Source organism: Trematomus bernacchii, unplaced genomic scaffold, assembly GCF_902827165.1.
Source record: "Trematomus bernacchii unplaced genomic scaffold, fTreBer1.1, whole genome shotgun sequence".
Lineage (NCBI taxonomy): Eukaryota > Metazoa > Chordata > Actinopteri > Perciformes > Nototheniidae > Trematomus > Trematomus bernacchii.
This window is the reverse complement of record NW_022988098.1, coordinates 1,813,512-1,957,690: the sequence shown is the minus strand read 5'-3', so window position 1 is coordinate 1,957,690 and position 144,179 is coordinate 1,813,512. Positions and strand designations below refer to the sequence as shown.

Sequence of the window (144,179 nt, the reverse complement as noted above, 5' to 3'; positions counted from 1 at the left end):
TGCTCTCTATGGTGCACCTGTAGAAGGTCAGGATCCTCTCTATGGTGCACCTGTAGAAGGTCAGGATCCTCTCTATGGTGCACCTGTAGAAGGTCAGGATCCTCTCTATGGTGCACCTGTAGAAGGTCAGGATCCTCTCTATGGTGCACCTGTAGAAGTTCCAGAGTATCCTGGAGTCCATGTTGAACCTCCTCAGCCTGCGGAGGAAGAAGAGCCGCTGTCAAACTTTTTTGGTGATGGTGGTGGTGTGAAGAGTCCATGTCAGATCCTCAGTGATGTGGACCCCGAGGAACCGGAAGCTGCTGACTCTCTCGACCGTAAACGCATGATACGTTCATTTGTCCCATCGGCTCGTGTAACTGTCTCAGAAACATTGTTTTTTTATTAAAGCAATTCATATTCTGAAACATAAGAAATGGCTGCTCTACAGCTATTGTACTACAACAGCAGCTGACATGTTGAACTCTCTGGCCCTCTGTTTTCTCAAAGGTCAGCACTGTCAAGACAACTTGCTAATGGTCAACACAACAGCCAGGTTTGCATGTCAAAGTTCAGCAGCACTGATTGTTTTATTCCACTGGTATGAAGTAAAACCGCTCAGAGTACAGAATCCAGTAAGAGTGTGTGGTGTTGCTGATCAGTAAAGATTTTTTGTATTTAAAAGAATGAATGTGTTATTTAATTTTTGCAAAGTTGCATATCTTGCTTTAGAGTTCAGCCAAGCAGGCATGGACAACAACACAATGTCAGCTGTCTCAGGTGAAATATCATTTTCCTTATCGCCATGGCAGCGCTGTCAAGTCGCATGCCTGTCACCTGCTTCGGATCCCAATTGTCTGTGGTCCACAGGTTCAGACCAGTGAAAGAAATAGATGTCACGCTGCTCTTTGCATCGCATTGAAAATATCAAATCTGTGTTTTACTTGACGTGTGACAAAAATCAGAATCAGGGAGCTGTTCAGCTGCACTGTGAATGTGCCCTTGTCTTTCCATCTGTCTGCCCTGGATCCTCTATCTGTTCCCTCTGCTGGCTTCCTGTGCCTGTCACCTCTCTATCATTTTTCTCAATGTCTCTTTCTCTCCCGTCTGGTCCACTTAAATGTCCCGTTTGAACCAATTTTCTCTCCTTCTCTGCCCTCTCTTCCTCATCTCCTTCTCTCTCATCATTGTGTCCCCTCAGAACCTCTCTCCTCCTCCCAACCCCAGACGGATTAACATACATTTCACAGTGGCTCTGTGATAAAAGACTTGTTTCTCTGAGAGCAGAAACCAGTATGCACACCTCCCCAAGGTCAGGACAGACCTGAATAGCCCACCTTAATTCATTTTGGGGACGTGCCAGTACTTTGGCACGCCGTTTATTTTGAATCGCCTAGTGGCCCAGGTGTTGCTTTTAGATTACACTGTGTGGCAAAGAGAAGGACTGTAATCAGGTTAGCCGAATAAAGAGACACAGCCCCTCACACTCTTCATAAAATAACAGCCATTGTCAACACTCAGGACCGTTTATCCCTGAGGCTCTTCGACGAGCAGCGTGGAGCCGTGTCTGACTGCGTCTGGCTGGTTGCAGATGGAGGTGCACTGAGGCTGGGAGAGAGAGGACAGCAGGGCTCAGAACAGGTGAGAGTAGCCAGCTGAATCTCTATCACAACAGGAAGCAGACACAATGGCTCAGTTCCAATCCGGCCCCCACACCCTTGATTAAATGCCGTTCCAAGCCAACTAGTGTAGAAGTTATTAAACAACAGCAAGTCTGCATCTGTCCTGACTTAACCAGCTACCCTACCTGACCATGTGCAATGCTTTTAACCCTAACTCTAACCCTGAGTCTATGGCACCAATGAGTAGAGAGAGCTCTATGCAAAGACTTACGTGTATACTGCGCAAAATAAGAGAGAGATTTGATATTGTCATACAGATGTTAACAACTATTTTGTATATAATATACCGAAGTCTTGTCTAAAAACATTGCATGTATATTTGATTGTAATGTTTTGTATATTTACAGAGAATGTTGCAAAAACCAAGAAGCTCATAAACATCATTTAAATGTAAGAAGAAGTTAAATGTTATTACAGCTCCTCTTTCTGCCGGAGAGGGAATTTCGTCCCGAAGTTTGCCACTATATTTTCACACTACATCTTAAAGAGGACATATTCTGCTATTTTTCTCCCTCTGGCGTGAACTTTGGGGTTTTACCCTTTTACAAACCATTTACATGCACACAAACCTAAACAACACTACAGTAAAAGGGAAATCCCCAAAAAACATAATAGAGCCTCTTGATCAAACGAGTCCTGTTCAGCTGTAAGTGACTACATATGTAATTCCCTCACGAAGAAGGAGGGTGTAGGGGTCGGTTTGGAATAGGGCCCATATCTCAGCACTCACCCAGACAAGTCTCTGTAGAGAAGCTCCGCGGACAGCATCTCAGTGATTCATCTCTCTAGGTTACACCATGGCCACAGTAATACACATATATTACAAATCAAATTGCTGCCTGTCTGACTATTAGGGAAATCACTCATAAAAACTGGAGCAGTGCCATTTCACACCATGACCCCGTCCCCCACGCTCTAAAAATAATTAATAACGTTCTAGGGGGACCAGGCCGATCACCATCACAGCGGTTCTGTAAATTACCACTAAACAATCAATGAAATATGCCTCATGACAACAGACCTGAGGACAATAACATGTGAAACACACACATCTCTCTCCGCCTCTGCCTAGAGGAATTGTAACTATTGATATTGGCCCTGAGCTTGTACTTGCCATTCAAAAATATTATATAAATAAATAAGTTCATTTATAAAGCATATATTTGAAAATAGTTTTATAAAAAACATGCAAGAGGCTTGTTGGCTGCTAGCAAACACATGTCCTCTTGCATTTAAACTTAAAGGGTTATTCCAGATTTTTATAATTTTTATAGTTTTGTCAATTGTTCCTGATAGAGAGCTTAAATCTTGACATTATGTTCAGGATAGTCTCTGTACTATCTTCTGCAACTCAATGCAATTTATCATTAAGCTTCTCTTTAAGAAAACTGAAGTGTGTTCCAGGAGTTCACTTGTGCAGAATTCTTTGAAGAAATGTAAACCTTTTGTGACTTAAAAAACTAAGAAAACTTCATCCCAAGCAGAAGTTACATTATTGTAATTTCGTTTTGTCCATTTTAATATAATTCCACAACACGTTCTTTTAAAGTCATTTCACAAATGTATACGTGTAATCTCTGCTTTTTAAGAACCTTTTTGGGTTTACCAGGATCTAACGTCATTCCAGGCCAATCTCTACTCAATTCACAACAGACCACATAAACGTTTACCAATTTGTTCAAGTTTATGTTCTTTTACTATTCATGCCAGAGCTGTAACACATCTTGTTAAAAAAGGTACACACAACAAGAGTTTTTATTTATGTTAGTTGAGTTTATATAAACTCAAGTGTTGAAATTAGCTTGAATGACCTTGGGTAAAAATTGACTATCAATGTAATATAATCAATATTAAATTGATATATGCCTTATATTATCTTATGGACTGAGATGCACCCATTTAATGTAATGACTGTTGTTGCTGAGCGTTGTGAGATTTCTCTGAGTTTTGCAAAAAGAAAGACACATCGTGAACGCTTTCTGCTTCCCTTTTTTTCACACTGGTTAATCCCATCTCACGAAAAGTGCCAGGTTGTATGAAGTGGGGTTCACACTGCAGGAGACACGCATCTGCAACATTAAGCCTCATTAAACCTCAGGATGTTCCCTTAATGCTGCAGATGTCCCGCTGCTCATACCTTTTCCCAGCGCACCTTGTGATCACTTTAGGAGCTCACAGAGATGTGGAAAAAACACTTTTTGTACAGATGCAATCTTTTATTTTTTGGCCACTCTATCATCTTTATTATCACTAATGTAAAAGATAAAAAAAGTGCTTCAAACACATTTTGTTATTGTTGCAAAGATGTGCTGCATCTGGATTATGCATCATGAATTACATAAGCATAAGATCTGTATGCAAACACCACGCACCCAGCGTAGCTCAGTAATTGGTTTTATGTTATAAAACTTTTCCCCTAAAGTATTTTCTTCTCCTTGTGTCTATGCAGTGACCCACAGTTATCAACTGACAACCAGGCTGGATCAGGGATTTAAGATGAATAACACAAATCAGCTTACTCACAATAACACAAAAGGTCTTGCGAATACAGAGCGGTGCTGTCAGCACTTTGTGAGAGGAGGCGGAAACGAGCTCCACTGACAGTGTAAATCATAGATCAGTTCATTAGCAAAATGGCACTGATGGATTTACATCGGGGTCAGAACATTACCAAGCGCCTGGAGGATCCGGCTCTTTTTCCACAACCTTGTGCAAAGTTTCACCTCCGTTTTTGCTGAACATTTAAATTCTCTGTTCGGCCCCTGAGGCACAAGAAGAGGAGATTTAAACTTTAAAAAAGGCCAAGCTTTGGAGAAACTCTCTCCCACTCAAAGTATAACATACAATCTCACATCACTGCACAAAGAAACATGATAAATGTTTCATGTGAACACGGCAATCCTATTTGCATTCTGTCACAGTGACATTGCTTCTAATCTTGTCACATACTATTCCACGTTAATACTCCAGAAAAAGCCTGTTAGTGTCAACACTGTATACAATCCGAGACATATCTGCAGATGTAACCAAGCAACAATCTGCATCTTCGTGAGCTGCCAATATTAATGTATGTGTCTGACAACAGAAAGCAGATAAAGTTTTGCAGAGGCTGAGTGGGCAGCACAGCCATAATGCTGCGGGCTTCTGAAGTTCGCTTGTTCCTCCACAGGTGTGAACTTCATTATGAATCTGTGCACTGAGATGGACTGGCAACCTCTCAATCTGCCTTTGGCACACAGCCCGCTGATAAAGGGCTCTGATGATCCTGAATAGGTGAATGCGCTGAGACTGAATGAATGCGAAGCGTGTTATGATGCAATTACGGAATATAGAATTGTTCACGAGTGATTTGTGCCTCAGTAAAAGCCTCTGTGTGTGACAAGAGGGGAGAAGTAGGCTGTGAGTCACAGAATACTTTCTCCTGCCTGCTGCACAAAGGTTTCTTTCTTTTCTTGCCTGGCATGAATTACCTTTGCCTGGAGCCCTCTCTTTTGAAAGTCAAAAAGGGCATTCATGTGGCGTGCAGAAACTCTTCAACAGAATTACATTTCCGTTGTAAAATCAAGTATAAAAGCCTTTAAGCTTTGGGCAAATCATTGATGTGATATTGTGCTGGTTACAGTTTCATGTTGGGGATATCAGGTATCCTTGACTTCACATACTCTTACAACATGACATGTATGTTCCTTTACTTAGGTGAAGGTATACATACCATCATCTTAAACTATTATACTAGCTCTGAGGTCTTTACACTGGCTTGCTGTTTGTCAAAGAACTGATTTTAAAATACTACTGCATTAAAAACCATTTAATGGTTTAGGCCCAACATTAATTTCCGATCTCCTGCTATGAACCATCCAGAACTCTGAGGTCTTCTGGGAGGGTCTGCTTTCTGTCCACAGAGTCAGAATTAAACATGGAGTTCAGTTATTATGCTCCAAATATCTGGAACAAACTCAGAAACCTGCAGGTCCGCTGCAACTCTTGTTACTTTTGTAAAGTACTTTGAATTGCCTGTTGAAAGGTGCTACATACATAAACTTGCCTTTCCTTGCCTTGCCTTACTACTACACTACTTTTATATTACCCTGTTTTTATGAGCAACACATACATCATATTAAGAGCATTTTGATGTTGAAGTAAATACTTTTTTAAATACTGGGTTGATTAGTAGTGCAGTACTACATGAAAGCATACACGCATATCATGTGTTTTTACAGTACATGTAAAAAGTAACTCTTTATCATGATTGTTTGATAAATGTAGAGAAGTAAATGTAAGATATTTGCCTCTGAAATACATTGAGGTAGAAGAATGAAGTAGCATTAAATAGATATACTAGGTACACGTATGTGAAAAAAGGACTTCACTTACTATGATACTTCTCACAACAGCTCTATGTTTTAACAGCCCCTTTATTATAATTATTTAGTTATTTGTTCAAAGACCGTCACCTGTATCTGAACTCAACATGAAATATCATTCAGTCACCTTAAGGGGATGTTCTTCCGGCTCTTACTCAGTATTTCAGAGCAGCACCCGGCTGAGAAAAACTCAGTCCATACAAGGTCAAGTAAATGTGAGGCACTAGTCTCTTCGGCCCTGGTGTGTAGTCCGTTTTACTACAGTGTGAGAAGTGAATTGTGGGCTCCGCTCTCACTCCACCACACTAGAATGAGTGTCACTCCCCAGAGAGGAGCTGTCACAGGCAGGAAATGTGCTCTGAGCGGAAGAGGGCTCAGCTTTAGGACCCACGGCGGACACACATAACTGAGAAGAAGTGAATGTGAGCGAGAATTAGAGCAGCCAAAAGGCAATGCCTCATAATTAGAAAGGTTCAGCAGAGGGGCTTTTTATCAAACCTCGCGGCAGGTGTTTATTAGACATGAAATACATTCTGTTCAGAGTTGAACACTCCCTCCTTCAGGACGTGGAAGAGCCACAGAATTACAATTACACACCTGGAGAATTCTGCTCCGGCAATCAGTAAACATGATTAAAAAACATTAAATATGAGGTGGTCTCCCATGAATCCTAATTTCAGAAGGGGTACTGTGGTGGAATTTGTTGTATTTCTATCTTTTAGTTTTCCAAGTAACATTTCCAATTTTGGAAATAAATTGATGAGTTCATCATTTCAGATTCTGTTTAACCCTTGTGTTGTGTTCGAAAGCTATACCGTTCATGGTGTTCGCGGGTTAATTTTGACCCATGATTTATTTCAGTCCAAAACACTAAAAAAAAATGACTATCATCCAATATTGTTTTAACTACATCATAACTAACTTATAATGCATCCATAACCGTACAATCCTGTTGTAATTTAATGTTATGGCCGCAAAACACATTACACCACATATTGCACACGTGCATGTGTGTGTTCAGGTTCAAGTGTTAGTGTACATATTCTTTGAGAAAGGTCGAATTCCCGTGGGGGGAGGGGGGCCAGAGGGAGGGGAGACCAGGTGCATGTTGCGAAAAAGTATTGTTACAGTGGATGAAGGGGGTGGGGTGTCTAAAGTCAAAGATGAATCTTGATTGGGCCAAATTTGACCTCGAGTCACCCAAAACAATTCTGCTGGGTCTCCCCAGACCCGAACACCAAATTATACACTTTTTGTTTTAGAGACCTTCAGACTTGGCAAAAATGGTCAAAATCAGTTCTGTAGTGTTTATATAGCTGCTGTGGAGGATATCATGAAGCCTTGTTCCGATACAAAAAACTAGAGCGTAGTTATTATATAATTTTAACTTGAAACGGGTCACGGGAGACCCGAACACAACATAAGGGTTAAGATAATATTTGGCCTATATATTCTGCGTGTCACATTATTTATGTTGTCCAACGAATAGCTGACGACCACATGTTTGTTAGGTCAAAAGCATGACATTTTGCATAGAAATGATTTCTCAAGAGTACTTATTATTTAAAAGAAAAACATTTTTAACAACAGTCTACTGTAATCGATCACTGACAATGCATTAATACATTTATATGTGATACTGCTGCAGGATATGATAATGGGTCAAACTTTAAAGAATTTCCCAAACTAGGATCAATACATCATAAACGTATGTCTAATCAATGTATATTAAATGGGAGCTTACTTTTCTGCAAAAATATTCCCAAAAACTCTCAAGCCCCATGCAGGTCAATCCCAAAAGACATCAGGGTTGTTCTCCTGAACATTTGCAAGATCCCTCTTTAACTGAAATTGATTAAACATTTTCTTTTAAATGCTAGAAAGCACTATAAAGATACTGTATCGTCAATTACAACATCTGTTGACTGTCCCTTTAACTCAGATAATAGAACTAGCATTTAAGTGTTTGCAACAGAAGATGAACTATAAATGGTGGCATAGGATGAGAAACAGTAGACCTTACAAACAATAGCAAACTATGGACATGCTGCTGCTTGGAGACATCATAGCAGGTGTGGTCATGGACAGAAGTAGCTGTGATCTGTTGTCACTCACTCACACCCTCCAGATGGGGAAGGAGTGTTTTTTCAGCAGTTCCTGTGAAAAAGTAATGGCTTCAAAGCCTGTTGAGGGTTTACACTCAATAGTGTGTTTGAACAATATGAGGCCATGGTGGGGCCATGCTTCTCAGGTCGCCCCCTTTTCTTCTGGTAAAGATTTCTCCTCAGAAGGCTGGAGACATCAAGAGAAGGCATGTTGATGGCCAGAGGGCTTGGTGTCATCCTGGACAGCTCCCTCTCATTTTCACCTCACATAAATAACATCACCCGGACTGCCTTCTTCCACATACACAACATGTCCAGACTCCGCCCATCCCTTTCTCAATCAAACACTGAAATCCTGGGTCAATGCATTTTTCACGCCCCGCATCGACTACTGTAACGCCATCCTCTCAGACATACCCACCAAGCTCATCAATAAACTACAAATCATACAGAACTCTGCAGCCCGGATCATCACCGGCACCAACGCCTCAGAACACATCACCCCCATCCTCATCCAACTCCACTGGCTCCCTGTTCAATCCCGTATCGACTTCAAAAACCTACTGCTCACTTACATTACTGCTACCCCCCCCCTATCTGGCTGACCTTCTTCAGAAGTACACCCCCACTCGCTCCCTCCGCTCCTCCGCTCCTCCGCTCCTCCTCTGCTAACCGTCCCCACCCCACGCCTCGTCACCATGGGTGCTCTGGCTTTTAGCTGCACTGCTCCCAGACTCTGGAACTCTCCGCACATCCGACAGTCAGACACAATCACCATATTCAAATCCCAATGAAAAACCCACCTGTTCAAATGTGCCTGCTCACTGTAGTGCTCCCCATTATATGTTTCATTTGTGTCCACTTGATTGTCTCCTCCATGATTTCCTGTTTGTGTTTTTATCATGTTCTGTTGCCTATTAGCGTTTTCTTTTTTTAACAAATTGTACGGTGTCCTTGGGTGTCATGACAGGCGCCTACAAATAAAATGTATTATTATTATTATTATTATTATTATTATTAATCAATCAATCAATCAATCAATGTTTATTTATATAGCTCAATATCACAAATGTTACATTTGTCTCAGTGGACTTCACAGTTTGTACAGAATATCAGTATGACAATACGACACCCTCTGTCCTTAGACCCTCACATCGTACACGGAAAAACTTCCAGAGAAACCCCACAGTTTAAAGGGAAACATGGGAGAAACCTCAGGGAGAGCAACAGAGGAGGGATCCCTCTCCCAGGACGGACAGACGTGCAATCGATGCCGTGTGTAAATCGAAGAGATAATACATTTTACAGCGTAGGTAGACCAAATGTTTGGAAATGCATGTGTCTATAATAAGAAGATGAATCCACGAGGATGTTAACAATCCTGTGGGAGCCATCAGGGAAGTAGTAAATATGTGAATACAAATATATTCTCACGCAGCAGCATCAGTTGGCAGCAACATCACTCCACCGGTGTGCCTGTTAACAGGTATGTCCTACATCCTAGGAGAAAAACATTTTGTAGTTGAAAAGTGTTTGGTCCAACCTTTGGGAAGCTTCTTGTCTTAGACCGATACCTGTTTATGACATGGTTGAACCTTACTTTTCTGTAGACGGACAGAGAATTCTTGCTTACATCTCCCTCTGTTTAAGTGGCCAGTTTGGAGCTGTGCCACCCACAGAGTGTTTCTCGTGTATTTGTTTAGCAGAGCAACATTTTGTAATCACCAGACTGTTTAAAAGAAGTGGCTGTACTCACTGTGACATCTTCCTTTGGTTTGTGGAGAACCATTTTGAAGCCTTGAGAAGTGTTATGGATGTAGACATCTTATCATTTAAGAATTATAATTATTTATCTCATCTTATACACAGTTAAAATGTGCTTTCCAAAAAGAATAAGCCAGAAACTAAAAGATGAATTTGGACCGAATAGCATTTTCTCAAATCCCACACAGATGCTGTGTCCTCACTGGAAGTAGCCTGCTAGCTAGCTAGCTTACTAGATTGTGGACTGCGTTGTTGTTCTCAGTCCCAAATCATTCCGCTTTCACTCAATTAACCCAATAAAATGAACAGTGTTTTTTAGATTAAATAAAACAAATAATGTACATCTATAACTTTTTTTGAAGTGCTGTGTTCACCAAAGAAATGGCAATCGTGTCACGTCACTTCCGTTAAGACGGCGGTTGTTGAGTGTGATAAATGTCAAGCGTGTCATTAAACTTTTTGACTGTGATGAGTGCACCAACAGGGACTCATCGTGCACCGAATGTACTGTTCATTTTAACCTGCTTTATAGTCTATTTTTCTGTAAACGGACCATATTTTGAATGATATAATGATGTTAAATGAGAGACTATTGGAGCACCAAAGAGGAAGTTAGCATGACTCATCTTTTGACAGGCACGTCTGGCCGTCCTGGGAGAGGGATCCCTCCTCTGTTGCTCTCCCTGAGGTTTCTCCCATGTTCCCCTTTACACTGTGGGGTTTTTCATTTTTTGGAAGTGTTTCCTTGTACGATGTGAGGGTCTAAGGACAGAGGGTGTCGTATTGTCATACTGATATTCTGTACAAACTGTGAAGTCCACTGAGACAAATGTAACATTTGTGATATTGGGCTATATAAATAAACATTGATTGATTGATTGATTGATTGATTGATTGATTGATTGATTGATTGATCTATCTATTTACCACACTGCTGCAGGATACGATACAGCCAGACAATATCTGTGATCAAGGTGGTCAGAAACAGGAAGCACAGCATCGTGGCTGTCATCCATAACATCTTCAGGCTGAAGATCTTTCCCTCACATCAGTACATTTATGGAAACACCTTGCGGGTCCAGACAGTGAAAGAGGTCCTTAAAACAAGCAGCTAAAAATGATACTGTCTGAAGTCTTCTCCCTCATTTTGTGCTGCCAGAGCGAATCTCTTAAACTGTTCTCATCCATTTTAATATTTGCATTCACTGTCGACATATTTGTACTACCACAAAATGTAATAAGAGCTTCATAAATTTCACCCACATTTAACAAAAACAGCAGCAATGCTATACTTAAATCAATTGCCCTCACATAGAGGACATTTAAACCAAACCAGTATCAAAGTATTCAAACAACGATTTAAAGATACTTGGTTTAGACATCTTTAGATAGCTCTTCTTACTGTTACTGTTAGGTATGAGTGAATTCCTTACATATGTCTTGGATGTGTTTATCAATAACAGTTTGTTTGTGCTCCATGTGGATTCATTTTTAGGAATGTGTGCCTCAGTATGTGCGTGTGTGCGGTTTGTACTGGAAGAGGGAGAAACGTGCATTGAAAGCAGAGTGGTGGAGGCGAGGGCAACAAGACAACACGCTTGGCTTGTTCAGCTGGTGACCCTGCTCATCACCTACCTTCAGGCTCTCCCTCCTCGAAAAAAACCCAGCAGAATCTTTATCTCTGCCTCTCCAAGCAGTGGGCTGTGGACGGGCAGCTGCCCAAAAAATATCCAAGTTTAATAAAGTATCTGTACGTGGGAGACTTGGCGCACATGGGCAAAATCAAGACATTAAGACTGGATTTAGCATCATCAAAGGATTTGTAATATTACGAGCTTTGTATTGGTGAGGGGGTTTGAACATGGCAGGGGATCGTTACTTAGGTAGGTAATTGTATATTGAAGGGATTATGCCATTTTTCCAGTCCTCAACCATTTTTTGAAAGACACCGATGAGATAATACTCTCAACTACAAGGAACAGATATGTGTATGGCAGTTTGGACAATATTTATATGAATATTTGAGGTGGTGTTGGCAGTGTTTTATAGAATATTTTTAAATCGTGCCCTTAATAGAATCATCAAACAACTACACACTTATGAATCATGAATGCGAGGAACACATTAGTTGCACTCTGAGACAAGTGGCCTATGAAAGCAGATATAGAAATAAAAACAGAGAGCTACTTAGCTGCGCTGCTTTTAATTTGATATTACCCTACAGGCTCTGTGTACTCTAAAAGGTTTTAATACTATAGCCTTAGATTCATTTCATGTTGTATATTTATTAAATTAGATATACTAGGTGGTGCAATGCTGTTTAACATTAGATAGTTAAGTAACTTGGGGCAAACTTAGATGATTACATATTGTGGGGTAAGAATTGTGGACTGGGACCTCCCAGATAAACTGCAAATACAACAGTAAGAAAAGTATTTTCTCTACAATATCTAACACAGTGGGAGAAATTGTGTTCTGTTGTCTCACCTTCTGAACTGCACGGCATAATATTACAAAAACACATTCTACTGAAGTGTCAGCCCTTCGGTGTAACAAAAGCTGAGTTGGCACGAATACAGAAAGCTGGAAAATCGAGGAGGATGGAGTTAGATGGGGGGCATTAGGGGCAGGGGAGGGAACACACACACAAAACAACACGAAAATGATAGAACCCAACTGCAATCCAATTTAGAGGCTAATCAGAGCAAAGCTGAAGGAGAGAGGAGCCGAGCAGAGGTGGAACGGCGTGTCTGATGAGATTCTGTGAGCACACATCAGCATCTTATCCATGTCGCCCTGCGTCATGGATAAGATTGTACGCTTGGCTGTGAGAATCTCTGAATGGGAGCAAATCTGACATAGTTATTTAACACAAAAGGGTCCATTGATATGAATCAGGGATTGGATTATACAGTGTCAGAGAAGAAAAGTGCAGTCTAATGTTACCTTTTGAAGTACAAAAGCTGGATGCTGGAGACACCTTGAGTAGTCCTTCATGCAAGTCAAATTTGTAACTATTATTTGTATATTCAAAACTACAAATCATGTACTTCAGGGGAAATATGTTCCTTAAAACAGAACACACAATAGGCAAAACAAAAAATATGTAAGCCATTTTTGTCTATATCGCTTCAGTTCTGAAAACTTGAACAACAACCATTTTAAGTCAAAGTAAACCATGAGTGCTTATGAAGGGCTAAATACTTTTTGTATGTGTCTCATGGTGACTTGAGTTTGATTCCTTCATAACAAAACTATAATTAATATGCAATGGTTGCCCAATGGACCAGCGCATGCCATGTAATCATAACGTCCCAGGTTCCTTCCAAGCCTTGGGAGATTGTTGCATTTAATTCCCCTCTTTCTCTTCTTTCTTTCATGAAAACCTAAACACTGTCATCTGTCTAAAGGAGGTGAAAAATGTCCCCCCCTGCTTTTAACATTTCCAGTTTTAGAATCCATAACGATAGTTTATTGGCCATAACCATGATTTCCTTAACCCATACCCTATTTGCCATTTGCAGATACAGTAGAGACACAAACATTTTCGGCATTGGGTTTAATAAATGATATTTAACGCAATCCAAGTGTCACTGTGCTAATTTTACAAAAAGCTCCAAGTTGGAATTGGAAGTTAGTTTAGTTCAAGAACAGACCATCTGCTTTAATGATATCAGTCATTTTAATGGCTGTTGTGTTGTTATAGTGAGAGTTAATGTAAGGTGATATGGCCCTGCTCTACCTATGGCTCAGTATTGGAAGTTATCATCTTTTGGTGAATGCAATGAGGGATGCCATGAGAGGTAGTATACAAAGTTACAAAACTCAGCAACGTCAATTTAACTTTCATACTTACAGTAAGTCTGTGCATATGAAAACCATGTTCATTTTAACCTCAACCTCAATCTTTATCCCCATACCTAAACAAGAAGTGTTTTTCTAATTCACAACTTAATACACATGTATAAAACTGATGGTTTTTGCTGACTGATGGATGAGTGATGTTTGTTCTTTAGGAAAAAAAATACAACATTTAATGTTTTGCTTTTTTCATTTGTATGTGGTTCATTTTTCTCTATCATACCAAAAACATGTGACGTAAATTACAAATTATAATCATGCATACACCTGGTGAAGATGACTCAGCCTCCATGTGTTCACCCTCATTTGGCCCAGCCTTTTGCAGAATCATCCAATGACGATTAGCTCTTGGCCTGAGAAAAGGTGACGACATTGTGAACAGCAATCAGTAGGAGTTGCTTCTGCAGTGACTTCTAGGTCATGATCCCTCAATGACTTCCCTCCAACAGATTGGGTTTATTGTGCCAACCCATAAGCACTGCTGCCCAGGGCTGACCCTCAGGTTTCTCTGATGATAGATGAGTGCTTCCTTCCCCCGCGCCATCCAGGCTCTCTGATCAATGTGCTTTCTTACTGACTATAGCAACTGTACCCTTAGTTCATGCTGAAATGCTGGAAAGATGTACTTTGACATATCCAAGCTCCTTTGTACCTGTACAGTGGATAAAAGGGTCTAGCTCTGAAGAAGACCCATTATGTGTGTCCTAAGGTGCATCTTTCACAAATGTACTTTTCAGGACCGAATGTTCTCTTCTGCCCTTCTATTTTTGTGTGTGTATCATCTTGTCTTAACTTCAGGGGCTGCGTGTTCGTGTGGCTATACAGTAGGTTGAACATGTACAGTACAGTAAAACCTTATACATATTAGGGCTGTGCGATTATGGCAAAAATCATAATCACGATTATTTGGGTCAATAATTGATATCACGATTATTAAATACGATTATTCATTGACTTTGAAAAAATCCATTTATTGAACTTTAAAACAAAAACAAATAATAATTTGAACAGTATCTTTTTAACTGTTGATTACCCTGAACGTATAATTCAACTGAAAAACCAATACAAAAATAAATAAAATAAATGATACATTTAAATAAATAATATCAAAATAATAAATACCAATAAACAAGATCAACAAATATTTTGGAGCGCACTTCCACAAGCTACTAAACATATATAAATATGATAAATACAAATAAATGAGACCAAAATTAATTAGATCAAATATGTTGCACTGTCACAACCTAGCAAAGCAAAATAATTGTTTTTTTCGATTATGTTGTTTTCGTAATTGTGGCAGGCCAAAATCGTAATTGCGATTAAAATACGCCCTAATACATATTCTCATATAGGTTCATTCTTAGGCCAGAGTCCATCAATAAAAAAGCCAGCTCACACATAAGGTGCAATTAATCTAAGGTGCATTAGCTGAGAGCAGAAATGGTGCTTCTGTAATGCCTCAAATCAATTCAAAAATATTGTTTATTGCTTAGGTGCATTAGAGTCTGCTTTTTAAAAAGAAATATTCCTCATATCTTTTTATTGTTGCCACAGGTTCATAGAAATATGATGCTGCTGTATTCTTCACAGCACTTCCATGCTGCTCTTATTAATTTGAACTTGACACAGCACTGGGTTGAATCAGAGCAACCCTGCCCTCACCTCAGAGAACAGCTCTTGTTAATGTTCTTGTAAGTGTCTTTCAACTCTCCTGAAGCCCGATCATATTTCATGTTTTTATTGAAAAGAGTGCACATTTGAGTTCATAATCACCTTTGCATTACGCCAGGGGCTCATTCTTCTCTCGCCTCCCTGATTTATGTTTCACTTATCTCTGCTTGTGGGCTTGTATGGAGTTTGGATGTAGCTAGTGGCTGACCTGGATATCTGAGAGCATTATAAAGCACTACAGGGAGTCCATGCCTTTGAGAAATCGTGAGGCCGGGGTAGTGCTGTGAGTATACGTCTGTTGTTAATACATCCTCCGCCCCGAGGGCCACCTCCAGGGGCACGTTAGGGGCTGCCTTTATCTATTAGATCCCATGTATTGTAAGTGAAAAACCACAGGATGTTAAAATCAGACACCTTTAATTATCGATCTGCTGCATACAGGCTTGGGGAGTAACGGATAACATGTAAGAGGATTACGGAAACAGGTTACAAGAAAATGTATTCCCTTCGAGTTACATAAGAAAAGAAGATAATTTCAGTTGGTATCTATACGCCTTCTGCCTGAAATTGCGACTTTCTTTAGTTTGTTAGTTCTTTTTATTTTGTTTTGTTCAGTAGCTGAACCCATATGTTCATAAAATAGTGTGGGTGATCTGAACTGTAAGTATTTAACTCAAATGGAGCCTTTTTCTGTTAGCTCTGATTTATTTCAGCTTTTTTTTTAACCCATAGTATGGACTCATTTGTTTTTATTGTTGGTCTATTGACTACTGCTTGAATATGATTAATAAAAGGCAGGTTTTATTTTATTTTTAAATGCTGAGCAAAGTGTACATTCTTCTGTTAGATAGACAGATAGATAGATACACCTAAATATGGATATTTATTTTCTCTTATATATATTTGCATTGCATTTAATATTGATTAATTTCATTTTTTTAAGTTACGGGCCGTCTCCACGGCAGCATTAAAAAATCTTGAAACGCTTCTGCCCATTCACTTTGAATGGGGTGACGTCACTTTTTTTCGCTTTCGCCGAAATGCATTGTGGGCAGGCGAGCGGAGATTCTCAGGATTTTCAAGATCCAAAGTTGAACAATGTTCAACTTTTGAAGCTGAGGAGGAAGCGTCAGCCAATCAAATCCCGTGTATGCAAATCTGACAGTTCAAGCTCTAGCCAATCAAACGGCGTGTATGCTGGGAGAGACAGACCGCAGGTCATTTCCTCATATTCCAAAACATGGAGGAGAAATTAGCGGTAGCGAATCAATCACCCGGTGCTTCATGACCAGACCTACTGGGATATAAACCGGAGGAGCCAGGCATGGAGGGAGGTGGCAGAGACAGTGGTATGTTTTCGCCTGTTTTGGGGAGTTTATATCCAGTTTACTTCGGGCTTTTTGGCTTCATATGTCGCGGGCGGGAGATTCATGTGATTGGTTGATCGCAAAAAAATCCCCAAGCCTCAGATACGCCCACCTCCAAGATTTTTTTAACGCTGCCGTGGAGACGGCCCGTTAGGGTAACTTCAAAAAATGAAATGAATCAACCCTGGCTACATTCTTATAGTAGGGAGGGTTTAATCAATGTTTCCAATGGAGTGATTGTAATGCTGTTTTAGACAATGAACCATATCTAACCTCACATGGCATGCCTCATTGCATTTACCAACCATGTGATTTTTAAGTTTTATTTGTATCTAGGTGGTGACCCTGCCTGGGGTCCATACAGTCTGGCTTTGAGGTTGTGTTTTTGCAGACTAACTCCATTGTTGTTTTCCTGAGCGTAATTTGCACATCAGGGAGAGCATTCCAGCTGTGATGAAAGGAAACTAATTCATAATTCATGGTGTTGTAAATGTGGGTGCAACAGGCTAATGGGCGATGTGCTGATATGTAATAAACCACGGCGTAATGAAATTTACAGAATTTTTTATGACCCCATGTAATAGGAACCAGGTTTTCCTAATTAATTTCAGAGTTCTGGCTATACAGTATATCTCAAGGTAATTTTATTTAATGCAAGGTTACCCATTTTCCGTTTGAGCCTATGGAGAATGTATTTCCAGCTGGCCGCTAGAAAGGAAATAAGTGGCTTTACTGTATAAACAGCCACACTCAAATATCCTTATCCAATCTTTTCTTATCACTGTCAACGTCTAAAATGGAAATAATCCACATGAATAACTCTTTTGAAGTGACACTTTAAGACTATGTTTGAGCACGGGTCAGACATTCTTGCAAAGTAAATGATAAAACTGAGAGATAAAAGCAAGGTAGGAGAACAGCTTGGAGAGATAGAGGAGGATAAACAGAGAAGGAGCGGGAGATAGGGACGGCAGTGGCATGCTAAGGAACCACAATGCCTTTGTTCTTATGCCACACACAGGAAAAGGCCACATCAATGATAGCAAATAGCATAAAAGGGAGATGGAGAGAGCTAGGAGAGACGAGGGAGAGACTGAGCGTAATCCATTTGAGATTCTGGAAGGGACTCAGTCCTCGCTGTCACTCGTCCATCCTTTCCCAGGAAACACAAAGAGCATTATGCATGAAGCCCAGAAGGTCTCTGAGCGCACTCCATGCTGTCGCCCGGCTCCAGCGTACAAAGTCACTCCGACACCAAGGCTCTCAGAATTCACAATGCTGCATGACACAATAAAAAAACGTCCAAATCAATGAGGGGTTAGGAGGTGATAATTCTTACACTTTTTGCCTTGACCACCTCCTCTGTTCTGCTATTGAAGTCTAACTAACATCCCGTCATCTTTCAGGTAAGACATCATGTCCTCGTGGGTGGAAGTTGAATATAAAATGCCTGGGGAGAGTTTTAAAAGATATTAAAATGCCTTATGTCCTTTTCTTTTGAAGTCTCAAAGTGCTGTCTTGGATTTTTCTGACATCTGTGGATTTTCTCTTGGGTAGAACTGCAAAACTTTCTTCTTCTGCTGTAAAGTTTAGGAAAGGAAAGCAAGTTAGGGATGTGGCAACCACCCAAACAATTGGCAGGTGTGTTCTGCAGATAAAGTCTGAGTAAAACACACTGTAGGGAGGGGAAATAAAGGAAACAGATAGAGGCTGAATCAGATCATGCACAAAACAAGCTATATAATGGCAGGTGAGAAAGAGCCACATTCACTTTTGCATGCATTCTTTATAACACGACTGCTGGCACAAATCCCAGCATGTCAAGCAGACGGAGATAAAAAAGAGTCAAAGATCTTAACTTCTGCTGCTCGTAGGAATACGTGTTTATGCTGACAGTTTTAAAATCTTCGAGGAATATATTTTGTCTCTTTTTCCTGCATTCATCTAAGCGAGTATACATAACATAATATGTTTTAAATTGTATTCACTTCATGACAAATACTTTAATGTTTTTCCTTCATTAAATGATTCAGGAAAGATATACTCAGTAATTATAAGGAAAAAAGGATGATTAACTTAGAAAAGTTGGTAAAATGTCCATCTGACCATAAACCGAAGATATTCCGTTAAATATGAAATTAAACAGGGAAAAATTAGGAAATGTTCATTTTTGGGAGGCTAGAAACTGCATTTTCTTTCTTTTTGAATGAAAAATTACTTCGACAATTAGTTGGTGATCAAAGATTTTGGACACTGGTATTTGTTGTTGATCAAAATGCATAACTTTGTAACTAAGAAAGGGGGAGAACCTCATTTTATATAATATAAACTACAAAGTTACCACTCGAGTACATTTTCCAAAGTTCAAATTCTCACCCCAAATATTTCTACGTGGTCCATGTGGAGTTAAATATATACCATACCTCAAATGAACAGCAGATGGGCTTCAGATTGAACATAGACCAGGACTCAGGGCTTCAGAGGACACTGTTCACCAATCACAATAGTAGGATTGTCATGTTCCCAATAAACCCTACTTAAGAAATACATAACAGCAAACTGGAATATGTGCAAATAAAAGATGCAGTCATTAATTATGGATAAGAAACCCTGTGTCCTATCGTGCTTGGTACCATGTCCACTCATTGCAGTGTGATTTCCAGGTTGTGAGGATGTGTTGTGTCTGTGTTCACACTGGGTTCCTCCTACAGTGCAGACATGCAGGTCAGGAGAATTAATGAATCTAAATTGCCTGAAGGTGGGGATGTTTTTTCCCCCCTCGGTGTTGGTCTGTAATCGATGAAGGATGTTCTCTGCCTCTCTCTGTGAGTGCTAAAGTGAACTCTGCACCTGTGGTTTGGTACATAAAACGTGCACCACATTGCTGTCATACATTTGACACCAAAGGAGCCTCTTCACGTTAAAAGAACTATGTTACAGAATGAATATGCCATATAAATTCAGCTTTATAATACATGTTCTATTTCAGCCCGGTGTCCTATAAAATAGATATTGTTTTTGATGGGGAAGCACATTTCTTCCCATATTACATTAGATTTTTGATGTACTATATATAACACATGTGTTTCTAGTTCAAGTCAAAAGAAGTCTGCGTTTCCAGGAGGTTGGCATGTATCCAGTTTAAAACCTGAAACTCAACATTAACTTTTCTTAATTCATGTTTATTACTGGAATAACGTAGTAAACATACTTATTTTAAGACAAGATTTGATCTGTTATGAAACCAAATCAAACAATTATTAGATTTCACTCTAAACTAATTTAAAATGCAGTTAAGCTGTTTAGAATGCAATTATGGATGCTACAGGGTTGTCCAGTTACAGATGTTCATGTGAACACCATACCTTTTCATACCAGAGATGAAAAGGAAAAGACTGTGCGAGGGCGCGAGGCTGAAGCACACGTGGGACTTTGAATTCAGCTGTGTCACAGCCCGGACCAAGCCTGTGCAGACTAATATTGGTTTTGTGTCAAAAAGCTACTTGAAAGGTAGATGTGTTAATCTTCCTGCTAATGGCCTGGCAAAGGCATCCTTATTATTCTGGCCCCAGCCTCCCTCTACTGAGGGTGTCTCCACAAGGTTAATTAGTGGAGGGTCCCCTGAGGTCCCCCACGCGATGTGGGCTTAGTATAGTGGAGGTGCCTCTACACAAACAAGGTTAATGGAGCCTCAGATAACTCCCTCCTTCTCTGTGCCTCGTCCATATGCATCCACACAGAGTGTTACTGTGCCTTAGTTATTCATCAGACTTTAAGGTAGGGGGGCTGGCTGCCTTGGGAGTTTGAACTGTAGGTATTAGCCATTGAGATGACATTCACATCTGCTCGCGGTCATTGCATTATTTAAGTAATACTCCAGTTGGCAATGGGAAATGGCAGTATGGTAAACAACCAATTGCCATTTCCAGCTATATTATGTGTGGAAAACCAAGAACTTTGATCATCATGTGTCAGTGTGCAGAAACAGCAACAACAGAAAAACATTTTCGCTACTAAAAAATGCATTTGGATATCATTTCGCCCGGAAAACCATTTTAGGAACTATCATCCATCAATGATCTTGCTGTGCGGCAGCTTTTCTGATGTAGGCAATAATGTCCCATTGAGCTAATCTCGAGCTCATGGGTGAATCCGTCATCATTTCCCCAGAGAGAGAGGCAGTAACACAAGGTTTAAATCAAAGAAATAACTCACAGCGAGAGCGGGAGCCCTGCAAAGGTCACTGTGTCACAAATGACTTTGCATCAAGAGTCACACTCTGAATCGCACCTCTGAATAAAGTGTGTCTTTGAGCCGTTCCCTGGGGCATATGGTTGAGCACACTTCACTTTGCCAAGCGCAACCCTCTTCCCACCCTGCTGCCCCACCCTCCCCCTCTTTCCACCTCCGCGACCTCCGTCAGCAACAAGATGATTTATCACACCAACATCCCCTTCGGCACCACCATGATTGCTTTGATTTCTCTATTGACATTTCCAACCATTCTCACCTGCATGCATTTTTCATGCTCGAACTGGAACGCCTCCCATGCATCCACAGATGATAGTCTTGAAAACGATCAAATAAAGACACCTTATCTCTCCGAGCCTGCCTGGAGATTTATGTGGCACAATCATGTTTGCTTTATGTTCCATGAGTTCTGTCTCTCTCTATACATCTTCTTGTCCATGTGAAGATATCACCTTCAGAGGGAAGGGGATGAGAGGCAACCTGCTGCGTCTTCAGGGGTCACGGTGCTGATACATGCTGGAGGTTTGTGAGGGGAATGATAGGCAGGAGAGGAGCAGCTAAAAGTTTTAAAGCATGACCCAGTCCCTCTTTGGTGACGAAGGTGGCACAGCGTGTGCTGAGAGGCTTCTGAAGGAATCTGGCTCTTCTTATTCTCTCATATGCACATCTAAGCACTTTCTGCTGGCCTTGATACCCACTGTATGTGTGTGAGGGGGGTGCGCATGTCCGTGAGTGTCCGACCGTGCATGTTTGTGTGTTTATCAGATGCAGTGTTTTGGGGTTTGTTTATGATTTCCATTCTCCCCAGTGCAATGATCCATGCTGCGAGTGATTCTGGAGCCTAGGATAAAACAGGGCAATCTTTTGAAGTCAGTATTTTAGATGTCACCTGTTTATGCTGTTGAATTTGAGAGTTTGTCAGCATTCATTTTCCATTTCGGGAATAAAAGAAAGTCCCCAAAACCGCCTCCCTCTGGTGCGCAGCCAAACCCTTTTAATGAATATATCTACCTGGTAAGTATGAATAAATGTTCTGAGAAGCCCACCAATGTTCTTCAATGCATCGGCTCATTATGCACACATGATTAACAAATCAGGTATCTCTCTGTCATATTATGATATGGTGTCCCCCCTGCTTTGATCCAGGCTGGTTATTTCCATCCAGGGATCTGCTGAAAAAAACCCTGCTGGAACATCACACAGCCATAGACCCAACACTTCACAAGCTCTGTTTGATGCATCTGTCTCCAAGCATGGGGACCCACCGACTATGCTATTGCACAGCACATTAATGGAGGGCCTCCAGCTGAGTGTGGCTGACAGACATCCGAAGCGGAGGCTAGGTAAGATGTGGCAGCTCCTGTCACTGTATTGATTCACTGACATTCAGAGCAGATGCAAGTGAAGCGCAGACAATCTTATGTTCTTGGGCTGTTATGGATTTTATGGAGGAAAAGTGAAAGTTATCTTGGGAGATGCTGAGCTGAGGTATAGTCCACAAAATGGGAGAAATGCCCTGCTTTTCTTCTTCTGGAGAAAAAAGTGTTTACTAGGTCATAATCCGTCCAAACTCTTTGAAAAAAAAATAGAAGGATGAAAGAAAAGGCTCAGGCTCATACATATGCATAGTTGTGACATTGTGAACTCCAAGGGTTAGCGGAGAAAATGATGACTAATTATGTTTGCCGTCTGTCATATCAAAAGATGTGCTGAGCGCAGGGGGGCAATGACCGTCCCCTCCCCTGCTCATCTCTTTCCCTTTCTCTCTTCGTCCGATCTCAGGTCTCCGCAGCGTCTTTTCTTGCCTATTTTAATTTCCCTGTCCGCAGTCTGCTCACTGTCTTTGTGACTAAGCCGCTAGATTCCTTGCCTGTTGACTCAGCAGTTAAGTGCATTAATTCCCCATCTCTCTCTCACTCGTTTGTTATTCTGTCGGATGGAAAACAAAACTGTTCCCTGGCTAGCTAATGCCACACAAATCTATATGTAAACATGTCACAAAACAGAGTTTAAACCTCTAGCTTTAACAGAATAACAGCACTGTTGCAAAGCTGAATAGCTACTTTCAGAACTTGTATGCACTGATGTGAACTTATTTTTGTATGCACTGCTTGTACTTTTGGCCTCAGCGCATTATATACATATATTCTCAGAGGTCAGACCGAGTAAGTTGGTGCTTGGCCATGTCCGCTTTCCTTAACGGCTGAGAGACAGAGTGTGAGTGCACGTTGAATAAAATGAATTGGAGCTATCAGCATTCAGTCAGAGAAAGGGTCATTAAATTGTCCAGACTCTGCATGTGAAACCGACAGACAGATGGAGAAGAAAAACCTTTTCAGATGCTTGTGGATTCTTATTTCTCTCTCTCTGGTGATCTGCTGTCTGGCCAGTCTCGGTAATGAGATGGGCAGAGCCTTGCTGTCATTGTCTCATTGACTTTTGAAGAAGGCCCTGCAGTCAGGAGGAGGACGGTGCAGAATTTGCTTTTGAACCCTGCATCTGGGAACTCTGGTTAACAGGCAGGTCAGGGAGAGGAAGACACGCGGAGAGGAAGAGGCAGGGAGAGCAGAAACAGAGGGCAAGCAAAGAGTGAAAGGAACACAGCGAGGGGAAACAGAGAAAGAGAGAGAGGCTTGAGGCAGAAAGGAAAAAGAGAGGGAGGGTGTAGGCAGACAAACAGAGATCGACAGAGGCGTGTGGTCCAGACTCTGGGCTATCTTAGGGTGTCAGCTTAGCTGTGAGGCCTGTGGGTTGTTAGCCAAGCATTAAGGCTTTTTAAGTGTAAAGGAGGGGTCAGAGCTGACCACAAGGCTCTTCCTGTTGGGATCTGTGGCTCGCCGTTTCTGGTTTTCTGACCGCTCGCAGCTCACTGGATGCAAGCAGACAATAGATTATTGGGAAAAACCTCAAATGAGTTGCTCTTCCTGCACATTCGCTCAATTTCCTCAGGGCAGACAGGCAGACGGAAGAAGAAATGTGACATGCCACATTGTAATTTGCCACACGGTCACTAATAACCTTTTCCACCTGAATTAGCAGGTTTTCTTTTTACTCTGCTTAGGAAATAGACTCCTTCCACATTGCTGGTAGACGAGTATGCTTTTCAATTATTTTCTGCTGGTCATGGTCACGTCACAAACGTAATGGAAAGAAAGGGATGTTTTTTCTCGATGATCAGCAAGGTAAAATTAGTAGTTCTGTCAAAACATAACAATTTGATGGTTTGTACTTTTATTTTATAATAGTTCATAAAAAGATATTTCCTTCAATGCACGTCACCTAGCATTTTCTCGTCATTCTGTCCATCAGCTTCCATCGCTGCCGATTGTAGTTAGAGTACAAGACACTCCTTCAAAATGACCGTAATAAAGATTGTAACCTTTGCCACTGAAGACAAAATAAAGATAGGAGTAAGAGTTACTAGGTCATCAACTTAAAGTGGACCTATCATGCTATATTTGAATAATATAGTGTAGGACCATACCTACATAAGGCATATTTTTTTTTCAAAATACCAAACAGATCATGCATTTCAGCCATGCCTCATTTTGCTCAATTTGACAATTTCTAGCTGTTTTTGCAAGGGCAGATTCAGTGAGAACAGCACCATCTACTGGCCTGGCATATGTACTACAGCGTCTCCAGCGCTTTCGAACGGCAATGGCCGTGGCTGTCTCCTCCTGATTGGTGGCCCAATAGCCATAGCGCCACTTCTGTGACGTCATAGAAGTGTTCAAATCTGGATCAGTCTGTATCAGATCCGTTGCAGCCCCTTTTTTAGAGATTTGGGTATGGAGGAAAATAGAGAGGGTTGTGTTTTCTGACACTTGGTGAGTTCCCTGGAACACCGGGGACACATATTCATGTATAAAAGACGTACAAAAGTGCATTTTGCATGATAGGTCCCCTTTAACTCATTTATATGATATTATAATATAACAGCTATTGTTTGGCAATGGCTTGATATTTTAGCCAACATCCTTAAAATGTTGTTGTCTGTAAGCTTTTAATTTCATCTGATTTTTGTGTTAATTCAACCTTTAAAGGCAGCCCACAAGCTATATACCCTACCCAAATGAGAGAAAAATGTGCTGTTTTCAAGTGCCCATTGAAATTCAAATTGTGTCTTAAATTTAAGACGGTTTGTAAACAAGAAAAAAGCAGCACTATAGTTGCTTTGTATTCTAGGAGGACAATGAGACCATTTCCATCTCGGCGGACAAAAGCAGTTTTTGTTCTGCGAGACAGGACAACATCTAAAATGAGAAAAGTTGAATTGCATTAGTAAGGGTCATTGATATTCTGACGGCCCTGTCTGAATACCAATTCTCTTGAGAGGAGAAAGCGTCCCTGGTGAGACAAAGTATAAAGAAACATAAGCCTGGAAATGTTCACGTGAATCATCTTTTAGTCATTCTGCTTCTCTTTGATTCAAAGTCAAGCCTTAGACTTAAGTTGAGCGCCACTCTTCACTGACACAAAGGGACACATTTTTACACATTCAGAATAATTTGTTGACATACCAAAAACATTATGCCAGTGCAGCACTTTTCACTTCATTTGTGCTCTTAACCGTCAAAGAATATTTCCCTGTGAGCAATATGGATCACTGACTATCAAAAGCCCTCACCCAAAAGAAGGGTTAAGAGCCAAAATATCAAATAAACATGAGAGATTCCTTCCCAGTTGTCGTTAAAGTGGTTTACATTTACACATTTTAAAAGTTTGTCAAGGTTTTACAATGTAGATTTAGTTTTTTGGACTATAACCGCACTTAAAAAAAAAAAAAGAGAACTCTTGGATGTAGCACTTCATCATCGTCTCCTCTCTGTCTTGTCCTCCCTAGCCTGCTGACACTCATGGTTTCTAAGTGAGTATCTCATCCCTCTCTCTCCCCCCCTGTCATAATCACTGCTCTTTATGATCGGTTTGCCCTCTCTGCCCTTTCAAGATGCGGCATGTAATGAGGGCTCTGGAGGCTTGTGTGAGTGGGCTATTTAGCTATTCAGACAAGATCAGCTCACACATCCCACGCTCTCTAACTCCACTCCCGACCAATAGCTCTCAGCTGAGCACAGTGATTGTTTTTGTCCCGCTCACAAGGTCACACCATGGATGAAGCGGTGCAGACATTTAAAATCAATGCTGCGCCTTTTAGTGTAAACTCATCTGCATTATACTGTGTTATTAAAATGAGCAGTTTGATTATTCAACCAGTGGTGAAAAAAAACCCTTTTTATTTAAAGTGTTAGAACTAATACTATAAAAACACTGCTAGTAAAAGTCAAGAAAACAATCAGCAAATAGTACAAAAAACATACAAAAATCAAATTATATTAATTAGATATACATATAAGAGTTTTCTTTTGTTGTACATTTTCAGTGTGGAGCAAAGTAAGAATACTTTTTGTACTGGGAAGATTAGTAGTTAGTTACAGTAATAAGTATCAGTTTTCCTAAATTACAATAAATCACAATGAAAAACAAAGATATGTTTTCAATCAGAAACAATGTGCAGACTTCACTGTCAAATTAATGAATAAGTAATTAATTACCTTTCTGTTTCATGTCAGAAATCGGAATCGGAATCAGAAATCCTTTATTCGTTTATAAATGTACATTTACACATTTGTATGTATTGCTGTACTGTTTCAGCAAAGGGTACAGGGCAGATAAAAGACAAAACAAAAGAGTACACTAATATATTGAATAAAAAGGCAAGCACTCCTTAATAAAATTCTAATCAAATCAGTGCACATCCAAGATTGAAAATACAAGTAAAAGCATTATAAATGTAAGTGAATGTATTAAAGTGATGAAGTAGACAGTTATAACAGTTGTGTCTGGTATATACATTTATTTTAGGTTAGTCACAATAAACAGATAACACAACATCACATAATTCATGCCCTCTCAGTGCAGCCTTAATTTTAGATTTATAAATACATTTTTATTTCTTTTTCCACTACAGCATACTGCCCTAAATATGAACAAATAAATAGTATGTGTGCGTGTGCTTGATGCACACATAATGTTCTCCATCACTTATGGGATTTGTAACGACTTGCTCGAAAAGCCGCAATACAATGAGGGGCAAAAACGCATTTAGACACTTTAATCAGCAAAACACCAAAAATGATTCAATACCCGTTGACAATTTACAGCAAAATATCTTATAAATAAATACATATTGGCCTCATGAATGTTTAAACATATGCACATTTTCTATTTATATAATATCCCATTAGATTTCCAACATTGGTATTTGAATAAATACACACACATCCTGACATGAATCCACAACAAAGCTAACCGAAACATACAAAAAGGAAAGCTCACTGGGTAATCTCAGATATAAGCATCACTTATGTCACACAAAATAATGTTCTAACATATTTAAATATAAGTTGTTCATTTGTCCTAATTCAGTTTATCCTCCGGATTCCAAGCTTCAAAGCAGTTACTGTAGTCTAAAAATATATATTATAATCCTGTCTCTCCAGTAGATTGTTTCTCAAAGAATACACTTGTGTTTGGTTGTCAAATGTAAGTACACTGTCAACTTTTTTCATATATTGTCATTTTTTAATTTTAATTATCAGCTTTGGACCATGGAGTAGTTATTGTTGTGGGACACCTGGAACACATCCTTCTCGGGGTGTAGATGACCCCGAGCCATAAGCGACAACAAATGTGATTCAGTGTCCTCAGCTGTTTAGTCTATCTATTGAAGAATGTTGATTATTACACTCTGAACTAGTTAAAACCTGTAACTACAGGAGGGTTCTTCAGCAGGGGCGGTTCCAATTCCTGTGGCCCCCCTGAAAATGAAAAAAGAAGAAAGAAAAAGAAAAAAAAGTTTATGATTAAACAATTTCTTGGCTGACAGAATAGACAGAACTAACGATATTTGTCATTCTAGTCGGACTCATTAGAGCGTAAAAACTGTAACTATAAGTATCTGAAATAAATATGTGTACTGAAACAAATACCAATAACTGTATTGCATTGTTTTCTTATGCGCAAAATTACTTCATACTGTCTTTTTCTTTTTCGTCCTGCATTTATTGTGCCCCCCTCAGAAAATAACTGGCCCCAGCCTGGCCCCCCCAGTCAAATTGGTCTAGAACCGCCACTGTTCTTCAGAATTGATTGTGGCATCTCAACCGTGTGGTCAACCCGTGGCCCGTGACATGTCTTGTGAATTCTCCGGCTGAAGCTCCAAATAAACCGTCAGTGTTTGCCATCAAAGCTCCAGCTCTCCTCGTGTCTCTTTGAGTCCTGACTCCAATTGCTTCAGAAGTTTCCCCCACAACTATTACTACTACTACTAATACTACTACTACTACTACTACTACTACTACTACTACTACTACTACTACTACTACTACTACTACTGCTGCTACTACTACTACTACTACTACTACTACTACTACTACTACTACTACTACTACTACTACTACTACTACTACTATACTACTACTACTACTACTACTACTACTACTACTACTACTACTACTACTACTACTAATAATAATAATACTACTATTACTACTAATAATAATACTTATAATAGTAATACTTATAATACTAATAATCATCATAAGAGTAAGAACGATAATAACACATAATTCAAAGTCAAATAAACTATTTATTCTAAAAATAAAAACGTATGCAATAAAGAATACATATGAGTAATTATTCTTCCTAAGAAGTTTACTTTTTTGTGTTTATTAATTTGAGTCATATTATTATCTTAAATTCATATACAAATCTGCAGCCTGGATTTCAGATATATTAATTTACTATTGTATTACGTTTGTCCTCTCCTTAGTTTGAGTACATTGTGCAAATTAAACATTGGGACTTGTGTGTGCCTCCTCTTAAGCCCCGCCCCTGTCTGCCAGTTGACCTATGAACGGCTCTGATAAACTCGCACATGCTCACAACGTCATCACTTTTCCTCTGGTCTTCCGTGTCAACATGGCGGCTTCCATGGCATCCCAGGCTGCATCAAGAGGACTGAGGACAACTACCTCAAAGCACATTCTTCTGAACAAAGTCAAGGTACTCTCACAGCTTACATTACTGATAATGTGTTTTTCACCTCGCAGGGGTTTGTTTTGCAGTCGTTTTGTCGGTTGTCATCGTCTCAGGGAGGCTGTTAGTGGAGCTACGTGGCTAGCAGTTTAGCATGTGTGAGCACAGAGAGGTCTGACAGATCAAAGTTTACCTGACAGTCAGCTGGTGATGTAACCACGCTCTCCTCAATGCAACCTATAATAGCGCTAAAATAGTTGTAGAAATGCTGGACATGTAATGCATTTGCAATGGGTTAAATAGAATAAAGTTTTCACAAATCTGTAACTGTTTGGATAGTCTAGTCCAGATTTGGCAAGAGTAAATGTCCTTATATAGTGTTTTTTTATTCTCAAACTGGCCCAATATGGTGTAGATGTGAAGAAGAAAAACATGGTGCAATCTCTCCTTGCAGATTCACAAAGTTTTTACACATTTTAAAGTAGGGTTCAGACAGTGCTAAAGCTTTATAAAAATGTCTTGCATGCTTTTACAACACTAAGAGGTTCAGACAATAGTCAGGATGGGTTGCTAAGTAATATATTTACCCCCCTAACAGCATTTATCCGTTACCCTTGAAATGAGTCTCCGCATGTATATCCCTGTGTAATTGTGGGTGTTTATATGCAATTTAAATTGAATAAGCACATTTATTTTGAAGGTCAGATTTTCGTGACATCATATTTTTTTGTTTAGTATATTTTCAGTGAGCTTTGGTTCATTAACAAGCACACACTTGTTCACAGTTTAGTATTGAAACCAACTTAGAGACATAGCTAACCTGAGCCCTATCTCAGATAAGCCCACAGTGAAAAGGTCAACTTGTGTACTTTGATCCTCCGGTGTCTTTTTCCGTGCTTTGAACAACAGCTTGCAGGATTTAACCGATTATGTTTTCTACTTTCACAATGGCAAATTATTACAGTGACATCGTCATCTGTTTTGCAAACAAAGCATTAAACCTCATGATTACAAGCAGAATGTTTCAAAAGGCTGCCAAAGCCCCAATAAATGTTTATAAATGCAACCCCCTGTCTGACTTGTATTGGCTAACAAACAAATGCACGCTTTCTGAGAATGTAGATTTTTTTGTAAAGCATTACATTTTTTTAGGAGAACAGGATAGATATATCAGTTTGCTCTGCTTCATTTTTTTCTTCTCAGTCGGCATCAGGGATCTGTCTTATAGAATTGTGTCCGTGTGGTGCAAATGTCCTGCCTGAAAGTTGAGAGCAGTAACAGTAAGTGGGAGGCGTGGGGCGCAGTGGACAAGTGCGTTGGTGTTCGGATCAGGGGAGCACAGGTTCAAACCCCACTGCAGTCAGCATGTCGTTGTGTCCCTGGGTATGTAAGTCGCTTTGGATAAACGCGTCTAACAAGTGACATGTAATGTAACAAGTTGATAGTGTAAACACTGGTCCAGTCCTGTAGGCACACTGTGTTTGACAAAGGATGTGTAATGCTTTAATGACTTTCAGCTCCGCGATGCAACCATATGGCAGCCATCTTACCTGGGGTTAAACTTGCTGTTATTTAAAACATGGGGAAGGAGGCTTATGTTGTCTTTATAATCCATTGCTCTTGCGAAACACTAATACTGTTTTTATTTAAAGTAAAGAGCCTAAGATGACTGTGCCTGTGAAGACTGTGGGGGAAACTTCTGAAGCAATTGGAAACAGGACTCAGAGAGACACGATGCAGAGCTGGAGCTTTGATGGCAAACACTGGCGGTTTATTTGGAGTTACGGCCGGAGAATTCACAAGACATGTGGTGTATCACGAGTTGACACAGCGGTTGCCAAACCAATTCTGGAGAACTCTTCTGCAGCTCAAGGTTTTAACTAGTTCGGCATCAGCGAGACTAAACAAATATGGACCCTGAATCTAACTAGAGCTCTCGTCCATAGAAAAGAATGTGCGCCAGGGAACCTTCGTCCCTGAATAGTAAACTACCTCATGGCAGCTTGTGCTCTGTCATAGACTGGCAACAACAATGCGCCCAAGCTGCCCCTCCTTAAGAGAGATAGCAGCAATACCCAAGGCCGTAGAACTATGCCATGGGAAAAGAGACAGTGAGAGGAGAAAATGATGAACTGTGTCCAAGGTTGAATACCTAAGCAAATTATTCCCTAACAAAGACAATATCCTAAGGATGCATGCAAAGACCACTTTTACTTTTTTTTCATAATTATGTTTGTTTGAAATATGTAGAAGCTGTCTTTGCTTATCGAATGGGTAAACAACAAAAATGGCCGACTCCCTGTCGTTTTTTTTTGTGCATCTCACCTTGTTACATATACCTACCACATTTTTTGGTGAAACCTGAGCAAGGGGCTGCCTTTTGGCAACTTTGTAGGGGGCGCTATAGCACTTTTTGCTTTATTGGCAGTATTCCCTTAAGAATGACACAATACTACATCCCCAAATTAATTGATAAAAATATGGATAACAGCGAAAGCTTGTCTGAAGGCAACGGGTGACCCAATTTGATGGCTGAGGTATTTTTTGGTATTTAGGTATGTGATTAATACAATTATATTATATATTTGCTATAATTCAAATGAACAGTTTTCAGCAGATGTTACATAGTGTCAACAGGTTAGGGGTTATGTTGAAGTAAAGACTGTGGAATAAAGAAAATAATAAAGATAATTATATGAACATAGGAAATAGTGTAACAATGTCAGATTAAACATAAAATAAAATAGTTAAATAACCCAATGTTTAGTTTTATGTATAACATTGATATAAAGGTACAGTAACGTATTTAAAAATGTCCACATTGTACTACAATAAACAACATGTATATCACAAAATATACAATGTTATGTATATAATAAATATAACCGAAATAAATAAATGAAAATACTTCATATTGACTATAATATTGTTACTCTTGGTCTACAATGTTTTTTCTGGCTTTTCTCACCTACTCTGTACTGTGTTTGTAAATGCAATCTGCAACACTCTGTGAGGCTGCCAGTGTTCCCAACAAATATTGTTTTACTCAGCGGTGTATGAAGTGTCATGTCCTCAGAGAGTACATTTCTGTTGCAACAATTCTGATCTCACCTCTTTTGGCCGTTGAACCCGCTTCTCTTCCACTGCCTCCACATGTCTCTCTCTCTCCTCTTTATTCCCCTCTCTCTGTGTCTCTCTATCGGCCCAGGTGATAAGAGTAATGATCAGGGATTCTCTCTGGTCTGTAGCACAGTATCAGCCTGCACTGATTGACAGTCAGGTATCTCTACAATAGAATCAAATCAGCTTTGGCAGTACGTCAGCTAAGCCCAGGAAATCAATTTGCGATCATTCGTCAACATCAATCCAAAGGAAGCGTCACAATATTCAGATGGTTAGGCCCCAGGATGCTCTTAAAGGGGGGAGTGGGATGTTTCCCTCTCCTGCTCTTTCTCACTCTCCCTGTCTTTGTCTCATAAATCAAATCTCCTGAATTCCTGTCTGCACAGCGAGATAATCCTCTGGCTGTTTTTCACTGTCGCTGCACAGTGGTGAATTTGTAAATGTTTGCCAAAGTCTTTTATTTTTTGCAAGGTGTTCCTGCTTAGCAATAACCGAACAGTGTCGAAGCCCAGCATGGTTTGAAGGGAGCACTGGGAACAGAGGTGGCTCATTGAGACTCGGTCCTGAATATTTTACGGAGGGGGGTGGAGAGCCCTCTGCTTGCAACGACTTCTTTCGCTGGAACTTCAAACGACGGGCGGCTTCCCCATCTGTCTCAGCAAGAACACATTTACATTTCCTCCCCGCAAGGAATACCGGAGGACGAAGCTAGCTCTAACTGGATTTGAATATCGCTTCACCAAGGTTAATAGCCATTTCTGTAGCTGGTGAGGTGCTTAGGGTTTTTCAATAATTTAGAAGGGCTGCAGTCATTAGGAAATGTTGGCAGCCACGGAAATGGGGAATGCAATGAGGGAATGCACTCCTATTAGCTAAACTTCTGCTGTTTTTCCAGTGTAGATAACGAGGGAGAAGTGGGAGTGATGTTGAGAAAACAATGTCAGTGATTGCTGACAGCTGTAATTCATTAAAAGTGCAGTATGTTGAAGATTACGTTCAGCCGCCATAGCTCATCCATCATCTCTGAAATTAGGCCTTCAAACATATTGTAAGTATGATTTGGATTTCATAATTCAGTTTGCCTGGGGCCGCTCCATACGAATATTTTTTTTAAGACATGGAAACCTGAGTTGCATTTCAACCATGTCAATCCGACTGCATAATTGTGTTGTGTTTACAGATCAACAAGGCTCTGTAAACACAACAATATTGCCAATATACCACAGAGAAGCTTCCAAAGTGATAAATTGTTTCCAAACCGCTGGCCATCATACTCTGCTGACACAGCCTCAGACACTTTTGGTTTAAAATCAAAATTCGCTTGTTCATCATAGATACTATTTTCATGACAACTGTGTAAAAGTCGGATAAACACAGTTTATTAACTTCATTGCTGTTAAAATGTTGACTTGTTTGTATGTTGGCAATGAACTTTGACATAGTTGGGCATCCTTGTATTGCTTTCTCCTCATTACAGCGTTATCTTCCCTTCAACTCAACACCCTTGAATATGACTCCGACTTACACCCTCTTATTAATGATGCTAATTACTTAAATCCCTATCTGTCGAGACACAACAGTCAGGTTTTCCTTTCTTAAGCCTGTCTGGGAAAGATTAGACCCTACCCTGTTTAAAGACCTGTCAATGATGGAAATATCCCTGATCTAAATCCTGGAGCCACGCTCTACTGCTCCCGCCTCTGTCTCTGCTCCACAGTCCTGCTCTCTAACAGACAGATGTCATTTTTCTCTCTATACTCTGATGGTCTGAGCACAACCTTAGCTCTAAAGAGGCAAGGACATGGATAGCTACAAGTTGGATGATGGCAGTAATGACAGCAGAAAGTGGCCTTCCTCTTTTGTGCCATACATGCAACCTTACATCATGAAAGGAAAAAGCTATGGTTCATAACACCTCAAGAGCGGCTTGAAGGAAAAGTAAAGGCTAATTATTGTAAATGCCGAGATGTAGGGTGTAAATGCTGCTGATGAGTCATTGGGCTTTTGTTAAGCCAAATCTCAGTGGCCCTAAGTTTTTACAAGTATAATGGCGCATTTCCACTACACGGTCGGCCTCGGCCACACTCGGTACGGCTCGGTACGGCTTGGCCGCGTTGGGCCTTAACAGGGCCGACTCACTTCATGCTGCGCTTCCATTACAGTTTAGGAACTGGGGTAGTTACTATAGTAACGCAGTGTAGGCGGAGCCGTGACGTCATCTTCAATGAGAAATCCAGAAACACAACACAGCCGTTAGCTGTGAGCACTCAGAGCTCACAGCTCCTTATATATGTTCAGAAACTCGACAAAGGTTAAACAAGTACACACCACAGACTGCCTGTGTCATGGTGAATACAGTCGCTGCTTTATTTATGTCTGTATAGGCCGTTGTTGTGAGTGTGGACGGTCGGGGCATATACTGCGTTAGCTTAGCCAATCTCCATCTAGAAAAACACGAATTTTAAAAGGTTTTTCGCCTGCCGTCTGTCTGCAGACTTGACAAAGCATTAATTCATGGTTTTTACTAACCGGTATCAGTATGTTGTTACTTCGGCATCATTTTGAAACGTGTATTACAATTAAATCACGGTCAAATATGTCCATCTTGTTGTAGTTCTAGCCCTCTTGCCAGCGCTCCTCTCTCTAGTTTAGCATACTCAGCCCGACTCAGCCCTGTTTGTTGGCCCCGATAGAACCACAATTTTCTAGGGCCAGAAAAGAGGGGAAAAAGTGGCCCCGCGCCGTGCCGCGCCGGAACGAGGCCTAGTGGAAGCACAACCAAAAAAGGGGACGGCACGACACGGCACGCTTAAAGCGAGCTACGCGCTGCAATGGAAATGCGCCATAACATCCCTGCTATCTTTGCCATTACTCCTTTTTCAAATCTATGGAGAAGGAACGCAAGCTGAGGACAAGGAGAGGAACTTCTGCCATGAGTACTTTAGTAATTTAAAGAGACCAGGCTAGATGGCTTTCTGAATTAGCCCACTAATGCTTCATGAGGCATGCTCTTGTTACATGGCTGGCTCTAAGTGGAAATCTGCCTGTGATTCACCCTGGCCTGTTTATGCAGAAAATCCACATCAGCTCTGCTTCTTTGCCTCCTCTATTTCCTTTCCTGCGTGTTGCCTCTCCCATGGCTTTCTACATAGTGCTTGTCTAATTGCAAGACAGCCTGTATTTATGAGTTGCAGCTAAGTAGCAAACTGCCACCTCATTAGCGGAAAAACATTCCACCGCCATCAGTACGGCAATGATTTTGATCGTCGCTCTGAGTACAGAACTGCTCTCTCTGATTCAGCCTGTGCTCATTGAGGTGGACACTATAAAGTTCCCCTTTTTAAAATATTCCCGAATGGTTAGCTAAATGGATGAGGAAAAGAGACGAGTTCATAACCTGAATGGGAACAAATCAATTGGTGAACTGGCAATCAGTTAATTTCTTAAACATTTGATAATGTCCCTTGAGGATTCTGGTTAATTAACTCTGAAGTCATTTGTCGTCACTAATAAGGCAGTGTCATTTGAAAGGGGTTATGGCCTGGCCATGACAAGTAATGAGGATTTTAACCTCAGCAGACATCTGGGGATACTACTACAATATGAAATGTTCAGTGCCTTTTTTAAAAGCTCCAGTGGTCCACTCGCTGTGGTTAGCAGTTAAACACAAAATGCTGTTTTGTGCCTTATCTACTCAGTACAAGTGCTTCCATTATTGCTTCTTTTTCACAAATTAACCACAGGTTATCCTTTTTAAGAGTTTAATGTGTGCTGATGAAGCAATACGTTACTGCAACCCAACAGTGCACAACAAACACAACAAAACACTATAGGAGAAAATGCTCCAATGCTGTTTAAGCTATTAAGCCTGTAGGAATGCTAACGGTTGGTAATTATCACAACACAAAGAAAAGTTGAGGCTATGATGCAGCCATAATGTCATAAACCAAAGTATTGGATGGATAAAAAAAACGACCTGTTGATGGCAGTCAGAAGGTCAATAAGTATTAAGATTAATCCTCAGGAGTACATGATCATTTGCACCAAAATTCATAGTCTATCCAAGATATTTCACTCGGCAACCACACATGGTGGATGAAAAAGTCACCAAAACAAATAATTCAATGTATTGGTAACCTGAATGTTTGTACCAGCATTTACTTAAGCGCATGGCATTCCATCCAATAATTGAGAAATTTCAGTTTGAAACACACCATCGGACTGGCATTTCCTTTTGCTGAATTGTCTTCACCTAAGAGTCTTTACTGTTAAAATTACCTAAAGACAATCATGTTTTCAGTTTGCGGAAAGGTCTGATTTGTCTCGTTTTTTCAATTTGTTTGCTGTTCTTTGATTTTTTTCTCAAATGTTTCAATTGAATAAAAACCCACTTTGGCAAGCCATCTCAGGTTTTGACTGGAGAGGATAACCCTGTGTTCATTTTAAGGACAGTCACTAGGAGTATGTTGAATCCTTGAATGATCTCAAAGGCTCCTTTGAACCCCTTGAGGATTGGAGTCTGTAAGCTTCTCTTCCTGATCTTAAAGTGGAGTCATGTGGGGCCACATCAATACAGATTTGCAATTGCCTCATGAATATGCCTGCTTAAAATGATGTCTTAGCCTCAGTAGCTATTAAAGCAATGGTCTTTTTTTATGTTTTGCATGTAGTCTCTGAGGAATCGATCGTGGATTGACATATTGAGAGTTTCCCCTAATGGAGCTGCACTTTGTCCGGCCATCGAGACTTGTTAATGATGATAGCCTCTGTGTGAGTGGCTCATGGCCTATTCTGAGTCCCTACTTGTCTTTACTGCCTTAATGCAGCTCTTCATACTGCTTAATATATATTCATAATTTATAAACTTGGGGAAAAAACTCCATGAAGCAATTTGTTACTTTTTTATTGACTTCTGAGGGCTGGTGAGTGATGAAGGCTCTTTTTCAGGTGTCCTATAAGATATTGATTGGCTCATGCAGCAGCAACCACTTTGCATGTGTCCTCCACATCATCAATCAGAGCTTTTCTTCAATATGTCCGCTGATGTTCTTCATGGCAGAGCACCGGGTGCCGCAGGTTTTCATACTGCTTTGAACAAAGAAAACACGGACTGAAAAATCAAAGTAGGACATGCATTCTCCAACAAAACAAAACATAATGTCATGAACATATTTAAAGGTCACATGTCATGGCCATTTCTACTGATCATAATTCCATTGTTGAGGTATACTAGAATAGATTTACATTGTTCAATGTTCCAAAATAACATTGGTTTCTCATACAGCATCTCTGTATAGTATGTGTATTCACTCTCTGTCCTAAATGCCTTGTTGGAGCTCCTGCCCCCCCCCCTCCCTATGAGCCCACTGTGCTCTGATTTGTGTTTGTGTTACAATGGCGTTTGTTAGCAACCAGAAAATGACACCAGTAATGACAAACAGATGAGAATGCTGCGTGGGGTCTGGGTGCTGTGTTGGCGGGACGTTGCAGGGCTCGCTGCTCCGCCCTTTGAGGCTTGAGGAGCGGACAGTGTGAGCTGGGCTACTGGTGTCGTGTCCTGGTTGCTGCGTGGGGTCTGCGAGACACAGCGAAACTCAGCCTGAGCACACACACGTGAGTGGAGATCCACGCAGCTGCGGCTGAGAAAAGATAAGGCTGAGTGTGTGTGTGTGTGAGGAGCTCCACGGATTGGTCCATTTGGTCGTCGTTACGTCACTTGGTACCAGGAAGAAAAAAGAAAAATCTCCAACGAGGCGTTCTGGGGCAGCATAGACAGGTCTTTTCTGTGTTAGAGTTTTACTCGCTACAGGGTGTACTTTGAGGGTTTGTGACTTTGCAGACCGTTTATATGCATAACAAGCTACATAACACACAAGAGGACGGGTAATAACCGGAAAAGCATGACATGGGACCTTTAAATATGGATTTTAAAATATTTGGTACACTACATTTAACTACAAAGCTATACAACAAACGTTTTGCTATTTATTATAATTAATACAAACGTTTTTGTTTTGGTTTGCATACATGTTGGTTGAGCTGCAACAAATTATTATTTTCAATAATTATGAACAAATGTCTAGAGCGCATGGTGATATCAAATGTTTGATAGTGTAATCAGACCAACATTCAAAACCCAACAAATATTACATACACTATCATAAAGGAAAAATATATGTTTCTATATATATATACTTTTGTGCATATACAAAATGAGAGAAAATAGTGAAAAATGTCAAGAGCCCATGCTGACTATTCAAATTGTGATATTGTTTTATCAGACCCACAGTCCAAGCCATGACAATATTCAGTTCACTTCGTAGAAGGAAACACAAAGTGCAAAATAATATTTTCCCTTCAGTTTAGCTCTATACTGTATGAAGGACTTTGTGATAGTGTGTCTAACCTCTGTTTTCACACTACCTCAAGGCTTTATTTCCATGTCAATGTATGTACATCACACAACACCTACCATATGCATAACCACATGCTGAGTAATCAAATGAATCATTGAAATTAGCATCAGCATGTATGAATTTATGGCATCACTAAACGATAGCATGGACTGCCGTGTTGAAACCACATTGCTGACACCCGTAGATAAATAGCCTGTGTTCAGAGATAATGTTCCCTTAGTGTTACCACCTGCCACAGCGAAATCACATCTTCACTCTCTATATCCTGTCTCTCTTCTCATCCAAGAAACAAATGCGTTTTTTGACCTGCCGTATCAACCCTTTGAATGTTTGAGTGACAGATTAACGAGCGGCGCAGCATTGACTGGCTGCTGTTTATGGGCCTGATCAAAGGTGATCGCCTGCTTTGTAACCTTCCCCTGTAAATTAGGGCTTATGGCTGTAATAAATGTCCAAGGGAGCCAGAACTAGTATGTCAGATGGCGACTTTTTGACATTGTCCCTCTCTCTCATAGTGATAAAGACAACTGCTTTAAATGAGCCCTAGGATATTGACTCCTTCAGTGTTACAGAAGGGCAAACGACAGAGGAGTGGCATGTCTTGAAATGACTTTGGAAAGTGCCACGATCAGACATCCCCTCTCTGCGATGACACTTCTCACCACAAGTGCAATTTGACTTTGTGCATGCTGCTCTCCAGCAAACATGAGACTGCACAATTCTGGGCCTCTCCGGAGAAGTCCTGATGTTGCGTGATGCTGTGCTGATTACCACACGGGCCAGCCAAAGAAGTGTTTTTGGAGGAGTGGCGATGACTAAACTATGATTTTGTCCTTCAAAGCCACTGGTGGATCAGTACAGCTGCGACGAGGACTCTGCAATCTGATGCAGCTGCTGCACAGACGTCCTCTCTGACTTTGTGAGGGCACAGCCCACTCAGTGCTCTGTAAGAGAGCTGCCGTATGGTGACATGGTTTATTCAGCACATTTCAATGTTCAAGAGTCCTTTTGTTTTTACTTTTTTAACTTATGTCAACACAATTTAGTTTTAGGATTTGTCTTTGCGAGTTGTCTCAAGGTTGTTTTTGCTTTTTTCTTTCAAATTTTTTTTGGCAGCACAGTTGGTATTTAAATTGTGTTTACTCCACTGCTTCATTTTAAATGTTGAATTATGGTTAGTAAAAAAACAAAACTGCTGCACAAAGAAATGTTTTTCCTTTTTTTCCAGAATATTATTGTATCAAGGATCAACTCAACACATTTTTTTATATTTCCTCAACAATTGGCCAACACATATTTTGTATTTAAATGTGTTTACTCACTCTGCATCGTTTTAAATATTGAAACATGTTAAACCTTTTCTTCAGAAGTATCCGGCACAAGGGACCCAATTATTATTATTTTTTTTAAATATTGTTTTAAACTTAAATGTTAATTGTTGTTTCAAAACAAAACTGCTGCACAAAGAAATGTTTTTCCTTTTTTTCCAGAATATTATTGTATCAAGGATCATATCACCAGATCTTTTAATTACATTTATTTATCCTACCGTTTTTAATTATCATACCAGAGGCTTGAAATAATTGTATTACCAAATGGGAGACATAACCACAAGAGGTATACATATTTAATCAGACAACAAATGCTTTCTTATGACTTATTTCTTCACATTTTTCAAGCAAACCGCCTCTGCTATGATTATCTTCTCAAACTCGACTTTTATTTTACGTGAATGCAGTAGTTAAGATTTATTTGTGCAATTTCTCTCCCCCTAAGCAAACTGCAAAACTCACGAATTGCATATATCTTAAAAGGGACCTATCATGCAAAATGCACTTTTTGATGTCTTTTATACATAAACATGTATCCCCGGTGTGTCAGGGAACTCACGCAACGTCAGAAAATAAAACCCTCTCTCTTTTCCTCCGTACCCAAATCTCTAAAAACGGAGCTGATCCAGATTTGCGTCCGATATGACGTAATATCGGAAATGTAGGCTGGTTTTACACCCACGGCCCTATCTGAAACGTTGCTATCCGAAACAATGCCCGACTGTTTTGGACGTAATATGGTCGGTGCATGTTTACATTAGCATCGCTAACACTCAGAGCTAACCTGTACTGGAGAGCATGTGTGTGAAGAAGCAGGAAATAAAAAGGAACTCACCTTGTGGTATAACCGGCAAGAGAGAAAGCCTTTGAGCTCCATACTGTTTCAGAAATAATCCTTGATAATCCATGATATGGCGTTTCATAGTATTTAGTTTAGACAGTAGCTGCCGGGTCCCGCATGAGCTCAGACCCTCCTTTTTTTTAAAACATTTTTTAAAGCTTTATACCCCAAATCAGCACTTTTGAAACAGTTAGTGAAATAGAGGGATATGAGGCATGGCTAGAATGGGTGATCTGTTTGGTATTTTAAGCAAAACACTTCATAGACATGTTTTTTTTTTTGTGATCAAATTGTTTTAAATGTATTAAACAAATGGTACAATCAATAATATAAAATGCAATACATTACAAAAACAGCACAAAACTAAAGAAAGAAACAAAACCCAGTGACGTGACGTCCCTCCCCACCCAACCCCCACCCACCCATCCAGATCACCATCCCACAATGAGCGAAGTCCACATCTCTATTGTTGACTCCTTTGCCCCCATAGACATGTTTTTTATATATTTTTATATATCTGAGACCTATGCTATTGCCTAAAAATAGCATGATAGGTGACCTTTAATTTGCAATACATTTTCATTTTTTTTTGTATAATATTTAATATATGTTTAATCATTTTTAAGCTCAAAGTTCGAAATGAATAAAATATCATTTTAAAAGTACCATTTAAGATCTGACTAAAAGGATTACTTTTTTAGGCTTGGAAAGAAAACCTTTTTAAAGAGAGAAACAAAAGGTTAGCGTCCACCTCATCTACGGTGTGTGACATTTTGAAATCACTCGCTGAATGTCAAGACTCTTGCTGCAAGCCCGCTGACAGCAACATTCTTTCAAGGAAGAAGTGTTTCCTTGATGTGACCTCAGCTTCCTTCTCATCTACTTAATTGCACTTTATATCGCTTTTAATCTAACACGAAATGCAGTTTCAAGGGAGTAACACATAATGGAGATGATCACGGACTGTTATTAGAGTGGTGTCACATTATATTTCTTCAGTGATGGCATGTTTACCTACTTAAAGTGCATGTGTTCCCGAGCTAAAAGGAAAGTTAGGTCCGTGTATTGTGGACCTTTCTGGAACCCGCCTCTGGTGTTTTGACACTTTGTCAGAAAGACTGATCTGAACAAAAGCTCGAAAGCGAAAGGAGCTTTGCTTATTGATTCATTAATAATGTGAATGCTTTCATTTCCATGTTCCAGCTCGCTGTTATTTTTTTTCTATTTGTTTTTTATGCCATTAGTGCTCCAGAGAGATCCTGTCAATTTTGGATTTGCACAATAAATTAGACCTGTTCCTTAAATGTCTTTGTTTCCCTTGCTTTCATCATCTCCAAACTATAATGCAGCTGTTTATCATTGCCCTGGCTCCAACTCTCTCTTGCTACTATGCCCCAATTCTTGTCACTTGGATGAACTCAGGAGAAAGTTCTTGAGTGCTTTTGTGTGTAGGGGAGCTTGCTTAGAATAGTTATGCCATCCAGGGCCTATGTCAGAGCTTACGAATTTGTTTGTGCCATAGTGCGTCTTCACCAGTGTGCACAGTACATCCCGTGTGTGTCTATTGTTGTCTTTGTGCGTGTGTGTGTGGGTGTATTAAAGGGCCCATGTCATGCTTTTCCGGTTATTACCCGTCCCGTTGTGTGTTATGTAGCTTTTTATGCATGTAAACGGTCTGCAAAGTCACAAACCCTCAAAGTACACCCTGTAGCGAGTAAAACTCTAACACAGAAAAGACCTGTCTGTGCTGCCCCAGAACGCCTCGTTGGAGATTTCTCTTTTTCTTCCTGGTACTAAGTGACGTAACGACGACCCAAATGGACCAATCTGTGGAGCTCCTCACACACACACACTCTTTTAGTGGCGAAAATGTGACGCGCTGGGGGGGGGGGGTGATAGTGATAGTGGAGCCTTGCAGCGCGGCGAAACTGTGGCGCGCTTACACTGTAGGTGCGCCGCGTTTGGTGGTGCGGGGGGGGGGGGGAATGCGGGTGCTAGTGGAGCCTCGCAGATGGGGCTGCTGCATTGAACAATGTAAATCTATTCTAGTAGACCTCAACAATGGAATTATGATCTGTAGAAATGGCCATGTCATGGGACCTTTAAAGTAGAACAGTATATAGGTGGAAGGACAGGGTAGATTGTCTCTAGAGTGCTGCTGATGATAATTACTGTAGAGAGAGGGTCTCAGGGGACGGAAGGCAGCTGCCTGCCTCGATACAATGCTGCCATTCACCGCTAACTCGACTGCTTTCTTCCACGGCAACACTCCCCTATTATTATACCTTTCCTGTTGAGACCTCAGCAGTTTAATATCTGGTAACACTAAGCGTTGCTGCGAGTGGAGGACATCATTTTGGTTATGATTAGTCTTTATGGAATTAGGAAAAGGTGAATTCTATGGGGAGTAAGGGGATCTATTGATGATTTATCAATTTTCCAAGGAGGAAAAATTGTCTGTTTTAGAACTCTGTGTCTTGTAAAAAAAAAATCCTTGTGATTTTTCTCCTAATATTTTTATGAACACGGGAAGTTTTCCTTTTTTTGTAAGAATTTGGGGGATTTTCAAGCTTTTATTTGAAAGTGGGCTCTAGAGATGATTGGGAAAAAGGCAAAATAGGGTTGAAGAAAGGCTTTTTCAACGTGGAAAAATGTCATGGAAATGATCAAGATTTTAAGGGAATTAGCAGGAACTCATTTAAATGAAATGGAAAGATCTGATCATCTCCTAGGGCTGCATTTACCATACACCATATGCAGATAAAACCTAACCTTTTACCATACCATTCAGAGACATAATACATTATTTTGCTACAAAAAAATCCACAATTTTGTCGGAATACATACAATGTGAAATGTGCTGTGCTAACTTACCGATCCAGCAAGTTAACTAATGATGAAAGGTGCTTTTATTTTTTGAAAATAAAAATAATGAAAACTGCTCAATTAGCTGCACCCCGCACTGTACCAGCTAGCTAGCAATTATAAGCAGAAGGTGTTAACAAGTTAGAAGTTTACACTTTGCTTAAGGCTGCTAGTGAACTGAAATATCATAACAAAAGTAAAGTCACTCTAGTAATAAAGTCAAATGGGGGTGGGGGGTGCACTTTGCATGCAGAGATGCTTTTACTAACACCTATTTAATGGGAGGCTGACGAATGATCTTTACATGTGATTAAGAGAGTAAGATGCTGTCTTTCACTGGATGCTTAAATATCTCCTCACACCTTATTATAAAACATTCTTTCAATTATAAAAAAAAAAAAAGTTCTTTCAATTATATTTGAAGTCATTTGATTCTAAGATATAAGCATGTTGTTGCATTGTTTTACTGTAAGGATCTATTTTTATAAATAATGAGAACGTCTCCTGAAGAACGTGTTGGCAACAGATTGCCTGCTGTTTTCTTACGCCAGATGTGCCTGTATGCAGGTTGTACTACACTACTGCTTGACAGCTGCGGTGATACCAAGCCTCACTCCATCTTTTTTAATTATGAATTCAAGTAAGAATACCTGCACAATGTCACAAAGTCAAAGCACGAGGAGAAGTACACAATAGAAAGAAAGACTTACTGTTGCAATTCACTGCTCAGTAATAACTGTGGTTTGGCATCTTGCCACAATCGGAGCATAATCGAATACAAAAAACGGCTTGTGATTTCTACGCAGGTGAAGTCGGAAATGTTCAATAACAAACTAATGCATTTCTGTCAGATCATTACAAATGGCAGAACAATTAAAATAGTCAACGTCATTTTCAATCTCTAATATCAGTCAACACTATTTCATTCATATTATCACTTCATATCTGTTTGTTCTTGCTTCCTCATGTTGTGATATGACCAGCACCCTAACTTTTCTTATTGCTATTTAATGCACTTTGAACATAGTTAAAAAAACAACAATTACATGCCTGAAAAATGCTGACAAAAACATTTAGATTCAGGAGTTATCATGGCGCATCAAAGCATCATCAAGTCAAAGATTGCAATTTGTTTCCGATTTAGTTTTTTGGGCTGAATCCCATCTCATGGCAGCTGCTAGCCTAGGTTGGCAAATTAGCTTTGGTTTGTTAGTTTTAGAGCTCAGTTCTCCACAATGTGGAACACTTTCTTTGGGTTCATTACTCACAATAAACATTTCAAACAAGACAATTGGAAATATAATATATGTCAGAACATGCATGGAGCGTGCTTGTATACAGACTTTTAGGGGACAAATCTAAGTGAACAGTTCACTTATAGAAGACTACAGTTACACTTTATTTCTTTGCCATTAATATAAGACTACAAGTTGACTTTTTGGCACACAGTCAGCTACTTGCTCAGCTGCTTGGTTGCTTATCCATATATCTGTATTTGTCTACCAATTTTAAATTTGAAGTGGTAGATAGGAGATGATGGCAACAAAACAAAACAAAAGCAGTGTTATAGCAACTAAATAACTAGGTTACAAAGACTCAGCTGAAAAATAGGTTACATAAAGCCAGAGTTCTTCATGTTAGCTCTTTGTAGCAACCTTGACAGTTTCTCTCTAATTTTCTTTTAGTGTAAAGCAGTTACTGTATTTAAAAAAGAGCCATCAAAACGTATGATTATCAATATATTATCATGATTTTTTTTACAGCACCATTATAGGTCACGAGCTGTAAAGTAAAAATAGCTCACAGGATGGCTGGTTACGTGCAGGCTGCATATGATGCTCTGTTGTTGTTAGAGAGCCATCTTTGAAACAAATTGTCTATGGTGCATACTAAAACGTGCCCTAGGTTCCTTTCCATTCGCTGGTGTTTGGCCCTAGGTAACTGTCAGGGCCTGAAGGGACACCCCAAGCCCCACTTGACTTCTCCAGTAAGCAGCAGCTGCTATTTTAGGAATTCCGCATAGCTCTTTTCGTCCCACTCAACCTCCCTTTTTTCATTTTTCTGTTAAACAGGGGAGCCATTTCAACTGATGTGTATTGGTTTGTCCTAGTTGACAGGTTTGGGAATGTGATTCCTGCATCTTTATCTACAATGTGTGCTAATCTAGGCGGGAATTGGGATTTTCTTTTTAAAAGGGAAAACTTTCTTGACCTATTTAGACTATGGCAGTGGCTTTCAGGTCACATTTTGTCACCCACCAGTAGTTTGTGTACTGCTGTTTATAACACATCGATCCCTTCATCTGAGAGGCAAGTCATGTTTTCTGTATTCTTGTTTAACTATTACTTTTTCTGTATTGACTCGCACGGTTTCACTTCTTCTTGCTTCTGTTAGCAGTTGAGCTTTTACGATTATCTAATGAGTCTCTTTTACCTTTCAGTTTACATTTAAATAGGTTGGCCTGCCAATTTCATACTGCCTGTATATATTTCTTACACTTCTCTACGTGTTTACTTCAGTTCACTGCGCCCTCTCTCCTGCTCTTCAGAGGGGAGTGTCCTCAGTGCGAGGGGTATACAGGGGCCGTTTCTCAATGTCGAGTAAACCTGCTGCAGAGCCACTATTTCAAGTATACTACGTCATGGAGTGGCGCCGAATGCTGGGCATTTAACATGCATTTAAACAGTCTTTCGGTGCCACTCGATGACGTAGTATACTTGAAATAGTGGCTCTGCAGCAGGTTTACTCGACATTGAGAAACGGCCGCAGTCTCTTTAACCATGCTATATGGGTGTGACTTTTTTCTGTCAACACCATTCATATCTATACAGAGAGTTAGTTCATTATTATATTGTTTCCTTGAGCTTATAGTGGTTCATCTACCCTCCTAATGTTCCACAATGATGCATTTAACTACAAAATGAACTAGGGATGTCCCGATCACCTTTTTTTGCTCCCGATCCGATTCCGATCATTTGATTTTGACAATCTGCCGATACCGATTTTTCCCGATCCGATCTTTATGCAATGCATTAAGAGAAAAAAAAGGTAACATAACGGCTGGTCATCCAACGCGATGAATTCAGCTATCTTGGCTGTTATTTTTTTGGCCTTTTCACTGTTCTGGGGCAGTTTCTCTTTCCTTTTAAAAGTCTCTGAAAGTGTCGGTTGTTTCAGTGCCGTTACCCGAGTGGCCGCTGTGTACTCGTTGTGTTGTTGTTGGTGTTTGTTTCTCAGGTGGCGTATTAGATTGGTCGTGTTGAACGTAGCTCTGTTCTTTCCACCACGCGGAACCTCCGCCTTGCAAACATTGCATCTGGCTGTTACACTGCCTTCGCTTTCAATTTTATAATACTTCCAAACTCCTGACATTTTCTCTGTCCTGACTCCCGAGTCACCAGCTGAACGTAGCCTCTCGTTAGCTTACTGCTACTATTAGACACTGCGCCCTGCCCACTCTGTTGCCAGATTTGAGAGAAATAAGCAACCAGGTCTATGAAAACAAGCCCAAAAGAAGCAACACATACATGATGTTGTGTAATTTTAAACCAAAACTAAGGCCTCAGGATGACTTTAAGACGTGAACATGGTCATTTTTGTTTTGTAACATAAAATAAAAAAAATATATTTTATAAAAGAAATTCTCCCGATTCCGATTTTTTGAAAATCACGTGATCGGCTCCGATCCCCGATCACGTGATTGGATCGGGACATCTCTAAAATGAACCAAGCATAGGGAAAATTACACGTTTTTTTTCTTCCTGCACATTACATGGCAACACGTTTTCTTAATAATATCATAATATTATATAAATAACAATATGATAATGTTATAGCATAGTAGATTATGTAATACTGTACAAATTGAAAATGTAATCCTAATAGTTAGCCGTGTCAGTTAATATGTCTTCGTATGATCTAATGGTACTTCCTGTTGAAAGAAGGTGTTACCTGGTCCTGTGACAGGCTGTCAGCTGCCATGTTCTTTAGTCAAATACAGACCAAAAGATACACTGACAGTGGGAGCATGCAGCCAGGCAGCAGAGCTGATCCTCCCTAGGCTAACAGGTTGAATGGCAAGGGAAGTGGGCGTTTTGAGAGGGAAGGCCCTGCAGGTACCTGACAGCAGTCAGGAAAACTTGTTTGGCAGCTTCGCTTGTTACGGCTGTGGAATATGTTCTGCTAAACATAGAGGTAGGAGCAATTGGTTTGAAGTCTCTCTCAAAAACGCACGCACACACACACACACACACACTCCGGAACCACAGGAAGCCAGGCCGATACAGATCCACTATGTCCAAATTCTGTTGACCTTTTCTTCGTATTTTGTTGTATTCTTCTTATCGCCATGCATGCAGACCTTAATGCAATCCCTTTTGCCCTGCCTGTGAACCCCTCGAGACTCCGGCAAGAGTCACATCATCAGTATCAGCTGCTATAGAGTGCTACGAGTAATAGACTTTAAAGCATAGTCTCCCCTGCATACATATAAACTGCTATAACTGAAACGTATGAATAGTACGCAGACGAGACTGCAGAGGTGACCCGCAGATGCCCCTCATTACTGTATTCAGTTATGCGAGAGAAGAGGCCAATATGGATCAACATGCACTGTTCTTCTAGAAAACAACCCATTTTCACTCTAATGAAGTCTACTGACAGTCCCCCCCCCCCCCCCCCCCCCCCCCCCCCCCCCCCACCCCCCGAGAGTTGAAATGGAGAAAGCATGCTAATACAGTGTGCTGCTGTGGCACTGAGCGCGTTGGTTCTGCCATGAATTGTGAATACCTGTAATGCGGTTTGGTTTACCGTGGAGCCTCGTTGATCATTGTGCTTGGTTCTATATTGGTAAAGGGTTTGGCAGTGGCCATGTCAAACTCATTAGCCTTTAATCACTTATAACCATTAAGGGTTTGTCAGGGTTACATTTCAATCCCTCCATCTCTAAATGGTTGAGAGATGTTGACAAATACACCCCGTTCTAACCTTCTGTTCCGATTATTTTCCACTCCTGAATAATAGCGTGATGGGCGACTTTTAAAGGCACAGAGTAGTCTTGTTATATCCCAATCGCAGCAGAAAACACACACTCATTACATGTACATGCAGACTCGCGTCCATAAAAGCATCTTGGTTTCTCAGTTTCTTCTTTTCATTCCTGCTGCATGTAGAGACAAACGTGTAATTTGTTGATCAGCTCCTGTGTATTTGTTTCTCCAGTCTTGACATCCTTCTTTGTTGTTTCATTGTAAATACAGTGGATTATATACATGTTCGTAGATGTGTTTGTTAAACACAAATGCAATCACACGCAAGGTAATCTTGGGGTTTGCTCACTGAAATTTGAATACATTAATTTGCATAAGACCTGATTTTTTTTTTTTTCTTCTTTCATTTAAATCGGAAAAATAGAAAACACCAGTAGTCCAGTGTATGTATGCTGCAGGATTTTCTCCCGGTGTAGCAGTTTGTTTTAAGTGAATGAATCGTTTCCTTGTTCTTGCCGACTTCTGATCACTTCCCTTGGAGAAATGTTTTCTAACTTCAAAGCCTGGGCTGAAGTGGTGCCACTGATTCAGTCTGCAGCTGTCAGAGCAAACTATAAAAATGAGGCTTTTGTAAAAAAATATTTCTAATAATTTGTGCTCATTTAAAGGTAGGGTAGGCAAGAGTGGAGAAACCAGCTTGAGTGCGCTAGAATTTGAAAGTAAGCAACCGGAAAAAATCTGCCCCTTCCTTCAGACTTCCTTACAGAGCCTCTCCTCCAACACACACGAACGCGCACATGACCAATGAGGGCACGAGATAAGTTTGTGCACAGATGGAAGGCTGACAGGCAGGTAGGCCATCCAGTTATTTTAGCCGGGCCGGCTCAGATGATTGGTCGTGCTTTTTACAGCGCCACGGCTTCCACAGATGACATTTTTTTATGTATTTATTGTCAAAGCATTTAATATATTCATTGCTATCGGGATGTTAAGAGCATTCCATGGAATATAACAAACAGTGTTTCTGAAGTGAATGACCTACCCTACATTTAAAGTTGGTATGATGAAGATCTGAAAGACATTTCATATTGTGTTTGTATGAAGATTTATTTGTTTCCTTTTTCAAACATTTTGACAATTCTGCTTATAACAAAAAGGGTCTGTTTGTCTAACCATTGTCCAATTTCCGACTTTAGAAAGTATTTTGCTTCGGTGTGAAAGTTCCTCAAACTACTTTCGCAACACCATACTCCTTAGAGACTAAATCCAAGGTTATTTAATAATTCACAGTAGCACTATATTAGTTGTAAAATGGATTTATGTTGGTACAGGTGGTCCTTCTTTGTCTGCTCTTTCAAAAATAATCTCATTCACTGCCATCATTTTCCTGAGTCCATTTCAAAGGAAGCAGAATCAATTTCAAGGTGTGGTGCGCCACTTGATGCTATTGCCATATTTTAGGTTTTGTGTTTGTCTCCACATAAATGTATTTTTCCCACTGTTAAGCACAAAACCCACCTGGGGCAGTTGGCTACTTCATTTAAAAAATAACTAATGCTTGTTGATAAGAGCAGAATATCGACCGTGAAGACTTAAGCACAGTGTGTGATGGAACATTGGATCTTGCTGTATTGATGTAGCATGGTCAAACAGTGGGTAATAAAACAAAATAACAGCATTACAATCATCATTGTCTGTATTATAATGTGCACATGTTCTCCTCATGTCTGTGTCCTCAAATAACTAATGTGTAGCTCAAACAGAGTTACAGTAGGTCAGTTCAAATTGACTTAAGCAACATCATCGTAGTGCAGCGCTGATGTTATTATCATGTTAGTTTAATCTGCGCTGGGTACGGAAATGCTCGCGCTGAAGAATCATTTACACGCCGAGCCATTATTTACCTCGCAATCCTTGTTTCCCCTTTACTTTAATGGCCTTTCTCTCCTTAACGACTCCCCGAAGATTTCCCTGTGAAAACATTTGCATGCACGCACACAAGCTCACACGTGCACTCTATTCTCACACTCCTAGACTTTGTGGTGTGTGCTGCTGTGGAAGGATTGCAACTCTAATGCAGCCTGTGTCTCTCCGTCACATTTAAAAAAAAGCCAATTTCCTTTTTAATAGCAACAACAGCTGGAGCTGACACGGCCTGTGTCTGCTGATGGGGCGAACAGCTCCAGAGCTGTCCTGTAGCTTAGGCCCGGGTGCTTGCCTTATTACAGGGAAAAGGAAAAAGAGCTGGAAAGAAGAAGAAGGAGAAAGGATGTGCACTCCGAGACATGTGTTGGCGTTGTTGGAGACATGTGGAGCCGAAGGGAAATATAGTTAATATTAGAGATGATGGAACACTCGAGATGTGTACCTTTTATATAACTGTGATACCTTTCTCTCACTTACAAGTCACACTTCCTCATTCTGCCCCCCCCCCCTCCAGTGCACCTGGTTGAGTCCCAGGAGATGGCTGAATCTTCAGGAGTACCAGAGCAAGAAGCTGATGCAAGAGAGTGGCGTGGCAGTCCAGCGCTTCTACGTGGCCGACACAGCTTCCGAAGCCCTGGAGGCGGCAAAGAGACTCAGTGAGTAGAGGACACACACACACACACACACACACACACACACACACACACACACACACACACACCACACACACCACACACCACACACCACACACCACACACCACACACCACACACCCACAAATGCCACGCATGTCACCAATGTCCATCAACCACAGAGAAAAGAGCATCCTGCCAGGGTGTTTTCAGAATGCCGTTCCCTTCTCATTAACGTGATATCTCTGAATCGCCCGGAGGGAATTTCTTCTACGTCTGCTCAAGGATGATCTGATTTGAATTTGGTTGACAAAGGTCAAAAAGTCAGCGTGAACTCAAAAACACACTTGTCCATAAATCAAGAATTCAGACCCTAATTAGGGAAATGTTTACTTTTTAATGAGTAAGCGCTGACACTTTGGACACTCGTAGATGTAAACTGCAACTTGACGAGTTGGCGGAGGCATACAACCGCGAGGCTGTAAATCTCGTATGAAATGTTTTTGTGACATCTGAGTTAGGGAGCATATACTTTGAGGCATATTCGAGGATATTCTGTTTTCTTTGAATTCTTTTTGTGTAACAGCAGTTTGATGTCGACAAGCAGTAAGGAAAATACAAAATATTGTAAAACTGCCCAAAAGATGACTCAAAGGAGAAGAAGTGTAGACACATCCTCATTATTTTCTGGTGCTCTTTGCTCCAGCAACACATAACGTTTTTTGAAAAGGAAGTCCTACTTGATTTAGGAGCACAATAACCCTTCCCTGAAGTATTTCAATGTTAAGTATAGATTCTAACACAAGATATTCCTAAAGTGTTGATAATGAGTTAGTTTAAGGGTTACCAAACTGTGGTCTGGTTGGTATTACTGTGTAATTGTACTGCTGCACACTGGGAAACCTTAACCGTCCTATTTGTGCTGCTTGGCTCTGCAGACCTGCTACATGAGGTGCAAATGGCCGTGGTTAATTAGGGTTGAAGTTTTATCAAGTTTAATCTCGTCTTAATGTCGTTTGCTTATGTGTGGGAGGCGGTGTCTTCTGAGCTTAGTGGCTTTGCCTGCTCGGCTTTTCATCACACACTCATCCGCGCTAATTTGTTTCACAACCTCTCGTGTTCAGTTGCTCACGTTTTGCATTTTCTCTTGTTTTATTTCACGTATTATTTTTAATCCTTAGTTACATTTTGGATTATTGCCCCCGCATGCTCACACAAAGCCATGCAGGGAGGTGACTGAAACTCTTAATGTTGTTCTTGTAACACAAATCTTCACAAATAAATGATACCCACATGGACAAAGATAGTTTAACACATTTGTATGCACCCACACATAGCTGTTCTTTTCCTGCTCCTACCTTTCCTGTTCTACTTTCTTCCCACACAAATACAGCCTATATTTTATTTAGCGTCCTCTCCAACTACAGCAGTGGCTTTCTGATGGTGCATTCAGGTTGGTTGTCAGCCAGCGATGTGCCACTCGTGCTGCCTTTGGGCTCCAGCGCCTGGGGCATTGCTTTCTGTGGCCCTGGCTACGATGCAGACGAAGATTAACTGAATAGGAGAAAGAGGACATATATTTTCATGACAGTGCCTATATTGTAGGGGGGAAAATGGAGGAGCAGAAAACTTAAGGTTTGAGAAGAGAACAGATGGCTTAATAAAACTGAAAGGTTTAATAACTTTTAGCTCAGGATTTGTGATGCAAGTCAGATAGCATTTACAGTACATAACATGTATTTGAGCTTTTATGCAAACATACACTTTAATAGCGTAGGCATTCCTAAAAGAGCAATTTTGGGTTGAGTTCTAGCCCAAGGACACTTCGACATGTTGACTGCTGGCGCTGGGAAACAAACACACACACTTCGATTGGTAGACGCCCATTTCTCCCCTGAGCCACAGCGTATAGTTACAACATAGTTATGGGGCTGTCTTATCATGACAACTGAATAGTGGCATCGCAAAAGGAGTTGCATGTGTGGCTTATTGTAAAACATATTTTAAGACATTTCTATATTGAACTGAAAAATACTGTACGTGCAGACGGGAAAGGAAGTTTACACAAATGAGGGCAGGAAGTGATTTATCATTGCAGGTCGTCCACTGTGGTAGAGGTAATTGCACGACTGCAGTTCAGAAATGTTTTATTGGTTTCTTCAACCAATATTTCAAGCTCAGTAGCAGAGAACCTCCACTCTCTCTCGCACTGTATTACTTACCAGAAATTGACAAGACATGTGTTAAATAGTCAAAATCAACAGTTGTGCATTCAAATGACTAAATTCCCAGCTGAATTGGAAACATGCGATAACAGAAAATGTTGCAGCTCTGGCTATAATTTTCAGATGGCTTAGTTAATCTATTCCCACTGCGTAACACAGAGCTACTTCATCCTCTCATCTCCATTTGTGCATTGAGCTTTGGTCAGTGTGTGGTTTTCACACTTTGTGTATCCTGTGACTTTTGCTGGCACACGAATAAAGCGTTCAATAGAGCATCCATTTCATTTATTTTCACACAGTGTCTTTTCTTGCTCTCATATGAATGTGTGTGGGCTGGGGAAAATAATGAATTGCTATTATATGGCCTGATATTGCAATTGGGATACGATTTGCATACTTGAGGGAATGATGATTTTTTAAAACACTATCTACCACGCAACCTTTAAACCTTATATTAAAATGTTCATGGTGTGATTTGTTATTTTTTTTAAATATTTATTTCAACAACTAATGCCTTTTATTGTAGAGAGTGGAAACAGGGAGACAGAGGGGAGAACATCTGCAAATGGACCAAGGATTCGTACCCTGCTCCTCCACTATGGGGACCAAGCAAATTCCATTTCGTAAAGTTTGAAGGCCATGTCTTCTCTTCTCTCTCAAATTACTTTATATGCCTTTACCAAATATACTGTAGCACTTAATGCGATGTTGATATTGCACCCTTCCATATTACGCTTTTGATAACATTTCTACCAATCATTCAGTATTTATGTGTAGAACTCGGGCTCTGTTAGAGAAAGTTGAGAATAAAAGAAAAATGGGGATATCAATCACTGCTTTAGTTAGAATTTAAAATGCAAACTGAAACTGTGAAGCTCGGACTACAAGGGTGAGGGGAGAGGAAGAAAGTGAAGCTAGCCCTGGATGGAGTTGTGGAGGTCACCAAATATGGCAGGGGATATGGACGGTTGGGGTATCTGAGCTGACCAGGAGCGACTCAAATGGATTTCTGTGTGCTGCTGATATCCCGCTGTGAGCCCCTGGTCCCCCGCATACACAATAGAATGAGCCAGTGAAGCATGGGAGCACAGACACAGATGAATGACATGCGTAGAGTAAGCTTGCCCACATGAAACCTACACACACACACACATTAACACACACACCAACCAGTATTCTCCTCTCCGCTACACTCACTTAACCATGAAGTGGTTAAGTTGACAGTTCAATTGCAGCTATGCTATAAAGAAACTCTTCTCCCTCCTCTCGTCTACCGTAGAGTGGTCCAACTCTTCTAAAGTGGACACAGATTGATTTGGTCTATTACCGCTGAGGACAAATAGCTTAAACATCTTTTTTCTTCCCTATCAAAACATAAAAAGAATATCCGACATGGACCATTGATTCCCTTTAACTTGAATGACAACTCAGGGGAGGGTTTACATTGTGGCAGATGGGTGGCTCACAAGCAGCTAATGGCTCATGGAAAGTAGGGCCCCATACTGGGCGAGCCATGCAGGGAGTTATCAGAAAGTCCAAAGTGATTGTAATGTGTGCTCCACTGGGACACTGGAAGAATGGCACTCTAACTCTAGCCGTCTGTCCAAAACCATTGACCCAGATCCATTAGTTTCATAATCTAAGCTTTGTGTGTGGGTGACAGCTAAAGGGTAAACCTGTAGTTTTGAAAATAAACTTTTGGGCTTAGAAATTACATGATATAACTTCATTAGCTAAATATTTGTTGGAAAATGTTTAATATTCTTGTTCTTATTTGGTAAGTTGTCCATTTTTTGGATATATACCATCTTAACATAATGTATGTATCAGTATTTTGGCTGGTCTATAGAGGTAAGACAATGTACTTTGCCCCTCAGCAGTAAGTGGGGAAAGTACTATAGCAACTCTCTCACTGGCAGTATCAATAATTGATGTTTGTAATGCAATGCTATTATGGCATGCTAGAGCACTTCTATTTCCGTGCTTCCTATAATTTCACCTAAAAGAGGTCGGAATAATTATGCTATAAATGTTTGTAACCCAACACCAAATCAAATAAATATTTATTTTCAAGTACCTTTTGTTAGCACATTTCACTCAGGGCGTCATCAGGCGCATGAAACAACCAAGGACTTGAGTAAGAGAGCACTTCAATTAAATAAAAGACCTCAGTTCACACATTAGTATAAAAAGTACCCATAAGTGGTGAGCAAGAAGGTAATGTGGTGGGAAATGGAGCAGAAACCTTTTTTAAATTACAAGGAATTGACAAAAAATTCAAACTTAATGAACTCAAAATGGAAGGATTTTTTAATGGGAGTTTATGAGGTAGACAAACAACCCTGACAATTAGAAATCAAGTTCATATCTTTGAGTATAGATGGGAACATGGGTGAGGTATAGAGCAATGTATTTATAAGAAAAAAAAATATATATCCCTTAACTATTTCCTATAGATTATTGTCAGTTTTTCTCAGTTATAACTGTATTTCATTTTGTTGCCCTGTAACCATTTCCTTTCTGAAAATGCTAAACTTCAAGTAAATTACCTAAAAGGCACATTATCACTATCACTAGTAGTTCAAATAACCCTATTATGGGTATAAGGCAGTGGAGAAGGCTATCTTCTTTGGCAGATCCCCTTCTGTAATCGATAACGGTATATAGCTTCAGAGAATGCACGACTGAATTACCTTTGCACCCGTTTGACACACGGATACACTACATATACACTATATGCAGGTTTTTCACAAGAACCTTGTTGCTATCTAGCAGTTTTGACATATCAAAGCAAGTCCGGTAATGAATATAGATTTGTTATTTGCTTTTTTTGAAGCACGTATGCACGGCCAAACACATGCACACAAATAAACACATACCTGTGCCCCTGTACAGCCAAAGAGAATGTGATTATGCAGTCCACTTTGTGTGTCGCCACCCGGTTGACAGATGCATCTGTTGCGCAAATCTTGATGGATTTTCAGTCTGAATTTTAAATCAAAACCACATCTTCCCTCCCTTTTCCTTGCTGCGAGAGCCCTTCATGTCTATCATGCCTCCTGCCTCGCCCAGCCATCATTCATTGACAAAGCAGCGATGGAAGAAAAACATTGCTTTGGATTCTTATCTTCGCCACATGTTGATCCCGTGTGATGAATGAGAGCAACATATACTCGTGTATGGGTACGCCTCATATCAGATGAGTTTGGAATATGTTGTCTTTTGTTACCTTTGTCATGCTACTGGCTTTCCTTTGACAAATGATGTTGCTATTACATTTTCTGTGTCTTTGTGTTTCTCTTCTCTCCACCTAAAATTACCTCAATTTCTCTCACTTTGCATTTACCTCAGTCTACCTCGGCTTTTCTTCTCAACTGTGAGCTTAGCACAACATCACTGCTAGATGACGATCAACAGAGGTGGGAAGAATTTAATTTATTTCACTCTGCTATGAATATTCAGTGTAAACAGACCAGTTTGTATGCATGGCTGTCAAATCTCATGTGTGCTTATTAGAGGGATAGTTATTTTGATATGTTGGCTTACTGAATAACCCTGAGCTAACTTGACATACACAAACTAATTGATGAGACAGGTGTGTGTATGTGTGTGTTCACAGGCATGGAGATGTGGTTATTCTTGTGTTTTTTTGAGAGCGAAAGAAAGATCTGTAGCATCTACTCATCTGACAAATGTGTCTGCATCAGTTTCAGTCTAAAGCGGGCATGCTCAAAAGCACTCAAACTGTAGTTGGCCGAGTTACACACTAGTCTCTACGTCAAAACATTTTCTTGGCTATGCGATATGTTCGTTCATGTTTTCCAAAAAGGTAAGAGGCTCTCTCTTCTGGTGGCTGGGGATCTTCTAGAGCCCTTAAAATCAAGTAAATGAGGCTGACACTGTGCTTCATATGATGTGTAAATAAAAGGAGCTCAAGGCCGAGGACACTGTTGTTGTGTGTTTCTTAAAGTGATTTCACTCTGCTCATTTAGTTGTCTGCTCTCTGTGGCAGCTCAGACCCCCTCTATGCCTCCGGCCTGTGATCTGCCAATTGAGACTGCTCTCATTGTAAACACGGAGCTAGCATCTTTTCCACACAATACTGGCTCAAAGTGCATTGTGTGATGTGTAGTGTTAGTGCCAGACTTCTCAGGGAGACCAATGATCGTTGGTTATGTTTCAGAGCCAGGGCATGAATGAAATGTCATTGCCCATTTAGATAATCTTTTTTATCAAGATATCTTGTTTATTATGTCTTTCGATCTGTGGTGGCTTTTAAAGGTGTCCAATGTTGAATTCTGAGTCGGATGTGTGTACAATAATATCAGTAGACATTTTATCTTAAAAAACAGACATAGGACCCTGGAATATACATAATCCAGTTTGCAGTTAGATGCTGAACCATAGCTGCTGAAAGCAAGGCGTGAGGGCATCAAACAGCCCAACCTGAAGCAAAACAAATCAAAACGCTCACCAGTGGTATGGGTGTCCCATTGTGCAGTGTGGTGCAAAGGAGACTCCCTCTGCTGGATGGCCTCCCAGAAACTTCCAGTGTGTTCCTGATCACTAACTGTAAAGAGACATGGGATATCCCAGACACAGAGCCAAGGGCATCATGAAGGAGCCAGTGGTGTAGAGGGCCGGGGCCGCTGTAACCATGGCAGCAACTGGGAGAACAGACAGGAAGTTCCCTGCCATAAAATCCTAAATGTTTCTGCTTTGGAGTGTCGGGGAAGTTATACGATTTCCAGACGTTTCCTTAAAGGTAGGGTAGGTAAGAATGGAGAAACCAGCTCGAGTGCGCTAGAATTTGAAAGTACACAACCGAAAAAAATCTGCCCCTTCCTTCAGACTTCCTTACAGAGCCCCTCCTCCAACACACACGAACGCGCACATGACCAATGAGGGCACGAGATAAGTTTGTGCACGAGATGGAAGGCTGACAGGCAGGTAGGCCATCCAGTTATTTTAGCCAGGCCGGCTCAGATGATTGGTCGTGCTTTTTACAGCGCCACGGCTTCCACAGATGACATTTCTTATGTATTTATTGTCAAAGCATTTATTCATTGCTATCGGGATGTTAAGAGCATTCCATGGAATATAACAAAAAGTGTGTCTGAAGTGAATTACCTACCCTACCTTTATTACAGGGTGGACTAAAAACGTTCATGGGCGGTACTGTACATGTGCTTTAGTGCACTGCAGTTGTAAGTCTCTATTAACCACAGATGTATAAAAGAACCCACTTACAATAATGATATGGTCAAACTTAATCTGTGCAATCATTAAAATGCATTCTTGTACATTACTGCCTTTTCCGCCGTTATGGAAATATATAAGTGGTGAGAAAGGTAGATAGTACAATTCAAATTGTATGCATTTTGAACTACTTATTCTCTGAAAAAGAGGAAAACTATGTATAAAACCCATTAGGAAATTATAACCCATAAATGATCGCCAAACTTCACAAAGTTCCTTGAATTGACTAAAGAAAAAAGGTTTGACCTTCTCCGATACATTAGGTGGCGTTATGCACCGTTGCTATTTGTAATGCAAGTTTTTCAGTACATTCTGGAAAGCTGTATGAAATCTGAAGAGTCAGAAATGTCCTTTTTTTGGTGTTAGCAAATGTGATGTCAGTTACTTTGGTAACGTAGGAGCTATGAAATATTAAGTCGTCAATGTTTGCTCACTACATCTTCATGTATGAATAAAATAAAAGGTTTTTCTTTAATACAAACATTTAAAATTATTGTTTTTACATAAAAGTATTGGTCTTAAAAAGCAGGTAATTATTGGTTATAGGCAGAAAAAACAACAACATCATACATCCATAGCTTGCCTTTATTTGTAAAGTTTTAGTCTAGAAGGGTTTATTAGTAAGGGTGTTAAATCAATGCTCAAGATTCAGCCCACGCTCACACTCACTCGCTGTGCCTCCCCATTTGTTTTGCTTGGTGACATGGAGGGTTCTGCTTTCTCTGGCAGGGTGTGGAGAAGCATTTACGCCTCTGACTGGGTCTGGTGCTGGTTTATGAGATCATCTAGGGAGTACCATATGCTTCTCCACTAACCCAACACAATGTCTAGCCTGTACCATCTGTCACAGAAACACTCCTCCCACACATTGGCACCACCACACGCCGCTCTGAGGGCTTCCTTATCCATGCGTGACGATTGCATCTCAACCAAGTCCTCCCTAATAGTTTCCTCTCTTCCAACCAAACTGGCCCATATGCCAGTGGAGATGCTGTGCTATGCCTTATTTATGTATTCATTCACATCTGCTTTGGGTAAATGTTTCCATAAAGAAAGGACTTTGACCATCAGTATAGACATTGGGAGTTCCATACTGTTTGTTGGGGTTTTTAATTAACATGTGCTGTAGAGATGCCCTTTTTCATTTAAAACTGTATTTCCTATTGTACATTGTAAAAAAAAAAATGCAACCCGTTAGCTTGTCACTCAAGTGAGGTAGCGAACACATGGAACATCAATTGCATTACTTATTTTAGGCTTGGGACACATATGCTGTGTTCCATTTAATATTAAAAACAATGCTAGTTTTCATTCATTCATTGTGAAATTGCACAAGTGCTTAGAACATTGTGATGGAAGTATAAGATGGGTCAGTCCCATGCTATTCTGTGTCAAAAATTACTTCATCAAGTTTTGAATTTGTTGCACAGCTTTGGTGCCAAAAAAAAATAATGTACCTAATACAATTGAATAAAAAAAATACAAAAATCCCTCCAGAATACATAAATGCCACAAAACTTTGAGGAACTTTGGTTTTCAAAACGTGATATTTGAAGATTTCTTTAACAATTGCCGTTCAATCGGTGATTGGAAGGCAAGCACTTTTCAGTCAGGAGTTTTGAGCTGTTTCATGAGGCTGTGATTACTTTATCCTAGATATCCAATACAAATAGTTTTACTCACATTGAAATGGCTACTTAGGGGCCTTTAAATAGTCACACATTTATGAAATTGTGCTCAATGGACTCACAAGAGTCTCAGCTTTCCACACATACTCAACATATGCAATTCAAGAACTGGTTAGGGACACAATAATGCAGAAACATTTGATATGAAATGCTTCTATACATGTGGTTGTTTATCTCTTGGTATAAGATGTGCGTTCTAGAAGGACTTCCCCTATTGTGGGTGTTGAGTAGTGATATGTTACTGTGGCACATTCATGCTTCAGTTCCTCTTTTATGTAATTTTGTCTCAACACTTGCTCTGTGATGGGGCCATTATCTGGATAATACTGGTCCTAAATTGCATGTTTTATTAAGGCTATTTCATCCTTCATTGAGCAGTGAATTTGTAAGAAGCATTGCAGTGATATATTTTTTTCCTATTGCTTTCTCTCTCCGTGCCTTTTCTTTTATTCACTCCAGTTCAGTTCCACGTATTAGCTACCTGGATTTGTTTGTACAACTGTGTTGTATAAGACCTAGGTCCTCTGTCATCAAATTATATTATGCTCAGCTCTCTGTATGCAATACCAATCCAACCAATGACTTTGAATATGTTTGGACAAACCCATCATTTTAATGATGTCTTGGTGGAAACACAGAAAGTCACAGTTGTACCATACACCCTATGGACACATGCGAGCCATTTCCTTTTAAACAAGGGACAAGCTAACATACCCTACTGTCAAACATGGTTAAAACATGGATCATGGTCAGACCCATCCTCAATGCACATCTCCTCCCTCTTCTTCCACAGAACCCAATAGAGACGCCTTGTGCACCTCAACACTTCAAGCGCCTTTAAAGACCACTTTCATCTTCCCCCTTCGGAAAATTAAGCAGTCTCTGAAAAGCGCTGACAGTAGCAGTTAGTGCGGAGTAGATTTGGCTCAACCAAGGCCCTTTCACTTCTGTCTTTGTCTGAAGTAGTGTGCGATAAGACAACCCTCTTATATCTATGTGTGTTTGCGTGCGTATGAACACCAGCTGGAGCCGATGTCCTCTTGTCGTTGGTCTACTGGACGGAAGCCACTAAGGCAGCTGCTCAATCGATTGATCTTACAATGGGTTCTTGAACTTCAAAAGCATATGCAGCCTCAGTCTTGTGGTGTATTGCACTTGAATTGTTGCCATCTCCATGCCACTTGGCATTTCCATTAGTGAGAGTATATATTTGCACAATCCGCTGTTCCCAATGCAAACACGGCTGTAGCTCCACAATGACGGCAACGGTGAAAAGGAGAAACATGTCTGTAATGATGTCCTTTTCAAATGGGTGAACTCATGAGCCAGTGTAGGAGGGGAAGTCAACTGAGAACACAAGACCCAGTGGACTCGGTCTATATGTTGTGGAGTTATACAGCTATGTAAGACAAGAGGAGTTAGCTATCTCTTCTTATAATGAGGTAACCTGCAACAATGCCAGTCAGAGTAGGATGAAAAAGTACAACTTTATAATAAAAAGGTACTCACAAACTTAGAAGGCTCTCTAGAGATGGAGTGAACATCTTAAGTCAGAAACACTAGCTCATAGCATCGTACATTAACGTACATTATCATGGGTTCCCAGGAGTAATTGATAGGCCTTATCCATTATTACCCAGATAAAAAGTAATCTACCATGGTCCAAATGTGCTGTTCGAGGGATGAGGAAGAACATTTGACCATTTAGAAGTCTTCATTTTACCCTGTGCTCTAATGGCGTCAGCTTCATTGACCAGAATACTTTTAATCTATTAGCAAGATGTGTAACAGGTGTTTGGTTTTGATTGGTCAATGCCTTTACCTTCTACTCACTGAGTCGTGACATTTGGCCACTTTGTGTTCAACCACTTTGTACAAATGTAAATGCAAATGTGCAGTTAGCAAAGGACCAGAGTAACATAATCATAGAATACTGGATTGTTTAAATGAACTTTTCCTTGTTCATTTGATTGGAGTATTTGGTGAGTGTACCCCTCATATACACTTACAGTATGACTCATCTGTTCTGTGCACACTATAATACAAGAAAATCATTTTACAAAAGTGCAACCATTAACCATGCTGCTGCTGTTTACGTGGCCAGAGTTTGAAATAAGTATTATGTTAATAACCTCTACTAAATGTGTTAAGGTCCATTTACATAGCTATTAACTGGTAATGTCAAGTCAAAACAACATTGCTCTTTCTTCTGCATTTTACCCACACATTCTGACCTTTCTCTTTCCCTTTCAGCTCTCTCGTCTCTCATCTGTTCTCCGCTCTCCGAATGCACTCGCACATCTTTTGTCTTTCATTCTCCCTTTACTTTAGTCTGTTGTTCCTCTCTTGTACTTACTTGCTGTTTTGTCTGTCTTTGTCTCTTGTAATTGCCTCACCCCACCGGTAAAACAAAGGTAGTACTACGGCAGTACCTCAGTGTCCTCGTTTGCCACGGCACTTACAGTACATCATATGGTAGAGGAACTCAAATGAGCTGCAGGTTGCTCAGCCTCACTCCCTGCGGGGTTTCCGCTGATGGACAGAAGAGCTCTCCCCCCTTCAGAGGACTGACCTGTCACACAAAAGGACAGATGTTAGTCTGCAGTTTTCCCATCTCCATTCCCTGCCAAGATAACTCACCCCTGATGGAGGGGCTGGGGAAGCAGAAGGTTATTAACAGGGGCACACAGCGGTCTCCAGACAGACAGTTCACCAGCTTCATTCAGATACTTGGGTTGTTATGCTTGTTAATACGTGCACGCACATACATTTTGAGTAACTGCACTCAGCACATAGACAATACTCAAACAAACACACACTTTGCTGGCCTCTCCAAGGACCTGTTGCAATCCCACATATTAGCTTTCTCTGAGGTCTCTCGTTCGCTAGGAAAAAAAGCCATGCTTCTGAAATTGTCTTAACAGCTGTAAATAGGCTTTGCTTGGTAAAGCGTGCTGTCTCTCAAAGAGCTGATTTCTGTAAGCAGCTTAGTGTTTCCACCTCCTCATTACGCATCCTAACCTATTCATATTGTGGGTGAGACGTGGAATTATATCTCACACTTCCACTCGATCGTATTATAACGATACTTATGTGCCAGAACAAGTAAACATGTAGGCTATTGTTTGTTGTCAGGGCACTTTGAATAAATGCAGGCTTTCTTTAGTCATTTTGGTATTAGTAAGAGTTGGGTCCTAAAACGTGGATTCTACTAGTGGTGTGAAATACACTTTGGTAGAAACATTGATCCATTAGACAAGCTTCATTACTTGTCGGTGCAAATGGCATTGCAAGTAGTGCTCTTGCCCACCAGTGCATTAGCAGCAGCAGCAGCTGTTGGCAGCTTTTAGAATAGTTTGATCTGCTATTGTTCATGCTGAACTGATGAATACTGTGGCATCAGTAATGAGAAGTGAGCAGACTCTTGGTTACTCACTTACTTTTTTTTATGGAGATTTTCCGTTGTCTGCACACCCTGAGCTTTTCTCGTGAACTGTCTCATGATGCGAGCAAATGAGTTCCAAGAGGCTTCGTTGTCAAACAAAATCATTCTCCCCGACTGATATCCCCACGGTCATTTAGCACCCATCGTTCCACAACACCATTATCGTCACCGTCACCCCTCAGGTTGCATGGCAGTAAAAAAAAAAACTCTGAGCCGGGGATTTGAACTGCACCTCTCTGTCGCTGAGAGGAGATCGGGTTCATCTCAGGATGTCATTAGAAGTGCTGTCTCTGTCTGAGAGCCAGGTGGACTTGTCCTCTAATGAGGACTCGGCCGTCATGCAAGCGGTGACGGAGGAAGGTGTCGCACAGAGGTGCCACTGTCGGTCCGGGACGCTTATATTTTTATTCCACTGAGATGGCATCATTAGAGGCAGAGACGGACACAGGGACGGTGGGCTTAACCAGACAAGGCAGTGAGATGGTAATGATATATTCCGTGGTGGCAAACAAAGATGTCAAACTATTATATTTTTGTGTACAAATCTAAGTTTTCCTTGTTATACAAGTCCAAACGTTACAAACATGCCGGTAGCAAGATGGCTTTGTGGAGCGTGGTTAGGATTTATCAATGTTTGTTGACTTTTCAACCTCAACTGAACAGAGAAAGGTATTTAGCTTGAAAAATCCATGGCCATTATATGTCAAAACAGATGAAAACTGAAGGTTTCCTTTTGGTTCACCTGCCATCAGTGCATGAATGGAGAGCCAATTTCTGTCTGACATTTTCACAGTCTGGCAGAATCGGAAATGTTAAAAGTTTATGAAGCTTAACTGGTCGAAGATAACAGCGGTATTACCATTGTGGTTAAAGGAAATCATCACATTAAATATTAAATTCATCTTCCATTTACGGACACTGCCAATGCCAGAGTGTCATTAAATGTCAGCACTGGCCTGGCTATAACACTTAACACTATACAGGAAAAAGGGTTGGCCTAATTTGGTCCTTACACTTGCAGCAAGCACATATTTAGTTTTCTATTTCTGCAATTAGTAAAGCTAATTGGATATGTTTTTATGTCATTAATATCCTGCATTGCCTTTGGAAATTGTTCCTATAGAAAGTCATGAGTTCATTGTTCCCAATATCAGTGAGCCATGGGTGTGACTAAGAAATAAGCCCTTTGGCGAAGTGAGTCAGAAGCTAGAGCCGCTCCAATAGCTTCTTGCAGCTATCAATATGCAGTTGACAACATAATTGAAGTTATTTAAAGACACGCCATGTGCCACTAGATGGAAGCAAACGGAAGCACAGATTGTTGTTCTTTCTACTTATAGTGCTGGAATACCACTGAATTATGAATTATACTTCAGCTGCTTGAAATACTGGGATAAGAATACTCACATCTTCATTAATTGTTTCAATGTTCTTGTAGACTGACAATCTCAGACCCTTGGATTGTCTACAGACAGCAATCAACCCTTTCTTTTATCACAACCAGGAGGTGTGCTGTCCTGATGCACAGATGCTGAAGGTAGAGATGTTTTTTTCCCCTCCATTTTAGAGTTAATGGCATTTATCCATAGCATGCTACAGGCTCTCTGTGTTTGATGTGGCTGCCTGGCTTTTGTAGGTTTTCTCCTCTTTCCCAAGAGTTTGATTAGTCGTCTCCATTTAGCCGCCACATTACTTTCATTACAGCACGTGCACGCTGGGGAGGGCCCTTCTATCTCCTTGCAGATGGTAGCCACATCTTACTTTCCCTGGATTGGCTCACAGCCTACATCTGTCCCTTACCAGCCAGCGTCCCCCTCATGGCACAGCCCTCGAAGGCTTAATTAAATATCAGACCAAAGCTACCTCTGCCGCTGGCCTGCCAGGGCTACATGGAAAGAGAGGTGGGAAAGAATAGGCCTTTCAAAAGTACACAGGAAATAAAAGAGGGTGAAAGAGACACTGATTGGGGAAGTAACATTGTCTTTGCCAGCTGCTGTCACTGGCAAGCAGACTGGGAGTTGATTTGCACTCATTACTTGGAAATGAGTAGAGCCGGAGGATGAGGACCGCATTACTCCGATCGCGTGTGATTGGAGATGTTGTGCAATGTTAATCTCCTCCCTCTGTGTCCCCAAGATATAGAAAATAAATGGAGATGAAAATCTTGCTCCGCATCTTCACAGTGGGCTGTGGATGATACAAATGGAAGCGGAGAACTGATTATGCAACCGTGGTCCCCTTCCCCTCAAGATAAGGGATTCTATCCAACCAATAATATAATAACCAAACCCCTTTTCAGCGAGAGGTATTTCTAAATACTGTGGCTCAGTCAAATGGATGGAGAGGGAAAATGTATCTGTATGTGGCTTTTAGCGCATTTTACAACTTTTAGGACCTAATGATTTAAATAAGAGTATTTTAAGTCTCTGCACTGGGAAGTTGGTTTACCTCAAATGTGATTAAATGCTGCTTTACATTCATGTCTTTCCCAATGAAAGTCAGTGGGAAAAAGTCATGTTGGGCCCAATGGCATCATGTGACTGACACCAAAGTTGTGGGTTCACCGTTTGGCCACTACTGGAATTCGCTTCAACGCCTGTAGCTCTTCCTGGGGGCTTGGTGCACATACACCCACAGTAGTGACCTTTAAGGAAGGACAGAATGTACTGTATTAATAATCAGATTTCATTAGAGACCTCCCAGTTTACAGATTTCACTGTATAAACACCTAAAGCTCTGACTCTCAAACTGTGCTCGGTGTCTTTACTGATTAACTTCAGACACGTGCCCTTCGTGCTCATCGCATTGTCTGGGTTGAGTATAAAGGCATGGCTTGTGTCTGATTTTACATACTACTACTCTTTTTCCCCATCTACTTCCCATTCTGCTTGGCACTCATTAGGGACCAACTGGGTGTTAGAGGCCATCTCATGTCTGTCATACCAGATAATGGCCGCCATGCTCTTTACCATGCACCTTGTTCACTCTGATCTTTACGGACATCATTATCCTCTCCATGTGATCCAACAGAGAGTGCTGTTTTAATGTTAACCAGAGATTTTGGAATGACTCTACCGTACATCTCTTTTCTTTTAGAATTATGTGCTTTTTGTTTCATCATACAGCCTTTGAAATGCAGTGTAAACGCATTCAAACCGAGATATCTTGTGGTGTTCATTTTCTGTCTCTTCTTTTTCAAACATTTCCTCTTATCATCAGCACATTGCTCTTTCAGTGGCCATTCGTAATTGCTGATTTTGCTACAGTATCTTGTTGTGTGCCGCTTAATAAGCAGGCTTGCTATCAATTACTAGTGCAGCAGGAATGAACACCTGCCTTGTTCTCACTCCATTACCTTCCTGGCACATAACATGCCTTTTAGTATATTTCATATATATTGGCTTTAAAACCATATCTAGATCTTTTTTGTTGTTTTTTAAAGGACCAATCGATGTGTCACTCCCACCTTTTTCCACACCTCAAACAATGCCATCTCCCTATTGGGCTACGTCTTTGTTCTTCCACTTGTTCTTTTTTTCTTCTTTTTGAAAGCAAAAGTCATTTCCTCTGTGCCGTCCCTCTCCGTCGCACATGCCCACAGGACACACTATTTCATCTTGCTTTGAACTCTTTTTAATTTTGCGCAGTAGCAGTTTTTTATTAACATATTTATTCATTTATGACTCCTCTCAGAGCCCTTTGCATATGAGCACACCTTTTATTCTCTCATTCTCTCTCTTTCCCTTTCACCCCTGTCGGCTCTCCACAGAGAACGGGCCCCCCTAATGCAGTGTTAGTTTAATCCCTGCCACCCTGTCGGAGGCTATTTTCTCTGGCTCCTTTTTTTACTTACTACCAAGCAGTGAACAGGGCCAGAGTTTTCTGTCTCTCTCCTCTCACCAGCTCCTGTCCAGACATTCGTAACCCTGCTCACAGAGGGGTTTTTTTCAAGGGAAAGAAGAGCTTCTCTGCAGTGCTCAAGGTCAAGGTGTCTTTCTAGCCAGTGCACAGCGGATCATCCCCTTCCACTCTCCCCGACACCCATTTCCCACCCTGATGGCAGCCACCTGTCAATGGCTGAACTCCCCCACCTAGATAATAATAACCTAGCCAGAGAGCATCTTTCATCAAGTGTCCTCTCTCCATTTGAATAGAGGGAGATTCTGGGCAGGATTCTGAAGAGACAGCTCCTCCTGATATGGGGTTTCTCGCAAGGTGGCTGTGACAGCAAAGGGGATGCAGGGTGGTTATAATTGGAGCAAGGTCATGTGAAAGTTGCCTAACAGTTTGCTTATTTCCCTAGCACTGAGATTGAACCTGGAAAGGAAAATAACCAATTAAACAGTTGAAGTGTGTATTGTATGTGGATGGTATTCTTAACCATGAAAGCTTACAAGTTCTACAGAAGGCTATGTCAGTCTGAGTCCATCCACAGTTTTGTTCTAGACAAAGATATCTCTACAGACAAACATGGATTACCGTGATATTATGTAAAGACATTCTTTTTTAAAGGTCCCCTATCACACTGTTTTACATCAATATATTATAGGTCTTCGATATATACAAAACATGTCTCTGAAGTGTTTGGCTCCAAACACCAAACAGATCATTGCAGCATCCCATAATCCCCTCTGTTTCAGCTCTGTTTCCAAAGTGCTGATTCTCTGTCTGTTACTTTAGATGAAAATAAGGAGCCACTCCCCACGCCCCTCTGAGAGAGATTTGGTTAAAAAGAACACAATGGTGCTCTAGGAGGAGATTAGGTGATAAGGTGGGGGGGGGTTACCTTGGTTGGTGATTGGCTAATGGTTACTCAAGCCAATAAATCGTTATGACATCATAAAGTGGCCAAAATCTGATCAGCTCATTTTCAGACAGGTTTTTTATAAATGGATCAGGACAAAAAGAGAGGGAATCTTTTTTCCTGAAACTTTCAGAATCTCTTTACACAGAGTTGATGTATAAAAGACATGAACAAGTGGATTATGCATAATAGTAGGGCTGCTTGATTATGGCAAAAATCATAATCACAATTATTTTGGTCAATAATTGATATCACGATTATTAAATACGATTATTCATTGACTTTGAAAATATCCATTTATTGAACTTTAAAACAAAAACAAATAATAATTTGAACAGTCTTTTTTGAACTGTTGATTACCCTGAACGTATAATTCAACTGAAAAACCAATACTAAAATAAATGATATATTTACATTTAAATAAATAATATCAAAATAATAAATACCAATAACAGGGTGTCCGCGGGGTCTTAAAAAGTATTAAAAGTTGATAAATCAATTTACCGAAAATGAAGGCTATTAAAAAGTATTAAATGGCATTTTTCAAGGTATTACATTTTGTAGCTTGTTTGTTTTCAATAAGTATATCAATTGTCCAAAGAGGTTGTATTCTACAGTCAGCCTGAATGTAATCATTGCGTAGGTGTGTAGTGTGATTCTGTGTAGTTTATTTATGGCATCCCGTTGGATTTGACGTCATCTGAACAGGACATCGCTCACTGCTTGATAGCGCGCGAAGGTCCGTTTACGCCGGTTGTTAAACAACATCGTTATGGGGAAATGCAAGTCTGCGTCCAAATGGTTGGAAGATCAGGAGGAAGGACCAATCAATACTGTATATAGTAAATGTGAGGTAAAGTGTGTCGCCAATGGAACCGGTTAAAACTCAAAGTGGCGATGAGGTCTTAAAATGTATGGAAAGGGTCTTAAAAAAGGTCTTAAAAGGTATTACATTTGACTTCAGGATGCCTGTATATACCCTGATTAAACAAGATCAACAAATATTTCGGAGCGAACATCCACAAGCTAATAAACATATATAAATATGATAAATACAAATAAATTAGACTAAAAATAAATTAGATCAAATATGTTGCAGTGCACTGTCACAACCTAGCAAAGCAAAATAATTGTTTTTTCCATTATGTTGTTTTCGTAATTGTGGCAGACCAAAATCGTAATTGCGATTAAAATACGATTAATTGCACAGCCCTACATAATAGGTGACCTTTAAAAGGATGCATCCTACTGACTGTGGTGTAACAAGTAAAATATATCTACAAATGACTCGGGTCAGATGTTTCACTTCCATTGAAATATCTCTATATTCACTAGAATGACTGGATGTTCACTGAAAAAGCATCCTAATGGCTTTTTTTCTCGTATGTCTCCATGAGGATCACATTCAGGTTTTTGAGTTAATAATCCTGATCATTTTAAATTGGATTACCATGACATTTGGTTCAGACATTCATCCTCCGTATATTTTCCTCCACCGCCATTGTCATTTTTTTATTTTCATCCATGCAATACTTCCTGAAAAACGAACATCCTAGTAGCCTTACAGTAGCTGTACTCTACTACTGTTGTGTAGTGCTAATGAGCAAATGTTACACACTGTAAAATAAACGTTGGACTTGGTAAACATTATACCTGCTTAGCATAAACATGTTAGCATTCTCAATTTGAGCATTTTAGCAATGACTTTAAAAGACAAAATAGCGTGACTTTATGGACTAAAAAAACGTGTTTATCTATTGTATATTACAGCGCATTTTCAGAAAATGTACTAGATATTGAGATACTCTACTTTCTTTTTGCCTTATTCCATTCTCACAAAGTTGCCTGCATATATGTGGGCTTTTTTTACATTTATTCTGAATGTCTATTTGGATGACTACAGTAATTCCTCTGCTCGGGTTATTTTCCTTGTGGATTGGTGCTGATCTCTGGAGTGTAATCTTTCTCTCCCTCCCTACCGACATAATCCCTTCTTTTTTCACCTACCACACTCACCCCTCTTTTCCTCTTCCCCTGCCTCCCTCAATCAGATGGATAGATAAGATGCAGGCTCAAGGGGGCATTACAGGTGCTGAGCCTATTTCTTAAGTGCTCTGTCTCTCTCTCTCTCCCTGTCTTTCAGATGCCAAGGAGATCGTTTTGAAAGCTCAGATCCTGGCCGGTGGCCGAGGCAAGGGTGTGTTCGACAGTGGTCTTAAAGGTGGAGTGCACTTAACAAAGGAGTAAGTATGCCCCTATCTACATCACACTGTGAGTTCCTGAAGGAAGAGGGATTCATATTATTTCTCCCGCGACGGCGTCTTTTAGAGTGAGGAGGCTCAAAGCGCTCTCTGAAGACGTTCCCCAGACACAAAGACACAGTCAGGATTACTTGTGCTCCAAGTAAACAGTTTTTCTTTCTTCCGTAGCCGCGTTTTCGAGCGCCTACCCTCAATTAAATGTTGAGAAGGGGATTTTAAGGTCGACTGAAGCGTTTTGCACCTCATACGGAGTTTTCTTCTCCTGTGTTGATTTGGTTCTGTGCAGCTGCTGAGTTTATTTTGTTTCAGCTTGGAGTTCAAATGCAAAGTGTGATGAGTTTATGTATTGGTGTGTATCATGTGCATTTTTCAAAAGGTGAAATTGTTTTTCTTTACTCAGGCACTGCAGTTTCCTCTGCCAAAGTCCCATGCACTAAAACAGTGCGATCTTTTTAGTAAAAGTACCGGCCAGCTACTCCCCGCCTTAAAGGCAAAAAAAAAGTGATTTATAACAATCGTCCCAGATATGTATCATCTTCACCCTACTTTAGGGTTCAGAACGTCCGGAATCTTTTTCAAAGTGAGATATGCTGATGTTTATCGTCCCCAGACAGTGATAGGAGTGCGCAGTTCACCTTCCTCTCATCTATCAAAGGATGAGTACAACCCCGGCTTCTTTTTCATTCGCGAACAAAACCAGAGCAGGCTTGAAGAAGCTGCTCTGGCACGCAGGCAGGCTTTAAAACAGAGAGTACACATTGAGGTTCATTCATAGTGATGTGTAGATGTAGCAAAATGTATCCAAAAACTGTGCTTTGTCAGACTACGTTACACAAGGTGCTGAGGCTCTTCAAATAAACTCCTCGGAGATAAATAAATACTTATTTGTGTGTCAGTTCACCTGCTTCTCTAATCTTTCATTTTGTAAATGTTTTTTCTTTGCAGTGATTCTTAGAATAAAAATTAGGGCTCTTTGACTTAAACCCTTTTCCCTTTCAGCCCTGCTGTGGTTGGTGAGCTGGCCAATCAGATGCTGGGTTTTAACCTGACTACCAAGCAGACGCCCAAAGATGGAGTGAAAGTGAAAACGGTGAGCCTCGTCCCAGACTGAAGGAATGAAAGATAGACTCTGCTCTTTCTTTGTGTTTTTTTTCCCCTGACCTCATTTCAAGGCGTTTTGAGTCCAGTAATGCAGTTCTATAGAATTAATGACTGTGAAGGCAGTCTGGCTCTATGTTTTTCCCCCCCCCGTTTTTTTAATAGTTGCCCTACGCTGTTGTTTACTGTGGGTTAGCGCCAGTGACGTGCGGTGAGGTTCATGGCTGGTGAGGCACTGACTCTTTCAGTCAGATTTACAAATATTATAGCCTATTTTGACCTTAATCGAAATATTCTGTTATTTTCAAAAGCTTTTTTAGTCTGATGCTATGATTAATTTTAAACAGACCGATCAACAAAAGGATACCCAAAATCTAAATATTGGATTGTTCTTTCTAAGTAAGATCCCATTTTAATTACAGTTGTGGTCTTACCTTGACTTGAAGATGAATATAAGTCCATGCTATCCTTCTGGACAACAATCTCTATTACTGTTTTGTAAAAGTCCTCCGTATCTTCCTGTAGTTTCAAAAGTTTTGTTTGTTGTTTGCGGTAGAATAACAGTAGCAACAAGAACCTGTGGGCTCACGTGCGCCCCCTTCAGTGCGGCAGAGGTTATGGCTGCCTCCCCATGTAATTGTTTCATTGCCGTTGTATGATAAGACCAGCGAGCCTAAATATGATATATACGTGAAATAAGTTATTTAGAGACTATGGATGGCGAGGATAAATGTAATAAAGGGATCTACAAACATCACATTGGTGACCTACAGTGAGATGGTAACAGGCATGCGCTTAGGGCCCGCTTTCCAGCCAGTTTCTGTGGGGTGACACATTCTGAATTGAGGCAGAGCTCATCTGTGCCTCCCCTCAGAATGCGTCACCCCACAGTAAATGGCTTGAGCGCGCTCACAAAATAAGTGGCCCCGCTAAATTAGTGCCCGCGCTCCAGCAAGTTACTGTGGGCTTACGTGAGGCAGTGCTCGTGCCTGCCTCACTTCTCATCGCTCCCGTAGCGGAGCTCGGCAAATTTGCTGATTTTGACTATAAAATGCGATTGGAATCATACAGAAATCACATTTACACAAGATCAGTGGAGACATTTTATTATTATTATTTAGTTTTTCTTTAATTGTTTTTCCGTTACATTGGAGTATGACAGGTGAGGCTCTGCCTCCCCTGCCTCCACTGACTGCACGTCGCTGGTTAGCGCTGGCCGGTGTTATGCCTCATTGCATAAATTGAACCGGGCCCACTGTGAATTTAAAGTGTTTGGTAAACAACTGTTTCTATGTGCCACTAACAAGCTGGAATATCATTTTCTCCGCTCGCATGCTGCATGCCGTACCTCCTCAAAACAGACATTTCCAGGTGATGAAGCCTTCTCAGTCTTTTGTTCGTTTCGTTGTCTCTCCCCATGTCGGATTCCCCCCCGCTTCCCCCCATTCTGCTCCCACTCCTGCTGCAGACTTTAGGTGGAAACAAATAAGTGTCACTCACAATTTTATAGAAAGCACCTGTGGACTTCACAAAGCTTAGAAATAACTCCATTTGTCAGAGGCTTTGGGAAAGATAAACAAACGGCAACATAAACCGGGCAAAAGGTAAATTGGAAGTGAGGGAGAGGAAGCGATGACCTCCAAGGGGCCATCTAAATTGTCCTACAGAGAAAATCCTCTTTTGGCTCTGAAATCACACCTGGCAAGAGCAGCAGCTGAGTGACCTGAAGGGTCGAGTACAGTAACAGTCACAACCTGGTCTGCCAGAGCTTAGCCGTCAACCTGCCGATGGAGCTCGCGTCAACCCTTCAACCCGTACCGCTCCACGGAGCAGAGAGCACCACGGGGAGGGAGGACAGTAACTCAGCATCTACATGGATTTGCTGTCATGGCACTGATAGAGGGATGAGGAGATAAGGGAAGATGAAGCAGAGGTTGTGAAAGATGGATTTGGAAGAAGACTGAAGGAGGCTAAAACAGGGTTAGAAGAAAGGTAAAAAATGGTGGGAATAGAATACTTTTTTAGTGTGAGTGTGAGACGAGGGAAGAGAGTGTTTGAGTGACTGGAGAAGACAACATTTGGACAAGGAGATAGGGGCGCTGTCTGCGAACATGCAGTGTAGAGAAGGCTATCCATCCTCATTTGCTGGGCGATTGGGTGGAAGCAGAACATAAGGGCTGGGCATGTTCAAACAAACACTTCATCCGAAAACCTGCAGCCCATTAACCACCACACAACTCCTTTCCCTTTTTTTCTTCCAAATGAGCCTCCTGCTTGCTGCCTTTTTCTGCTTATCTGCCAACTCTCAGCTGCTCTCTCTCCTCTCTATTTGCCGCCCTTTCTCTCATTCACAGCATATGAGATTTTCTTTAGAGCATTGATTCTACCAATCTGCTTTTTGCCTTGGCCATTGTGTTCGATGTAGTATTGGATATAGTGAACATTTAAGAATGTACATTTCACCAAAATGCTAAGAAACACCAATATTGTTGCCATCAGGGCCACAGTACATACCTTATTTTATTTTGTATTAGTTTATTCCACAGGGACAGTGCACATTAATAGATATTTCTATGAGTCATCAGGTATCTTTGATCTGTAGTCTTTGCACAGATGTTGCTAAGTCACCCTAAAAACACATTTGAATATCAAAAAATAACATGAAGTCAAGTTTGTACCGTAGCAACATTCCTCATCAGCCACGCTTCCTCCTGCTGTGCCTGTCCAGGTGATGGTTGCTGAGGCTCTGGACATTACCAGGGAGACGTACTTCGCCATCCTGATGGACCGCGCCTGTAACGGCCCTGTCATGGTAGGCAGCCCCCAGGGAGGTATGGATATCGAGGAGGTAGCCGACAAGACCCCAGAACTCATCTTTAAGGTAAATGATTTGTAGCTCACACCCATCACTACAAGATCTAATGGGGAAAAATAACAGAATAAAATATATCAGCGCTAAAAACTAAGTAGGAGCGACTGGTATCGCCCCCTTCCAAAATATGTCTCTTTTAATCAAGGCACTGGTGGCCCCCCCCCCAAACACATTTCTTTTTTGAGATGTTGAAATAAATTGATCTTGTCAGGCACAGATGAACTCATAAGAAAGGTGCAAACCCCTTTGCTATTTTCCCTCTAAAATCTTACTATTCTTTAATCAATAAAAGTATTTGCCTTGAAAGCGTGCCAATGTAAGATTGACACACATATGGAAACTGTGCTCAGTCTATACATGTATAGTCCTGCCTGTGTGAGCACTGCAGCAGCTGAACATGACGCTCACATACAACAAAACACTCAGGCTTAACATGACAGCTACACAGCTTTGTTGCTATGGATTAGATACCATTTACTTAGTCACTTGGGTCCTTGGCAACAGGTCCTTTTCATTGTTAACAGATGTACAATTGAAGCATTACAGCTGGCGTTTGCCTCCGTATTTCTATATATCCTCCTTGCTAGGGTTTGCAGATGTTTGAGTAGATTGTAAAGATCATGCTGAGATTGATGTCATTCATTATTTTCCACTGCAGGTATTGTATGTGCGCGACACGGCTGTTGAGTTGCTATATAACACATTTCACGCTTTACACATCTCATTAAAATCTATATGTTCCAGAACTGCTTTATACAGCATTGTTTTTTACGAGCAACGACAGTCACAGTCACACTTTGATTATATCCCCCTTAAATCCCTCATCCATTTTTATACCTCAGGAGAACCAAATAAGCGAACTTCTTTTTTTCTGAAAGTCAAAGACACAGGAGTCTGATGGTCATAAATCCATCGCTTCAGCCCCGAGTCACCTTTTTCTCTGCGTCTGACAGCTTGCCACTAGCTGCCTAATTATGATGTCGGCAGTTTAATATGAACATCCGCTTTGTGTCAAATTATAGCCAAACCTCTTGTTCTCCCTCACTCCCTTTCTTCATTTGTTTCCCTCCCTTTTTCTTTCTCACTTTCACTGCCAATCTTATAGGAAGTCATTGATATTTTTGAAGGCGTGCGAGACGACCAGGCTCTTCGCATGGCAGCTAATTTGGAATTCAAAGGACCTCTGCAGAGACAGGTAATGTGTGCTCAGAAGGCTTTAAAGACACAATGCACACACAAACATATGGATGTATCCTCGTTGACAAACAGACCAAACTTTGGCTATTCATAGTTTTCTAGAGGCAAGTTGTGAAGTGTCACTACACTAGGCTCTCTTGCCAGGTGGTCTATTGTCAGATATCCGGCTGTGACGCACACCCCGGCTGAGGGAAACTTCACTAATGGTACCATTATTCCATAGAGCATGCTCCTATTGATTTTGTCAGTGAATCAATCGGTAAGAGACACTTCGGGCAGCCTATAATTCTAAGGACAGTTAAATATATTGTTTTTTCTAGTCACCTCAAATGAAAATATCTTGCTCAGACAGCATTAGCTAGCAAAATGTGAAATTGTTCATGAGCACGCCAAGTTCACTTCAGATCACTTCTTCTCTACAGTCACAGTGGCATTATCAATCAATGTAGCTCAGAATCTTAGCAAACAGCATATGTGGAAATCAGCAAAGTATATCTAGCAAACTGAAAGGCAAGGATATCTTCAGTTCTGTTCGCATCCAATTGTATGCAATGCTTTTTTTTGCAGGATACTGAATAGGCATTGATTTCAAACAGGCAAGCAGAGAAATAGAAAGTAATTGGTTAAGTTTCTGCATTGTCGGTACGCCTTTCCTCGGTTGCTGTGAGTCGGCTGCCAGACTGTTTAATTCAGAGATAATTGCCGCTCTTCTTATAAAATACCTCTGCTGTCTTGAATGAGCTATGGGGATGACAGGATCTTTGTGTGAATGCAAGTGTGTGTGAAAGAGAAAAAGTAAGTGAGATTGGTGGACGGTGCATTCAGAAGTCTTTCAGTGCAATGTCAGGCTGTCGGCATTACTAAAGAACCGTTGCAGCAATAGAGAGATCAATTGAAAGGCTTATAAATGGGGGGTTTTGACTGAGAAGATTTAAGTGTTGTGGTATATCCAGAGGTGGAATTCTAATTCATTAAAAGTACTAATACAGTACTGTTCAAATATTCTGGTACAAGAAAAAGTCCTTCATTGTCAATGTGTTTCGTTAAAGTATTACATGTCAAATTAACAAATGCAAAGATATCTAAAATTAAATTACTCAATTAAAATTAATCATAAAAGCAAGAGATGTGTGTGTGTATATGTGCATATGTGTGCATATATATATATATATATGTATTTATTTATTTGACTATTTATCTATTTATTTACCTATTATTAAACAATGAAGTATACCTATATTATGAAGCAAATCATGTATAAATACAACGCCATATGCATACATCAAATGTAACTGACACTGTAATCCCCCTACCCCCCACCCTTCATGTTATGTCCTGTCCTACTTGTAATGTATGTGAGCCATGTCCTTGTCCGTGTGTTTTTGTCTTTTGAAAATGTTTAATAAAATATAAATGTTAAAAGAAAAAGATTATTCAACATTTATGAAATTGACTTTATAGATACCAATTAATGATCCCTAAATTGTCCAATTGATTAATCAACTAAGCTGTTCTTGTTTACGTTTTTTAAAGTTTCATTTATAACAAAACATCATATTTAAGAAACTACTGTATTCTTTATGTAAAGATCTTGATTTCTAACGTAAATTAAGATGCATATTGTACATTAGAAAGTAGAATATTTTCCTTTTGGATTGTAGTGGAGTAAAGGTGTAAGTGGCATTAAATAAAACCACCTGACTTTTGCACTGAAGTACGATACTTTAGTATATACTCACTTTTGCCCGGTATAAATCCTGTATGAAAAAAATCAGGGTGAAAATAACACAACAATAAGATGTTATCACAGTACTTTAGTCCCTATATGATCTAATGCCTATTATTTGTTTTGTTATTTGCGATATGAGTAAGAATTACAAAAACATATATTGCACACTTTTACCTTTTGAACAACTTTAAATTATGCATTTTGGTTTATACATCGGCATTGCATTGATCAACCCTCGTGGTGCCGACTTCACCTGCTGAACTCAATACAAAAAGATGAATAACCAAACTAATTAAGAATGATTTAGTTTTTTCAATAATAAAACTGGTTGAATAGTAAAAGATAGATACTTGGCAGTCGTGTATAGACGCAATATTACATTACATTTCATTTAGCTGACGCTTTTATCCAAAACGAATTACAATAAGTGCATTCGACCAGGAAGATACAAACTTGAAGAAAACAGAATCATAAAAGTACATCAGGTTTCGTAGAGCCAAAACATTTCAAGTGCTACTCAACTAGCTTTTGATAAGCCAGTCCTTTGTTAGTATATAAGTGCGTTTTTTTTTTTTCATTTTATTGCTCGAAGTGGAGTCGAAAGAGAATATTGCCACTCGAAAATCAGAATATGATATGCTGTATTGTTTGTTGTCCCCACACACACACTGAGAAGTGCATTATAATGTTATATATCTATGTAGCCATATTAGTCTGTGATGCATGTCCTATTTGCCAGTCGTCACATATTTAGAAACAAACTCAGAGTGTCATGTTGAAGGTGGTTCGTCATGTTTTATGCATCCTGTGCGGGCGGCTGAGCGGCCTTGGTGGGGCCGAACCGTGAAGTAATAATTACTGTATTATATGTCCCTCGCAGGCGGCAGATCAGATTAAGAGGCTCTATGATCTGTTCATGAAAGTCGACGCCACTCAAGTCGAAGTCAATCCTCTCGGAGAAACTCCCCAAGGACAAGGTACCATGTTTCGCATGCAAAGTCCTCTCCTTGTGTGTCTGTATTTGTGTTATGTCATTGCATGTGTCATTAACTGCCACACAATCAATGTTAAACATCAATATTTCACCTCTTTACACAGAGAGCAGTTTTGTGCATGCAGCCACCTGTTAACCACTCTGCCAGATACAGGCACACTTATCTCCTCGGGTCTGAATGCGTTTTGCAAAGTGTAATTGCAACACGTTGACGTCAGTTTCGTGTCAGCATGACTTTGTCTTGATCAAAATCCAAATGGCTTCAGGGAGCAGAGATTTCCATATTCATGGGATGTTGATGTTTGTTGATGATTCCTAGTTGCTGATGATTAACTAAAAGCGTACAGCCTATCATCAACTAGTAATGAGGTATTACAGCAGCAGCAACATCCTTCATTTACTCCACAGTCGTCAAACAGCAGCCACTCAGGGGAAGCTCTGTAAATATGTAAAAAAAATAAAAGAACATCTGATAAGATGAATGCTTCAACCAATTTAAATGCTGTATACATGCTGTATATCAGGCCTTAAAATGTCCCAGTAGCTAACCCATTAGAGCTATTTCACCATGTACAAAGGCCTAACCTCAGCAACATATGAAAACGTGGCCTTTTGCTGCATGTCCTCCCCCCTCTCCCCCCTTTCCTGTCTATCTTTGGTTATTGTATCCATTATAGGATAGTACATCTATTAAAAAGATAACCAAACTTAACAACATTTCAATTGGTTTTTATTTAGCGTGATACCATTTGTGTCAAGTTTTGTTTTATTAGAATTAATCAAAAACTCTTCAGCTTCATAACTTATAAAACCATAATCCAATGTTTTCTTTGTAACATGTAGCTGAACAGTTCTTTTAATTACTACCTTTTATATTTTAGAATATAAAAAACTAATTAAAAAGGGTTGGAAAAAGACCATCTTGCATTCCCTTTCTTAATAGAAGTATTTCAATGTCATTTCAAATGGTTTCTGTTGCAATATTCATTGTCTTGTGTTGAAATGTGCTTCATAAATAATCTGGCCTTGCCTCACCTGTAAAGCGGTGTAAAAGAGTGGTAACAATGTAAGATTAATGGAGGTCTGAATTGACAGTCGTTCTTTCTTAACAAGCGACACAATTGCCTGGTTACTTTTCTCTTGACGACCTCCTATGTGATGGGTCAGAAAAAAAGGTATTTTAATAATGTGTTAAATGCGACTTTGAGTACAACTTTCATTTCTTTTACGGGTCAATCTTAAACTCATGGGCTCAAATCCTGCCTCAGTCCAGAGTCTACAGTCGTTGCATGTGTTTCTCTCTCTCTCCCTCTGATATAAACACTTGAAATCCCAGAGACAAACCGAGGAATGTGTAAAAGAAATGTGAGAAATGCAGTCCCTCAAAAGTCATTTAGCACAATACATTTCACAACAAGACACCAGGGGAGGTTAGCACGCAAACATTTCAAGCGCTCATCATTGAGACGAGAAATACATTAAGCATTGTCTGACATGAAGCATATTATAGCTGTTGTGCTGCGCTGTAGTTGAACTTGTTCTGAACTTTGTTTTCCTCCCAAAGAATTAAGAGTGATTGTCTTGTCTGTGGAGCCGAACAAAGATTGACTGTGAAGCGTCCTATCGAGACGTATTTACTACACGCTGAAAATGCATCGCTTCTTTGATGTTATTTAGTCTCCACTAGAGCAGATTCTTGTTCAAAGTATGCTTTATCAAAGATTGACAAGAGAAGTTTGTTGTTTCATGATTTCTTATGAATATTAATGAATAAAATGAGTCCTTTTCAAACGATGAATTTTCACAGAGAGGTACGAGTTTCCTTTTCTAGCAGTAGGAAGACGCAGTGGCTGTGATTGAGGCAGGCTTTGTAGACAAGCTTCACATTAAAAATCCTTCTTTGGTTCGATTTGTTCACACGTCACTAGGGAACGCTGCTGTTCTCCGGCAGGCATTCAAAAGAGACGTGCGTTGGGAAGGGACATTTCTCAAGGGTGGAGAATTTGTATTTTTTTGTCTCATTTTGTTATAGCTCAATTCATTTTGTAGATGGACTGCAATAATGGATATGTCAAAACAAAATATATTTGTGTAGCGGGAGTGCAACTTCACCGAGAGGACACATACATCTCCATCTCCCAAGTCCCGTGTGTGTGTGTGTGTGTGTGTGTGTGTGTGTGTGTGTGTGTGTGTGTGTGTGTGTGTGTGTGTGTGTGTGTGTGTGTGTGTGTGTGTGTGTGTGTGTGTGTGTGTGTGTGTGTGTGTGTGTGTGTGTGTGTGTGTGTGTGTGTGTGTGTGTGTGTGTGTGTGTGTGTGTGTGTGTGTGTGTGTGTGTGTGTGTGTGTGTGTGTGTGTGTGTGTGTGTGTGTGTGTGTGTGTGTGTGTGTGTGTGTGTGTGTGTGTGTGTGTGTGTGTGTGTGTGTGTGTGTGTGTGTGTGTGTGTGTGTGTGTGTGTGTGTGTGTGTGTGTGTGTGTGTGTGTGCATCCCAAAAGTTGTATAGACATAACAAGAAATACCCTTATTAGCATAACAGTTACATTTTCATTGGTTTAAAGTTTTCAGGTGATCCCAGCTTGTGTAAAACTATCTGGAATTTAATTTCTTTGAATGAACAATCGGGTACTGGCAAACACACATATATGCTTTCTGGTTAAGAGTTGGATTAAAAGACTGTGGACTCCCAAACTCTACAGTATCATTGAACATATCAACAACTGCTGTTAAGATTAGCACCAAGACAAAACATGAAGAGAAAGGGTTGCAGGTTTACGCCTTGTTTTGTGATGGAATATTTCAGTTACCTTCATTTCCTGGTATCCTGAGACCATATTTCTGAAGCTTCCTTCTAGAAAGACTTGATTACTAGTCATGAGATTTTAAGAATAAGGACATTTACTTAGAAAAGTTAGATAAAAACGCTTCATAGAGCATCTTAGTTGTTAGGAGAGTTCTAAGGTGAAGGAGTTAGGAGTAGGGAAGAGGGCTTTCATGAGGCTAAAGGCTTTCCAGAAAATGGCGGAAAGACAAAAAAGGAATATTTTCCAAACACTGAATAACAGTGAGTAAATGAAAAGCTACAGAGAAGATAGTGCAGGGATAACGTTTGTAGTCAATCTCATTAGAAAGAGCTCACATTTCCCACCCAGTGTATGAAATGAGCTGATAGACGCTATACATGTAACTAAATGCTCTAATTAAACCTATGAGTTTCACTCTCCACCCTAAGCCCATTATGCTAGACAGCTTTGCACACCGTCTTAGATACAAGCTAAGCAAGCTGTTAGCCCGAGTCTAAGAATATGCATTGTTTAAAACCTTTTAGCATCAACTAAGCACTATTTCAAAGAAACGTACCAACAGGGTTACCCACACCTCCTCACTAAGGTGAACGACTCGGCCCCTTTCTTGTTTACAGTTGCTATGAGAATATTCCTGACTCCTTGCTTTTGTAACTTTTGGACATTTAAGTCACAGTAAGGTAGCCAATAAACTAACTTGCCCAAAACATTAAACTATTCCTTAGATTAAGTCACTGAATATGTTATAATTCTTTGGCCTGCTATTTTTCCAGGAAAGCTTCACGAGGTTGGTCTCTTTGAAGTGTAAAGGAAATGTCCATTTACTATAATGGTATATCCCTGAGAGCCAGTGTCAAAACACCCGCCTCAGGAAGCCAACCTTTGAAATAATTAAGACCAGTACGCCGAGGGAAATTCATTAATTTCAAGTTTTAAAATGATGATTAATTTGCTTTTAATACCTAAGGTCCTCTTTCTCTTCCCTTGCCTGTGATTTTCCCTTTTCCTCACGTGTGTTGCTATATTTCTTCCTAACTCTGCTTTTGTTTTATCCTCTGTCCTCCAGTGGTTTGCTTTGATGCTAAGATCAACTTTGACGACAATGCCGAGTTCCGACAGAAAAGTGTGTTTGCCATGGACGACATGAGTGAGAGCGACCCCACGGAGATGGAGGCTGCCAAGTGGGACCTCAAATATATCGGACTGGATGGAAACATCGCCTGCTTTGGTACGGAAACAAAACCCTATAACGGAGCTCATTGCTGCACAGAAATGCCAACCATTAAATGAATTCTCACATAAGCCAACTCCTCCTGGCATAAAGCTTTAATGCGCCTCTCAAGTTGCATAAGTGAAAAGCTCAGGCACGGTTAAAACTTGGTCAAAGTAAAAGCAGCCTGGGCTCTCCTCCAGTCCACATTACGAGGAGCAGCTTTCTGAGGGCTCCAGAAGGAATGCTGCCGTAACCAATGCGTTCTAATTAGCTATAATCCGCCCTGAAAGTCTCCAGCGAGCCAGATTGTTAGCATTCTCATTAAAGGCCCCCTCTCTTGTCATAAATCAAAGCTTTTACAGTGTACAGCAGCACTAACAGGTGCTCGTGCGTCTTACCCCGTGGCCTCATAAACACATTAGATGTCTGTTAGCACTAACACTACACACACACTTTCTGCATCCCCAGCAACCAGCCTCTCTTAAAGTAACAGCAGCTTTTAAGGCCCTGCCGCTTCCTTGAGAGCTGCGTAAGCCACCAAAGTGACAGCTGTTCAAGCGAATTTCCCTTTTATTGAGACCTCTGTCGGGGAACTTGCCAGGACACAAGTACAGCTTGGCTAAACCAAATGATGTAAGACGTTTGTGTTCTCTTGGCTGCCGCACACCTCAGCAGGATGGTGGCATTGGCAGTTGGCTAAATGATGGCAAAGGCCGGGATAAAAAGGGTAGCAGAACCTCTTTTAATCAAAGCTCTTTTGTCTGAAGTCGGGAGTTGAGTCATAATCAGATGTTCACTGAGTTGCTTGATTTAAAGCATTGAAAAGAATATTTCCAACCAATTAACTTTTTTGAAAGCCGTTTGCTCTTCTTTGCTTGATATGTCTGGCTCGATTCTTTTCATGGGTTTACGAACAGTACATGTTATCTCTTCTTAAGCAGTGGTAGTGTTATTTTTAATTAACTCATAGCTGCTAGTCATACAGGGATTTGTGTTTCAATTTCAGGACTTTAGGGAGGACTAACACTCAGATAGGTACCGTTAACACTCAACATAAAAAAACGGGTACATCTGAAACAAAAAGTCTCATTCCATTTTGTTAATACTATCCTCCATATTTCAATATGCATTTTTAAATATAATTTGAACTGACTTACTTAGTGCATGTTTTACAGTGAATGGAGCCGGTTTGGCCATGGCCACATGTGACATCATTGACCTGCATGGAGGAAAGCCAGCTAACTTCCTGGACCTGGGGGGAGGAGTCCAAGAGAGGCAGGTGTACGAGGCCTTTAAGCTGCTGACTGCTGACCCTAAGGTAGGAACAACGTTTGAAATATTTTTTTTTATAGCTAAGCTAGAAAATCTTGTAACGATGAAACAAGAGCCAAATGAAGTCAGAAAAAAGTACATGTCAACTGTTGAATTGTGTTTGACATTGCAGTCATGTATCTTGTCAACGCACATTCACAAAGCCCTGTCTGTCTGTTTAGGGCTTTGTCACTGAGACAACAGTGCTCATTAGACTGGGAACCTTGGCATATGTCCTTGTTTCACTAAGAGAAACACGGTCTGGGAGGCAGTGTGAATATATCCCATCATTTAAAGTTGCAGAGGCATGATAAATCATAGCTCTGTACTCTGCACTACAACTCATATACAGTCTCATTATCACTTGTGCATCCACATACATGTACAAATGCATATTTACACACAGAACATGCTCATATGCAACCGAAAAATTAATTTTAATTTAACCCAAAAGCCTGCTTCTGAAAGTCTTGCCGCTCAGGATGAGTGGCAACTTGGGGTGTTTTACAAGTGATTCAGCTCTATGTTCTGAAAGCTAATAACTCCAAACTAAACAATATGAGCCCTGTAACCATACCGCAGTGCAGATTGTGTGTTGACAGTCATCACACCGCTAATTCCCCCGCGGCTGTCAATCCCGCTTCCCTGGAGTGAGCTCCGGTGTCCTCTCTGTTAGCATCTCTGGCGTGATTGTAATACAGAGTAAAATTTGATACCAATTTAGTCTTCTTCCCTCTTTTAAAAAAACCTATATCATCACATATGGACTTCACTTGTCATGAAATGCTTTAAAAACGTTTTTTACAGACTTTATATACAGTAAGAATGGGACGTAGTCAACATGACCCCACCCGTTTTGTTTGTGGACTAAGGTTTTGAAGTCTTGAGTTTGGTGTTTTTGCCGTCGCCATCTTGCAACCACACGTAAGACGAGAAGATGCAAGTATTTTTTATCCATCAAAAAAGTGAGAATTCAATTTCATCAACTCATTTTCTCATAGACTTCTATACATTCAAACTTCTTTTTGCAACCAGTGGCATCGCCCCCTGCTGGATATTAGCGAAAATGCAGGTTTTAGGCACTTCTGTATGACTTCACTTTTTCTCACACGTAGGTTTCTGCTGTGTTTCATACGAATTTGTCCCACCTTTACCGACCTACTGTAGGCGTAGTCATTTTCAACCACAGCTTCCAGTACTTGTTCCCGTATTTACGAGAGAGGTGGTCTCAAACTGAATTTAGATTTCCTTCTTTTTCACGAGGCTTTGAAATATATCGACTGTAATACAGGTATGGAAATTGAAGCTTTTTGTGAAGAGTTCTGCCTCGTATTTATGGCACAGCAGTGAACAGACCTGTGTTGCCCACCTTTTATACTGTAGATGAATGTTAAAAACCTCCTGACCTTAACACCCCAGCAGGTGATACAATTCCTCACTCAGATTTCCATTGTGCATAGATTCATTTTGGTCTCATGTGAATACCACTCAATGGTGGGGTAGGGGAAAAGCTAAATGAATATTGTGAATGATAAATAACTGCCATCAGCAGGGGAGGGACGCAATTACAAAGAGTAGTCACTCTCACCTGGCATGGGGCCATCAACTATAGTTTTGATTATTATTAAAGCCTTTTAAAAAGTGAGTTTCTGCAGAAGCGAACGGGTTTTAAAGTCTTCAAAAAAAAGAAGAAAACTCCTGCATCGACGAGACCATCCTCCTCCCGTTCCTCCTTCCCTTTCTGTCTTGGGCTGATTCCCTAGATCCAGATGGGGGAGTAAGCCCGCTGTCTGTCCCTCCTGCTGCTGTGTATGGAAATAGAGACAGGGAGCTCCTCCCTCACGGGGAAGAAAAGTAGAATAGGATTGACATTAAACTGGGTTGGAAGCACCATTAGCATTTCAACCAGGGGAACTGAGAAACCTGCTCTGATCTGTGGAGGGAATGTTAATCATTTCACAGAGCGCAGGAGAGAGAGAGAGCTGACAGAGAGCGCTACTCATTTGCATTTAGTTTCTCTTTTTCCACAAATTACCACTCCACAACTCAAAAATACGAGCACAATTTAAAATTAAAATCAGTCCCGAGGATAGGTGAGTATAATAAGGCAAAAAATGATTGACTAAGTTATTGAGTGAGCATTGTTTAGGCAATCAGTGCGTATGGCTTTTAAATATGCAACCCGTTGTTGACAATTTATTCACAATTTAATTCCCGGGTGCACTGGTTCACCTGCATTTCATCTCATTATTGTTCCACCTTTTTGAAAACATTTTCTTCTTCTCTCAGCTAATAGTTTTGTTGTGTTATATTTGTTTCCGCTGGTACTGCATAAAATGAGTGGCTGTGGGGAAGGACATTAATGTTGTGCTGCATACATGAATATATACACTATGTACTATTACTTTTGGAATGTTTATGTGCTGTGGTAATGACAGAAGTGCTTTTTAAAGGCCAGGCAGGCGTGAAACAGCAGGAAATATCCCGCTGTAATGACGCCACGCATTTCCACAAAAACAGGTATATTTCGGTGTATTTCTTCTCAGTCGTCTTTTTACGCTTTTGTCTGCCTCCCTCCGTCATTCCCGCTCTCTCCCTCTCGGTCCCTCTCGGTCCTCCGCTTTGATGTCTGAGGCTCATTGTGCTGAAAGGAGTGGAAGTGATGCAAGTGTTATGCTGGCAGTGAATAGCAGACGGAGATGACAAAGCCTCCCTTTCTTCTTGTCCTCTCACTTCTCCGGCATCTACCCTTACACCATTCATTACCTTAAACATTATTATTCTCTGGAAGGAAAGCAAAGGGAGTGATGGGATGGGGAAAAGGTATGTGAAGTGAGAACAACAGAAGAAAGAAAATAAAGAATAATAAAGCATTGTGTAGCCCAGTGTGTGTTAAAAAACGTGAGATGTTATGTAGCTCAGCTGGGTGTAATAGACTATTCAGCTTTGTTTGAATTCCAGCCCCCGGCTTTTTAAACGTGGACATATTTATTTTTCATGCTAAAATAAATAGCTCCACTTTCTTCATCTCCAGACACAGCACAGTCTGAATGGCTGAATTTATTGAGGTTTCCTTCATATCACCTGTAGGCACGAAGCAGGAGCAGGCATCAAATACCAACAGCCAAATTACCTGGTTATTGCCTGGCGCCTGGGCCTTCAAGAAAGTGGCAGATGGATGTTTTGTCCCACTCGACATCCATTTTGTTCTTAGAGCTTAAGGCTGTTTTCTGTCATTTGTATAGGCTACAGTACATGATAACATATTTATCTAACACACCCTTGTTGTTCGTGTATTTCTGTTTAAGTGCCACCAGTATATCAAACCACATGTTATCAATAGTGGTTACTAAATATATTTTATGACAAAAATGTCATTAAAATAATCAAAATAGCCTCATTTTTTCCTGGTGCTTTTACATTTTATTTTGACAAATCCAGAAGCACATCTTGCTAATTTGCAAATGAATAATCATATGCCTCAAATGTTTCCCCCCTAGGGTTGACACATTTTGACATACAGTGTCATCACACATATGTTTTCAGTGTAATCAAACCAGTGAAAGGCTCATCTTTAAAATATGTATGCAATTGATAAGAAGAAAATAGCAGTTTGCTGGTGAATATATTCACTAGAAGGGCGTGGGAGACTATCTACTGTGAACACCTGCACTCCCTCCTGTGTGGCTGTGAGCATCCTGCTTTTCACATCTTATTGTAACTTTGCTGCATTTTTGGTGTTCAACTCAATGTGATATAATCTAAAGTCATATTAGTACAACTTAGTGGTAATTGTAAATGAATGTAGTGCCTTTCCAGTCTTTAACGACCCCTCAAAGCGCGGTGCCACCTTTTAACATTCACTCACAATCAGACGATACTGGCCATGCCATCAGGAACAATTACGGGTTAAGTATCTTGCCCAAAGATACATTGACATGTTGACTGCACGCCGGACTAGGGGGTCTTATATTCCCCCAGTCCTTCTGACTGTTAGATGACCACACAACCTGGAAGCTACAGTGGGGACAGGTGATTATTGAAATCAATGTTGAAGTTAAATGTGTCTGCTGCCTGGCAACTTTGTGTTTCTAATTCACAATCAACAAAATACTTTCCCCATAGTTTTGCTACTTCACTGAGTGAACCAGGGGCGGTAGATACATTTTTACCCTCTGAGAGTGACATTTTGTTCTACACACGCTTTGGGCAGAGCGCCAGTCAAATTTCCGTTGTTGTGACTTTTAAATGTTCTGCCTCCCGTTCAGTGCCTCTGTGAGTGCACAAAAGAAAATGAGCTGGAGGACAAACAAAAACCAATTTGAAAAAAAAAGGCCATTACTATTTTTCTCTTATCTTTTTAAGGTAATCACAAAGGGACATATTGTGTCAGTGCTTTCTCTCTGCATACGTGTCCATGTGCCTCCGTGTGTTTTCTTGCTCGATTGGTACCTGCAGGCTTGTGTAGTTCGCCGTGCTGCTGCGTTGTTTAAGGCGAAGCAGGCGTGCTCCGCTCTGAGGCTAAAAGAGGCACAGATTGTTGCATTAGCATTAGTTCAGCTAGGCGACCCTCCTCCCGGGCAGATTTGGAGGTGTGTTCATAATGCATGTGTTAATGTTGTTGCGTAATCACGCTGTTGATCATGAAACATCTTTTTCCAGCTCCCACGGGCATGCGTGTGTGTTATCTCAATTATAAAAGCTGAGGCTCACCTGCGAGTGTGCCTTTTTCCCTCCCTCGGTCGTGTGGGATCATTATGCACGTCCCCTAATGTTTTTGCCCCCATTGCCCAAACGTTATCCCTTCTTTCCAGCTCAGTGACTCTGCTTTACCTCCCCAACACTTTCTTCCATGTCGCAGTGACAGATCTGAACCTGGCCAACTCCCAAGTCCCATCTGCCCCTTCACATGGGTCACCACTATTAGTACCTCTCCAACACTGTTTTCTATCAAAATGCATGTTTTGTTATTGTTCAGCACTACTTACATGGTGATACCTGCTGTGGCCTTGTGTGACTTCCTGCCAGTCAGTCATCTCACTATTTCCTCTTTTGGTTCCTTCCTCTTCTTTCCATTTCTACTTCCTCTCTCCGCTTCTTTGTATCTCTCTTTTCTTGCCTGTAGCCTTTCATCTAGTCAAATCCTGTTAAAGTCAATGTGAGGAGCTTCCCTCGGTTTCATGCCCGCTAGCTAAATCTCATAGGAGCCCAGGCGCTGCCTTTTTCGTCCCCATATGGAGACATCTGAGTCCATGTCTAATGCTCCTCAACATGAATGGAGTCACAGCAAGGAATTGGTTCTGGTCCAAGGACAGGTGACCCAGAGAAATGTGTTGTAAGAAGAGCACCGTCCTGTCTTCATGCTGCACAGGAGAGAGTTAAAGAAGACGTATTTAACCGAGCTGCGTCCTTTGGGTGCAGGACTGCGATGGAAATCACACAGCTCATTCAGAAATGCAAATAGGTGCAAAAACATTATTGTGTTGTCCCCCACGAGTCCCCAACAACTTTTAATCACAGGAGTCACCTGTGTTGCAAGAACCCCCCTTTGTGTGTTATTTTAAAAAAGAAATCACCTTTCCGCCTGAAGCCGAGGGCCTGTGGGAGTTGCTCGTACCCTGGGTTATAAACACAGGCAACGCAAAGCCGTTGAGAAAAGGAGAGGAATGGGGGAAAAACAAGCTACCACGGTAATGGAGTTCATTCCCAGTGCACAGAATATTGCACAAGTACTAAATAGGGGGCCAGCAGAAGAGGGACGAGTACTTAGTCCTGCCTACGCACTGGGGCTGCTATATCGAGGCCAGGCCAAAGAAACAATGCTTGAAACAGGCAGGGAGCATTGTGGGTATATGTGCTCAAAGGAGAAGTGGCTCTCGAGGTGATTAATTTCTTCTTTTTTCAGTTATAGGCTGTGCAGGTTATTGTATTGGCTAGCCATTATAAGAGAAAGGCTCTACCTCACATAATGGTTTTCTCGCAGATTTGCTTGCAATGCATTAAAAGCCTGCATTCCTGAGACATACGGAGTTGTTTTTTGCTGGTACATTTAATATCCCTGCGACAATGTGGGAAGCTTACAGTTATGCTATTTGATAAACTCCGAGTCACTGACCCCATGTTGTCACTTGAAATGTCTTCATCACAAGCCAAATGCATTGTAATTAATCTGTGTGAACACATATTGTATTAATGTTTTTTTTTTCTTCTTCAGCTTGTAGTCGGTGTGTGTTTAGATTTGAAGGCTGCACATTGCAAGTCAGTAATGTATAAGGCAAAGGTTTGTTTGTGTTTCAGTGAACCGTACATTTATAGACCCATGCAGAGCTGGTGGACTCGCTTATTACACACTTTCCACCTTGAATTAATAAACATGTATCCGATGCTTTTCCAGCAGTTATGTATATTACATAGATAAAGTTTGTTGGTAATAGTTCTAGATTTAGATGCGTTACTTTTTTCTTAACTACATTTTCCATATGTTGTACGAACACGTCTATAGGTGCCGCAGAACAAATCATTATTCCTTGGAGTGACACCAGGTCTGTTCAAGTGTTGATTGTTCTATTTTTAAATACTGCTTGTGCATAGAAACGGAAGTAACAGTGGTTGATGACAGATATTCACCAACAATGTTGATGGGTCGTGACGTGTGATGCATACTGTATCTTGCGTTTTTTTGGCATTAAAGGAAGACAAAATGTTTTATGAATGTAACATTAGGAGTGCTTTTTTTTTTTTAAATGTGTTTCAGGAAAAAGTTGCTATGACACATTTTCTTTGTATATCGTAATAGCTTTAGTCTACTAATGTTTGAATACACTTTACATGTAATTATATATTCATGTTACACATAAGCATGCAAGATAACCAAAGGTACCACATATGTTTTATTACAATAAATACATTGGCAAGAAGTCTGTTATTTTAACCCTATACATATTGCAGTCAGTCATGTGTCCAAGGTCATGTTAATATATCACGTTGGATGTTACTGACACTGCAACGCCATGTTTTACTGAAAGCAAGGTCGGTGGTCGTTAATAAATGATTGCTTGATTGATTGACTGACTGATTCAGTAATGTGCCGTAGGCAAATTCATTATCTTCAGGGCATTGATTACCCTTTTAGAATAGCAATGCTTGTGTTGATCTAAATGCATCATGGCCACGCTGCTACTGACCGACCAGGGTGAGTGTGGGCTGGACCACAGCTGGCTCGGTGAACAGGTGTTTCTGATAGGGAGTACAGTCGTCCCAGATTAAGAGAAAGCAAGCTACAGAGACACTCAGAGAGGGTGCATGTGGGCGAGCAAGAATAATTCTGCCGCAGAGTCGTGCATTTGTATGAGATAGTTTGAGACACAATTAGCCATTTGCATTTTAATCCACTTAATTTACAACATACTACACATATGTTGCCACTCACTCCCACTGACATTTCTACACACATTTCCTATCACCTAAACTCTTGAATCCAAACTCTTACAATACTAGCTTGAAAAAATACACTGCCATGGACACAATAACAAATGCATGCAGTCTTACAGAACATGTACTCGCTAGGGAGGAAGGTTCAAGACCTAGGCAAAGGAGGAATTCAGTTGTCAGATTCTACCCCCCCACACACACACCTCATTCTTCCTGCGGAGGTTAATATGATGAAGTTAAGGAGTTGTCCAGAGATGTACCATGGAGCTGATTTGCCCTTCAGGGAGCTAATGCCCTGTCTGTCTCCATTTGATCTGTGTTTGGACGACTCAGCATGCTGTCATTTCCCACTGCACCATCACTAGACAACACTATTACTTAACCATCATGTATGCATAAAGACTATGGATTCTCTAATGTATTCACCACATCCCAGCACCTTGTCTTGGCACCAATTTGTCCCCTGTTGATTCTCACACACACAGACACACACACATATAGACGGGTCCCATGGGCATGTCTGATTGAGCTTTCTCCTGTCTGCCATTCCTCATCCGTGGGAAATCAATAGAGGATCTGGGATTGGAGCTCGAGCTAATTGAGCTCTGCTCTCTCTGTTCTCTTATTGCTGCCAACAGCGATTTGTCATCGCAGCACCTGGTTCACTCCATGGGGCCAGGGGGAGCCAGCCAGCGATCAGATAGGGTCTGCGGATGCCACGGGGAGGGGAGCCGCGTGTGATTGAGCGACCTTGTGAAGTCGAGCTCTCAGAGGAAGGGCATAGCAAAGCAGGGCTTCATTTGTCCTCAGGTGCCACCATAAGAGCGGCTTGATGTTTCTGCCTCTTCACATAGCAATAGAAAAATAGAATTCTGTAGGTCTTGTGTTGCACAGTTTTTTAAAGACACAATCTGGATGGTAGGAATTATCACATTAGGTTTCATGCAACTTTACTCTTAACTTTCTTCCTTGCTGCCGTGAGGCAGGTCCTTGCTAGAGCGCTGCATAATGGCCATTGTATTTATTTGCATTTATTTCACAACCCACTGCTAACCAAGAGACATCCAGAGAATAAATTAAAAGGAACTTGCACCATTGTTCTTGGCAGTATCACTAACCCACGATTCCCTCCAGCCATACAAATCGTGCCATGAGAGAGGCTGTTATGCTGGGTTTACACTTCACACATGGTTTCAACATAGTCATGGATCATTAACCCATGATAATGCCTCATGCTAAATGTGTCTTGCTGTTGCTAGCCAGTGTTGTCCTTACAAACTGCTTTTCTACTCTTCTCTGTATAATAAATGGAGAATATTTCCATCCAAACCATCTGCTGCATTCACTCCGCCCTTTGCCACCATTCCAGTTCCCTGTCTCTCCATCTGTCTGCGCTCCAAGACTTGAGGGAGTATCACCATCACAGACAGCCATGTCCAGGGCTGGGAAGAGACACTGCGGCAAGTGTGACCGTTAGACCTCCCTCGTTTCATGCTCCCCCGGTGCTTATGTGTGCACATGTTGGGAGATTATGTGAGACCACTCAAACACCCAGTTGATGAGATCTTCCGTGCTCCCTGAGCCGTGTACTGACACCACAAACACTGCGCCCTTTCCCGTCCTCCTGTTAATGTGGTGATAGTTTTGAAGTTGCTTGTCAATGTTTACACCGTGTCACTGAAACGCAGGTTAATTGCAATAATAGCTGTTGAATGTTGCTGTAAATTCATTAGCCAAGTCAAAATGACAGTTTACAATCTAACAACATGTCAAAGCCTTGAAAATGATTTTTTTCCTCCTAACTGCTGAGTGAGTCTGAGACTGTAATAACAACCTATTAGCAGGTAATTTATATGTAATTAAATCTCATTAATTAGGGTTCTACTTCTGCAGGCTCACATATTATAAGTTTCTATAAATACTAGGAGCTGTATGGTATTACACAACAGAGTATGTTATACTGCGGTAAACTTAGTTAACAGAGGTAAATGGTATCAACCAGCCTGGATGATTAATAATAGCGGATTTACCTGCCGCTTTGTAAAGGGGTGCTCCATCGATTAGATCATTTATCTTCAATAACCTTTCTACATCATAAAGAGCATTTTAAAGGGCCCATGTCATGGCCATTTCCACTGATCATAATTCCATTGTTGAGGTCTACTAGAATAGATTTATATTGTGCAATTTTCCAAACTCACATTGGTTTCTCAAACAGCATCTCTGTAAACTACGTGTATTCACTGAATTTCACTCTCTGCCTTTAACGGCTCTTTGTAGCTCCAATAGCTCCAGCCCCCACCCTCCCTGTGAGCACAGTGTGCTCTGATTGGTCGGGACGTTGTGAATCGCGCTGAGCTCCGTGGAGGTGTTGTTTCCTTGATTAGCGATACACAGCCAAACACAGCCAAACTCATCCTGAGCACACACAAAGTCACAGCCGAAGTAAAAACAATAAGTGTGGCTTGATATTGAGTAAGAAAAGGTTGATAAACGCTGTGAGAATGGGTCTGCAGAGAGAATTTCGCCGCGATCCCAACTGTCTGTTATCAGCCTGCAGCCAGGGAGGAGAAATCAGCTGAGCTGCCTGCTCCCTGCACACAGATGTGTGTGTGAGGAAGTCCGTGGATTGGTCAATTTGGACCAATCAGCGGGGGCTTAACGTAACGGCTCCACGGATTGGTCCATTTCGTTCCGGGTACGGCTTGACATCATGCCGTACCCGGAACGAAATGGAAGAATCAAATGGACAATGACGTATCTCCAACGAGGCGTTTTTGGGGAGGTATTAGAGTGTGTTAGAGTTTTACTCGCTACAGGGTGTACTTTGAGGGTTTGTGACTCTGCACACCCTTTACATGCATAAAAACCTTCATAACACACAAGGGGACGGGTAATAACCGGAAAAGCATGACATGGGACCTTTAAATAAAGGCATCACAGGCCCACATGTCCTGCTGGATACAGATCTTGTAATGCAACTCAATGGCATATGTAATTTGATAGGGTATTTATCCTGTATATTTCTTAAGTGTTAATAATGATGTAAGGCACTTTGAATTGCCTCTGTGCTATATAAAATAAACGTACCTTACCTACCTATATTTAGTTCTCTCAGAGCCACAGATTACAAGACTGTTGTCAAAGTGTGTTCAGCACTCCCAATGACAAGTAACTGAACTTAAGTGCAACACCAGTTGAGTGCGATATGCTGCTATCATGCTAATAGTCTAATATTGGCAAATCATGAAGACATCTGCATTATTAGCTTTGACTGTGTAAATATCTATCTCCCTACAAATATTACCCAGACAAAGAATATAAATGCTTTTGATTTAGTTTTGACTTAAAAATGATGGAAAACATACTGTGCAGCTGTAGCTCCTCATACTGTTATCCCAAAAGTACCTGTTCTACTGTCAGTCAGTCTAAAATACATTTAATAAAATACTGCATATGACAACGTCACCTTTACTTAAGTTTAAAGAGTAAAGTGTTGATGCTGTATTCCTTACAACAATTCATTTTATTATGTGTGTTTACCTGTACCTGGGAGGATACATCTGCATCACGTCAGATATTTTTTGCCTGCATCGAGGTGTCTGTTTATTCCTGTCGGTACATCACGTGCTTGTGCCTTTGATCCTGAAGCGTGCGTTTGTTCCAACAGGGCCCCAGGCTCACATTAACCTTCTGACTTCTGGAGGCTTCTACGCTCTCTCCCCTTGGGTTTTCTGTGCAGGGTCATGGGTTAAGGCACTGTCTCCTCTACAGCAGCCCCTCTTTGCTTTCCACCTCCATATCACCCAAGATTTGACACTTGCAAGGACAGTAGTAGTGTTTTGCTTCATCCAAAGTTTGAACATCCTTGCCCACTCTTTAAAATGGTGAGATCAAGATTGTTTCAGTACAATTATTGAATTACATGACATTTAAGCTAAGGCTTTTATTCAAAGTGACTTTTGGGGTAAGTATCTTGTCCAAAAATACTTTGTAGACTTCATGGGCTTGGGATCGAACCCTTGGCCCTCCAATTGGTAGAAGCCCATTTCTCCCTGACCCACAGATGTCTTAATTAAAATCAAAGGTCACAAAGACACTGGCTTTCATAACTCTGGCTTCCTTTCTACCAACTGTGTAGCCCTAACAAGCAAACATTCACCATTTTTATTTTGCCTTTTTAAATTACATTACATTACATGTTACTTGTTAGACGCTTTTATCCAAAGCGACTTACATACTCAATACTGTGGACAATCCCCACAGGAGCAATTTGGGGTGAAGTGTCTTGCCCAGGGACACAACGACATGCTGACTGCAGTGGGGTTTGAACCTGTGCTCCCCTGATCCGAACACCTACACACAACCTACTGCGCCACACACCTCCGTATCTCCCCAGTGCTCCTCCTCTCCACTCGCCGGGTATCAGGTATTTGTTGCTTCGTATGGTGAGACATGCCGGCAGCAGTACAGCGAGAGATTATTGTCGGTGTAATTGGCTTTTCCCCGGCCTGATTTGATACGATCCTCTTGTCTGATCCGCGCTCTGCTTTATTATCGAGCATAATGGAAAGACGTTGAGGCTCACATGAAACGTTCACCTCATCACATCTCCAAAGAAATCGCCTCTCTCATTTCGTTCCCATGCTTAGGGTCAGGATAGAAACTCAGAGCACACCCACGTACACAGAAAAAAGGCACGTATAGCCAATACACATATGCTGCCGACAAAAGAAGGGAAATGGTCTTGAAACTAGAAAACAAACACAATATAGCTCACATTACTGGGTTTTATTAAATATATATGTGTAAAAAAACAAAGTCTATATGGCCTGTGATTTTATTCAGATGCTGGTTCCTAAAGTGAGAACAGAACTAGGTAAAAAAGCTTTTAAATATGCTGCCCCTTGTGCTTGGAATAATATACAGAAGGAGCTGAAACTCTCAGATGTGATCACTATTCGGGGAATTCAAGTCCATCTTAAAGGACAGAGAACAAGAAACCATTGGTCTATGTGATTGCTCGTATATCCCATAATCAAAGTCGTTTTAAAATTGTGCCAGTTTTTAATGTTTTATTATAGTTTATTTTATTTGCATATTGACTGGGTAATGTGCCATTTCATTTGAGTTTTACGACCGCTGTATTGGTCTGCCTGTATTGTTTTGTGTTCATTTGTTGTAACATTGTTCATGCTGCCCTCTTGGCCAGGTCGCTCTTGAAAAACAGATTTTAATCTCAATGAGACTTTTACCTGGTTAAATAAAGGATATATATATTAACAATCTATATAAAAGTCCTAGATTTACAAGGGCTTTAGCTATCCCATACCACCTTACATTATACTTGTCCAGGTCTTATTGTCTCTGCCTTCCTGTGGCACAGATTGTTAGATCCAGATCAGTCCAAGCTGACAGCAGTCTGCCTTGTTCACCGGGCAGCAGAGGAGATGTAGAACACGGCTCTGCTACACACGGTTATCTCAGTCGATATCTGCTGCTGCCACCGGAGGAAACAGATGGACAAGAGATTTGCAGTGGGAAAACTGAGAAGTAGAGTAAAGGAGGTGAGAAGATTGATAGGCAGCAGAGGTAGTTTATACAACATGTCTTCTTTAAAGGTCACCTATTGTGCAAAATCCACTTTTCATGTCTTTTATACATAAACATGTGTCCCTTCTGTGTAAAGAGATTCTGAAAGTTTCCGCAAAAAAGATTCTCTCTTTTTGTCCTGATCCATTTATTACATGTACAGCACTTTGGCTCGACCAAAAATCGCTTTTAAATGTGCTATATAAATAAAACCTGATTTGATTTGATTTGATTTGATCTGATAAAAACCTGTCTGAAAATGAGCTGATCAGAGTTTGGCCACTTTATGATGTCATAATGTTTTTTAGGCTTGTGTAACCATTAGCCAATCACCAACCAAGGTTACCCCCCCCCCCCCCCCCACCCCACCTTATCACCTGAATCTCCTCCTAGAGCACCATTGTGTTCTTTTTAACCAAATATCTCTCAGAGGGGCGTGGGGAGTGGCTCCTTATTTTCATCTAAAGTAAAAGACAGAGAATCAGCACTTTTGAAACAGGGCTGAAACAAAGGGGATTATGGGATGCTACAATGATCTGTTTGGTATTTCAAGCCAAACACTTCAAAGATATGTTTTGTATATATCTGAGACCTATAATATATTGATGAAAAACAGTATAATAGGGGACCTTTAAAAATACATTTTACTTGTTTACTAACTCCCAATGTATCAACACTATATACATGTAATAGTGGATGTGCAGATAAGTCAATTATGCCAAACAAAAAAGTTAAGAAATCACCCCTTCCTATAACTTTTTGTACATTTTGACACCATGTCATTATAATTTCCTCATTTCCCCTTATTCTCTGCCATTATAGTGTGGTAAAGGCCGTTTCACATGACATTTGCTGCTTTGGTTGCCAAGACAACAACCGTGTGAGGTCTTGTCCTCTCAGATTTATTTTAAGGACTATAAGACTCAGTATCAGGGCTTATTAATCTCAGTGATTTCTTGATAAAGGTACATTTCTGCCTGGGACTGTAACATGTTCTTTCTACTTAATTAATTCTGAAGGTATCATAGTTGATGCCTTTCTTAAAAAGGTCATGTTTCTATTTTGATATCCAATTTCATCCCTTTTGATATAATTTCTGGAGAGACCATGGAGAATTGTTAGCGGACAAATTTCCACACACTCTGCAAGCTAAAATAATAATGTCTCAAAGTTTTCCTGTTTGAAATCTGACGGGGACAACAACATGGGATTTGTCTGCATTTAATAAAGTTAATCAACATGAGGTGTTGGTGTTTTGTGAAAAGTCTTAAAGGGGACCTATCATGCAAAATGCACTTTTTGATGTCTTTTATACATAAATATGTGTCCCCGGTGCGTCGGGGAACTCACGCAGCGTCAGAAAATAAAACCCTTTCTCTTTTCCTCCGTACCCAAATCTTTTTAAAACGGGGGTACAACGAGCGGATACAGATTTGCTGCCGATCTGACGTTAAATCGGCGGTGGAGGCACAGAAAGTTGCTATCAGAAACAATGCCTGACGTGTTTTGGACATAATCTCGTCTTTGTTTACATTAGCAAGCCTCGCTAACACTCAGAGCTAACCTGTACTGTGTAGAGCACATGTGTTTAAAAAGCAGGAAATAAAAAAAGGAACTCACCTTGTGGTAAACCTGCAAGAGAAAAAGCATTTGAGCTCCATACTGTTTCAGAAATAATCCTTGATGTGGTTTTGAACAGGATGGCGTTTTATCACAGCAGAATTTAACTTTACCCCCGGTAGAATTCTGATCAGGCATTAGCTCCGCCTCCTCTTTTCTTTCTTTTTTCAAGCTAAGGACCCAAAATCCGCGTTTCTCTAAACAGGCCTGAAACAGAGGGATATGAGGGATGTCTAAAATGCATGATCTGTTTTTATTTTGAGAAAAACACATAGACATGTTTTTATATATTTTTCTGAGACCCATAATATATGCCTAGAAATAGCATGATAGGTGCACTTTAACGTAAGAGAATAATATGAGAATAATTCCTGTAAACATATATAAAACATCATAGATTTAAAAACGTCTTTAAGCAATCAGTTCAAACAATTATTTACTGTATGAGGAAAAAACGATTTGCCACTTAGTTGCTCTTTTTTGGAATATCGAAAGGACAAAGCCAACTACTTATTTTTATTTTTATTTTATTATCATTATTTAAGCTAATTCACTATTACGTTGGTGGAAGTTGGTGCTTAGAAATAGTTTCAAACTCAAGTCTGAGTACCCTATTTGTGTTGTTGCTATAAATGTCCATATAGCTGTGAATTGTACGTTTCAGTCTGTAAAAAGCAGCAACTGGACTTGAATTGCCTCTCTCCCTTCCTTTTATTCCCATACTTGCCTTTTTGGACTCTGTTTGATTGTTTCCTTATTCCTACAACCAACTCTATCATTTTTGACAGCCCTATGACTTTTATTGTTTTTCCTTTGGATTCAAGAACGTTTTTGTTTTTTTCTTGTTGCAAGCAAAGTCAAAAGCTCATAGTATTCAGAGACGGGTACAAGAGCACTGACAGAGAAGAGGTGAGTGATAGAGTTATGTTGAAAGAGGGATAAGGAGAGGAGAATGAGAGAAGGAGGGTACAGAGGGTGAGGCGAGAGGGAGGAAAGGGGTGTGGAGAGCAGTAAAATGGGTGGAGGAGTGGGGGAGGAGGGGGTTTCCAGCAGTGATTACATTGTCCATCAGGCCACAGGACGGCCTGCATCAGCTCACAGGATTGATGTTTGACAGAATAATTAGAAAACTGTCTCAGCCTGTAATCACTGGAGCTCATCTTGCCGGAGAAAACTTCCATTCGCTTTCTGACACACACACACACACGCGCGCGCACACGCACACACACACAGGCTAGTGAGAGCCATCCGTGGTTGACTGGTATATGGGACAGTGGGTTGATAGAGTGGAAAGATGGGGGTGTTCCTATTTATTCTTAAATAACTGATAGAATTTATTTGCCAAGGCGGGAATTGGAGGCGAGAGTGGCGCGTCACTCGCTGGTTCACTGAAGGCAGGAGTGGAGAATATGCTGGTGCTAGAGGTAAGGTTTATGGACTGGAAAAAAATGAATTAAGTGGAGTTTTACTACAGTGGGTGGCAGAACGAATGAGATGTGGGACTGGAGACCCTCCTGACCCTACCTTGACTCTTTTAGTGCTATTGTGTGCGCAGAGGCTTGTATGGACGTTGGTTGCTTGGAATGCAAAGTTAGTGAATAACCCCAAATGTCCATCAAACACATTTTACAATTCACTTTTGACATGGCTGTGGCAGGGTAATATTGTAGAGTGGAAACTTTGACAGTCTTTACAGCCTTTTTTGGCAGCTTTTCTGAGAGGGCGCAGGAATAAGTATGGAGTATTAAGATTGAAAGTTCTTTCTTGACCTTGTGTAAAACAGTAGTCAACTAAAAAAAAAAAAAAAAACTACCCCATTCAACAGTTCTTCTAGTGCCTCGAAGTTTCAATCATATGAAAACCATTTTTTTTCTTTTGGCTAGGGATCCAACACACTGTACGTGATAGGCTAAGAGGCGGGACATTTCTGTCACATCTCTAAGCCATTGACCAATCACAACAGAGCCGCCCAGCCATCCAATCAGAGCAGACTGGGCTATCATTTCAGATAGAGGGTTAATAGGTGTTGCAGCACAGGCAGTATGAAAACATAAAGCACTATTTCAACATTAAAGCATGTTAACAGATCACAGTAGAAACACAGAATACACATATAAACCTGAAAATAAGCATAATATGTCCTCTTTAAAGGGGACCTATCATGCAAAATGCACTTTTGTACGTCTTTTATACATGAATATGTGTCCCCGGTGTTCCAGGGAACTCACCAAGTGTCAGAAAACACAACCCTCTCTATTTTCCTCCATACCCAAATCTCTAAAAAAGGGGCTGCAACAGATCTGATAAAAACTGATCCAGATTTGAACACTGTCCTGACGTCAGGACAGTGTTCAAATCTGGCTATTGGGCCAACTCCACCAATCAGGAGGAGACAGCCACGGCCATTGCCGTTCGAAAGCGCTGGAGACGCTGTAGTACATATGTCAGGCCTGTAGGTGGTGCTGTTCTCACAGAATCAGCCCTTGCAAATCCAGAGCTAAAAAATGTCAAATTGAGCAAAATGAGGCATGGCTAAAATGCATGATCTGTTTGGTATTTTGAAAAAATATATAAATATACATATAAATATGCCTTATATAGGTATGGTCCTACACTATATTATTCAAATATAGCATAATATGTCCACTTTAAGTTTTGGAACAGTAATCCTCAAATACATTTGTTTTTATAAATATATTGTGCTCTATATGTTATGGTTCTATTATTTGACTTCGCATTCATATGAAAAGTCAAAAAGTGACGTAAACGGGTTTTGCAAAAATAGAACACAGGAATAAAGGTTTCTTGAGCCATTGGAAAAATATATAACTGAACTTGATGACACTGAAACACAGTGCTCCATATCGGCTCATCCATACACAAACTGAATGGAACATGTCTACACTATTTTTGGTAGAAATCAGGTGCACATTTCTCTTCTAGTTATTCAGTGCTGATTGAATGGGTTGGGTTTTGTTAAGTGTGTTGTTTATCACTTATTTAGCAGATATATTTGAATTTTGCTTTTCTAAGAATGTACTTGTTTTGTTGTTAGCAGTGCCAGAGCGTTCATTTTTGATGATTTCCACACAGCCTTTTTCAACAACTACACCTTCTTTGCTGTGAAAATATAATTTCAGTCGACATTCAGAAAAAAGGGCAAGAATTTCTCGATCACAGTTTGTACATACTTTTGAACCAGTGTATTTGCTAGTTGTGTATTTTTTGGCATTTCAAGAATTTGTCCACATTATTGTTATAAAAAATGTAACCTGGATAATGCAACTCAAAAATGGAAGGATGGTTTATTTTTCTAACAGTGACTAACCTTGGGCGTCCCAGGTTATATATGAAGTCCATTGTGACCATCTGGAACGTACAGCATTAAATGAGGAAGAATTAAATTACTGAAGGTCTGAGGATTTCATTAGAATAATAACCTGAGTTTGCACCTTAAGTTCAAAGGTCTCATTATTTGTCCGCCTAATATGCCCGTTCTGACATGAGCAAGCCTCTAGATGATACTTATATCGATCTGGAATCTACTCCGCCTCTTCCTTTTCCCCCTGAGGCTTTTATTGGTTGCTCTGATCCCTCTAATACCTGAGCAAACCCTTAACGGCTAATTGATATGCTGCCCTGTTCTCCAGAGCTCCATCACAAGTCTGCAAGGCCAAATGTCAGCATTGGAGCCATTGGTCGCCTGGAAGACAATGAAAAGTCATTTACATTTACATATGAGACCAAACCACTTCTCCATTTGATGAGACTTGAGGAACTTTTCTTATAACATCTCTCACTGCCCCAAGAAAGTAGCATTTAAGTGCCCTTACATGCCCAATCAGTGTATGTATCCATGTCTGCCGTTTTTGTAAACAATTCACTTTGATTCAGCCCATCTGTTCCGACCAGGTTTGGTTGTTTCTGGTAATGTATCACTGGCTTAACTAGACCTTGCAGAACCAGGTGGTGAACTCAATGGGGAAGGAGAGTAGCCTAGAGTGGAGAGACAAATGTTTTTTGTATCAATTTCTAAATAACTAATCACGCAAGATTGGAGTAAGAAAATGTGCCATTACTTTTTAACTACGTGTGATTTGATCATTAATGACGATTACAAAATAAATAAGTGGGCTTGTAGAAAGGGCATTATAAAGAGAGGGTTAGAGGAAGCTGGCAAAGTTTGAGATTGCCATCTGAAGATAACAATAAAGCATACTTCATTAATTCCCTGGGGGAAATGAGGTTTCACTATGTTGTTGATATATAGTTACCGTTCAAATACACACATGCAGAAACAAAAGCTACAGACATAAGACTGAAAATACACACATGCAGAAAAATAAGCTATCATGATTTGGGTCCCGGGAGCAGTTGGTAGTTCAGTGCCTTGCTCAAGGCTACAATCTGTGACCATCTGGTTACCAAAAGCATCTTCAAATTATACCCCTAGTTTTTCTGTTTGTTGGCTATAAGTTAGGGTTAATTTGACTCCTATCCTCCTAACCCATACCCACTGAATCGTAGGACAATACCACTGTATGTATACATGTCTAATTTGCACTAGACCATTATCATCCACCTGTTGTTGTTTAATTGGCAGCTTGTAGGAGACTGATGTACTGACGTGTGTTCACATGTATTCTTAGAAAACTGTCATGACAACCTACTCTTGCGGCCACATCACAGTGGGCGACATGTTTCAAAATTGACATGAAGTGATTTGTTTAACGAGAGCACTAATCAACAGGAATGTTTATGTGTTGCCAGTGTAGGGTGTGAATTGGGGTGTGTGTGTGTGTGTGGATGTTGCAATGTGCATCAAATAAACACAAGGCAACCAAGGAGGAACTAAATCTGCCACACAGCCATATTGTTGTTCTATTGTTAGTGAAGGTAAGCGTGGTTAATAAGTACGACTGGTAAACTTCTGTAAACACACAATGTTCTCTGTCAACTTGTCAAAGAGCAAATAGTGTACTTACTTAAAAAGATATGACTAAATAGTTCTCTCATGCCTTCACATTTTAGTATAACTTCTCTCCGATAACTTGTTAATTCCAACTTTTAAACAATGAGGTCATGTTATGCTCACATCTACTGTATACAGGATGTTGTTTACTGCCCTTCTCCTCCTACACAAGTTAAATGCTAAGTTGTTTACCCATTAGCGGAATGCACGTCACTAAAGGTGAGTGGATGGCCTGCACATTTAGACATGCAAATCATGAGGAGGTGACAAAAAAAAAAGAAGCTCCAGCAACGATTTGCCTTGCAAAGCACACCCATCTGCCCTTTGGATGGCTCATTGGCTCCAAAGATCAGGTGCAATCTGAACTGGAATCATTTGGATAATTGACCTTCTGTGTGCATACATTAGAATAAATTAATTTTGATTGGCCGTGCAGCATTAGGAACAAAGCGGGAAATGTTGGCTCTTTTATATTCAGCTGCTGGTTTGTTGTACCCAGTCTCAGAGGTGATTAAATATGCCATTCCTTAACTGTGCTGCATTATCTCAGTTAAATAAAATAAGTCTTTGTTTGAGCAGAGTACACGGCACGACGCAAAACCAACTTTAACGTGAAGCCTCAGTCTGACTTAGCAAAAACAGTAGCAAAACACATATCTGTGGGTTCAAACAATTGGTATGCATGTTTCAAATGTGTGGGTGGCATTTTGTATATAAATCTATGTATCTGTGACTATGTAAACATGCTTTGAAGATTATTCGGTCCTGCTTCATGTGGCGTTTTGTCCTCCTTTATTTTCTCCCATCTCCCTATCCAACAAAAGTGCCAACACTGTGTGTGTATACACCAGGCCGAGGCGAGTTTGTATGTCTCATTGCTGCCTGATGGACAGCCATTAACCCTTGGTGAGGAGGTGGAGGAATATTTATGTCCGCCTGTCAGCAGTGACACGACACCCTCTGGGGATGAATAATATCCCTTCCCTACACTGACTCCAATTGTTGAGTCCAATTCACAGCAAAGTGGTGTGTGTGTGTGTGCCCACTGAGTGTGTGTGTGGTGATACGTGTACAGTAAGTTGTGTGTTGGCACTCGGATACCCTGAGGTGAGCAGCAGGAGACGAGTTGTACATCCCTCACTGACATCTGACAAACCTCCCGCTCACCGCAGAAGTGGGTGTCTCTCCTCCTCGCTCTGCGTCATGCATGAGATCCCGCAGCAGAGAGGTAGGTGAGGGCTGCTTTCAGAATTCATCAGTCATTGTAGTAATTGGTAACTGATTCCTACCAATCTTTCTTTTTACAATTATATTGTACCATTATCAAGAGAAAGCCCCTGAGAACTGATACATTTATCGGGATGCCTTTCCTATTATTATCCGCCTACAGCAATAACCTTAAGAAGCAAAAGCGAGTGCACTGTTGCACTTTCCTCCCCCCTGGGATCATCTCTAATTAGGCTACATGCAGGGTGCCCTTACCTCTGATTGGTGGACGTCATGGGGGATAAGGGGAAGAGTTGCACCCATATTTTAAAGGTAAATAATATAAATCTATATATACACTTGACTTTTGTCGAACACTAGACAAGTGTGTGAATACACAAATACAATATTATCTATTGATGAAACTAAATGTGATTTTAAGTACCAAGTGCATAAGAAATACAACTACTTTCATGTAATTGTATTTATTATGCACCATTATATTTGAAAGCACAGTAATACATTTCATGATAATGTATATTTTAAAGGTCTCGGACCCCAATCTTCTCAAACCATCTTACACCTTTGAATCGACATGATATTAAGATTCGATATGAAATGGTATGTAAATACTGTTTTACAGTTTTAACAGCCTCCCATGTTTGTTTGTTTGTTTGTATGTGTTTATTTTCTCTGAACTCCCCCAAGCCGCACTGGGGAATCCTCTGTGTAACTCCCAGTTGGTTCAAAGCGATTAGTTGGTGGCGGAAAATAATGTGCACAAGAGAAGCAAGTAGCACTTTCAAAGCATGCTCGGTCTTACACATTTACTTACAAGGCAAAATATAACCAAATAAAACAAAGACATATTAGGGGAGGAGGGAGGTGATCATGTTGGCATGCCACCATTCGGCATGACACACCCCTCATTTTGAAAAGTCTTATGGTTGCAACATTAGTATATAGAGTAAGATCATTCAGTTAGATTCACAAATATTTTGAATATAAACAACTCGTGTATTTATCATTGCGTGGAGAAATTGTTATTCTTGCATATACATGTGAAATAAATACACATACACAAAATGAAGCTTCACAACATTTCTGTTGCACTCCCAAATATATCTTGTTTTAAAGAAATGTTATAGTAAAATGTCATCAACACGGTCCTCGTTGACAAAGGGGGACATGTACAGTATTATACATCTGTACACATACAAACTTTCAATGACAATTGCAACAAGCTATGGTTCTCATGTTGTTGAAATATGTACATGGTGAGTGGAATACTGCAGCAATATACAGTATACAGTAGATATGACTTTCACCACTCTTTCTTACCAAAGTATTATGATAAAATGCTAGAATTGAAATTGTAAGGCAGCAGTAGAGGCAGAATGGACTAAATTACCAAACGCATCTTCACAGACATACTCAGTTCGCCCAGAGGCAACAAACGGTTGGTCTAAAATTCAAACTGTGTCAAGATGAAAGCTGGGTTTTTTGTGTGAATGAGGATAATTTCCATGATGACTGCATGTTTGCACAGTGTGTTTTGGGAAATGTGTTCATGGCTGTTGCCCTATTTTGGAACTCCTTGTCATATCCGATTAGTCGCTTGACTCGCTCATTTGAAGCAATGTTTAAACTCTCGGAAATGTTGAGAATATTGAACAAGAACAGCATGACACTTTTGATTATTAATCTTTATGAACAAGGACAAAGCTACGTGTGAACATTGTGGTGCCACTTGATTTGTTGAAATGTTGATGACAGGTTAAACAGCATGGAGCCAGCTACTAAAGCATTGTGCTTGGTGTGAGCAGTGTAAAGTGGTGGTGTTAAGCTAGAATAAATGTTTGCTTGACACATTTTCATTAACTATACAGCAGACATTGACTTCCATTAAAAGCCATAAAGCTCACATGCATTCAGGAACATAATGGTCCATGAGTAAAGCACAGATTGCTTCAACACTCGAAATCGTACTCAGTTGATTCCCGCTCACTTTTGGATTTCTTCCAAAGGAATACCGATGGAGCCACTTGTGCAGTGAGCAACCACAATCAGAGCTTGTGATGTGCTCTCGGTGTGAGTTTTCCACACTGCAGGAAGCCACTGTAAAAGGTGTTATTTACCTTGATAACAAGTTGGAGCTGGTTTCCGGTGCAATGCCCTCCACAGATAAAACTGGCAACTGCGTTAAGGTTATGTCCTCACACAAAATAATTAGTTTCCACCTTACTGTCATCTGCACATATTAAAAACAACACAATGTATGGCACAGTTGAACTGCAAGTGGATAATGATTTAAAATGTGTGTCACTAGGCAACCCTTAAATCCAATGGGAACAAAAAACGTTTTCACGACTCTATAAAATCAACGTCAATGTTTCTTCAAAAACTGCTTTCTTTCAATAAAAGGAAGATTAAAAAGTAAGTTTGGGTGAAGATGAGAGGAAATCTTGTAACCAGTCATGACAGACTGCACTCTTTTTATTTTTGCGAACCCGTTTTTTTTGTTTAATTAGTATTATTTGTGCTGTTCAAATATTTAGATAATCTTGATAGGAATGCCTGGCAGTCAGTGCATCAGAAGGCAAACGATTACAATCATTAAACACCACATGCTGTCAACACCAACTGGCCCAGGCTGGAACACAGTTGATCCCATTTCATTAGTCATTACACCCCAATCACTTATATTAGTGTCTCAAAAACTCTTTTGAGTTATATGTTGGTTTTTGTCGTTTTTACTTTGCAGACAGATAGTTAAGTCTGAAAGAAATGAAACATCTGGCTGCAAACAGAGAATTCTCCTCACTGGGGCTGTGAGAAATGTCTCTGAAATGTCTCTTTCTCCCAACCTTCTTTGGAAGTTAAGAACTATAGCTTTATATACCTTTTGAGCGCATCAAATGTGATCTTGGGCTGTACTAATAAACGGTAATTCACCATGTCTCCTAAACCATTGGCCCTATGACCCATTCCCCCCAGGCAAAAATACCAGCCTAGCATACTTATCCTTTCTAATAATCCTATCAAAGTAACCTATGCTAACTCCAGGTCTGGACAAAAAGAAAAAACGCTTGTTCATTTTTGCAACAAGTGAACAGCATGGAGAAAGTGAAAGCTAATTTATTTACAAAATGCCAATCCAAATCATCACATAAGCTGTGTCTGCACTTCAGCAAATCAAGTGACATTGGGCTGAGGTCCAACACACATGACAGCCACCACCTCCACACAAAACCTTTCTTGTAAGCCTTGACATCATGACAGCGCGCATACAGCACTCAACTCAAGACAATGGACTGGAAACAGCAATCATGGCATTTTGAAACCAACAACCACAAACAAAGATTTCTGGCGAAGATTACAGATTACATTTAACTTTTTTCAGGGCAAAAACTTCCATTGTATGTTTCATTAAATGTGCATGATTTTGATAAATCCACAGATTGACCGCTAAAGTAATTCTGCATGATGGCTGTTCCCCCATTAAACCTAAACATACAACATAGTGGCAGCAATGTGGAGATACGATTAGTTGGCATGACAGCCTATTACTTTCAAATACTCACACCAATGTTTGTATAAAATATATTTTCTGTCTGTAGAAATACAATTTGTAGGGTCTAGACATCCCTGCAGCACCAAACATTTGATTTGAAATTGTATTTTGATATTCATTTTGCCAATATTGCGCCTCGTGTGATTGGAAAACTGTAGTACGCCATATTGCATTTTTCATAACATTTCAATGAATTCTTCAGTCCTAGCTAAAATGCTGCCGTCTCTGCGTCAGAAGACAGGAGCAGAATGGTGGATAACGCACAGCCCAAGGCAGCTGTCACGGCCCATGACCCCACTGCTCACTCACAAGGGATGGCACACCTAAAGGCTGTTAAGGCCATGTCCAAGATCCATTTTCTGTTCACATGGTCTCTGCCACATCTCACCTTTCCTCATTTTTTTCCCTCTTTTCTTCACCCGCCAATGCCTTAGCACAAACCTCATTTTGCTGGGAGCAATGCCATTCCTGCCTAGATTGGTTTCTGTCCTTTGTCCTGTAGAGAACAATGGATTTGGAGGAACGTGAAGTTCTCTTGGCCAGAGCAGACGTTGGAAGACTTTTGACAGGAAACATGTGAGCAAGACATATTGATGCAGAGTTGGGTTCAGATAGTTAAATGGTACCATTTCAGAACATGAGGACGTTGGTCCGTATCTAAAGAAAACCCTTTGGACAATCAACGTTGTTACTTTCCCAAAAAGGTAATAGGGATAACTTGCCCAAAGCAACTCTAGTATATCCTGTGTGTACATAAACTGGGTTTTAGAGAAAATCAGTCCAAAAGCCTGCAAAGTCAATGTAAACAAGAACCAACATAAGGTAACATGGACGGTAGACTGAGTTTAGTGATTATTACATCTGTATCTCTCCCAGATGAAGCCTTGTCTCCACCTGGCATCAATCAGGCAGGTATCTAGCAGCAGGTTGCGTTTGGGTTTTTTAATGCCAAGTGAAACTTCAGATGCCGCTGTCTGTCAGGACGTGTCTCCGCCGGTGACATAGCCAATCTTTGACATAATGCTCAGTCTGTCTCGCTGCAGTCCCTAGAAGGGGCTGTCATGCTTCAGCAGGCCAGATAATTATTTCCCTCTTATCCCTCCTTGCCAGGGCCAATCCTAGCCTTCAATAGAAGCCAGGGACCGCACCACTTCCCGTCACCTCTCACCATCTCTTTTCTTCTCCATCTCTCTTCTTCCATCTGTTTCACTTCGCCTCACTCTGACTTCAAGACCCTCCTTTCCCTCAGTGTGCGTTTATGTCATTCTCTCTTTCTTGTTCTGTATCCTCTCTAAGAATAGATATGCACAGGCGGAATAGATCCCCAGTTTGACAGAATTGATGCTCAAAATAGTAAACATAGCATGAAAGATTATTACATGAACATTTTTTTTTTATTTTACATGGTTTGCCTTACACATGTAATGCTCCTTACACATATGACAAAGAACACATGAAATCTTGCTTTTGCTTTCATCCACGCAGCCTTATCTTTCTGCTGTGGCATGATGCACAATAATAGCAGTGTGATGAATATCAAGTAATTCAATTATTCTCAGAATCTGTTGGCTGTTTCTGAATGCTGTGTTGTGACAGCGCTTACCTTTATCCGTGGTAACACCGTAAAGTATGGCTTTTTTTTTGCTTAGACGAGGCTTCATTGTTGACTTTCGTCATCTATATCCTAACACGTATCAAAAATGCTTGTATCCAAAAACGTGCGGTGATAATTCAATACAATCGCAATTTCTTGTTTTGTGTGGGGGGAAAATGTGTGTTGAGTACTCGGTATCTAGCTCTCACGTTCCTTTTGGCTTAATCTATATTAAATGGTTGGTAGCTAAGCTTAGTACCTTGTTTTTAGGATGCTACATGACAGGCAGACGCTGTGACATCAAGTCCAAACAAAAGATTTGCGAATACATTCTAAATACACACTGACCATGAAAGGCAATTTACTCCCGTCTCACTTCAAACTAGGACAGAAACACAATAATCGTTGCTCAACAACAGCCTTCCCGTTATTCCAAGATGTGCTTAGAGCCAGCAGGCCTGCCTTGATTTGGAAGCCTCGCATTTCAACCGGTGGCCGTAGGGCCGAGCTCCCAGCAGATCGAAAAACAAATAAACAAGGCCTGCCAGAGCAGGCGGTGACAGTGCAGCCTGTCTCCAGCAGATAAGACAGAACAATTGCCCTTAATAGGCCACAGAGAGACACACACCCATCTCCAGCCCTGCCTTTTTCTACTCCTATCTGCTTGCTGGTAACAAAGACAACAAGATGCTTTCCCTTTTCTTTCTTGCAGAGAGATTAGCGGCGCTTAACAGGGGTATGAAAATGTGTATTTGTGTGATAATTCAGCAACGCACGCGCAACTCGTGACAAGGAGCCGTGCAGAATGAAGAAAACAATGCTTTTTATTCCCCCTTGGGTTAAAACTTGGAGGAGAAAAGTACATCATGTTGGTTTGCCATTTATCAGTCCATGGAAGAAGACTTTCTGAACATGTGATGTTGTTACCAGTCTACATATTAATTTCCTTACAGATGACCATTTGATAGTTTTCTGCATACCTTTGGTCACAATAACAACCACACACACATTTTGTGAAACATGTATCCAAGACCAAGGAGTACAATACAGGGCCACGTGAGCATGTCAAATTGTCTGGGTTACATTTCTTACTTGTCCTGAATGCACTTAGTGGGGCGTATAATAGCAGGCAGAAAAGCCTGTTTCCCCTGTGAAGGCCCTTTTTTGACTTTGAAGCAAAAAAAAAAGCCTTGGCAGGGTATCGCAATGCCTGCAGCAATGATCCTATTTTGTCAAATTTGAATCATTTCACCGGCAACTAGGCAAAAGGCACCGGCTCATGCCGTAAGACTGCCTGAAAGCACACACAAAGATCCTCTAAAATGAGCGAGCTGGCACATTACACCTTATGCTGAGCTCTGATGAAAGAAATGCACCCCGCTGCCAGGTTAGCTCACCTGAAATGAATGCCTTTAAGGAAAGAGGCAGTACTCGGTTCAGTGGCAGGAGGGAAAATGCGAGTGTGATGTTGGAGATTTTTAGTCAGATTGGAGTGTGTAATACCTTAAGGCTGGAGTTCAGAGCCACTCAGAGCTGCGTGGAGCAGAGCAGTGTTACACGTTTGATTGGAGAGGGAATCAAACCAAAGAGATTGACCCTCATTTTGGCCCCAATAGTTTTTTAGCATTTTAACCCCATATGGACCAGTACCTTGCTATAAAGATGCAATATACTGTATTATATAACTCATTTGAGGGATACGCTTGAGCAAAGTACAGTACATATTGCATTTTAGAACTGAATGATCTGTCCTAGCAGGGAACACGATTGGACAGATGAACACGATGTAGACATATTGCCTTTTCTGCTCTTTTACCTCCAGTGTTCCCTCTGGGCTCACAGTATTTACCCACGTTATCTCACTTTAAATTACATTAAGGCAGTTACATGCGCTATTGTAGCTCTGAATCTGTAATGTTCACTTTGAATAGACAGAAGTTCGTAGAAAATATACATCATGTCTGCTTATTTTCGTTCGTCAGTTTGTGCAGGGAAAATAGTATTCCTTATGCTGTACTCTTCCTTGTAAACCTTAACCACAGACATGATAGCAAAAAACCCAACAAACTTCGAGCAAAGTGTACCTTAGTCCTCCTCACCACATCCATATTTCTATAAACAGCATTTACTTCTTTGCCAAGCGACATAAATCATGTCTTATGTATCATTAATATACATGGGTGTCAATAGGAGATGCATGAATGGAAGAAAAATGGTGCTTCCCAATAGGGACAGAGTTGAAAAATGGGCTGCAAATAGGGCCAGCATAGAATCTTCTTTTGTGAGGCTGCAGACAGGCATCTAAATCTCTGCTGCCCCCCAGTGGGCGCCAGGTAGTGCAGTGTGTGGGTGTGTGCATGTGCTGTATGTGGGTGTTTATAAGACTCTGAGTCAAACCCTGTGACAGAGAATGATAAGTCACAAAAAATCATGTTTGCTGTATAGTAAGCATTAGGTAAATATATTTATATCATTAAGTCTCCCATATTGTTTTGGCTCAGTGCCTACTATCTAACATAAGGACCAATGTCATAGGTGCACTCGATTGTTAATGCTCAGTAATACAACTGCAATCACTGTACCGTGATCAGGAGGAGGCAGACACAAGGATGGTGCTCCATGCCATACATCTTGCAGAGTCATATTCCCGCATCATTGTGAGGTCTGATGACACAGATGTGGAAGTATTGCTCATATATTATGCAAGCAATTCAATGTTTGGTTCATCTCTAGTGTACATGCATGCAGGCCATGGAATGAGAGAGAGAGATATGTCCCCATCAACACCATATATGATAAAATTGGAAAAGACATGTCTAACTGTCTACCAGCATGTCATGCACTCACTGGCTGTGACACAACAAGTAGTTTGTACAGAATAGGAAAGACAACAGCATTCACCGAACTCAAGACCCATCTCAGCGAGCTCAAAGAGCTGGCCCATTTTGGACTCTCTGCCAGCTTGGAAGAGTCTTTGCCAGTCGCAAGAGAATTTGCGCTTCTGCTATATCTAATTTGCAATAGGACTGTCCCAGATATTTCCATATAACTACTGGTTAGTGTTCAATAGCACCCTAGACAATTCAGTAATGGCATACTTTTTAGGGATTTCTGTTTTTCTGATAAATGAGAGAAAAGTGATTGAGTCCTATGTTCCTATCACCAAAAAGTACAATTTCCGCCTAAACTAAAGCTAAGTTTACAGGACTATAATTCAGTATTTTTTTAGGTAATTAATTGTCTGACTATTTGGTGATGTAGGACAGCCCCCTGGTTCATACCTCAGCAAATCTGAAGAGGAAAAGAGTGATCATTCTTATGGGCTTTTTTGTCACCATTCCCCTATTCGGCCTGGTCTAATTTGGCTCTGTTTCAGGGATTGGGGTCAAAAAAAAAAAAACATTTCTTCCCCCAAAATAAAATTTGACAACAATCAATTTCATTAATGGGAGACCTTTTGTTCTACCTCGGGTAGGGGTATCTAAAAATCTAAAGCCTTTTTTGAGGACTTGCTGCTAGACTATTAATGCAAGTAATACAACTGCAATCACAGTAAGTAATTTTTTTGTTCAGGTCTTTATTTAAAATATATTTACGGCTGTTTATAGCAATCAAAGTCTATTGCAAATCAATAACTGGTGGTCAGGCTGAGAGACACACAGTACATACACACGCTCACAGCCTAGGGTTATTTTCACTAATTCAGATTCAGATACTCATCTCTGTTACATAGTACATATTCATAGTGGCAGTGGCGATGTCCACATTGTCCCCATGCTGTGAGCCAGGGCAGTGGGGCAACACACACTCACACATGTGCCCTAAGGCAGAAGAGAATACACACACACCACACAAACACACACACACACGCTGTGAACTTCAGATCACACACCTAACAGCATGTCAGAAGAGCTGTTTGATACTCGGCTGAGGTTTGAGAAGCAACGAGCCGATATCATTTATTTTCCCTCTGCCTCTTACAGTCTCCTCACTGTTTGCTCTTCACCTGCTTGCCATTGAGTCGACTAGATCACCAATATTGTGACTTTCTTTAAAAAGTGATTATCGTTATTTGATGTATTCCACTTTCATCTGAAGTTAGTGTGTGCGTTTTGTAAGTACATCTGGATGTGCACTTCGGAGCTACGATCCCACACATGCATGCCTGCTGGGTTTGCCACTCAACACATGCACTGAATGTGTGAAGGGATGCGGATTGCCATCAGTAGCGTGGTATCAGTCCATAAGACATAAATGAACAACATGCATACCTTGAGGCTTGACTTGTCCTTTACGTGTGATAGCCACTGTACGTTAAAGTGGCATGAAGAGGAGTTTTCTTGTCACGCAGAGTGCTGCACATCCTGAGAAAACTGTTGTGTAATATCATCACTGACGCTTTCTGCGTGGTAAGAAATGAACAATGCTAATGTCACAAGGGTTATTCCGATTGGGCCTGTAACTTTAATAATTCACAGAAAAAGCTAAGGCCCCATTTAAACGGGAACGCAATCGCAAACAAAACGCAAACGAACCGAATTCGATATCAAATAAATGTGTCCCTTCACACGAGACCGCTGGAGACGCTGTAGTACATATGCCGGGCCTGTAAGTGGCGCTGTACTTCCGCCACAAAATACACCAAAAGCAGAGAAGAAGACCCCGGAGCATGGTTGCCATGGTTGCCTGGTTGCCCTTCTGTTTATTCTCCGCGGTGGATTTAGCAACATGTCGTTCATGTAGTTCTCCATGTCCACTTGTTGCTGATGGTTGTGGTAGAGGAGCTGTAGATTTTGCACTAACATCTGTAGCATGGTCAGTAGCTACTGACAGTAGCTACTGACCATGCTACAGCAGTGAGCAGCAGAGGTGGGGAGAGGCGGGGCTATGGCTTCATCGTTATCAGGAAAATGATCGTATAGGACGTACACACTAAGCCGTTTGGCCCCCCAGAGCGTTCCGTCCGCAGATCTACCCACCTTGGGACCTGTTATCGTTTTAGGGGTCCGTTTCCGCGGTCCCGTTACGGCCTCGTGTGAACAAACGGGCTATACGAAAGAGAAAAGTAGCGGATACAACCCGTTTCGTTCCCGTGTAAACAGCACCTAAAGCTGCTCTGATTTGTTATCTAATTGATTGGTTTATTAACTATTTTGTTAATAAAATAATAGTTAAAATACCTGCAAAATTTCCAAAATCAGTTTGTAGCCTCTTTAAATAATGAAGATTTTAAGGTTTTTATCATAATAAAGTGAATATATTTTGGTTAGAGACTGGCAAAACAAGACATTGGAAACATTTCAAAGACCGAACGATATATCTATTTATCTCGGCCAATAATCAGTTATTTCCCCTTTTTCAATGAAGCGAAATGCCTTGAAGGTCCCAGGGTTTAAATATAATAGACAGTTAAGCACTCCCAAATAATAACTCTGATATTATCAAGAAACAATACAACAATTAGACTCTTCAAACCTTATTGTTTTCAAGGGGTTTAGTTATGAGTCTTATAGAAATACCCATGATTGCTGCAACACAAGCAGAAAATGTATTATAATTCTTTTTAAATGACTCCCTTTATCTTTCCCAAGTGGTCGTAATCTAATGATGAAAATACAAGGATGTGTCCTGCTATAGAAAACAATGACTGCCATTCTTTGCATGCACACTATGCATTATTTAAATCTATTCTTTAGAACACCTCATCGTGTATAATTAAATGAGTAATCTGAATCATTGTCTTGTCCTTTTGTTTTGCCTTTGAACAACTGTTTTTTTGCAGTCCCGTTCACATCCCTGCATGATACTCTTAATCAGCATGAGACAGTTCTCTGTGTTGTCCAAACAGCTTGCTCAATTTCTTTGCGTGACGTCGGAGTCTTTATGCCGCTGCCTACCTCTGTGCTTGTTTTGGAGCTCTCATGGTCTTGTGTCATTCTCTGCTGTTTATAAGGAGATGCTAATTTGGATAGCACCAAGAGGACAGTGCTGTGGCCGTCGCACTGATAGCTATCCAAGTCCTTGATCTCCTCTCCCTATAAACATCATTACCACACACTGAAAACATACACATTCACAACACACGCACACGCACACGCACACGCACACGCACACACACACACACACACACACACAAGCTGCTCATCCAAATCGGCGCTGACAGATTAGCAGTGATTATAAACAAACATGGAGGATTAATCCTGTGTGCTCTCAGTCTACTTTTCCACTGAGCTAGCCAGGGTAATTACCAAGTGCTAGATTGTTAGTGTAATCACACACACACACACACACGCACACACACACACACACACACACACACACACACACACACACACACACACACACACACACACACACTCTTTGCTACTTAGTGATCGCAGTTGAGTAAGAAGGTTGAAGATATCTATTGCAAAGAAACTGCAGCTGAAGTGAATATAGTGCAGACAGTGAGATTGTGAAGCACTTCTTGCTAGCATGTTTGAAACACCAAAAAAAATGACCACTTCATAGTTATTGGATTCAATATTAATCTATATGTTGACTCTTTGATCTGCTGGTCACTGTGTGTGTATTCAACTGTATTCTTTTCAGAGCCAATCAGATTTGTAACCGCAAAATTGGCTTAATATGACACATGGCTCAGGCACATTAGATGTTTTGAAAAACAACCAGATGTGTAGCGTCTCTTTTCTGTCATGTCACCGACTCCCATTGAAATATTGCCTTTTTTATCTGGCCCCAGTGTTGTGAAGCCTCGGGTTGCATAGCTTCAGGTTGCATGACCTAATACTGATTCTGGTCATAAAGCTGCTCTACTAAATGACTTACTTAGTGGTGATCCAGATTCAAAGGTTTCATTGTCATATGCACAAAGCTACAGTATAGAAATGGCAATTCAATTCTTCTGACCTGAGCCTCCAACAATGCAACATAAAACTAAATACAAAATAAAAAGTAGTGCAAAAAGTCTATATACATGTCAATAGAATATGGGATATATACAAGAACAGATTATGAAATTAAATAATGTAAATTAAGACAAAATGAAATTTATTGCGGTAATCATGAAACAACTAGTTTAGCACTGATGTTTGTTTTGTTCCAGTGGACGAGGGACATTGTGAAAACTTTTGGTCAATGGTTGACGGATGTTTGTTTGATTTTGGACACACTTTACATTACATTACATTACATTTAGCTGACGCTTTTATCCAAAGCGACTTACAATAAGTGCATTCGACCAACAAGATACAAACTTGAAGAAAACAGAATCATATAAGTACATCAGGTTTCATAGAGCTAAAACATTTCAGGTGCTACTCAACTAGCTTTAGATAAACCAGTCCTTTATTAGTATATAAGTGCTTTGTTAGCCATTCTTTGTTAGTGCTTCTATCGCTCGAAGTGGAGTCGAAAGAGATGAGTTTTCAGTCTGCGCCGGAAGATGTGTAAGCTTTCTGCTGTCCTGATTTCAATGGGGAGCTCATTCCACCATTTTGGAGCTAGGATAGCAAACCAACGTGTTTTTGCTGATGGGAACTTGGGTCCCCCTCGCAGTGCGGGTGCAGCGAGCCGTTTGGCCGATGCAGAGCGGAGTGCACGTGCTGGGGTGTATGGTTAAACCATGTCCTGGATGTAGGAAGGGCCAGTTCCATTCACAGCATGGTACGCAAGTACCATTGTCTTGAAGTGGATTCTAGCAATAACTGGAAGCCAGTGAAGTGAGCGGAGGAGCGGCGAGGTGTGGGAAAATGTTGGAAGGTTGAAGACCAGGCGAGCCGCTGCATTCTGGATGAGCTGCAGAAGTCGGATGGCACATGCAGGTAGACCAGCCAGGAGGGAGTTGCAGTAGTCTAGGCGTGAGATGACGAGAGCCTGGGCCAGAATCTGCGTCGCTTTCTGGGTCAGGAGGCGACGTATCCTCCTGATGTTGTAAAGCGTGTATCTTTACCTATCATATATGTTGGCCGTCTGTTAATGTACAAGTTTTGCTCAATACCACCTTGCTTTGTTCACAGCTTTTCTCCTCCACTGGATTTAATTATTTATTCATTCTCTTATTTTCCAGGTTGAGGCCATCCTGGTCAACATCTTCGGAGGGATTGTCAACTGTGCAATCATCGCCAACGGCATCACCAAAGCCTGTCGAGAGCTGGAGCTCAAGGTGCCGCTGGTGGTCAGGCTGGAAGGTAGGAATGATAAAACACACACAAAGACATGTAGGTTTAGCCTGTCTGACCCTCTTAGTAAGCAAGCCCCCACTGACACTCACACAATACACAATGTGCATCATCCCCTCAGAAACATGGGCCATTGATTTCTATCTTGCCTGGAATGAAAGGGTCTTGACCTTAATGAGGATTTGATGATGCTGGATAATGACACTGGCCTGTGAGGGATAGTGCAGATGTTTTTGAAGTGGGGTTGTGAGAAGTACTTCTCCATAGTCAGTGTATTACCTACTGTAGCAAAAGGTTGACATGACCCCCAATTTTGAAAAATAGACAGAGTAAAAAAAACAGACTACCGGCACGGGAGAGAAGCAATGTGCTGCTGTGGAAAGGGGCTGTCAGCAAAACGTATTTCTGCCATTTTAAAGAAATGCCCACCAAAATAAATCTATATCAGTAATAATGTACGCTATATTAAGAATATTTTCATTGTCTACTTTGCTCTGCGATAGCCCTTTGGGATTTTAGTCTTTGCAGACCATTTACATGCACAACAATCTACATATCACTACAGAAAAGGGAAAACCACTAAAAGCATAATAGGGCCCCTTTAATCGGTTAGTTTGTTTGTGATATGTTGTGACTTTGGGTTGTTCAGATAACCAAAGTCACACAATCACAAAAAACGAACCAATCAGGCAGCAGTAAACCAGAAACACATGCGTTTTGCTTGGTAAAGTTTTGGCTTTGTTCAATGGAGTGTGGTGGCTTGTCAAGAGACAAATAATGTTCATCATCATCATCAGAACACCGTCACCGTAAAGCTAGGTACCTTCGTGACCGCTAGCCCTATAGCCAAATCTTCTATGGAATAAAGCATACAAAAAACTGATAATGAGCCTAGTTACATCGCATTTTAAATGTATTTCCTTTTTCCATTTGAAGTGATAAATGTATATATCATCACCTTATAGTGGAATTTATAAATAACACAAGTGCAGCAGGATTTGAATCACCTCTTCCCCACCTTGTTTGAAACTTTGGAGCATTGTATTGTATGCTGCTGTATTCTCTGGAGCCGATCCATCTTCATTGTGGCCCAGCGTCCTCGTAAGAACAGCAGTGCATTTCTCACACGTGTCACTTTTTGCCGCACCCGTCATTAGCGCCAGCCAGAATAACAATAGAGACGGCACTGATTGGCTCACCTTTCACCTGCGTATGCTAATGAAACCTGTTCAGTCCTCTGTGTGTGTCGGTGTGTGTGTTTTTGTGTGGGATGGCAGCGGTGACTCCTGTAGGCGTGGGGCCAGTTGGTGGTTAGCTTAATTGTCAAGATCCTGCTGAGTGGTGTGTCCAGAGCAGAGAGTAGGGGAGTGTGGGTGTGTGTGTGTGTGTTGGCCCTCCATACTTCATACTGTATGTCCTCACACACTCTGCTAATATGGTTTGTAGGTCAGGGCACGTAAGCTGCTTCTGCAACCCAACTGTGCAGTAAGGCACTACAGTGCAGTACAGTTATGGTTGTTCAGAACAAGAGTGGAAAGTATGGAACGTTTACTCGTCTTAATAACAGCCCAAAGGTTCTGTACTCACTTAAATGAGGCCCGTTTACACTAGTGATCTTCCATATATTTAAAAATATTTGTTATGTTTTTAAATATTTGAAACGGTTTCGATGACTTTACCAGCTGCTCTTTAGACACACACATCGCTGCTATTCTCACATAGACCCGCTTCCTCTAACTCAATCACAGTGCTGGTTATTCGTCACTCGTCTTGATCGCCCGGTATATATATATAATCCTTTTCAGGTTTGTGATAATGTTAGCTCATTAAGAATGGCAAGTGACACACATGGTGTTTGGAAGTACTTTGCATTTAAAGGAAACACAAAGGATACAAGTAATTCATATTCAGCAATGCTATGAAAGATGCTAACACAACACATACAGTATAGCAACCCGACAATAGAAATGGACTATGTGGTCTATAAAATGGTATCGATTATAATAATTTGTTACGGTATTCTATTAAGTTGGAACTTTCACGTGTTATAAAACTAAAACACACCTATGGACGAAACATTTGGCAAAGGATAATGATCAACATAACTTAACAATGTGTGACATTGTTTTGTCTATTTCCCCCTAAACACCACACAAGTATTTTAAAATGAGTGCTTGTTTTGCCCGCCTGAAATATCTTTGCACCCAAGTTATTACAATTTCAAATGTATAGCTTAAACCCAAAACTCAAGAATACCAAAACTGAGAAGAAACATTGGTGCCTGTTCAAATACTCAAGGTATATAAATAAACCTCTCCATTGTGTATTTCGAGTGTCTGCCTCCATGCTTCGTAATGACCATGTGTCTGAAGAGTGAGCACCCAATGTGTCGCCACAGATGCGACTGGGTCTGGTGATCAAAACAAACCCTTAATTAGGCACCACACATTCCTTGTACTAGGCCATGTAATTCAACCTGACTAACAAACAGACTGAGTCCAGAAGGTTAGCGCTGGCGGTCGGTCCAACCACGTTTTCCTGGCCCGGGCATAATCCAAGCTTTAGCTGTGGGTCATTACATCTCGGGCCGCAGTCGTGTGGAGAAGATTGGTTCAGAATCAATCAGCTCAGCTTGCTAGGCTGACCGCGGGGCAGCAGGAGCGGCCCAGCGCTCTTCAACAGGATCAGAATGGATTAACTGGCACACTTTTAATTGGGAAGGCTCTTTTTAAAAGGCCTGGGTTGATTACATTGGTGGAAAGTTATGTATTCCCATATGTGGAGGAGAAGGGCCATGTTGTCAAGATCCTGATGGGGTTGAACTAGTTGATAAGGTGTGAGCTGGTAGAGTTCAAGTCACCCAGTTTGCACGCTACAGTACTAGCTCTAATTTGTCCATTTCAATAGATTCTGCAGATTTAGCACAGAACATATATAGACAAACAAACATTTAAGGTGTTGAACGGAAGAGATTAATGAGGAGGTACTGTACTGCCCCCTCTGGTTACAGTATGAACATGGGCACAGTGCTTTGTGAGGACGCTGTCTGCCACTATGGGAAGAAAATCCCTTTGAATAGCCCTCAGGGTCCAGGAAAAAAAGGTGACTGCATTCACTTAACTCTGTTCCCCGGCCTATTGATCCACCGAGCCCTGCCCCAACTGTCCGTCAAACAGGGCTGGTTGTTTTCTCTTTAAAAGCAGAGCTGCCCATTTGTGTCTCACTTATTTAAAAAAAGTCCAATTGTGATATGCCATTCAGTCCTGACGGTGTTATTACTGCTTAAATAGCTGCTGCGACACACACATACAAAGGAATAGTTGTACATGCACACATATAGGTATACAGAAATATGAACAAACTGGCTCATTGCAACACTTATATCGGACCAGTTGTTTGTTTTTTAGCGTTTAAATGTAAATATTTTGGAAATGTTTGGTTATAATAACAAAAAAATCCTGCTTTTATATATAGGCCTATATATTGTGCATATTATTCTATATATTTGCTTCAAAACAAGGAGTTGAATAAATCATGATATGTCTCCTTTAAAACGAGAGTCTAGACAGCACAAAAAGTTTGCTTAATGACTGGCTCGCACATCAAAGGAAGAGCGTCTGCAGCGTTCAGGAGAGTCTCGCTCTGCGTTCAAATGAGAAGCATTTGATGTTTGACACACAGGAGGAAGAGGGGAGGAGCCGGCTTCATCCATTTTCGGCTGTTAAGGGAAAATATTCTCACTGTTTGTTACTGATCATTATGAGGATTAACTATCAAAGTCAGAACAAGTATTTAGACATTCAGTGATGAGAGACAATGTTTAACACCTGTTATTCAAGGCATTTAGGGCAGCAGGACACCGAGCATCTGGTATATTCTGTCATGCTTGCACACAAATATTCTGTCTGTACTTTGATATTGAGTGATAATATTGTCTGTTTGTTTCCTCTATCTCAATATGTGTATATATAACTACACCTCGGATATCAAACTAGTCTTTTGTCAATCATGGTGTGAAGTTATACGAAAGCCGCTCTTAGTTGTGTTGCCCTGAGAGTCGAAATACCTGCCAAAAAGACTCAGCAAATGTTTAAAGGGGACCTATCATGCAAAATGCACTTTTGTACATCTTTTATACATGAATATGTGTCCCCGGTGTTCCAGGGAACTCACCAAGTGTCAGAAAACACAACCCTCTCTATTTTCCTCCATACCCAAATCTCTAAAAAAGGGGCTGCAACGGATCTGATCAAAACTGATCCAGATTTGAACACTGTCCTGACGTCAGGACGGTGGCGCTACAGCTATTGGGCCAACTCCACCAATCAGGAGGAGACAACCACGGCCATTGCCGTTCGAAAGCGCTGGAGACGCTGTAGTACATATGCCAGGCCAGTAGGTGGTGCTGTTCTCACTGAATCTGCCCTTGCTAAAAACAGGGATAAAAAAGTGCAAATTGAGCAAAATGAGGCATGGCTAAAATGCATGATCTGTTTGGTATTTTTAAGTATAAATATGCCTTATATAGGTATGGTCCTACAATATATTATTCAAATATAGCATGATAGGTCCACTTTAAGATACATGAGGATTATCATTTATCTTTTTCAAACTAGCTTTACTAGCATCTGATAAACTAATTCCAAAATAGCTTTGTTTGCAGTTCGTACGGTCACATGCATATAAACACTGCTCTGTGGCACATGAAGCCAAAATGAACCAACTGCCGAGTGATAAGAAATACCTGACTCATTCACATGTATCGGCCTATAGAGTTAGCACACTAGTGTTTCCTTAGCCACGCCTCCCAGCCGCTCGGTGTTGGTCTCATTCACATGTTTGTAGGAAGGAAAAGACCTCTGGATTTGGCTATGAGAGCATTTTACAAGTGTAAGGATCGATGGTTATACATGATAAAAAAAATTCTTGGGAAGTTGATTTACCGCCAAACAAATTAGAGATGCGCTGATTTAAAGGTCACTTATTCACAATATTTCGATATTAAAAAGTCTATACGAAAAAGTAATTTTGGTTGGACACAATGACATCATGAGACACGGAAGTTGTAATTTCATGGTTTGGCCTCTACGAGAAAAACAAAATCAAAGCCCTCTGTCCCTTGGGGGCTTTGAAAGAGGCCTGTGGTAAATAATACAACATAGCATAAGACTAGCGCAAATAGAAAATGTTGTGGTGGAAACTTCTGAAGCAATTGGAGTCAGGACTCAGAGAGAGAGACACGATGGAGAGCTGGAGCTTTGATGGCAAACGCTGACGGTGCTTTTGGAGCTTCGGCCGGAGAATTCACAAGACATGTCACGAGCCACGAGTTGACCACACGGTTGAGATGCCACAATCAATTCTAAAGAACTCTTCCCCAGACCCGTGTATTAGCTAGTTCAGAGAGAATAATCAACATTGAGCATAACAAGATAGAATCATAACACCTCTATCAGCTGACGCCAACAGGCAGGAGCAGGGAGACAAACCACTGAGAGCACAGCAGCCAAGGTTGCAGGTGCGTGTGCTCAGCCAGGACAGTCTGAACTGATAAACTGGGTCAAAGTTATGGGCCTTGGAAAATATTTCCCCAATAAATGTGATAAATTAAGAAACTGGCTCACTAATGTTGTAATATTGAGCCAAAAGTGTTCAAACACTGGCCACCATGAGTCATACCAGACTAAGTATGGCTGCAGCAATAATAATCTCATTGTGCTCTAATTATTTTCTAAAAAGAAATTGTTGAAACAAAAGTTCAGAGCAAATGAAATGAGTAAATGACCAACTCCAGAACGAGATTAAGAAAAGTTATCAAGCCTCACATAATTTATTTTCTTATCTTTACCTCATGAAAGAACAAACGCTTGTCTTAGTGATATAAAAGGAACCACGAGAAGAAAGCAGTTCCTCTGCAGGTCTGACACTGTGGCAGCTTGTTAGTTTATCAGCTTATTAAGACAGAATGAATCACAAGTTTAAGCATCAGCTCCGCAGCATCAGAACTTCTCTGGAGAAAGAAACAGCCCAAAGACTTATTATCTTGTTGAAATACGGGGGTCTTTTAATTGACTCTTACATTAAAGTGACATTTCCACAATAGTCACAATTAAGCTTGCTCATTAGCGGGGAGACCCGACAGAAAGGGGTTGTGAAGTGGCAATATATCACATGGCAAAATACTGAATGGTGCTTTTTATACTTTTGGGTTAAAGAGTATTTAAATACTTGTTAGAAAGCAACATTGAAAATGGCAAGTTAATTATTTATTTTTTTAAATCCTGATGTCTAGTTATTAACAATCATAGGTAATAATAATGAATAATAACCTGCATAATGATCGTTTTCTGCTATGTGACAATATTCTTTTTTGTTGCTTTCTTTTGAAGAGAATTCTTAAATCTCATGCTTTTTCATTTTTATAATCAAATCCCTTTATGTATGTATCTGGGTCCAAGCTGTGAGTAGATCTCTGGCAGCACCTAGTGGCTGCAGGTGAACACACACATTCATATACTACGCACACGCTACACACACACATTCTCACACACACACACACATTCTCACACTCACACACACATTCTCACACACACACACAGTGGTGCTGTATCCAGCTGGGCTCGGTCCTTGCCTCTGCTGCTGTGAGTCATCAGTGCTCCCTACTGCTCACAGTGGAACTGCAGTCAGCTGCCCCCCCCCCCACACACACACACACACACACACACACACAAACACACACACATATGCAGAGAAAGAGCCACGTAAATGCACGTATTTTCTTTCTCACTCCCGCAGATGTGTGATTCCCCCTCACACGTTGCATGGATAGCACCGGTAGCGCAGATGCAGGTGTCTCAACGCACACTAAGGCTTATCATGAATATGTATGGGCTGAAAAATAGCAGAAATGAACGTGTTGTTGTTTCCTTATTCTTAGCGCCACTGTACACTTTCCACGGGCATATTTGTCTGTTCAAAGTATCTTTTGCATTATGCATTTGCTGCGGGTGCATATGGCAGTTTAATGTCCTGTTTTTTCAACTTTGTTATCCTGCTACTGAGATTGAATCATCTGAGGGATAAAACTGTCATTAATACAAAGTGGATCCGTCAATCACAGGGAGCTTCACAGGTGAGCTTAATGTATGTAAAACACACAGTACGGCCCCTCCTCTCGTCAGAATGAGCGACAGCACAGAGACTGCTCATGTGTTTGTGGACAGGCAGAGTGATACTATGCTGCAGTCTTTGATTTGGACATCCTATCCCCTGTTCATGGTCTCTTCTTGCTCTTGTTCTAATTAATTACACTGAAGAATTGATTGTTTGGAGTGTGAGCTTGCAAAAAAAGAGTGTGTTTGGAATGACTTATTATGAGGCTGGACAAAAGAGATGAAATATTAGGCGTTAAGTGGCAGTGGTAATAGAATTCCTCAGGAAAGGTCTATTGATCAGGGTGGCCGGGGCTCCGGAGAATTCACATATCATGCCTTCTTAATTACACGCCAGCCCGGAGAGCTAAGGTCAACCTGTAAGCATCTGAGTACGCACACACACACACACACACACACACACACACACACACACACACACACACACACACACACACACACACACACACACACACACACACACACACACACACACACACACACACAGTGACCCCAGAGACACACCAATGCACAATTCAAACATTGTTAATTACACAAATCCAGTAATAACTACTCGTGTATGTAAGGCTGCAACCCTTTTCTTTCTCATTATGGATTCATCTACAGATTATTTTCTCCAATATACATTATGGTCAATAAAATACCAAATGTGTTGTCCGAACACTAGTCACAAACCTAAAGAGATTACATTTATTGTCATAGGAGACACGAGTAGATGGAATCATTAATAAGTCACTTTATTATTACTAGACTTAACATTTCTTGTCATATTTTTCAAATACTTTGTTGTCACTGCACATGTAGGACAAGGAGCATTTGAAAATGGTTGTAAATACATAGATTCATTGTTACACCACCGTTAAGAGATAATCATTATTAAGTTCAATATAAACTTTTCTACAATTTATTAAAGCTATTAATGGCTGCTCCCGCAATACGTTTTTTTAAATCCTGATACTTCTTTTTGAACATGAATGTGTACTTTGGGGATTTAATTAACGTGTGCATATTCATTATGTTAGTCTACCAATTGTATTGTGTTGCTCTTTATCTGTACTGTCTCTTTACTGTAATAATGAAAATATCCCTGCTGTGGAACTATGTGTAAATGAGGTCTGATTTCTCATATTTTGGTAGTAAAAAAATATTAAGTAAAGGAGAAAAATAATGCAAGAAAAAACCACAATATGAATAAAAAAAAAAGAAAATAATGGGATGTTTTTAGAAAATAAAAAGTCCCAAGACCAGACAGTACATTATCGTTGATACCACATCAGACAGATTCTGCAAATGGCCTCTTTCTTTGCCATCATGTCTTCATGTGTGAAATCAGTAAGTGCCACATAAGCAGCTGTGTTTTGTTGTTTTAGCAGCATGGGCGATTCGGCTTCATTTGACCTTTTGCTCCATTGCCCTCTCTCTCATTAGCTCCCTCTCTCCCCCGTCGTCCTCTCCCTCTCCATGTCCTTCCGTCCACCACCCCCCCCCCCCCCCCCCCCCCCCCCCCCCCCTGCCCGTGTTGTGACAGTTTGTCAGGCTTGTGTGTGGCGGTGCAGTGTGCAGCGCTGGGGCTGGGAAGGCAGCCAGGTCAGAGTGAGGGTCTTGGGGGGCAGGGCGGGGTGTCTCCAGGTGCTTCTGTCTCTGGTTGGTTGGGGGTCTACCGGGGCATGGACGCCACCCTCACCCAGCACCTGCTCCCCCTGACCTCACTGCAGCCAGGGGAACACACACACACACATACACACACACACACACACACACACACACACACACACACACACACACACACACACACACACACACACACACACACACACACACACACACACACACACACACACACACACACACACACACACACTGACATTGTTCACAGACAAACCACCCATGTCTCCCTCCATCTGTCGTCGTGTGCTTCCATTCCTCCAAAGGTTTTCTTTGCCTTTCACACCGGGTGGTTTTTACATCGTACAGGTGGCACATCAGGTTCAACCTTGTTAAGCCCTTTTTTTTGTCATTTTAACTTGAACAGTGTCATCCTGTGTGTTCCAGGGACCAACGTGGACGAGGCCAAGAGGATCCTCAGAGAGAGCGGCCTGCCCATCACGGCAGCGGAGAACCTGGAAGACGCCGCCAAGAAGGCAGTGGCCGCCATCAGGAAATAGATCCAGTGTAACCTCATCAGCAACATGCAGTCATACAGACTCAGGTCACAGTCAGCTTTTAGTCACACATGCAGGATTTCAAGCCTTTGCTCTCATAGGCCTTAACGCTTACTTTCATTGCCAAAAAATAAATAATCTAGCTTTTAATTGATATTAGTTGGAATAAACCACATTCTTTTAAACATAGTCATGAGCTCCAGTGTCCTCTGTCAGGGATTGGATGGAGGTCTAACACTTTGTTCATTCCTTTTCCCCAGGCCAAAGACGCAGCTTCCCCTCTGCATATTGACGCTTTTTTTGTAGAATATAAGATGTTTTTTTACCTCCATCCTCTGTACTTTAGCAGAGAGTATGACTGGAAACAGCCAGTGTTGTAAAATCATTAGATGCCACTAAGCTCAAACAAAAAGCAGCATAAAAGCAAGGCCTTAACTTTGGATCATCAGTCTTTTTTCAAATGTTTTGCCTTGTCTAAGTATCATGAGGTGTATGTCAAACCCAAACTGTGAACTTTGTACAACATGTCTTAACTGTTAAGTGCTCTATGGCAAATTAACTGATACACCTGTGCCTGTTCCATGGCGGCTAAAAGGGTTTCGATGCTATCGTGCCAACTCTTTCAGTAGTTTCATACAGAGGGGTTGAGAAAACAGAAATCTTTTATAATAATTTTTGCTTTTTTTATAATCATGAATGTACAGTATATTGACAGGATATCTTGAATGCAGTGTCAGAACTGTATATCATTTCAGAGATTAAAAAGAAATATTTCAACACCCATGTTTCGCTTGTTTGGTCCTTTCACAATGGATTGAGGGATGAGAGAGAAGCAGATGGAAAGTAGGGAAGATGTGAATTAAAAACCTGTATTCTACTGGTTTTTTTAAATAAAGTTTAATAAAAATATAATGAATGTTATGTGATTGGGGGGAGAGAACACACTCTGCAGTTGATTCAGTTTCTAAGCCCACGCTATTAGTTACATGAGTTAAGAAACACAGCTCAGCCTTGAGATAACACTTGAATATACATGTAGTGCTTATTTTATATAATAGTTTTCTTTGCCAACATTGATACTGCATTAGGACTAATATAAAAAAACAAAACCCTATGTGTGTCAGCTTGTCTATAGGATTTCAGCTAATCCTTATTTTCATTTTTGATGAATTGCTGATTGTTTTTTATTCAACCAAGTCTATAAAACATCTTAAGACGGAAAAAAGGGCCAAGAGACATCTAATGGCGCGTTTCCACTACAGCGCGGAGCCCCCGTTTAAGAGGGCTGTGACGTCAGCGGCCCGTCTTTGGTTGCGTTTCCACTTGGCCTAGTTCCGGCTAGCGGGTCCTAATTCACAGTTTTTCTGGCCCCATAAAATCGTGGTTCTAGGGCCAGAGACAACCAGGCTGAGTCGGGCTGAGTATGCTAAACTAGAGAGAGAATCGCTGGCAAGGGGGCTACAACTACAACAAGATGGACATATTTGACCGTGATTTAATTGTAATACACGTTTCAAAATGATGCCGAAGTAACAACATACTGATACCGGTTAGTAAAAACCATGAATTAATGCTTTGACAAGTCTGCAGACAGACGGCAGGCGAAAAACCTTTTAAAATGCGTGTTGTCTAAATGGAGATCGGCTAAGCTAACGCAATATATGCTCCGACCGTCCACACTCACAACAACGGCCTATACAGACATAAATAAAGCAGCGACTGTATTCACCATGACACAGGCAGTCTGTGGTTTGTACTTGTTTAACTTTTGTCTAGTTTCTGAACAGATATGAGGAGCTGTGAGCTCTGAGTGCTAACAGCTAACGGCTGTGTTGTTTTTCTGGGGTGCTCATTGAAGATGACGTCACGGCTCCGCCTACACTGCGTTACTATAGATACTACCCCAGTTCCTAAACTGTAATGGAAATGCGCCATAAAGTGAGCCGGGCCTAACGAGGCCTAGCCATACCGAGCGAGGCCGTGTAGTGGAAATGCGCCATAAGATCCTATAATATTTTAACGTACTTGTTTGGCAGATGTGTTTGCCAAAAATAACTAAGGAATATTTTGATAGTGTGTTTGGTGATGTTCATCTAAATGTTTATTTGTTACACACGACAAAGCAGGATATCAGCAGGAACCATTACATGTTTGGGATTTGCTTGAAAAATGACACGAGTATATTATCAAATTATTTTTTTATGAATTGTTTGTGTATTGACTTGGCTCAACTTGTTTCTGTGAAATGGGTGGAAAAAACCAAACTTTTAAAGAAACATTAAACAGGAACTAAACACTTTCACACATCAATGCATGACAGGCTTTTGATCTCTAATCATTTTACTGTAGGTGTTAAAAAGGAAAGATAAATATTGCAAATGTGTTGATATATTTTGTAAAGCTACCTTTTGATAACAAATCCATAATCTTTGCTAGATTGTGAATGTTTGAATCATACATAAGGAAAGGATGAAGTCTCAAAAGACTTGAATCGTTCTGTTTATTACATTGTGTTTCATACATTCATTAAGATTTAACTGCAGTAGTTTCAAAAGTTTAACAATGAGCTCAGGTTTTCAATAACTCAGATAAATGGAGAAAATATGACGTTATATATATATACGTATTTTACAACCATTTTCCTTTTCTGCCTTGCTGTGGATCTTCACACTTACGAAAATACACCCACAGACACTTAAAGTCGTGGAATGGCACACCTTCAGTCCTCTAATGAAACTCAATGTACTCCGTCCCAGGAGAGACTTGAGAGGAGAAGCTGTCCTTCGCAGTGTGAGCGGAACAGAGACACAGCGAGTTGACTGAGACCTATTCCTGTCAGACACACTGACTGTGTGATGGATTATCTGTCAGGCAATCTGAGAGGACGCCCAGACACACAGGGTCCTCCGCCACCTCCATGAAAGACACACACACAAAGCCTTCCTCTTCCTCCTCCTGTATGCACCGGGAGGATTTCTCTGACAGGAGTCTCAAACCGTTTAAACTGTAGTAACTTGTTATTATCTCGAAAGTCAAGAGGACTCCAGGTGCCCTCTGGTAATTGCTGACATCTTTGTTTTCCTTAGTTAGAAAGTGACATGCTGTGTATTAACCGCCAACCTTGACACAAAGTAGAAGGAGATATTAAGTGGAATTGTTGGCTATCTGCTATAATTTATTTGCCATTTATTAATTTTAAGCGTCCCTATCACCCAGAGTCATCTCGAGACACAAATGCAGAGGTCTGTGTCTCCGTGCCGCACGCCGTAGAAATGGACTGAAGGGTTCAATAATTGCCTTATTTCATGCTCTTCCCTCCGTGTGTCAGAAATATCCCTGCTGATGGATTGGACGGAGGAATTTAAGGCTTGTTAAAGCTCTCCACTCGGGGCCCTGATATTGTTTAATTCAGTGTCAAGCTGGAGGTCACAACGAAATGTGCACACTGATTTACTTGGCAAAATTAGTGCCGCTCCTTCATATAAATATAGATGAGGGGGGAAAGAAGCTTTAGAGGTCAGCCTGAAGACTTCCATCATGTAGCCCGCTGCTTTTAACTCGGCTAATACCTCTGGAGGTGAGAGAGGGGGCTGTTGTTTTAAACCACCCTTTGGGCGGGCTGCTCCTTTAATTAAGCTGAATTATTATGCCCGGGGAGTTTTATTGTTCACCCTTGGTGGCTCACTCCATTTGTCTCTGTAATTGTCCATTTTGCCTCCTCAAAATGCGGCCGTTTTTTTTATTTTATGTGGTTCTGTATTGATGTCAAAACGGTAATTGCCACTTTATGGAGCCGCCGTCAGTGTTGAGGCGTGTTGGGAGAGGCGGCGCTTGTGAAAAGCCTTTTTTCAGACAACAGGGTCAAGGCTATCTCTCAGGAAGTATTGGATATTTATTGAGTCATTTGGAAGCAACAACTATGAGCATATTAGTTCATAATAAAGCAATAGCGGGATGAATTGCCTCCGGCTTCATCTTTCAGGGACAAGGGGTTGCTCAATATTTACAATTTTCTGCCTGTGCATCTGGCAACGAGGCGGTGCACAGATAAGGGGCATGCGCCTGTGTGTATGTGTGGTCGATTCTGTCGTGTGTGTGTGTGTGTGTGTGTGTGTGTGTGTGTGTGTGTGTGTGTGTGTGTGTGTGTGTGTGTGTGTGTGTGTGTGTGTGTGTGTGTGTGTGTGTGTGTGTGTGTGTGTGTGTGTGTGTGTGTGTGTGTGTGTGTGTGTGTGTGTGTGTGAGCATATTGATGTTTCCTTCCTTGTGTGCAGTGCGAACACGTGTAAACGCGTACGTTTTTTGAGAGCTTCGTATAAAGCCGGCAAACGCCTTCCTTCCCACGGGACTATCCAAACACGGAAACATCGCTCGTTATTTGTTTTCTTCTTCTTGGTCACAGGCGCCTCATGTCCCAACTGTCGTTATTGTCTTACCACCAGTCTGAAATCATAAAAGATGGCAGGTTTTATGGGTGAAGAGGAAACACAGTGTGGGAGAGAGTAAAAATGTCAAGAGTGAAGGAGGAGTGGAGGCTGACGGCTGCCGTCCAGGTCCTCAGATTTGGCCTTGGCTCGCAGATGAGCAGAAAAATCCATTTCCCTCTCTCCAAATGTTGTCAGTGTGTCTGTAATTGAAGGACTTGGAATCGATTTAAATTACCTTGGCTGTCTGGAGAAATTGAACGATGAGGAGACCGATTTTAAAAGTAGCAATAAGCAACATACCTTCTGAATCTTTTCCTTTTTCCGTGACAATGTCTTGTTTGTGGAACCGTCTCCGAACTTATCTCACAATCGATACCATTTTACAACGAGGGTCTTTTCTGTAGTTTCAAGTGCAAATGTTAAATGCACAAGGTTGGTCTAGAATAACTTTTGGGATGTTTCAAGTTCAGCTTCATTAGCAATCCTTCCCATCACGCTTTGCTTTCCTTCCATCAATCAAACCTTCAAGTTCCCCTCTTTTGCCCTCAATGAAGTGTCTAACATTGCTTTTCTTTCATTCCCAACCTTTTTCCCCATTATTTATTTCCATCCGTCCCCTTATTAAGGTATGCACCAATCCTACTTTTCAGTCCTGATTGCAATTGGGTATGGGCCAATACTGAGTGCCATCTGATACCAGCGTTGATAATAAACTGAACCTCTCATTGTGTGGAATATAAATGCCCTGATTTGTTATTTATTAAAGTAATGGAATCCAATACATTGTCGGCATATTGTCACCAACACCTGAGTCAGGATCAGTGCATCTCTCAAATTCATCTATGTTGTCGTCTTTCTCTTTGATTATCTTTTCCCTAACCTCATCCTATCAATTGATCCCATCTCTACATCAAACTTCCTCTCCACCCTTCCCTTCCTCACCTCTTCCATCCTTTCTTCCACCTCCTTTCCTGTCATTTGTCTGCAAATCGTTCAGACATCCATTACTGTTGTAGTAGCCATGCGGCGGTCGTGGGTGTTCGGATGTTGATGTCAATCTGCCCTTAACTTTGGTCCAGACTAAACAACCTCAACAACTACTGAATTGGTTGCCATAAGGCTGTGTACAGCTGTTCATGGTCCCCAGAGGATGTATCCTAATGACCGCTGAATTCTCCTGGAGCGTCATCCAGAGTTTTTCATTGAAATGTTTTTTATCACTTCCTACCTACTGTCTTTCTAACTGCTTGCATATTCCCTTAGTAACATAAAAACAGACTTCAAATCTGAATACATGTAACATCCCATCCCTTCATCACGTTTCTTTTCCATCAGTCCCTTCCTTCCTGCCATGCCTCTGCCCTTTCCGCCCGTCATTCAGACATCTATTTATTCGTTCGTCCTTTTGTAATTCAGCTAGTTCTTTCTTTAACCTACAATTATACTTCCTTTCTCTCATTTCCATCACTGTCAAATCCTTATTCCACTCTACATGCTACCTTCCTTCTTTGCTTATTTTTCTGTCGCTTGTTCATTCTTCCTTCTTTACCTAAAATATTTCCTCGATTCTTCCTGATTCCTTCATTGCTTTCTTTCTTCCTTTCTTCCCCATTGTCATTTGAGTAAGTTCAGAGGAAGGTAAATGCGAGCTACACCTTTTTAAGTAGTTCTCCATTTGCCTGATTTTCCTACCATTACGTTGTTGTTTTTGGCCGGCTGCCCATGATCATCTAGAAAATAGCATCATGAGAGGAGAAAAATCTTCTTCTGGAATAGCAGTAGTTAAAAGCTCATTAGGTGTGACCTCTGAAAGCCGACGCCCCCTAATTAAAACAGTGGCGGAGGCAACAGAATGCCGTTTCAAATTGCTTGATAATTAGGCTCCAGGGTTATCCTGGAGGAGCGCTCGGCAGGTGTTCAGCTGACACGCTCACACACTCCATTGTCCCACAATGCCTCACTTTAATGCCGTCTGCTGAGCAAAAATGAAGTTGGGACGCAATCCTTAGAGGATGACCGTACGGCGCAGGAATTCAAGGAGATGCTTTTGTTGATTGGCAAGATGGTTTCGATGAGTTTCATGTCGAACACACTTTATCTTTTTCTTTTAAATAACACACAGCTCACTCCATCACAACTTAATCCATCAACTTCCTGATCCATGCTTGCATATAGGAATGTGTGTGTATGTCTGTTTTGTGTGCTCAGCGAGGGCTGTGCCTCGGGGTGAAGGTGACTTTGACACTTAATAGCGATAACGTTAGCTTCTCACTGCCTTCTTCTCTCCCTCTGCCGTCTCATACTCGGGCTGAATTCATGAAACCTGTGTGTGTCAGGTGCTATCGCCATCAAACGCCTCGGCCCGCCGCGTGCGCTGAGAGGCCGGTTTGTGTCGAGCGCCCGGGAAAAGTGGACTGTCACCTGTGGTTTTGGCAACAATATAAAGCGGAGCGGTAATGGCGAGATGAAGGCTCTGAAGCGCCCTCACGCACCCGGCTATAAACAGACACAGTAAACAAGGTGATGAAGTTTAGCATGCGAGCTGAGATCTGCCTTGTCGAGGATGTTCTTTGATGCGGGAGCTGTGGGTAATCAGAGTAGGTGTGTTTGTGTTTGTTTTTACTTGTGTACTGAGGATGTGTGTCAAAATCCACCTAAACCTCAAATCTGTGTGTGTGTGTGTGTGTGTGTTCTGTTTATTCTCTGTACGGAGATGTGATGAGCTGTTTGTGTAGGGAAATATGCTTGAAGGTTTGTTAGTACTCAAGTGAATTGCTTATCCAAGGTAAACTCATGCCAGATGAACGCATCAGAATAGGCATGAGCTATGAATACGTTGAGACAGCGACGATTCATTGTTAACTTGTCTTACCTTTGTTTACCTGCCGTAGTTTTTTGTTTACACAGTAGCACACGTTCATTAGTGGGAGCTTCCATCAACTGTAGAGCACTCCTCTACTTGTGTTGGCTGCTGAGAGGCCATGGTGGGGATTACATGCCTTATTGATGGGCATGTTGGTGGAAGCTGGTCAACAGTGTTTATTTGGTTTGGCTTATTAGGCGCATAGCCTTGGCTCATCAGTTACAGGACTTTCAGACCCGAAAATCCTTACCAGGTGAAATGTAGAAATTCTGCATTGCCCTAGCTGTGTTCATTGGTGAGAAGCAAATTAAGGATTTCATCATAGCAACTCCATGGGATGCTAACATATCTGTATTTATTCCATGGGTGCAGCTTTTTTTTAATGTTGAATAATGCAGAGGCTGTGAAAATCACATTAATGTACATTTCTGCTGTGTCATTTAGATTTAATAAGAAACATGCATGTATGTATTCCACATGCGCTCCATTGCCCTAATAGATATATGAACTATTATGATTGTATCTATTCATAACAACTGTAATGTTATGGAGTGTTATATACAACCAGCTACATGTACATATTACCAGTAATGGGTTCAAAGTCAGACACTTACTCAGACACTTGCGACACTATTAGAATAGTAATAGTACAGTGCAATTCAAATCTCAAATTAAACCAAAATACGAAGGGTCTTTAACCATATAACATACTGCTGTAATATGTTATACGGCACATGATACACCATGTATGGTGAGAGAAAGAGGGAGGCAGTATAGGAATGAAAGCAGGCCACGCTCCCATAGATGAACACATTACCAACATCCGAAGGATATTTCAAACACTTCCCCTTGTAAAATTCTCCATTACATGGGTCAATAGAGGGCAATGGGAGAAGAATAAATACCCACACCTCTCCCAAAGACCGCCGCTTTCTCCTTTGCCTACAAACACACACACACACACACACACACACACACACACACACACACACACACACACACACACACACACACACACACACACACACACACCGGCTGACACTCGCTGTCAGCCCATCTGATTGCCTGTTAGGGAGTCTCACCCACCACGACAAGTACCCTTTTTTGCCAAGAACCATTTTCCCCGCCATGTCAGATATGGGGATATTAATGAATGCACAATGACAGTACTTAGAGAGCCGAGCAGCTATTCTGCCTCGGTGAATTTACCCGCAGGTCACTTTTGTGCGACAGGAAAAAGAAACGATGGAAACAAACAGGTGCGGGTCGGAAACTCATCTCCTCTCCCAGATTAAAAACTCATCTTTCAAAGCAGCGCGGCGTTATTGAGACTGATTCTCGGGGCTCTCAATGCAAATGGAGCTGTGATTAGGCACAGAGGAGACGTGGTCGTTGTAGAGGAGACAGTGTGTCCCTCTGTCCAATTACTACCTCTGTAAGGAGAGAGAGAGAGAGGGCCAAAGGCGGCCTCTGAAACACTCATTTAGACTCAGTGTTTTGTATATCTTTGACACAACATGTATGCACATACGCAACTTTTTGGTTGTTTTTGGTCAATTAACAGTAACGCTGTAACACAATGTTTGTCATGCTCCAATGGGCACTCCGTATCATTATCTCAGTGCAGTGTGTGTGTGTGTGTGTGTGTGTGTGTGTGTGTGTGTGTGTGTGTGTGTGTGTGTGTGTGTGTGTGTGTGTGTGTGTGTGTGTGTGTGTGTGTGTGTGTGTGTGTGTGTGTGTGTGTGTGTGTGTGCGCGCGTGCGTGTGTGTACAAGCTTTCCATAAGAACAAGTAATATTTAAGGTCCAAAATGGAGTAGGAAGATGCAACATGCCTATCGGTCCTAACCCTATTCTAAACTAATACATTCTCAAGATATCACATGAACCTCACAATTAAACCACTATATTCATCATTATCCTGCATAATTACCAACATTGCCAAATTAAGAATAAAAACACAAAAAAAGAAAAATCACCATCTATGTGCTTGATGTTCCCTAATTTCTGTTGCTTTTAAACCGTCTAAACTTAGTTTTGATATCTTCAACCACTCCATTCCATAAAATCCCCTCACAAATTGATATGCAAACACTGTTAAGATCACACACTGCGCATAACCAAACTCTGTCCTTTGTTATTATCAGAGACACCTAGTGACAGAAAATTACATCTTCAAGCTATATTAATGATTACTTAACCCTTAATATTTATTTCAAACGCAATTAAGAGCATCTTCTATATGAATATAATGCCATGAACACTTCAATTGAAACCTATCTGTTATACTAATCTTACAATATGAGCATTATTGGATGGCAAAAGTAGGATACAATTGGTGAAAGGGGTGGAGATGTTACTTCATGTTTGCTTTACTGATGTACCAGAACTGAATAAGACCCAGCATCTCTTTGATAAGGGAATACACTCTCGCCTGCATGTACGTGATGTAATGTGAAATGAGTTGAATCTTTGATGAATTCACAGGTCATTAAAGCACTGCTTCTGATGCCTTTTTAATGAAAAGCGCCCCGGTAGAGCTTATCCAGCCGGGATAAAGCGAGGGAGATTTTATCTGCCGGTGTTTCCTCATTAACCTTAAATTATGCAAACCAGAACAGTTCACATTCGAGTTTGTAGACGGCTCCGTTTGCTCCTTCTTACAGTGCCACCCTGTCCCCTCTCTCTCTTCCTGATCACTGACCGCTTTCATGTTGGCTCTAACAATCTGACGGGTCATATCTGCTTTTCATTGCCACTGATTCCACTGCTGCTTTGCTCTGTAATGAGCTCTGGTAAGCCGACAAGGTCATTTGGCACAGCAACATCAAAATATATTTTGTATCTGCGGACTGTGTGCTTGAGTGTGTTTGCGTGTGTGGAAGCAAATCAAGCCAAAAAACCTGCCAGCAAGGTCGGTAAAAGCAGAAACTCATCTTTCCCCATTCACACACATGTCTCTGTTCGACCTCGATCCCTATCTGGAGACTTGCATGTTCTTGTGGAAATCGAGTGGAGGATCTGCAGCCTCAGTGTTTGACTTCATGATAAAGTATACATATCCAGTATATCTGGTCTGCTGATATTGATGATCCTATCTGGAATAATGAGGATTTGTTTTTCACACCAAGAAATATGTGTGTTCTGTTGAATTCTTAGCAACATTAGTTTTACACTAAAGATAACTGCATTGAAATGGTGGAATCTGAGAACAAAGAAGAAGCAAACTTGCTGCAAAAAAGTCCAAAAAGGTAAGAAACTAATGGATCAGACATTTTCCGAAAAACCTTTTCTGAGGTAAAACCTAAAGCAAGTGCACACAAAAATGTCTAGTAAATATCAGTGTTTATGTTAAAGGAAGTTGGTCTCTGATGTGTGTTAATAATGAATACATAACTGAGTACCTTAGTGTTCTTCTCCAAACAACTTTAGCTTACCTGGGAGTTACAATCTTCAGACAGCTTGGGTTTTTACCCAGAGCGTGTTCCAGTTATCGGGATGATGCCGTGTTTCAGCGACAGACCCTATCAACAATGCGTTCTTCTTTATTCTCGTCGTCACCAACAGTCATTTTGCTAGCTGAAATGTAGCAAGCAGATTGTGTTAACAGTTGCTATAGAGTTAGCTTATTAAGGTTTGCTAATGGAGGTTACTTGTTTTACACAACAACCATTGTTTCTTTGTCAGCTGAAATGATCAGCTGTAGCTAGCTAGCTAATCAACCAAAGGTTTTCTCCATACTTTGGTTGAAGAATGCATCTCCGTCTGACTTTAATAACTTTAAAGGAGTTACATACATTATATGATACAAAAAAACGGCGGTCAAAGCTTCATGTCTTTGCAAAAAGTCATTATCCTTACCATGATTCAGATAGTAACATATTAGCTTGCATGCTATTGATGTTCTGATCCCGAATAGAGCTTTTTAAACATTGGGAAATCCCTGTTGAGGGTTAAGTAAACTCTCAATTAACCTGGCTTTTTTAAATTAATTAATACTCATAAGACTGATCACCTTAACTAGGAAAATAAGAATATAAGGTTTTTTTATTTATTTTTTATTCCTTTTGAGTATGAGTGAAGGGACTACAACTTATGTTGTTATTTGCTTTTCTTAGTATTTATGCTGCCAAGAAATAATACTAACAAAATATTAGCTGGAAACTAATACTGTATGTCATTTGAAAGCTAAAACTTTATCATAGAAGACTTTGAGTTTATTGAGTATTAGGATACATAGCATACAAGCCGGTGTAAGTGAAAAAATAAGACAATGTCCTCTGACATTCAAACCAAGGAAAATGTTAACATGGATATCTAGATACAAAAGGACATTTACCTGCCAGGTCTTACAATCACCGTGTCCCCCTAACCCACTGTTCTTCATGATCCGTTTCACTGTTGTTCAACAGAGTAGGAAAATAGGAATTTAAAAACAGCTCCGTCAAGCAGTGAAACAGCTGTCAATTTGCCGTCTTGGTGGAGCAACAAAGCAGCAGCGAGCTGAGAGATCCCTCCTGTCTTCCTCCACCTGGATCCATCGCCCTTGACGCACACTTTCAAGGACACCAGACAAACTCCATGGATGGAGTCTGATCATGAGACAACAGTCCTGAAGTTTCCTCTGCAGCAGCTGCTCAGGCGTCAATGGAGGTGCCTGTGTGTGTGTGTGTGTGTGTGTGTGTGTGTGTGTGTGTGTGTGTGTGTGTGTGTGTGTGTGTGTGTGTGTGTGTGTGTGTGTGTGTGTGTGTGTGTGTGTGTGTGTGTGTGTGTGTGACAAACAGGGAGAAAGGAGATGAGCATCTTTCAGAAAGACGTAGTGTTTAGATAGATCAAGTGATCTAAAGAACAGGTTGTACGCAGATCTTTAATTGTAAATGTGAGTCCCAGGAGGTGAGTAGTAAAAAACAAGTAATGGGGCTCATGAAAACTACAGAGCTAAAACACCTGCTGTAAAACAAAAGAAGAAGCTATATTGAGCACACCTGTTATATAAGCAGATTATTGTCCCATCTGATGTGACAATCAAGCCTATAATATGCCACCTGCTCAGCTACAGCTCTTGCAGTTACGCGTGTTAGTTTTTCAGTATTTAATACTTCTCCCAAGAAGGTTATGTTGTTGGTTCGGTGTGTTTGTTTGTCTGTTTGTCAGCAGGATTACAGAGAAACTTCTGGCAGGATTTTCATGAAACTTGGTGGAATGCACCCTACATTTGTGCGCATCCAATCAGATGAGAATATTGGTAACCATTTAACCAGTGTGTTTCTAAAGCTTTGTGCCTCAACATAACACTGATTTGTTCCTTTTTAATGAGACAGAATGTTCTTTATGGACTTCCTGTAGGGAAACCTTGCGGGTGTTGCTGCTGTCTGTCGACTTTACCGGTTAAATAGTTCCCCTATATAATACTTCTCAACAACTGATCACCTACTCAAGTAATTATTTGGGAAATACTGAGTAAAATATATGGAAATGTCTGAATTGACTGTAAGAATGTGAAGTGTGTGTGTGTGTGTGTGTGTGTGTGTGTGTGTGTGCGTGTGTGTGTGTGTGTGCGTGTGTGTGTGTGTGTGTGTGTGTGTGTGTGTGTGCGTGTGTGTGTGTGTGTGTGTGTGTGTGTGTGTGTGTGTGTGTGTGTGTGTGTGTGTGTGTGTGTGTGTGAAAAAACTGAGAGTACACCAGCCCTCTTCACACCCAATAACCCCTCCCAGCACCTCAGAGCCATAGATGACATTTCATCAAATATTTATAAAAAACAATCTCCGAGCAGCGTAATTAGAGGCCGGCTTTAACATCCGCCTAATCCTTGGGCTCCTATTTCGCCGCCGTCCTCGCTGTGTGGCTATATGGGAGTCTGTGCCGCAGTGTCTTCAGAAAACGGTCGGCCAATGAGCACCCTGTCGAGTGATGTCATGTACAGCACCTCGCTATATCTCACTTGTGAATTAACATTTTATTTTTCCCCCTCTCCCCTTTATACTCTCCTTCCTATTTATCTCACTGCACTGTAATGCTGACAACACACACACACACACTTGGCAGGCAGTACATCTCCCCTGTATGGCTCGCAGAAGAAGAGCCGCTGCTGAGCACATTATTATATTTTCAGGTTATTAATTACTTTCCAATTACTTAAACAAATATGCTACATTGAGTGCCTAATTTCCCTGCTAAACTGCAGCAGATGGATGTGGCTTTGGCTCGAGCCAGCCAGCGCTCTGTAGCTCAGCATAAAAGGAAAAAGCACGGGGATGGAGAGGAATATTATGCACTGGTGGCCACCGAGTGCTGTCTTAGCTGTAACACATTAGTTAATTGGTGAACCCTGCAACAGGGCAGCAGGACGTGTATGTGTTTCGCGCAGCCTTGCAGAGAAGCAGATGTTATTTATTATTCATGTACTTTAAAGAGGAGAAAGTTCAGGTGATTTGGCATATTGTGTATATTGTGTCAAACCTGTATATTTGAGTGGGAAGCTGCATGCATACACTTTACGCAGCACCTTGTGTTTGTGTGTGCGATCTTCTATACACACACACACACACTGACTCTGACGCACAAAATAGGAGCCAAACTCTTAAGCCACATCTAAAGGCCTAATGGGAAATCTCTCCCCTAATTAAGATGCATGAATAATTCAAGTGGTGGCATGCTAATTAGTATTCCATCAGTCCTCTGTGGCGATGACGGCCTGTCGAGGCACATCGCAGCTAGTTACGAAGCGTACACTGCGAGGATGGCTGAATTGAAGGAATGTCGACACCTTGAGAGCTGCTTGACAGAGTATCCTATCATTACTGTAGAGAGCATGACAAGTTTCCTATTTTTCCTCCGTCTCTATAATCAACAACAACATGAACCCTTTGCCTGGGGAGAATCTGGAGAATAAGATACAATTTTGGGATGAAAATGAGCCTCAGGAGAGTGACTTCTCATTCTCAAATATCTAACTTCAACCAGAGAAAAAAAGCAGTTTTACATTTATTTGTCTCAGCCTGTTTCGTTTCGAGTCACTCTGGGTGATGTGATACTTCCATATGCACATTGTGCTGCTTTTAAATGCATGATTTAGCAGTGTTATGGCCCCGCAGTTATTGCCTCTCTCTCAGAGGGGCTGTTTAATGCTAGTAAAAGCAATAAAGTGGTGTTAAGATGGAAATTAAGTCTGGATAAATCACTGAGGTTAACTCTGCTCTGGCTCACAATTACAGTTTGCCTTCAATGAAATTACTTTATTTACAACATTATTAACCCTGCATGGAAATGTGTTAAAGGAATACTTCACCCTCAAAATGACTGTTTATATATCAATTACTCACCCCGTTACCTTGAATTGTTGACGGTACGAGCAAAAACAGCCGTATTAAATCAAAACATCTGTTTACAAATTATCAGACAACTCATGCATTATAATCTTAGTCTGCATTTTCCAAACATATGCTCACTACTTCCCAAACATTTATATATTTACACTTTACAATTTGAAACACTGACTAATCAAGACGATTCTCATACAAACCAAGGTAACACAGGGTGAGTAAGTTGTTTACAAATGTTTTTTGAGGACGAATGATTCCTATTATAATATAACAATAATGAAATATTAATGTTAATAGAGCTTTTCTTAATACTAAAAGATGCATGTTCACACAAACAAAAGATGCATGTGTGCACGTTTAATGTAGCATGTCGTATCATTATTCTGTGCATTGTTTTTTACTGCAAGTAACCTCACACAAAATCACCATCTTGAATATGATTAAAGCTTGTTATTGTTTAAAAACACTAATGACGATTCAAAATCAATCTAAAACGTAGGCAGTAGCTTTAGTGCAGGCCCGTGGCTGTGTCACAATAATTTTGAGGTTCCACATTTGAGTTGCCACAAGACACACACACACAAACACACACACACACACACACACACACACACACACACACACACACACACACACACACACACACACACACAGGCACCTCCATTGACGCCTGAGCAGCTGCTGCAGAGGAAACTTCAGGACTGTTGTCACATGACCCACACACACACACACACACAGAAAGAAGAAAGGGCTCCTGTGGGCCCTTGCCTGTGTGAGTGTGTGTGTGTGAGTGTGTGTAGCCCCGGGGAGGCAGGCGGAGGTTTTGTGGCGTCTTTGTGCTGGGTTTAACCTTGGCTCTGGGCTAAACACACAGGGAATGTTCTGAGAGGACCTTCAGCCATCAGCAGCAGCTTTTCATATACTGCTCCTCTCCTGTGGGAGCACCGCCACAAACACAACTATTGATCCACTGTCATACTCTCACACACTCCGCCCCTCGGCTGTCTCTTTTCTCTAAGCTGTGTGTGTGTGTGTGTGTGTGTGTGTGTGTGTGTGTGTGTGTGTGTGTGTGTGTGTGTGTGTGTGTGTGTGTGTGTGTGTGTGTGTGTGTGTGTGTGTGTGTGTGTGTGTGTGTGTGTCAGGCTAAAGAAATATACTCTCCAAAGTGGTCACAGATCCCAGTATGTGGGGATATTGATGTTCTGTGTATCCTGTGGGCTTTTTATTTTTGCATTATGTTTCTATTGTCATTTGTCGTTTTGTATCTATTTATAGCCATCCATACCATGTTGTGGATGTGTTTTTCATATGGAATTACATCATAACATTTAGACTTCAGGAAAAAGTAAATCATAACCCTTGAAGAAAACAGCTAAATACATTTTTCATATTGCTTACCTGTAGACAAATGTGGCATTGTAAGCTGACCTGCAGTACATTGACTGAAACACTCTCTATGTTACATTAACATCACTTGGAATTCATTAATTGTAAGAGTAAACACTTTTCCCTAAATCCCAGCAAAAACCTTCGTTTATGAATTATTATCAATTAGTAGATGCAGAATAGAAATATCTGGCATATTACTCAAACCCACCTCGGTGGTCGTTCCCAGTGCAGTAGGTGTCTCTAAAAGCACATTTTGCTGTTCACACACATACACACAGACGTACAAGTTTAAAACAATCTCCGAGCCCTTGTTTTATGTCAAATAGAAGTTGTGTTTCCATTTTCACTTCAATCCATTCAGCCAGCTGACACACTTTTAATTATCCCATTAGCCCCTGACCCACAGGAACACCTCATGCCCTAAGACTGCGATTCAACCTGTGCATCAATAATCAAATGAATCTGAGAATGTTAAGTACACAGGGACTATTTCAAAAATATGGGAAAGGAAAATCCTTTGAGAAAGGAGAATTAAATGCAGTGGAGGAGAGAATAATTGAGACATATTTGTGAAGA

The 144,179-nt window shown here is 40.8% G+C and overlaps 1 protein-coding gene across 1 annotated transcript; it reads left to right on the top strand.

Moving 5' to 3' along the window:
• The first annotated feature begins 29,018 nt into the window (after nucleotides 1–29,018).
• suclg2 (succinate-CoA ligase GDP-forming subunit beta) lies at nucleotides 29,019–128,385 on the top strand. Its single transcript, XM_034121925.1, has 11 exons — nucleotides 29,019–29,114; nucleotides 51,092–51,233; nucleotides 70,773–70,872; nucleotides 71,890–71,980; nucleotides 74,717–74,869; nucleotides 75,966–76,055; nucleotides 78,667–78,763; nucleotides 82,646–82,807; nucleotides 83,968–84,110; nucleotides 118,161–118,281; nucleotides 127,497–128,385. The coding sequence occupies exons 1-11, from the start codon at nucleotides 29,031–29,033 to the stop codon at nucleotides 127,607–127,609; spliced, it is 1,296 nt and encodes a 431-aa protein (XP_033977816.1). The 5' UTR covers nucleotides 29,019–29,030; the 3' UTR covers nucleotides 127,610–128,385.
• Nucleotides 128,386–144,179: the final 15,794 nt, after the last annotated feature.

Excerpts from the sequence above, each read along its gene's own strand:
- suclg2 (XM_034121925.1), top strand. The coding sequence starts at position 29,031 with ATGGCGGCTTCCATGGCATCCCAGGCTGCATCAAGAGGACTGAGGACA. Across the intron at positions 84,111-118,160 it reads TGCTGACTGCTGACCCTAAG|GTTGAGGCCATCCTGGTCAA; the intron begins GTAGGAACAACG and ends CTTATTTTCCAG. Across the intron at positions 118,282-127,496 it reads GCTGGTGGTCAGGCTGGAAG|GGACCAACGTGGACGAGGCC; the intron begins GTAGGAATGATA and ends TGTGTGTTCCAG.